At 42.0% G+C, this 144,179-nt stretch overlaps 2 protein-coding genes, 1 non-coding gene and 1 pseudogene across 4 annotated transcripts; 3 read left to right on the top strand and 1 right to left on the bottom strand.

Moving 5' to 3' along the window:
• Positions 1-29,009: 29,009 nt before the first annotated feature.
• On the bottom strand, positions 29,010-51,692 carry Gpalpp1 (GPALPP motifs containing 1). 2 transcript variants are annotated; one of them, XM_048341342.1, is made up of 9 exons: positions 51,516-51,692; positions 49,063-49,195; positions 48,019-48,120; positions 45,141-45,246; positions 41,125-41,256; positions 40,569-40,733; positions 38,406-38,504; positions 32,513-32,731; positions 29,010-29,164 (listed from the first exon to the last, which is right to left on the bottom strand). In XM_048341342.1, exons 1-8 carry the CDS (start codon positions 51,601-51,603, stop codon positions 32,513-32,515), a joined length of 1,044 nt encoding a protein of 347 aa, XP_048197299.1. In that variant the 5' UTR covers positions 51,604-51,692; the 3' UTR covers positions 29,010-29,164. The 2 variants fall into 2 exon arrangements, with proteins under 2 accessions (XP_048197299.1, XP_048197297.1); XM_048341340.1 differs by lacking the exon at positions 29,010-29,164 and having other exon boundaries at positions 32,388-32,731.
• Positions 51,693-51,796: 104 nt separating this feature from the next.
• Nufip1 (nuclear FMR1 interacting protein 1) lies at positions 51,797-91,093 on the top strand. The gene is made up of 10 exons (XM_048341339.1): positions 51,797-52,232; positions 55,072-55,154; positions 57,486-57,584; positions 59,146-59,208; positions 59,813-59,889; positions 68,873-68,965; positions 74,537-74,724; positions 79,579-79,695; positions 88,551-88,783; positions 90,801-91,093. Exons 1-10 carry the CDS (start codon positions 51,821-51,823, stop codon positions 90,915-90,917), a joined length of 1,482 nt encoding a protein of 493 aa, XP_048197296.1. The 5' UTR covers positions 51,797-51,820; the 3' UTR covers positions 90,918-91,093.
• On the top strand, positions 58,067-58,869 carry LOC125348074 (annotated as a pseudogene).
• A 12,693-nt stretch (positions 91,094-103,786) lies between the features above and the next one.
• On the top strand, positions 103,787-103,858 carry Trnae-uuc. Its single transcript has one exon. It is a non-coding gene; the product is annotated as a tRNA-Glu (tRNA).
• Positions 103,859-144,179: the final 40,321 nt, after the last annotated feature.

Raw genomic sequence — 144,179 nt, 5'->3', positions numbered from 1 at the left:
TGGCTTTAGTTATTTCACATTAGCCATTGTACTAACACTTTGCCTTCCACATTGCTTCAGACTTTATTTTAACTTGCTCATCATTTCACGACTTTGCTTTTCAAATTTTCTTATTTTCAAAGTGAAGTTCAGATGTTTGGCAAACAAATCTGTCCCAATCTGACACTCCCTTTCCTCTCTCCATTTGAGATCCTAGTATGAAATCTGTGCCATAGTCACACTAAGCTCCGTCTGCCCCTGTTTTTTATGCCCATTGTTTTTTTGGGTTTATTTTGTTTTGTGATCTGATGCTCCAGCTTAACCTCAGGGCCTTGAGATCTCAGCTTGACATGGTGTTCTACAACTTGAGCCATGCCTTCAATCTGGCATTTTTGTTTGTTTGTTTTGTGCCATTACTGGGGTCTTGTACTGGGTGCCTTGGTGCTGTCTCTGAGCTTTTCAGCTCAAGGCTAGTGCTCTACCATGTGATCCATAGCTTTTTGGTGGTTAATGGGAGACAAGAGTCCCAGGGACTTTCCTGCCTAGGCTGGCATTGAACCTCTATCCTCAGAACTCAGCATCCTAAGTAGGTAGGATTACATCCATGAGCCACTGTTCCTTGCAAATTATATTTTGTTCCCCGGTCCCTAAATGTATCTCTTTTATGTATACTGTCAAATAGTTCCTTCTGTTGTTCTTCTAAACGCTTTTTGTTTGAAGTTATTTTTCCCTTGCTGTTTTGTGAGTTCATTGCTGCTTGTTTATTGGTCCTTTTTTTGTCTATTGTTTACTTGATTAGTTTTGCCAGATCTTTCTCTCTCTCTCTCTCTTTCTTTCTTTCTTTTTTTCTTCCTAAGACAGCTTTAGCTTCCTTGATGTTCTCTAATGTGTAATTACTGTTAATGTTCTGTTTAATTTCTGCCTTTATTTTTATTGGCTTCTTTCTTCTGGGCTCTTGGAGTATGACCGGTTATATGTTTTGTGATTTCTTAAGCACATTTGTTTTCAGCACTGGGTTTTCTTTTTGTAGCTGTCTTCTTGTTTTTCTTCTTGGAATAATCTGAAGAGCTCAGCAAAGCCCACTCTGACCTTCCTAGATATCCTTTCTGAGAAACCTTCCTGCCTGGCTCCTCCTCTCCCACCTTACCCCTCCTCTGCTTTGTTTTCTCTATAGCATTTGCTGACATCAAACATAACACTCATTTTGTTTATCATGTATTGCCTATCTTCCCTCTTTAAAACATGAGTCCTTCTAGTTTCAGTACATTTTTAGAATTCCTAAATATTTCATTTTATTTATGCTATTCTGGGGCTTGAACCCAAGGCCTGAGCACTGTCCATGTGCTTTTTGTGCTAAAGGCTAGCAGTCCACCACTTGAGACATAGCTCCACTTCCAGCTTTTTTGTGTGTGCTTAATTGGAGATGAGTCTCATGGAGTTTCCTGCTGGTGATAGCTTTGAACCTCCAGCCCAGCCACCTGAGTAGCTAGGATTACAGTCATAAGGCACCAGTGCCCAGCTTTTTATTTTTGATATTAGTCCAGGCTGGCCTTGAATTCACCATCCTCCAGCCTCAGTCTCCCCAGTGTTGAGATTACATTGCCTAGCTGATTTAATCTTGATCATGTTTATCATCTTCCAAAGTTTCCTGTACCCCCTATGCCATTCACTCTTCTATACACTAATCTTACCAACAAATCTGCTTCTGTCTCTACAAACTTGGAAGTTAGGAATTTTTTTTTTTTTTTTGCAGTGCCAGGGATTGAACCCAGGGCCTCACATATGACTGGCCAGTGATCTACCAATACCTGCAGCCTCCGAGTAGAGATTTACATTGTTTCATTCACTTCATTTGTTCTATGTCCAACATCTAGAAACAGTTGGTACATAATAGGTGTTCAATAAATATTTGTTAAATGAATTTTCAGATAATTTTACCCATATGCCCTCTTACCACAACTCAATCCATCATTCATTCCTCAAGGACATAGACATGAATATCTATCATCTCATGGCCTAAAGGCTTAATTGGCTGTTCTAATTGGATAAAATTTAGCCAAGGAATTAAATTATAACCTGCCTCTGTTTCGATAATAATTTACTTAAATTATAGCAAATGAAAAAGACTTATACTATTGAGAAATGAATGACCTTTTTATTATTATTATTTTGCCTATTCTAGCCAGGGGAAAATATTTGAGTGTGCCTTTAATTGAGTCTTATTTTCAAAAAAAAAGAAAAAAAAAAGAACAAAGTCTGTTCTGGTGATGAATGCTCTTAAACCCCCCAGGAGTCCCAGCTGGCAGCCACAATGGCTGTTCCAAAGAAAAAGAAGACAAGTGTTCTGCTTAAAAATGAAGTAATTAATGATGTGGGAAAACAGTTTTCTCCTATTTTCTTCTCAACATAATAGTTTCATGTGAAAGATGGAGTGTTAGGGCTGAATAGGAACACTATGGGGAAAACGATGTGAACCAATATGTCTGTGTTATGTGAAAGATGTTCCCATGTTTAGCAGATATGCTACAAAAAAATCGAGATGAGAAATGGGTGTTAGTGGTCCATGCATACAATACAAGGTACTCAGGAGTAGTGGTTCAAAGCCAGCCTAGGCAGACAACCTGGGCAGACCAATCTGTGAGACTCTTATCTCCAATTAACCACCAAAATCTGGAAGTGGAACTTAAGTGGAACTTATGGCTTAAGGAGTAGAGTGCTAAATTGAGCAAAAAAGCTGAAGGACCATACCCAGGATCAGATTCCGGAACTCCCCCCCTCCCCCCCTCACACACACACACACACACACACACACACACACACACACACAGGCATGCAGGCACACAGGCACACACACACACACACACACACACACACATTCACAAATTCACAATGATATTTTAGCCAGGGGATATGTCTCAAGCCTGTCATCTTTAGTGATACAGAGATGCATAAGTTGGATAAAACAAGACCTATTCAAAAATAACAAATGCACAAGTGACTGGAGGGATGGGTCAGGTGCTTAGAACCCTGACTAGCAAGTATGAGGTCCTGAGTTCAATCTTTAGCACCACCAAAAACAATCAAGATGATACCTTAAAATATTTTGAGAATTCTCAATGTAAAGCTACTAGAAAATGATGATATCTACAAGGAGCTTTGGCTTCTCAAAAGTTTTATTTATTTTTGCCAGTCCTGGAGCTTGAACTCAAGGCCTGGGCACTGTCCCTGAGCTTCTTTTGCTCAAGGCTAGCACTCTACCACTTGAGCCATAGTGCTACTTCTGGCCTTTTCTGTTTATGTGGTACTGAGGAATTGAACACAGGGCTTCATGCATGCTAGGCAAGCACTCTACCACTAAGCCACATTCCCAGCCCTCAACAGTTTTAATAATTGGAAAATGAAGGTTCTTGCAAGTGGATGTGGCCGCACAAAGGATTTCAGATCTCAGCGCAAGTGGGGATGGAACCATGGGAATACCAACATTGGAAATGAGGCCAAACTACTCAAACCACATCCTTTATCAAGTTACTTTGTATTGATCCTTGGAATCTCCCTTCAGTTTTACTTGATAACATGACCCTTCCATCCCCTGTGTTTTTAGCCATCATGTTCTTAGAGGCTATCACAGACCTCTTTCACAATGAATAATACCATTAAAATGAAATTACTAGCTGCTAAATTATACAGTTGAGTAGAGCTCTCAGACCAAACCTTGGGCTAGCAAAATCTAGACTTCAGTACTCCACTCAATTATGATAGTAGAAACATCAATCTTGGAGTCTCAAAAGTTCTATATCTCTGCGATACTAAGGCTTAAAAGGTAGATAGAGCAAGAGAAAAAAAGGAAGGAGTTGGGTACCCATTTTACCTTCTGTCCATCTTATCTGTTCATAACACTGCCTGTTAATATCTCTATGGTATGATTTGGTTCTATTTTTCAAGCACCTGAACCACCAGACAGCAATAACCAGACAAAGATCGTCTATATTCTGGGGCAATAAACACAGCCTCAATATTTAGGATAGGATCAGAAGAGGAAAGGAAGCACTATTTTTAAAATAGTAATTCAAACATATATTTACTCTGTCAGAGAAGGTGTACTTAAAGTTATGTGGGAGAAATTATTTTCTAATCCTTACTAATCTGTAAATCTAGTGTGGATGCTTAAACCTCTTTAAAAGAAAAAGCAAAAACAGCTTTAAAATATTATCCCAGGGCTGGGGATATAGCCTAGTGGCAAGAGTGCCTGCCTCGGATACACGAGGCCCTAGGTTCGATTCCCCAGCACCACATATACAGAAAGCGGCCAGAAGTGGTGCTGTGGCTCAAGTGGCAGAGTGCTAGCCTTGAGCGGGAAGAAGCCAGGGACAGTGCTCAGGCCCTGAGTCCAAGGCCCAGGACTGGCCAAAAAAAAATATATATATATTATCCCAAAGTTGGGGGGTAACCTAAGTGTCAGATAAATGGATACATGAAATGTGGTTAATACTTTGTGGTGCACACGCATAAGCACATGCAGATACTAGGGCTTGATCACAGTGCCTGGGTGCTGTCCCTGAGCTTTTTCACTCGAGGTTGATGCTCTACCACTTGAGCTACACCTCCACTTCCAGATTCTTGGGGGTTAATTGGAGATAAGAGTCTTATAGGACTTTCCTGTCTGGGCTGGCTTCAAACCAAGATCCTTAGAGCTCAGCTTCTTAAGTAGTTCTTAAGTAGTTAGGATTACAGCTATTGGCACTCAACTATGGTTTATACTTAAAGAGTAGTTAGCTTTAAAGAGGAAAAGAGTTTTTGATACATGCCAGGAGTTAGAGGAGCCTTGAGGACATTACAATAGTAACAAAAGACACCTGAAGTGGTCAAATTCATAGAGACAAGAAGTAAAGTGGGAGTTGCTATTAGATAGCTGGAAAGCAAGAAAGTCAGTGTTTAATAGGAACAACTTTATAGATGGAAGAGACTGGAGATGCAGAGATTGCAGATGGATGGTGGGAAATGCTGGACAACAAGGTGAATGGACCCCCTGAACTGTACCCTTGAAACTATTAAGAAAGTAGACTTTATGTTATGCATAATTTCCTACAACCAAAAATATTATAAAGGAGTTGAGCGTGTTTGGAACTCAATGGGAGAGCATATATTCAAGGCCCTGGGCTCTTTCTCTAACACACACACACACACACACACACACACACACACACACACACACACTATGATGCAACCATGTGTATCATTAGTTGGATTTTTTTTTCCTTTAGCTAGAAGACATCTTTGTAGGATCCTGTAAATCTTATTACTCTGCTGGCCATGTAGCACAGTATTTACCACATGGCGCTTGCTCTACAGAAACTGCCAAATGAATAAATACATAGTCCTCGGAGGGACTCGGAGGCAGATTTTCCCCAGGAAAGCAGAATCTCACATAATGAATTACCTAGGAGACATTGGCAGAGAATTGCATAATTTGCTACTGATAATATTCAGTTGCCATAGTGCTTGGAGTTTATGAACATATATCTGGACTAAATGAAGAAAAAGAAGAAAAATAGATATCATATTATATATATATTCTGAATCTAGACCCTTGAAGAAGAGGGCTTCTTCCTGTTGAAACAGTGTAGATGTTTTATTTGATCCTGTTTATTGTATTTTTCATGTATTATCACAAGTAACTTACATTTTAGCTGATAACATTTAACTAATAACAAGTAATTAAGCATTTTAATGATAGAAAATAGAATAGAGAAAAGATGTGGAGAAGTGGGAAACAAAACTGTAGGACATAAAAGAGGAAGAAGGGGGAGGCAAACAATTGTAATTGGAAAGAATATTTATTAAAATTAAAAATTTATATGACCTTTAACCCAGTAAACTCATGCCTGGGAATATGTGCCTCAGAGATAAAACCACTGGTTTATCAAGACCCATGTGTATGAATGCTGTAGTAGTTATTCATTGTAACACAAGCAGGAAGCAAAGCCTGTGGCTGAATAATTTTTGGCATATTGACATCATGAATTATATTATTCAACCATTAAAATGAATGAATTAAATCTAAACCAATTGACTTGGAGTGATATCTATGAAGTGTGCGTAAGGAAGGAAATAAAGTTGTGGGAAGTGTGTATAGTATCTTTTTACTCTGTGTGTGTGTGTGTGTGTGTGTGTGTGTGTGCTGGTCCTGTAGCTTGCACTCAGAGCCTAAGAGCTCAAAGCTAATGTTCCACCACTTGTGCCACAGGCTTTTTGGTGGTTACTGGAGAGAAGAGTCTCATAGATTTTCTTGCCTGAGCTGTCTTTGAATCATGATCCTTAGATCTCAGCCTCTTGAGTAGCTAGGATTACAGATGTGAGCCACTGGTGCCTGGCTTCTTCTCACTTTTACAAAGCAAAAAATCACACACACACACACACACACACACACACACACACACACACCATAGACCAAAACAAAACAAACTCCGAATCTCAACATGTGGTTTTGTGAGCCTAGAGAAAAGCTTAGGAGAATGAGAATTTGGCTGATGACCTGATTTAGGTGTGCATAGATGAGGCAATGGTTGATGCTGGCAGGAGGGAGAAGCAACAAAGTTGGGGGTTTCTGGGCACTGGTGGCTTATGCCTGCAATCCTAGCTATTCAGTAGGCTGAGTTCTGAGGTTAGAAGCCAGCCTAGGCAGGAAACTCCATGAGACTCTTATCTCCAATTAATCACCAAAAAGCTGGATATTGGAATTGTGGCTCAAGTGATAGAGTGACATCCTTGAGTGAAAAAGCTAAGGGACAGTGCTCAGGCCCTGAGTTCAGGTCCTAGTGTAGGCACAAAAAAGGAAAGCTGAAAGTATGGGAAAATCTCTTTGAGGTACTCTACTTACTCATTCTAGGATCTAGTATAGATCAAGGAAGGGAGCTCTGTCCTGTGAAAGTGCTCTATTACATGCTCTGTGATGTGTGAAGTGAGCTTTGGGATAGATCAGAGGCACACAGTGTGGAAAAGCCTTATGTTGTGGTGATTCAGAGCATGGAATTGGCGGTGAAGTGGCGCTTAATTCCAATCTCTGTTCTCTGGACACTGGCTGCCTCATCACTAAAGTCAGTACAGTGGCTTAAACACAAAAATAGTGTAATTGTTTCTCCAGTTAAAAAACTGTATATCTATAGAGATAGCTAGATTGATTGATTTGGTAGTTAGATGGGGTAGACACCCAGGCTCCTTTTCCCCTCTACCCTTCCACCCCCACCTGGATTCACCATTACACTTGTCTTCTGGACACCTGGAAGGAGAAGGAGAAAAGAGGGAGCTGTGCCCTTTCCTTCTAAGGACCACACTCAGAGATTGAATGCATCCCATTTACCAGACCTCAGTCAGAGCCCCTCCTCCCATATAGCTGCAAGAGAGGCTAGTTTCTGGCTGGGATAACCCAAAAACTTATATTGTTAAAGATAAGGAGACAGACATTCACCCACAGACCTCACCACCTTATCTTTATAAGCCTAAGAATGAGTGGCGGAATGAACTCCAAAGCAACAAAACAGGGAATTCTAATGGTATTACGAATAGTAAGGTAGGGAGATCAGGGAATTCGCTTTTTCTGAGGAAATGCTTTAAAGTAACATCTGAAGGATTTAACTAGATGAAGCAAACAAGAAGGGTTCTGAGAGAAAGAATAGTGCACAGAGATTCCAAAATGGGTGTTTAAGCATGTTTAAGGGACTGAAAAGGGGTCTACTATAAAGAAATATATAAATTTATTTTCTTCCTCAAATATTGAGGTTAGCTAATGAAATATGTTCCAATAGGTCACCAATTCTAAAAGATATTATTTATATTCTGTGGCTTGGAAATACCTGGCAGCAGTGTGCCTGCTAGCCCAGAAGAAGCTGAATTTGGTGTGGAAAGGGCTAATGATTCCTCACCTACGACCCAGGCAAATAGCTCTGTGGCATCTTAGAAGAATTTTGGCAGTGTTATATATCTTGTTTGTGTTATATCTTGTGTAACCTTAGAAAACAGTTCTAGCATATTTGTCTATAATATATTGAGACAGTTTTGAAAATCATTTTCTGTTTTGCATGGAAGGAACAGATCAGAAATTGGGTAATGGACCCGCCCTGGATGTGGGAGGCGAGAATGACATGAACAGTTGACTCATCTAGCCTCATTTCTATACAACACCCATGAAAATCAGCTTCATTACTTTGTAGTTTCACTCCTCTGAAAGCCCTACAAGTGTGAGTCACGGTGAACTTGAAGTCCTAGAATTTGAGAGAGGCCATTATAAAAAATTCATGAAATCTTTCTGCACCACTTACTCTACTTTTCCCTACTGCAACTGGGTAATCAGTTTTTTAAATTTTAATGGGCTTCTCTCTGCTTTCCCAAGGACACAACCTTCCCTGTAGTTGGCTCTGGGCATATATGTTGGCTTGATGGAGATGAAAATCAGGTAGGGGAGGAGAGCAGAGGGAAAGGCTATGTAAATTCCAATTTGGGGCATTCAAAATTAAGATCAGGAAGCCAGACTATTGTCCTAAATGTGAATTTTGCAAGAAAACATTGTTGGCATACCCAGAAGCCCCAAGACAATGTGGACCAACATAGTACAGGAACAAAAAGGAGACCCTTAAGAAGGATTGCCAGGTGAGATACAGAGTAGCCACTGACATTTGAATTTTAAGTAAATCGTCAACCAATATTTTAGTATATGTATGACCCATTATTACAAAGGGGATATTATACAAAAAAAATCACTGCTTCTCTCAAATTCAAATGTCACTGGACGTTTGTATTTTTAATTTTTTTAAGAATGCTAATCTTATCCCTAAGGAAAGACAGCAGGCAAATACTACTACACAGTCAGCTCTTAATGTATGTATGTTTTGTATCCATGGATTAAACCTATCTCAGAAAGAAAATAATTTTTTAAAAGTCTGTATTGAACATATACATTCCTTTTGTCATTATTCTATAAACAGCACAATATAACATTATTATTATTTGTTGGTTGTAGGGCTTGAACTTGGGGGTTGGATGCTGTTCCTGAGCATTTTCACTCAGGGCTGGTGTTCTATCACCTTGAGCCACAATGCCACTTCTTTTTTTTCTGTTGTTTTGGTTTTCTGGTGTTTTTTTGGAGATGAATTATCTGGTGGTTAATTGGACATAAGAGTCTCATGGCCTTTCCTGCCTGGGCTGGCTTGATCCTCGATCCTCAGATCTTAGCCTCCTGAGTAGCTAGGGTAACAGGTATGAACCACCAGCACCTGGCACACAATTATTTACATAGCATTTGCATAGTATCAGGGGCCATATGTATTACATATTACCACACGTAATCTAGAGATGGGTACATAGGAGTGAATGTACAAGTTGTATGCTACTGTACACCATTTTACATATAAGACTTGAATATTACAGGACCCAAGAGATCCTGGAAACAACCCTTCTCAGAAACAGAGGGACAGCTGTAGTAGGCTAATAAGTTGGAAGGAGGATAGTCACAGACTGTCCTTTGAACCTTTCTTATTTGAGCACAGCCTCCTCCCACCATAGAATCAAGGTTCTGAACCCTTACTTTCCCAGAATCTTGAATAAAAATGGCAGCAAATGCCAATAGGATACATCTCCTGCAGATGTGACTGCAGGTTCCATGCAGATCTCATTCTGGTGACTGGGGGTGGCATTGACGGAGGTCTTTCAAGGGTCTAGCGTTGTTGGTGGAACCTGTAAAATCCAGTGCCCTTACAAGTAGCAGGGTTTTGGAAACCTTATTAAGGTCATCCTCCCTGGCCATGGAACTTAGTGCCTGGCTCTCTCCCTGTACTCCTCTTCCCAACCCATCACTTCTGATGAATTCCTTTGATCTTTAATTCTGACAGAGTCAGATCTGGTCTTTGCATTGAAAACTGTGAGTGAAGGAGAAATAAGAAAGTTTCTCAGCTGTGGGGCATTGAGGGGATACCAAGAGGAGTGAGATCGTGGAGCAAAGTAGGCAGAACATGCCCAGAGAGCAGTTGCCATACAGTAAGACAGGGAGGGTGGAGCCCTCAGGGGAAGCTCCTGGACAAGGTTGCATTTATAGAGACATTTTATGAGGTGATAGCCAGTCTTGATTGCCTGAGGGGCTTTCTAAGAACCAGTCTCTGTTTAGGTGGCATGCTGCTTGTGTTCTACTAGCTTTTCAGTGTTTCAGATCATTCCTGGTGGTACAGAATTTTCTGCTATTGCTCTCAATAGGCAAAGCCCACACAGTCCTTCTGGCTCCCCAGCTGGCAGAGATCACTAGGGTTGCATCCCTGTATCAGGCAACACCTGCTGTTGGAACTCAGTGGGAGACAATGCCTGTTTGGTGTCGAGCCCATCTGCAGACAACGCCTGCTAGTGTGGCAGCTCCTCCATTGACAGGAATTGACAACAAATGAAATCCAGGACAAAGGAAGATGTGCATAAAGGACTTTATTCATAAGTGAAGTGCCTTGCTTGAAAACTACTAATCTGCCTGGCCACCATGCATTCTCTCCATCTTTCCTCTGTTCTCTTAGTGGTTCTGACTCTATAGAGTCAGTTTCTTATAACCTGGATTTTGATTGGTTGCCCCTATTACCATTAGGTGCTTTGGACACTTTATTGGTGTGGTGTCACAACATTCTGATTGGTTCAGTCCTAATCAGATTCTCTTCTTCAAATCCTCTCTGTAGAGTCATTAGAAGGTCATCAAAACCAGAAGGGGCTATGGGACTAGAGTGAAGATGTTTTTGAAAGAAAGTCTCTTTTACATCTGGTTTTGCTAAGACAAGACACTGATCTGGAGGCTTGGGTCCTAACTAAATCTCTTAACTCATTGGGGCACCCATTTCATGTTGGTTGGGCAGAGGGCATCTCCAGGTTTAACTGTCCAAATTTTCCTTTGACTCCAATGTGAAAAAGATAACAATCAAAGGGTTGTTTTTTTTAAATTTTATTTTTTATTTGAAAATGCCAAAAACATACCAGAGGGGTTACAGTGTTACAGAAGTCAGGCAAAGAGTTCATCAGTGTAGAGTTTGGCTGAAGAATTTGGCATGGCAGAAAGGAGTGATAGCTCCATGTGAATTCTCCTGTGTGGGGACGGGCATTCAAGCCAGGTGACAGGGAGTCACAGATTCGCAGCACGAAGAGGACACAATGAGGCCTCAAAGTCCATGGAGTGCTACTGGGCTGGGCCAACTTGGGCTAGATTAGGGAAAGCATGCACTTTCAGCATCAAGGATATTAAGGAAATAACTAGAAGGAGGGGAAGAGATAGATGCTACCCAGGTTAATGAAGCCTCCAATTCTTCCTGGTCCTTATGAGGTTAGGACAATCATAATTCTCACTAGGAATGTAGCTCAGTGGTAGAGCACTTGCCTAGCATGCATGAGGTTCTGGGTTCAAATCTGTGCATGAAAACAATCCCAGAAAAATCATAATGTTTAATACTAACTTAGGAAGAGAAGCATTAAAGTGGGCTAAGAGATGCCCATAGATGTAGGTTTTACTCGCACAGATGGACCAACTCAGATGGGCCAATTGGATTATTGGATAATCAGTTCCTTCTGTTCTGACAAAGGAATTCATAAAGGCAGAAAAAGAAGGCTAAGTTCTGTGAGAATAAACTAAAAGATGATTTCCTCTTCTCACATCTGAATACTGATGTGAGTTGATTTCTTTCTGCACGTCCTAGCTGGTACTTATGCCCCCCCTCCCCCCCCAACCGCCATGACCAGGCAGCCACAGGATTCTGTATTCTCATGTGGAATGCTGAGCAGGAGCTCAGCTGTTGCTTTGCAACCTGGAGAAAAATCAATGGTTCCCAAGGTACCTCAGCTTCAAGCCCTATGTGCTTCTGTGGAGGCTGTTCCCTCTGTGGTGTGGAGCTCTTCTTCCCACCCTTGAGAAAGATCCATTAGCCTCCCAAGAGCCAGAGAAAACATCATGACTGGGAAATTTCTGTTTTCCCTCTCCAAATCAAATTCATCCCCTACTCTTTCCCTGACTTTTGTGTCAGGGTTGTGTATCTGCCGTGGGGGTTGGGGGAGACTATTATGTGATTTTCTGATTTCCGTGGGTCAGGGTTGTGTGTCTGCCTTGGGAGAGACTATATGGTTTGTATGGTTATACTCTAGCTTCTACCATACACCCTTCATCAACCTATTCCAGAGGCCTTCTTTCATGTTCCCTAGAAGTGATGAGTTGGTCCAACCTCCCCACCTTCCCATTCGGTAGATTGAACCCAGCATCCTGAACATGCTTACATGCTGAGTCGACAGTAGCAAGTGGGAGGGAGGACAGGATAAGGAAAGGACAGGATGATGAGGGGTGGGAGGTGGAGGGACAGAGGAAGACTGGTGGTTTTCTGTGAAACATGCGATGGGCTGATGAGGATACTGGCCAGTGAGGGTGGATATAGTAGTTCAGCTGGAGACATCTTGAGGATTCATTCAACTGGATTCTGTGTGCCATGAGCTAGGAAACATTATCACCTGGGAGAAGGTGGCGATGGCATAGCAATTTAGAGGAAAGACTCCTGTGGCATTGCTGGGTTCAAATTCTCTTGCTGCCCCTCTATTGCATATGACCTAGGGAGACTCGGCTAAACACTGTGTGCTTAAGTTTCCTCATCTGTATACTGGATGTGATAATAATCCCCAGTAGACTGTTATGAGAATTAAATTAATTAAAACACATGGTAAGTGTATGACAGTGTGGTGAGTGTGCTTTATGTTATCCTCTCATCATCATATTTGAGGAATCAGAGGGAATTAAATTGTGTGTGTGTGTGTGTGTGTGTGTGTGTGTGTGTGTGTGTGTATGCGCGCCAGTACTGGGGCTTGAACTCAGGACCTGGAACTCTTGCTTAGTTTTTTTCTCTCAAGGCTGGCAATCTACCACTTGGACCACACTTCCAGTTCCAGCTTTTTGCTGGTTAATTGGAGATGGAGTCTTTTGGATTTGTCTGCCCAGGATGGCTTTGAACCATAGTCATCAGATCTCAGACTCCTGAGTAGCTAGAATGATAGGCATGAGCCACTGGTGCCTACCTGAGCCAGTTGGCTTTAGATGTCTGGTTAAAGGTTATAATCATCTTGACCAGCTACTGAGTGAAAGAGGAGAAAGGGCAGTGCATGAAGGAATAGATGATTGAGCGATAATGGAGGATACAGATTAGAGAAGATAAAGCTTGGTGATCTAAATTCTCACAGTTATATATTACTAATAAGTTAAAAAGATAGGTTGGTTGGTTCGTGCCAGTACTAGGGCTTGAACTCGAGGCCTGAGTGCTGTTCTTAAACTTTTTTGTTCAAGGATGGTGCTCTGGTAGTTCAGTTACACCTCCACTTCTGGCCTTTTGGTGGTTAACTAAGTATGAGTCTTGGCTAGCTTTAAACCTCAGAACTTAGCCTTCTAAGTAACTAGAATTAAAGGTGTGAGCCACCCCACCTGGCTAAGAATAAGTTTTATTATAGATGAAACTTGCTTGAGGTGTAACTTGTCCTGGGCCTCACTCCACTAAGGCAGAGACAAATGACTTCACTTCATGCAACTTTACAAATAATGTGTGTATGTGCTGGTCCTGGGACTTGTGCTTAGCACCTGGGCACTGTCCTTAAGCTTTGTTGCTCAAGGCTGGTGCTCTGCCACTTGAGGCACTGATCCATTTCCAGCTTATTGATGATTAAATGGAGATCATTTTTTGGTGGTGGTTAATTGGAAAATCTTGCAGACTTTCCTAACTGGGCTGGCTTTTAACCTCAGTCCTCAGATCTCAGCCTCCTGAGCAGCTAGGATTACAGGTGTGACTCACTAGTGCTTGGATTGTGCTCTGCCTTTTAATCACAATGGGTGCACAAAACACATCACCTAGCTGCTCACAAACCAAACTTTCCTTGGGGCTTTGAAGCTGTGATGGCAGAGGGGCCTGAGGCTGCAAAGCAAACAGGCTAAGACAGAAAGGGTAGAAACACGAGGATCTGACTGCAAAGCACTGTTGTGACATGGAGGTCAAAGTTTCCTTCGAAATAGAAAAGGTCAGCTAAGCCCTGTGGCTCAGTTGTTGATAATTTGCCTGGTGTGCACAAGGCCTTCCATGCACAAGGCCTTCAGTCTGATCCCTGGCCTGTTCACGTCTCACTAGAAAATACAAGCCCACATTCTGACCTAGTAAAGACGCCATTTGATAAATGAACCTCTTCTTCAAGGATCTGATTCAGCACTAAAGATAGTAGACAGTCTATATTATCAGAGACAGGTATTGGGACATGGGTATGACAGTGGAATGCTGTAGAGTGTAAGGCTTAAGTTGGAAAGAAGGAAAGAGGAAGGAAAGGAGGTGGGAAGGAAGGGAAAAGGAGGGAAGGAGAGAATGAAGAAGGAAGGGAAAAGAAAAAAGGAAAGGAGGAAGGGAGGGAATCTGTGCTGGCTGTTAAGATATTGTAAGAGAGTAGAGGAGAAAGAATCCCTTGGTTGTTTAGAAACTGATGTAACAGAGGAAGTCCTGTGGAAAGGTTTTTCTCCTTACATTGTAAAGTACTGGCAGTTTGTAGACATTACTTAAATGCCTAAAACACTCACATAAACAATTAACATCACTTGACCATACATATTAACAAGTGCTAACTGTCCTTCTAAGCCGCTGTAGCCTACCAGATTTGAGATAGTCATGGCCCAGCTGGTTTAAATGGGTCGCCATGGTTACACTCATGCTCTGGTTTCCATGGTTACATTTCACAGTCCCTCACAGGAGTTAGATATAGATTTGAAATTTAAAGGGATTTCTTTTCTGTCTTGCTTCCCTGTACAGGAATCTAGGGTTCAAAGGTGTAAGGTGAAAGTTTTAGTGACCTCTCGGGAGGAAAGAAAGAAAATGGTAATATTTTGTGACATTTGTAATTTCTCTGAAATGAAGAGAAGAGGATTAAAGGGGGCGGGCAATTATTGCTGGTGGAATAATTAGCCAATACTATGAGCCAGAGTATTTTGCTAAATTAGAAGAGAAAGCTATGAGGGCTGAGGTACAGATATTGTGGCTCTTGGGGGCAAGGGCAGTAAGTTGTCTATAGAGGTGGAGGGTGAATATTGTTTATATTAGAGTCCATTTAAAATTATTATTCACATCATTACCAGACAGTGCTGTAGCCTGCTTTCATTATTTCTCCCACAGTCTTCATTTCAAATCGTCTTTTTTGACTCAGTCAGCTTAACCAGGCATCTGCTACTAGGTACCAGCCCAGGTCAGGCTTGAAGTTGGATCTGACTTTTCCTAGTGGAGGGAACCTATGTGGAATTCTAGTGCCTCCTTGTGGCAACCCTAAGCATTTCCATGGTTACCTCATGTAGAAAAGATTTAACTGTTTTTACAGCTAGTATTTAGGAAGAAGAAATAGCCTTTGTCTGTTTACTGACTTACCTAGCCCTCCCTCTATCAAAGTTTATCAAGTCGCCATGATATTTAACCTAGGTCCTAGAAATCATACCAGTAAGACAAAATGATACTGCCTTCCTAGATTCCACAATTGGGATGAACAGTGGAGACAAAATAAAATAGCAGATAGATTGATGTGATATATGATACAAAACAGTCTGCTGATGGGAGAATGAAGGGTGGCAATGCTGTGTTTCCAATCCACCCTTGTGGGTCTCAAACACAAACTAGAACAAAAGTGCAGTCCAGGCACTGCTTATTAATCTAGAGATGAGCAGTGAATCCAAGCCACATGGGCAACAAGCTAGGGTACAGCTCAGTGCTCCCCAGGAGAGTGGGATGGCAGCATGTGGCGGGAAAGGGGCTACTGTGGACTTTTGTCTTTTAGCAGTCACACACGTTGATCTCCAGGTGGCTTGCAGTTGATCTGTGTCACATGGGTTATGAACCAGCTGGCACCATTGCCATGAAGCACAATCACAAAGCAGAACATGGGGTTTCACATGCCCTGGGAACCCAGAAGCCAGGGCCTGAAGGTGAGTTGAGAGGACCAGGGTGAATCCTTTGGAATTTCCATATTGAAGTAGAAAAACAGGGCCCTTTTTCGTGTTAGTAAGGTTTTTAACTTAAGGCCTCCTGTTTGCTGAGAAGCTGGCTCTCTCATGAAGCCATGCCTCCAGTTCTATTTTGCACTGGTTATTTTTGAGATAAGATTGTGTTTCCATTCTAGGTGCATGCTTGAACCTGAACCATCCTATTTTTTTTCCACCAGAGTGGAATGACAGGTGTGCATCAATATATCTGGCTTCTGGTGTTGAGATGGAGTCTCTTGTAACCTTTTCTGTCCACGCTGGCTTGAAACTGCCATCATCCCAATGTACCTCACCAAAGGAACATATTTGATGGGGCTACCTAAGACTCAAGGCTGTCATCAACTGTGTTCTATACCATGTTGTGGAGGCCGCCCTGCAGAGAGTGAATCTGCAACCCAGAGGGGAAATTTATATTTAAAAACAATTTTTTTACATTTAAAAACAATTGTCTGCCATTCATTTTAATCTACAGTATGAAAGAGTCAAACTATTGTTCTCATACCTATCCAGTATACAATGAGCATCTTTTTTTTTCTTTTTTCTTTTTTTTTTTTTTTTTGCCAGTCCTGGGGCTTGAACTCAGGGCATGAGCACTGTCCCTGGTTTCTTTTTGCTCAAGGGTAGCACTCTGCCAACGTGAGCCACAGCGCCACTTCTGGCCTTTTCTATATATGTGGTGCTGAGGAATCCAACCCAGGGCTTCATGTATACGAGGCAAGCATTCTTGCCACTAGGCCATATTCTCAGCCCCGTGACCTGGTTTTTAATGAACATCTCACAGCATGGCTTCTAGCCTACTATAGCATGTGTGTTTCTTAGCTCTCTCCATCTAGGTCCTCAGTGTTTATCCAAACCTTCAAGCCCCCCAGCGCTTACTCAGCACATGACCTCAGATTCTCACATGGGTGGAATGTAAATTCTCCAGCTGGTGTCTGGGAAAATGAAAACTTCACTACAGGCTGGGAAAAATGAAATTATAAAGATTTTGGCAATGTGATTTATTTCAGAAGAAAGTATTGTTTTCACCAGATCCTAGACATCCTAAAAGATTAAGTAAACTGTACTCCCACAAATTAAGCAAGTCAGCTACAGCAATATCCTTTGACCTTCTAACTCTCTACCTGCAAACTTGTCTACAACCAATCCATTATCCTCGGCAACCTTTCTCTGGTTTCCAATGTGGGTTGGATCTCTTCTTTTTTGTTCAAGGCCGGCTCCTACACATCATCCTGAAGCTGTAGGCTTCCAGTTACCTATGTTTTCTCCTAGCCACTTTAGCTCTCTTTCTCATTCCTTCTCTCTCTCCCTTTCTCGTCTCTCCATTCTATCCAGTCAAACTTGTCTCTCCTAAACATACATAACAACCCTGAGCCACTTTGTGTCCCTCTATCTTTCTGGTTTTGTCTTAGGTTCCTCCCCAGACATGGCAGGTGCTGGGCTAGATTCACTGCCCCTGGTACGGGGATGCTAAACTTACTCCCTTATCAGTGCTCCCCTTTTCACCCTCTCCCCTGGGCGCCCGACCCACGGGCGGCCAAGGTGGAGAGAAGGGACACAGGCAAGCCTAAGGCGCACGTGGCTGAACGAGATCCCCTTTTCCTCCCTCCTTACCCACCAAGGAAGCCAGGTGCAGATGGATCTTAGAGACACTTCGGAGAGCAATCTGGTGTATTCAGGAGGGGCTTACAGTAATATAGTGATGATGACGAGGATTGAGCAGGAGCTGGCAATAGGCTGGCGAGCTTGTCCGTCCAAGAGCAGCTCCCAAGGACCTCCCTCATGGACTAACATCACTTCCCATAGTACCACCCTCTGGGCAAAGCACACTCGAAAAGGGAGCACACGTGCTCACTGGTGCAAGGTGGGGGATGGTCTCAAAGCTACCCCTTCTGGTTCCGGACCCAGAAAGAGATAAGTGTGGCTTACTTCCACACTGCCCCAGGGCTGGGGGAAGGGTGGCGTCTCGGGAGTGCTCTCATTGCCCTTCTCCCCTCAAGGCCAAGCTGAATCTCCAACATCTGCCCCTTTTATTTTTTTTTATTTTGAACAGCAGGAGGCGCCTTACTTGAGGGTGCACCATGTCTTAGGTTGCCCCCCCCCCCATGGGAGGTCTTACCCATCTTCGGCTAACGCACTAGCACTTCAGGCTAACCTGCCTGCCGGGTCGGCCAGCCCGATGAGAGGACTCGGGGAGAGTGGGATTGGCACTTGAAAGAAAGCCCTGTTAATTTTCTCTCATGCCAGCAGACTTCAGTGAGCAGTGGTTCCTAATGGGCGTGTGACCAACCTCATGGGGTTCCTAAATGGCTAAAGGCCAAAGGCCACTTGTTGTCTGGACAGCTCTGGCTTTTCACTTACAATATAAGAGACCAATTTGTCTAGCACAGGGCAATGCAAACATAATGTAAATGGGAGCACCAAGCAGACATGAGCATAAGCAATTGTAACACAAGGCAAATACAACATGAGCAACTGTAACACATGAGCAATTATAACACAGGCACAATGTAACGGAGGGTCTCTTATCTGGCTCAGTCCACAGGAGATAGAGGAGTCCTGGTCCATTTCGGTGTCACTCAAGGTAGTGCAGATGGCTCTCCCTTCCCTCGATGGTGAGGTAGAGGCAGGTTCAGGTCCTGGCGATTTGGCGGCCAGGGTGCTGATAACTTAACGATTGAAGTTAGTAAACACTTTATAGTAAACATTGCAGCAAGGTACCAATCCCTTGCTTATTGTAACCATTTATCATAAAACATTAAGGTGTCCAAACCCTTTAGCTTCTATTTCCCTCCAATGGGGGCCCCTAAGATAAGCAGGAAGGGGAGGGCAAAGGAAGGAACAACAGTGTGCAATATTTCCCTTTAGTTCTTGTGCAATGCTGTGGGCCATGCTGCCACAGCAAACATTACACCAAAAGGCGCCAGGCAAGGTCCAGGGAAGAAACAGGGCCGACACTGGGTCCATCGCTGGTACAGGCAGGCTTTCCCGTTTCTCCATGGAAAAATTCACCACGGTCTTTGTTTTCCTGAAGAGAAAACATGGAGAGACATCCCTCAAGGGCAGGTGCCCTTGGGTGGTCATTCAGATGAACAATATTTTAATTCTCTAGCTGGTATCCAGATTGGATTCGGTTCCCCAGTTGGGAAAATGCATGAAATGCATGCAAAGCCCCTTCCCGCACTGATAAGTGGGTCCGGGCCTTGCCATGCTCCTGTAAGGGGGGGTCCTTCCAACGGACTTCCACCTTTAAGTAAGGTGTTTGGCTTGACCAATGTTTCTGGAAAGCCGACAGAGGTTGGTCCTTAGAGAAATTTAAAATATTCTGTGTAAACATCGCTGTCCTCAGCTGGTCATGGGGGCTTCCCCCCCTTTTTGTTTTAATAATTGATCCTTCAGGGTCTTATGCCTCTCAATTATGGCCTGACCCTTTGGGTTGTATGGTATTCCAATGGTATGTTTAATATTCCACGTTTGGAAAAAGGCCTGTAAAAGCTTGCTGATGAAACAAGGTCCATTATCTGTCTTTACCTGTAAGGGGAGCCCTAGGATAGCAAAACATTGTAGGAAGTGGCTCTCAGCATGCCGGGCCCTTTCACCCAAATGGGCAGTCGCCCAGCATGTGTGTGAGTGAGTGTCTATGGACATAAATATATATTTCAACCTTCCAAAAGGAGCGTAGTGGGTTACATCAGTTTTCCAGATAGCATTAGGCTTTAGGCCTCTTGGGTTGACCCCAGGAGATTGCAGAGGAGGAACTTGCAGAAAGGGCCTACATGACTTTCAAGTCCTTATAATCTTTTTTAAATCTTTTATAGGAACTGAAGGGAATCTCTGATGTAACCCCCTCCAATTTAAATGTGTACGCTCATGGAGTTCTTGGGACATTTGAAGGTTTTGAGGTTGTACAATAACCACAGCTACAATAGTCCCATTAGTGGCCAGCTGGTCGGCCATATGATTTCCTTGTGCCGGGTCCCCAGGCAATCCATGGTGTCCGCGAAGGTGCTGTAAGAATATAGGCTCAGCTCGCTCTTTTAACAGAGACCTGACTTGGATCATCAGAGGGGTGATTGGGTTTTTATCTAATTTAATATATGAGGACACCAGGTTTGGTAGCAAATTAACCACATACAAACTGTCAGAAAACAGGTTCATCGGCTGTTTGACATGGGTCAGTGCCAGGGCAACTGCGTACAGTTCCTTAAACTGTGCAGATCCAGTAACTGCCTCAAAGTAATGGGTGTTTCTTTTCCCATTGGCAGGAGGGGAGGCGGAGCGTACCACCACAGCAGACCCCGCTCTTTCCCCATCTGTAAAAACATTGGCAGCCTTGACAAGAGGCCTGGTAGAGAAAAGTACAGGAGGGGTCTATTGTAGCCTGGAAAATGAGGTCACCCACCTTGAGGTGCCATAATGGCAATGTACCTTTCCCATAAAACCCTCCAAGGTACTGGACACCCATTTATTATTCCTTCTGATCCATTCAAAATCTGACAGCCGGTAGGGAATGGTTAGCACATCGGGATCTCGCCCATAATGTCTCAGGGAAGTATCCCTGCCCTTGATTACCAAGTCAGCTAGCTGGTCTAGCTGGGAATAAACCCTGGGACGTCCTCCCATTGGAGAGGCTCGCCTGACTGGGTAATAGCAGCTGAGGAAAGCTCAGACCCGGGGAGGATCCAAAGGCAAAGTGGGCACTCAGGCTTGTAGAGGGCCAACCGTGCCATATTAAGGGCCATTTGGATTTTCCAGAAGGCTGTTTGAAGTGATGGAGTTATTGTAATAGCATCAGTGGGCGCTTTACCCTTTAAAGAGTCATGGAGCGGAAGCCCTCTGTAGGCAGGTGAAGCCAGGGTCTTAACCAGTTAATCTCCTCCAACAGTCTTTGCATCTTCACCAGAGTATAAGATGACTGGAAGGATAACTGGGTTTAAGGGGGCACACAGAGTCTAGTTTAAGTTCTGCCCCCAAGATCTAACAGGGGTATACTTTCTGAACCTTGTCACTGCCTATATGCAGTCCTCCTCTTTGTAGGAGTGTTTGTAGCTTGCTATAGGCAACATCTAGCACTTGGACATCTGCTGCTCCAATAATGATGTCATCCATATAGACATATAAAATAATATCTGACTGGCTCCTAAGAGGTTGAAGAACTTGTGACACATAATGTTGGCAGAAGGCAGGACTATTAGTCATGCCCCTGGTCTGGCCCCTGGTAGTTAACCGAGGGCACGGAGAAAGCAAAATTTTCACAGTCCTGGGGGTCAAAGGGAATGGAAAAGAAACAGTCCTTGATGTCAATTATAATGAAATTCCGATCCTGAGGAAGGGAGGGGATCCATGGCAGCCCCCGTAAAGGGGTGCCGGTGGGGATTATCCACTCATTAATTTTTCTTAGGTCCTGTACCATCCTCCATTTACCTGAGGCCTTTTGTACAATAAATACAGGGCTGTTCCAAGGGCTCAGTGAAGGTCTAATATGCCCTAGGGACAGTTCTGATATTATTTTCTTTAATCTTTCTAGCTTGTTTGAGGGAAGTGGCCACTGTTCCACCCACACCGGGGGACCTGGAAGCCATTGAATGGCAGGGATGGTAGGAACAGTGGCCCTTAGAGTTGGGTGTGAGGCCCTGTAGAAGAAACAGGAGTCTCCTGCCCCGAGGCCTCGGAAGGAGATAGTCTCTGATAGTCACTAGGGCCACCTGACAGGCCCTGGCCTATGATGATCGAGGCCTCAACTTTTCCCAAGATATCCCGTCCTAGCAGGTTATCTGGTAAGCCTGTCATTATCAGGGGACACACTATTCCTTTACCACTGTTCATGTCATCCCAGGGAAGCCAGTCCTTGGTTGTCTCACTTTCAGCTATGCCTCCCACCCCCGAGGTCTGGGGTCCGGGGATTAAGTCCTACCACGGAGGCACCCCCTCCTTTTTTAATATAGTCCCATCTGCTCCTGTATCAATAAGAACCAAAACCTCTTTCCAGCTATAACAATTTCTGTCTTTGGCCTCATTTCAGGGACTATTGGGACTTCCCAGGCTGGTCATTAGGCCCGTCACTGGGCTGATCACTGGACTGACCGCCTCCTTTGGGTGACGGGGCTGGAGGGCGCCCCACTACTAGTTTAAAGGCTTCCCCTTAGCATCAAATCTGGACTTACAATCCTTTCACCAGTGAAATCCCTTTTTGCAGCGGGGGCAAGGTTTTGTGGGTAGCTCCTTGGTCCGGCCTGAGGGCTGTCCTCTCGAGGCACCAGATCTTACAAGACCAGAAGGACACACCCTCTTGAAGTGGCCCCAACCACCACATTGGTAACAGCACTCCCTGCTTACCTCACCGGTGGGGGCAGGGGCAGGCTCCTCATAAGCAGAGTGGTCAGCGGCTGCGCCTGGCGGGCTCGCACACTGATGCCCCGACAAGTGTAAATCCAGCTGTCCACAGATCTCTCCTTTACTCCTGCACAAGCCAATCTGCATTCTGATGTCATCCCTTCCCACACCAGGGTCCTTAGAAATTAATTTACCTGGGACCCAGGAAACTGTCGGTGTCCCTCACTCGGCCAACGAAGGCAGCAAGACTCTCATTGGTCCCTTGGGTAGCTTTTACTGCCGGGGTCTCTAGGGTCCCCTCTCCCAAGCCATGGCATGCAGCCAGTCCCACAGCCTGTATCTGCTCCCGGTAGGGGGCAGGGAAGGCAGCCCATTGGGGGCTCCAAACAGCATGCCAAAGGTTATGGGGATTGCCGGATCGGTGGCCTGATTTCTCTCCGCCTGAGCATAGCACTCATATCTGAAAAGGGAACACCACTCCTCATACATTGTTCTATCAAGCAGTGACCGGGCCAGGCTTCTCCACTCCTGAGCGGTAGAAAACCAGTGGGCCACGTCCTTGAGTAGACTCTCCCCCCAGCGGGTGTTTGGTCCCCCTCCCTCGAGGACTATTCTCCTGAATTCTCTGAAATCTTGTATTTCCTGGGGCCGCCACGAGGCTGAGATGGCTACCAGGTTGAGATTCGCGGATTCATCTGCGCTCGGTGAATGCGTGCTGCTGCAGCCACTGGGCTGCTGCTGCTGCTCAGCGGGGCTCCTTAGATCTGCATAGAGCCGAGCCGAGCATCGGGTGGGGGAGGGGTAGCGAGACAGCAGGGGCCGCTGCGCACATTGTTCTCCCGCCACGTGTCTCGGGGCGGCGGCACCTAGTCCGAGGTCCTGGAGATCGGGCTCACGCTCGTCCCTGGGCATCTCGGAGCGGGGCATCGCCCTCTCCAGATCAAAATTCCCCCCTGCTGCCCTCTCCTGAGTCCAGGGACTCTCCCCTGGATCTGAGGAAAAGCAGGCTTTACGGGTCTTAATAGCTTGGAAGGTCACGAGGGGGAGCTCCTCTCCCAACTCCGCTTCCTTGCCTTCCAATTCTTGCCCTAATCGATCCCAAGTTTCCCACAAGAGTGGATTGGCTCCAGCAAACCACGGAACCCTATGGGTCAACTCCTCCCAAATTTGTATAGCACAGGGTTCCGAAATACTCATCCTCGCGTTTTGGAGGGTGAACCTCAGGATTTTATGGGGCGAATTATTTCACCTACTCTGATTCTGTCCCATCTTCTTTGCTGACCTGATGGGAGAACCACATGTCCCAGAGACTCTACTCCAATTCCCTTAGGGCTTGCCAGTAGCTGCCGGACTCGCTCCCACGGGCTCTGTGCCCCACATTGGGCGCCAATTGCTGGGCTAGATTCATCGCCCCTGGTGCAGGGATACTAAGCTTACTCCCTTATCAGTGCTCCCCTTTTCACCCTCTCCCCTGGGCGCCCGACCCACGAGCGGCCAAGGTGGAGCGAAGGGACACAGGCAAGCCTAAGGTGCACGTGGCTGAACGAGATCCCCTTTTCCTCCCTCCTTACCCACCAAGGAAGCCAGGTGCAGATGGATCTTGGAGACACTTCGGAGAGCAATCTGGTTTATTCAGGAGGGGCTTACAGTAATATAGTGATGATGACGAGGATTGAGCAGGAGCTGGCGATAGGCTGGCGAGCTTGTCTGTCCAAAAGCAGCTCCCAAGGACCTCCCTCATGGGCTAACGTCACTTCCCATAGTACTGCCCTCTGGGCAAAGCCCGAGAAAAGGGAGCACACGTGCTCACTGGTGCAAGGTGGGGGATGGTCTCAAAGCTACCCCTTCTGGTTCCGAACCCAGAAGGAGATAGGTGTGGCTTACTTCCACACTGCCCCAGGGCTGGGGGAAGGGCAGCGTCTCAGGAGCGCTCTCATTGCCCTTCCCACCTCAAGGCCAAGCTGAATCCCCAACAGGCAGGCACTTCTCCTCAGTCAGTACTTGTGCTGGCTTTCTGTTCTGTGCTTGCTGTGTGGCATGGGTATAATTCTTTGTGTGATTATCTCCCCCTCTACACCGTGAGGCTGAAGCTCATGTTTTATTTGGTTCTGTATTCCCAGACCAGTGTCTTTCACATTGTGGACGTCTGTTAAATATTTGTACTCAGGAACTGATTGATTTAGTTATTCTTTCAATATTTTTATTTTTTTATACAAACCAGAGCAGGAAATAGTTTTCTAGAGAGAAACTGTGTCTAAGTGTAGCAATTTCTTATTTAACTATTATCCAATGGTGGACTACATGTGTTGGTACTGGGGCTTGAATTCAGGACCTGTGTTCTTGATTAGTTTTTCTGCTATGTGGGCAATCTCTCACCTCAGCCACACCTACACTTCAGGCTTTTGTTTTGGTTAATTGGACATGAGTCCACTTTCCTGTTTGGGCTAGCTTCAAACTGAAACTCTTAGCTATAAACCTCTTGAGTGGCTAGGATTACAGACGCACTACCAGCACTTGGCATTCTACTAGCTTTTGTTTTTGTTTTTTGGTGCCAGTTCTAGAGCTTGAATGCAGGGCCTGGGTGCTGTCCTTGAGCATTTTTGCTCTAGGCTAGCATTCTACCACTTTAACCACAGCTCCACTTCCAGCTGTGTGGTGGTTAATTGGCAATAAGAGTCACATGGACTATTCTTCCCAGGTTGGCTTCAAACCACAGTTCTCAGATCTCAGCCTCCTCAGTAGCTAAAATTACAGGTGTGAGCCAAAGTGACTAGCACTGACTAGCTTTTTGACTGTAGCTACATGCTGTGCTGCTGGTCTATGTGAGTGGGATATCTTCTTTTTTATATTAGAACTGAGAACGCAAAACTTATTAATGAGTAGGTATAATCTGCATTATTAACACCTAAATGCTGTTACTTTTCACAGTGAAGCTTGCTAGCAAGCATAAACAAAGCCCAGTTAGGAGTGGCTACCTCTATAAGAAAACTCCTCCCTCTTTTATTGTCCTTGGAATGGTTTTCTTTCAAGTTCTCTAATTATTATGTACAGGAGTTGGGCAGCATGATGACTATACATTTGTCAGTGCTATACAAGTATTTATTAAAGGGTGGCCTCTACTCAACAATACTTAAAAAATTTCTCACTACTTCATGCTAGACTTTTTGCTGATTATAGGTTTAGCTTTCCTTCCTCAAATTTTTCTTACTTCTAGTAAGGATAGTTTCTGTTTCTTATAGGGAATATGGCAAAGATGCTAGAAATGTGCAAGGCACCAGGGGATCCAATGACCTGCTCTCTGATCAGCCCCACCATCCATGATTATGACTATGGTTGCTAACAGCAGGTAGTCCTCCTCTAGGGCTTGAGGGAGTGATAGCAAATCTTGTTCTTGCTTTGGCTAACCTCTCCCTACCTTTCTCCAGGGCCTCCTCAGTCATTGAGCTTCTCCCAACAGGAGACATGATTAATTGCCAAAGTCAGACAGGCTTCTTTGCTATTGATTGGGTTAGAGCTGGCAATCTTTCAGTATTTCTTATTTTCCTTGTCTTATTTGGAAAGGGAAAGAAGGGCTAAATAAATCATTTTGAATTGCAGTGTGATTTATACATTGCAGCACAATGTGGTGAATAGAGAGAGTGATGGTCCATTTCTCATCTACCTTGCTCTGGTAAATACACTTTATGTCAGAGGAATTGAGAAAGATGATGGAGGGGACCAGTGTGCTCTTTAGAAACTGCAGTTACCAGAGGGTGGTCTCAGAGGTGAAACACCAGATTCCTGGTGTTTCCAGCAAGGAACTGAATGAAGACACTCTCACAAATGTTTTCAGTTTTGTAGAATCTGGAGAATGTGGGAGGAGCTCATGGCAGTGATAATGGCCTATACCTTAGAGAAAAGAGGGATCATGGGTTGTCAGACTTTTGGAAGGGATCTGTGCATGTCCAAGGTTGCCATATTACATGTTTAAGTATATGTATGACATGCAACACTTGTGCATAAAGCCTTAAGTATGAATTTGCTGTTATGCAAGGGACAGGCTAAGGACGCAAAGGTTTTCACTACACAGATGCCTCAGTTTGCTTAGAACTGGCCCTGAGTTTTTCTACCCTCAGGGTGAAGTCCTAACCACAAACTGGCCACATGACACATAAGGAGGAGTGGTCATGGGAGGTACTAGGGAAGAGATAGGACTCCTGGGTGTCTCCCAGGGAGTGACTAGGAGAGGGGCTTGGTTTCAGCATTCTTTCCCTGTAACTAACCTGCCTCAGTGCCATCTTACTGGGCGGAACCTACCCTAGTCACATCATCTCTTGTACATTATCCATGTACAAGTTTCCCCCTCCCTCCTCTACCTCTGCTCCCTGCCCCAAGATTCTTATAACTATGAGAACTAATTTACAGATATTATATGAAAGGGCGATACACCACTGGTATTTACCATGAGTACATCAGGAGAAACCATGAAAAATGGAGAAATAGACATGATGAGAACTTCTTGTAAGGAGCTTAAAAGTTGTGTGCCATGATCCTACATTCAACTAACATCAACATTACCCACTGTATAAGGAACAATGACTGGGCACAGGTGGTACATCCTGTAATCCTAGCAATCCTGAGATCTGAGGATTGTGATTGGAAGCCAGGCAGAAAAGTTTGGGAGACTCCATCTTCAAAATATCCAGCAAAGTTGCAGGACTGAAAGTGTGGCTCAAGTGGTATAGCCAAACAAGCAAACAGAGCAAGAGTGAAAGGCCCAGAACCCAAACCCTTATATCATCCCCTGCCCTCCCCAAAGTACCATATGTTTGGGAATCAAATAATTTATATAATAGATCTTAATCAATTCTGGAGCAAGTAAGCTTTGGTACCATGTATCTCTACCTCACTTCTAAAAATGTCATTAGTTCAAAGAATCATCACATATCACAGTGATAAATGTCAAGTTTTGCTTCACCTAAACAAAATTAACACTGCTTAGTAAAACCATCAACTTTTGTTTTGGAGCAAACCTTCATTTTCTGTGTTTTGTCTAGTATTATGGGTATACATCACCTCTAATTTTTTCTTCCCTTCTTCCTTTTTTAAAACAAGGGCCTCATCTTCTCAGATATAGATGAAACTTTATTCATACATAAAAATTATACTTCAGGAATTCTTTTGTAAAAAATTTTTAAAATGTGACCTTTAAAATGAACAGATTGAGCTATTGTGATCCTCTGCTAGGACTATCCTAGGCATATACTAATTATTACAAATGAGGGAAACCATGGAGCCTGTTTCTTTGGGTCTGACTTACTTCACATAATATGATTTTTTCTAAGTCTTTTCATTTCTTTATATAAAGTGATGTTAATCAAAATGAACTCTAAAATACAGAAACAAGAGGGTTTTGTGAAATGTACTGCTTGCCGTTATTTCTTTTTTCTTTGGTTTATTCCCTGTGGTCACTATTTTTTATTTCAGTACCCTTTGTCTTATATATGTTTATCTGATTTGGGGAAAGGGAAGAGGAATCACAGAAATGGTGGGACAAAGGTTCAACTCATGCAACAGCAATACTCACTAGACACTATATTGGAAATTAACTTTACAACTTGGGGAGGAGAGGAGTCAGGGGAGGGCAAGTGGGAGAAAATGAGTGAGGGGTAATACTGTTCGAAAAGTAATATATTCATTACCTTACTTATGTGACTGTAACTCCTCTGTACGTCATCTTTACAATAAAAATATGAAAAAAGAAAATTAAATAAAATGAACAGATTAAAAGGGTGTTCTAATTTTATATGACTGTCACAGTTAAACACTTCCTTTTTTAGGTGTGAGGATTCAGCTTAGGGCTTTGCACATGTCAAGTAAAGATTTATTACTGAACTTCACCCCAAGGCACTATTGAACAACTTTTTTTTGGTGGGGGCAGGGAAGTCCTGGGACCTGACTGAACTCAGGGCCTGGGCCCTGAGCATTTTTGCTCTAGATTAGCACTCTACCACTTGATCCACAGCTATGTTTCCCGCTTCTTTGGTGGTTAACTGGAGATAAGAATCCCATGGACTTTCCTGCCCAGGCTGGCTTTGAACCACTATCCTCAGAACTCAACTTCCTGAGTAGCTAGGATCACAGGAATGAGCTACGAGCACTCAGCTCCTATGAACAACTTTTTAAGATAAAACAAAAACAACAATAACAACAGCAAAAACCCCACAGGACCCTCTTCTACTGCAGCATTAGGTTCTGTAATTTCAGACTGAAATCTCACAGCAGTAATAAAAGCCAAAGCAGAAAAGCTTCATGTTACCCTCCCTTTCTCTTACATGCCAAACCAATAACTCTACAATTCACTTACCAGGAATGTGTTTACTATCTAGAGTATCTACATCTATCTAAGATAACAATTTAGACGGTTTGGACAAGTCATATAATTCCAGGTACAGCGAGCTGAAATGTCACCTTTAATGACATGGTGGTAAAATTTCTGCTTTGCATTATGAACTTCAAAGTGGAGGGAGGGCAGTACTGTAGTCTTAAAACAACTTGCCAAGAAATGTAGGAAATCAGAAAGTTCTTATTAGAAATGTCAACATATGGCCAGCAGACGTGGTTCAAGTAGGCCTTCTGCAGCTCAGGAGGGGAGGGAGGAGAGAGAAGAAGCATACCTCTCCACTCTATGTACACAGCTACATTATTATTTTACTGTCAGTCCTTGGGTTGGGGTTAGTCCTCCATGGGGATAAAACCTCTGGAAGCAGCCTCATACTTTGCTGAAACAGGAAAGAGCATGAGCTCTCGGGTGCCAGCAAGGAAGTAACTCCTGAAAATCTTTAAGATGATGGTCATGTTAAAGATCAATGGAAAAATAGTAGACACCAGTACAGAAATATTCTTTTCCCCTTCACATGAAAAGGCAAAGCAACATTAAGTAACCAACTGTGACATTTTTTACTTAAAATATCAAATTTTATGACGTTAGACATTTTCAGAAGGATAAGGAACTAGAATAGAACATATTCTTTCCTTTCACAGCAGGGGAAAAAAATCACAAATTTAAATGAATGGATGAGGTTTGAACCTGATCAGGGCCTTAGGCTTGTAGGTAAGTTCTCTAGTCCGTTCTGGTTTGAGTTTGTTTTTGAGATACAACTTCAGACTAACTTTGCCCAGTCTAGTCTCTAACCTGACTCTTCCTGGCTCTGCTTCTCAAGTAGCTAGGTTTACAGATGCGAGCCACCCATATACCCTGCTTTTGGAATGGATACTCTGGTACAATATTTTCTGTTCATAAAATATTAGCCATTTTAAATGTTACCTATCGTCAGAAGGTAGGTCTGTTCAATTCTGCTTAGATAAGCTTTTACAATTTGTTAATGAGAATAATTTGTGTGTGTGTGTGTGCGCACGTGTGCGCGTGCACGCGCACATGCACGCGTACTGGTACCAGAATTTGAACTCAGGGTTTCAAGTTCTCACTTAGCTTTTTTTCTGCTAAGTGGCAATCTACCATTTGAGCCAAGCTTAAAGTGTGGCATTTTGCTAGCTAACTGAAGACAGACCCTCTCAGACTTCTCTGCCTGAGCTGGCTTAGAGACTCAGTCTTCTAGGTCTCAGCCTCCTGAGTCATTAGGATTATAGGTGTGACCTGCTGATGTCTAATTCATTATTTTGAACAGCAACAATCCTTTGGTAGGTATTGTTTATACTAATGTGGTTTATGTGTGTGTATAATACTTCTAGCATTGAAAGGAACATAATCTGTACCATAATTTGAAGAGTTTACTCCATTTTTATGAAGTGGCATTCAGAATCCTTTTCTGTTAAAACACTGTACTTCATCAAAGTAGAACACAAAACTAGCAGAACAGGTGAGGTTTATCAGTAGAAACTATAATTTATAAAATTTACATTTAGGGTTAATTAACTGCTAAGAAGTTTCTGTTGAACATTTTAAGAGCAATACTTAAAAGCACTACAAACTTTCAATATACCCTTCAGGATGGTTATAATTACAGATTTTCCATTTCTTTATTCAGTGACTATTAGTTTCTTTTTTTCTAAAAGTCTATCCATGATGATATAAAATATGTAACTCCAATAAATTAGCTACAAACTTAAATATACCAGTGAGCAAAGTAAGATCATCCCAAAGTAAAGTTCTACATCCTAGATAGCTTTGGTGCAATCATGAGGATAGTCCCAGACTTCACACCAAAAATATTCTAAGTGGCCTGTCTGTCCCTCAGACTGCCATCCCTACAAACACTAATCACTATAATTGGACCAATCAAAATACTTTTCTCTTAGCACAGAGTCCTCTTCCTAACTTAAAAACAAACAAAACTCCAGACAACAAATACAAAGCCCTGGAGTATCAAAGCACACAAATTTTGTGATAGAAAGTGGGCAAAACTTCATGCCCTCTGTTTTAAAGTAAATGTGCATTCATCCTCTAGCTGTGCTTTGGAGGGGGAAAAAACAAACAAACAATATCAAACTTACAGACCTACTGCAAGATCTGACACACTCACTCACTTTGGGACACATTAGGTATATATGATGCAAAGATCCAGGCTAACAGAGTGATCTGGTGGATAGCCTCCAGGTCTCTAAGGAAGAGGGGGAGGGGGAGAGAGGGAGACAAAATGTGGAGGAGCTGAAGGACTCAAAATAATTGTATGAAGAAAAGTCTGTGTTTTCTCAGAAGCCAAGGCGCATAAATATATTCTATTCTACTTAAGAAACATTGACTTTGTTTCACATGACCTTAAAAGACACATAAAGGTAAATTTGTGCATGTGTATTTGTGTCTAAAAAGATTATTCTCAAATATTAAGACATATAGAACAAAGGTATAAAAGTAGGCAGACAGTATTCTTCAACTTTTCCTCACTGCACAGAGAAATCCTCCTCAGGTAAGAATAGGAGTATTCGGTAAGTTGGAAAACATGTCTAGCTTATGTTTTTCTTTAAAAACCACGTATGAACAGTGATTTAGGTTTCATACACTTACAAATTATAAGGATTTGAAGAAACGATTATGGCTCTTATAAAACTCCTTATCACAAATTCTTATTGGATTGGGCTATGAATGATGGGTGTAATGGTTTCAACTAAACTTATAGAAGGCCTTTCAAAGCAACAAACATTTTCCAATTATCAGCTCCCTCAACATGAAAGCTACCAGCTAACCCCCAATTTTCACTGTTGACTCATACTTCAAGGCACTCTGCACTGACCTTTCTCTTTACCTTTTGTTTCTGGAGCTGGTCCTGGGGCTTGAACTCAGGGCCTGGGCACTGTCCCTAAGCCTTTTTCTCCTCAAGACTAGAGTTCTATCATTAGAGCCACAGCTCCAGTTCCAGCTTTTTTTTTTTTTTTTTTTTTGCCAGTCCTGGGGCTTGAACTGAGGGCTTGAACACTGTCTCTAGCTTCTTTTTGCTCAAGGCTAGCACTCTACCACCTGAGCCAAAGCGCTACTTCTGGCTTTTTGTTCTATATATGTGGTGCTGAGGAATCAAACCCAGGGCTTCATGTACACAAGGCGAGCACTTTACCACTATGCCATAGTGTCAGCCCACTTCCAGCTCTTTTGGTAGTTAATTAAAGAGTCTGACATGGGGCTGGGAATACGGCCTAGTGGCAAGAGTGCTTGCCTTGCATACATGAAACCCTGGGTTTGATTCCCCAGCACCACATATATAGAAAACAGCCAGAAGTGGTGCTGTGGCTCAAGTGGCAGAGTGCTAGCCTTGAGTAATAGGAAGCCAGGGATAGTGCTTAGGCCCTGAGTTCAAGGCCCAGGACTGGCAAAAAAAAAAAAAAAGTTTGACAAATGTTCTTGCCCAGGCTGGCTTTGAACCACAATCCTCAGGTCTCACCCCCCTGAGCAGCTATGATTATAGGTGTGAGCCACCAGTGCCTGGCATCTTTAGCATTTTTAACAACTCTTTCTCATGTTATAATGAAGGTAAGGTTATTTTTCAAGGAACCCACATTTTCAATCCCATAAGGCTGACTTTTCAATAATCACACTTATTCCTAAGGAAAATAAGATTTAATTTACTTTATTATAAAAGGAAATACATTTTAGCACATAATTATTGTAGACAACAGAATATTCAGAAAGCTTCAAATTGATAAGTAAGAACACATATTTCACTGAAATATACTTACTTATAAAAACATATTGCCTTTGCCATGTGAAAACCTGCTGTTTAGTTCTCTGGATTTCTTTATTAGGGCTTTTTTCTGAGCTTCATCAAACCGATTGACCTTGAGATCTTTATCCCGGTCAAACGGTATTCTCTCTTGGGGCTTGTTTTTATCTTCAGCAGCCTTATTTTTTAATTTTTTATGATGAAGGTCCATGAGAGATTCTGATCTTTTGGATTCCTAGAGACAGTAGGAAAGCAGAGGAAACAAACAAACAAATAAACAACTTAGCTTGTATAGATTATCTAGAGAACATAATCACAAAGCAGAGCAATTATACAGCAGCAGTGTTCACTAGGGAGGGCTGTTTACAAACCCAACAGGTTTTCCCAAACCCAAGAAGGTATCTATGAGAGACAAATTCACTTCCATGAAAAAAAAAAGGTATTTATTTACTATGTGTCATGAAGAAAAATTAGAGTAAGATGGAGGGGAAACAAAATAATTATGTTATTTAAATATTAGCAAGGAGTATAAGTCAAAAACATGGTTATGAAAGGATTCTACTCTTACTTTGTGAATGCTGGTCCTTGAAGCCTACATGGGTAGTTAGGAGGGGAGGAGGCACTGGCAGGCAGAAACTAAAACAGAAGTGAAACAGTAAAACCAAGGGCACACAAATGGCAGAATTCAAGGGCTCTGCAAAGACTGGCATGTTCCAGAACCTCAGAGAATATTTGTTCCATTCAATGTTCTGCCTGTTCATTTTCCTTTGTTTCCCTCATTTTTTTTCCTTTCATCTTTGCTAAGACAGATAAGTGTTCACATTTTCAAAGCTATCCTGTAAGACAAGGGTTGAGCAAAGGCAATATAGATAAGGGATTCAGGACAGACTTCTGAGTAGACTAGGGTACAAAATAAAATGGCTCAGTGTTTGAGGAGGAATAAATGAAGGTAATGCAGAAAACAACAAAGGATTTGAAGAAACAATTATGGATGGCCCCTGAAGAGGGTGGGGTATATGGGCTACCCAGAGTGGAGTCCAGGCAGTACAGATATGTGCAGAATTTTAAGCTTATTCATCGATAATTCATACCAACTTCCTTCAAGGGATCGCAAACAAAAGTACTTGAAGATCCCTGGTCTCTATTTCTGAGTTGCTGAAAGAATTTCAGATTCTTGATTCCTCCATGGACTGGGAGAATTGACTTCCCCAACATCTGGGACTCTCAGAAACCTGTGCTTTTACCAACAAGGTTCTGATACAGGTGACCCATCAGAAGAAATATGCACTGAGGAGGTCATGCTTTCTTGTAATTTGTCTAAGTGCAAAAAAAGCTACACAAACTTGGTGGTTTATCATCAAATCTCCACATGCTAATGTGATCACTCCTTAAAGAAGTTATTACAAGGGGCTGGGAATATGGCCTAGTGGCAAGATCGCTTGCCTCGTATACATGAAGCCCTGGGTTCAATTCCCCAGCACCAAATATATAGAACATGGCCAGAAGTGGCGCTGTGGCTCAAGTGGCAGAGTGCTAGCCTTGAGCAAAAAGAAGCCAGGGACAGTGCTCAGGCCCTGAGTCCAAGGCCCAGGACTGGCAAAAAAACAAAAACAAAAAACCACAAAAGAAGTTATTACAAGGGGGTAAATTTTACCAAACGATATTTATTATATACATGCACGGAACTATCACAATGAAACTCCTCTGTACACAAAGATATGCTAATCAAAATAAAATATAACAGAAGGCATTAACTTGACAAAAGAGGTAATTATTAATAAGGAAGAAAGAGGAGCTAAAAAGTTGAAAGAAGGGGACATGTAGATGTTAGAAAGAACTAAAGGAAATAGAGAACAAAGTCTGTTAATACTGGTAAGGACACATGAGAAAGGATGGACCCCATTACTTTACCTAAAGCCACTCCTGGGGAAAACAATTTATATTGATGAGCAATAAAATGGAACAAAATTCAAATAAAATGGAGAAAAATAAGATGGCAAGTTTTATTTGTTTTGTTTTGCTTTTTTGCCAGTCCTGGGGCTTAAACTCAGGGCCTGGGCACTGTCCCTGGCTTCTTTTTGCTCAAGGCTAACACTCTACCACTTGAGCCACAGCGCCACTTCTGGCTTTTTCTATATATGTGGTGCTGAGGAATCAAACCCAGGGCTTCATGTATACAAGGTGAGCACTTAACCATTAGGCCATGTTCCCAACCCAAATGGCAAGTTTTAATGTATTGATTCCTTATATTAACAAGTTAAACATTGATAGAGACAAAAGAACACACTAAACTACTGGACTACTATAATCAATTGAAATAATTAACTCATAAATGTACACAGCTTGAGCATTCTGGGCAATGTTTTACCACTGAACTACACTCCCATCCCTGAAATTATTATTATATTTTATCAGTTGTTAAAGGTATACAGTTGGCCTGGTTTTGGTGTCATTTTTCAGTGTGACACATAGAACCAAACTAGTGTTCAACTATTAAAAAATTATTTTAAAAATGTAGAAAAACTGCTGCACTATTCACAATAGCCAAGTTGTGGAAACAGCCCAGACATCCTACAACAGATGAATTCATTTTAAATTAAACTGCAGGCCATTATATGTCATTATGTTACTTTAAGTATGTCAAACACATTCACTAACTACTGCTCAGTATTTGCTTATAAGTTTTCCCTAAGATAAACTTAAATGTAATGAAATGTGAAAATATTAGGTACATATTATTTTATAATTTAAAATCCAATCAAAATTTAGTATATTTCCGTTACTACAGAAAGTTTGCTAAGCCACTTCCTAGTCAAATTTCATACCCTTACTCCAGCAACTTCCATTCTATTATTTTCTACCATATATTATTCATTCCGCATAGTATAGAGATTTAGATAAACAGAATCATGAACATGAGCTTGCCTGTGTAAGACTAACCATTCTGTATAATGACTTTGATTCATCCATGTTTGGCATTTATTTTAATTTGTTGCAATTTACAGTTCAATTTTTCTTTCATTGATGGATCCTGGACTGTTTGTAGTAACAGCTATTATGAATAAGCTTCTAGGAACACTTTTGTGTCTTTTTAAAGACTACTATAAATAAGACATTGTGTTTTTTTGAGACTACTATGAATAAGGCATTCCTTGGGTAGACATGTTTTCATTCATCTTAAGTAAATACCCAGGAGGATATTTACTTAGAGTAAATACTATAGAGTCATAGTGTAGATATGTTTGGTTTTATGAGAAAGTCAGGCTGGAAAATGAGCTAGCTTGCTAATCTTAAGCCGTTCTTCTACTTTTTTTCCCCCCCAGTCCTGGGGCTTGGACTCAGGGCCTGAGCATTGTCCCTGGCTTCCTTTTGCTCAAGGCTAACACAGTATCACTTGTGGCTTTTTCTGTGTATGTAGTGCTGAGGAATCGAACCCAGGGCTTCATGTATATGAGGCGAGCACTCTACCACTAGGCCATGTTCCCAGCCCTTAAGCCATTCTTCTAACATAACTCATTACTGTATAAATTGCAGCTCTAGGTACTACACTACATATTGCATCTGATATGTTTTGGGATGTTGTATTTTTGTTTTCATTCAGGTCTAGATATTTTCTAATTTTCATTGTCATTTCTTCTTTCACATAAAGTTTAAAATTTCCTGTTATGAAGGAAGGAAGGAAGGAAAGTAGGAAGGAAGGAAGGACGGAAAGAGGGAGGGAACAGAGAGGGAAGAGAGAATGGGGAGAGATGAGGGAAGGAAAAAAGGGAAAGCAAACAAAGGAATGTAGCTTCCACTGGACTTACAACTCTGAAACTAATCTGTGGATACACACACACACACACACACACACACACACACACACACACAATTTGGCTAGTCTTGGGCTTGAACTCAGGGCATGGGCACTGTACCTGAACTACTTTTGCTAAAGGCTAGCATTCTACCACTTGAGCAACAGCACCACTTCTGGCATTTTCTTTTTATGTGGTACTGAGGAATTGAACACGGGGCTTCATGCATGCTAGGCAAGCACTCTACCACTAAACCATATTCCCAGCCCAACATATATATTTTTATAACTCCTCCAATAATGTGTTGCTGCTGAAATAAAATACAGTTTTAAGAGCAGAAGGTAGCAAAAATTAAAACAAAAGTCATATTTTCATAATTCACTTAATAGAAATGAATTAGAAAATATAACAAAATGAACTATGCAATTGGCAAGCCAGTTACTGCTTGTTGAATCTAACGATAAAAAAACACATTCCCATTACATAGAGCTTTTAGATTATGCTGAATGTTAAATTCCTTGCAGCCAATGACTCTAACAGTGATGTGTTCAGTTTTGCTAGAACTTAGTCTCTGAGCTGTCAGTTTTCACAAATGTCCCTTGATGGCTGACTTTTCAGTCAGTTTCCAAAAATGCTTCATGTTCACAATTCAGGCCAACATATACCCAACAAATAAGTTTTTATACAACTTTTCATTTATTAAAATACTAGAGAGAAAGTAATTTCCCTAAACACCTGAAGGCTCCAGGTACCAATGGGTTCAGTGATTTACATTTGTTATTTGAGCTGGAACACTTGTTAGTTTTTAAGAGGGATTATAACTAAAAATGAGTGAGCCTGGAGCTGGTAGCTCACACCTGTAATCCTAGCCACTCAGGAGGCTGAAATCTGAGGATCAAGGATTGAAGCCAAGTGATAAGTGCCAAATGAATACTGACCTTAGTTCACCATACATTTATTTTTTTTTATGCTATTGAGGATTAAACTCAAAGCTTTGTGTTTTCTATAAGAAAGAGTAACACAACTGGGCATTAGTGGCTCACACCTATACAGGAATCTTAGGTGAGATCTGAGGATCACTGTTCTAAGCCAGGTCAGGGAAGGAAAATCTATGAGATGCTTATCTCCAATTAACCACCAAAAAGTCAGAAGTGGAGTGTGGCTCAAATGGCAGAGCACTAGCCTTGAGCAAAAAAAGCCCAGGGACAATGCCCAGGGCCTAAGCACCTAAGGACCAGTACCAAAAAAAAAAAAAAAAAAAAAAAAAAGGAAGAGTAATACAGGGGTAAATACAATCAGAGTACATTATATACATATGTGAAAATATCACAATGAAATTCTTTTGTAAAATTAATGTATGCCAAGTTACAAAATGGTAATCTACAGAGACAGAAAGATCTGCTGCTAGTTTGGGCTGGAAGGGAATGCTAGGTAACAGAGGGCTGTGGTAAGGATACAAAGTTTCTTTTTGAGGTGAGGAAAAATGTTCAACAGTGGACTATGGTAAGAGTTGCAGATATTCATGACCACATTGAAAATCACTGAACTGCATGAACTGCAAAATTAAATATTAATACAGCTGTTTTAAAGAATTCTTACATTGTTGTAAAAGCTCAAATACATCCATATTCTTTTGAAACCTGGAAGCTTTAGAAATTCAGACTTCATCTCATGTCCATTCTGCTCCTCCAAGAGCATTCTCTAAGCCACACACCCACTCTCAAAGGCATTTGATATCAGCCACTGAAGCTGTGGCATGAGGGAGCAATTGCTTTTCTAAGCCAGTAGCTTATTGCCTGGCTTACTCCTTTACTACTCCTTCCCTCTGTCCATGCCTGCCCCTGCTGCTTTGACTCCTTTTACAGATCAGAATACTCTAGAATTGATGGACTTTATTAAGAAATATGAATGGATAGATGAGGACAGTTGAATCAAGAGCCTTTCTTAGAACCTTGAGGTTTTCATGGTTCTTTCCTTCGCTGAAATTTCACACTGATGCTTGGATTTATAATGTGGCCTAGACCAATGTATAGGGTGTTTCATTTTCTGGGGTTGGTTTTCTTAGCTCCCCTTGAGAAAATAAATGATAATGGAAAGAACAAAAAAAATTCTTACATTGTATGAAGACACTTGCTCAGCCAACCTCTTATCTCTTGCTGATGGTATGTGGTCTTCATCCTTCTTACCCAATGACTTCCTTGATTCTTGTGTTTGCTGAAGAACAAACATTGATAACATATTACCCAAAATAAAATAAAAAGGAATCTTATTTTTACTTAGATTAAGTAACAAGAACCTATACTAGTCTCTTAGACAAGTTGAATTCCTTCCAGTTAGAAATTTTTAAATATTTGAAGAGATCAATTCATGAGTAGCCTGTTTAGCAAAATAAAAAACAAAAAAAACCAATAAACAAAAAACAACCCTCTAGTCAATCAACTAATTGGAAGAAATTACCTATTTATTAAACCTAGAATGAGTTTTGACTAATAAGCTTAAAAGAAATCTACTATCTGTTTTCAAAAGCAGTAAAAAGAGCTGGGGCAGGTAGTTTATGTCTGTACTCCTAGGTATTTAGAGATAGAAATTGGGAAGATCTTGATTTGAGGCTAGTCTGGGCTAAAAGTTCATCGCCCTCATCTCAACTAATAAACAAAGCTGGCTATGGTGGTGCATACCTGTCATGGAGTTGTACAAGAGGTTAAGATGGAAAGGATAGTGGTACAGGCAAAAAAGGAGACCCTATTCCAAAAATAACCAGAGCAAAAGGGGTGGGAAGCGGTGCTGAAGCTATAGAGCTAAGAGAGCTGGCATGGTGGCACATTTCTGCAATCTCATTTACTCAGGAGGAAGAGACAGAAAGATCTTGGTTCAAGGCCAGTTGGGTTAAAACTACCAAGATCCAATCTCACAAACAAGTCTTATATGGTGCATGCCTGTAATCCCAGAGAGGTTGAGACAAGAGTATCATAATCTGAGGAAGGCTGGGCAAAAAACACAAGGTACTATCTGAAAATAAATAAAAAGCAAAGGAACTGGAGGTATGGCTCAAGTTGTACAGGACTTGTCTATCAAGTAGGAGGCTCTGAGCTCAACCTCAAAAAATTCAGCAAAGACATGCTTCCAACCATAACCTTTCAATGTGTGTGGCTCACTTAATAGATTTTTATCTCTTGTTATTTCTCCTGCCCCCCATGTACATTCAATTACTGTTGTGAGATTTTTTTTAAATCTAAGGACGAAAGGAATTTACCATATTGCCATATGTACAGGCAGGTGCTAAAGTGTGGAGATTTCAATGTATCCCCATACTTCAAGAACAACACTTCTAAGAGTGGGAGTGTAGCTCAGTAGGAGGGCACCTGTGTGGCAAGCATAAGGCCCTGATTTCAATGCTAAGACAATCACAAAAATACCAGAAACATAAAAATAACCCTTCCACTTCATAACCACCTCTCTACAGGAGAATTCCCCTTAAGAAGCTATTTCTTCTTTCTACCATCTTCAAACATGCCTGACAGAAGTATTGAAATCATAGTTACAGGAAGAGAATAATAATCCTGAGAATTCTAGCACCAAGGATCAAGATGAATAGCAGATGAAGTAAGTGTGGAACTGTTCAGATCAGTATTAAGCATTTAAGCCTCACATGGGATGTCTTATGGGAATTCCACTCTTAGGTAGAATCAGTTTAAGAAGTAGGGTCAGGGACATTGGAGTTTTTTTTTTTTTTAATAATAAACAGGAAGACTTAAGAAGAGGAAGAAAAAAAAACAATTTTCATACATTACTATTTCGATGACGATGCCTTTTACCTATGCTGGCAGTCACATGGACCTTAGCACACCTGACTACAGTCATTTTGGGAAATTCTCTAGGTATGAATTTGCTAGGCTAATCTGCACATTTCATTTTCTTTTGAAGATATTTTAAAAGGTACATTTTTATGCAGCTAGTATAATGGAGTATGAAACCAGGAAATTTAGATTTAGAAAGGTCAAAAATGGAATTTTTTTGACAGCCCCAGAAAAGAGTGAAGCACTAACCTAGCCTGTGACTTAGGGCTGAAGCTTTAAGAGAGGCTATCAATTGGAAAATAGCAAATAACAGTATGACTTTCCTGCTTCATAATTACTCTTGGGAGGAAAATGTGTATTTTTCCTTTGGAATCATAACTTCCGAAAGGAGAATTCTTAAGTACTTTTGCCTTAGCAAAATTGAGCCAACATGGACAAAATTCACGGATAAACCAACTCACAAACAAGTAAAAGCTCTTACCTTCGCTTTCCTTTCCCTGTCCGCTGGAGTATCTGTCCAGATTGATCGGTCTCCAGATTTGTCATCGGCTCTCCTCTTAAAGCTCCTTGGCCCAAGACCAAAATCTTTCATTTCTGGAGGAAGCTCAGTCATCCATGATTCTCTTGTAATTGGTTTAGATGAATCCTTTAAGAGAAAAGGTTGAAAAGAAAGCACCATGGACAGTAATATATAGATAATACTGTACCTACGTTTTTCAAATGATATTTTAAATTTGCTTAAAAACTTCAATAGAAAAGATAATTTTGTGACACACATTTGCAGTATATGTTAGGAAATACTTCATCCGATTTGTTATTCTTTTGTCTATCTTTTGCCACACAGAGTATTTTTTAGTATACAATTCATCCATTTTTCCCTTTGCAGTTTCTAGGGTATAAAGGTCCTAAGTTTCAACATGTATATATGTACAAACAGACACAGAAATACATACACATACAATATTAAGATTATGAACAGTACATATTTACATTTGGTTTTAAAATTTTGACCTATGTAGTTTATTTCCTAAACTTACATCATCTCCTTTCGTTAATTTTTCTTTCATTCTCTGGGCCCTTTTTTCAAATTCTGCTGTTACACTGTAGTTAATGGGTCCTTTTGCGGGCATTGGTCCAACAATATCTTCATCTTCACTGCTGTCTGTTTGCTTTTAAAACAAGACATCATCTTTAATAAAAAAGGAGACCACCAGGCATAGAAACAGATCCTAAATTACTCAAATTGAGGTGGATTACCCATAGACAACAGAACAAAAAGCCAAGGAATGTATTGGCTTATCCCTAAGCCATGATGAGCTTTTCCTTGCCTTCCTCAAGTACACCGTACAGAGATGACAAACCCACAGCAATAGGGCTGTCCTACCTCTCTTCCCATTCAGAGTACACTCCATTCAATTATTTTAACTCTCCTCTCAATAGACACAGATACAGCCTCAGAATTATCAACGATATTCCTTTTTTTTAAAAAACCAGTTATCAGCAATGACATAGGTGAAGCCAAATATTATTGTTGGTACATAGAGTGTTTTAAAAGATGTCAGCAAGCAAGGCATATTTTTCAGCCCTCATGAAACACAAAGTACTGTATAATAACACAAAACCCTGACCTACATCTAAGTAACTTTGTTCCAAAGTACCCCACTTACTCCAAAGGCAAAGGAGCATTGTTATAATGGAATACAGCTTCTTATTAAGTCATTTTGATAAGCATTTTCCCTCTGTGGGTCTGTTACATGTTATATACAGCAGGGCTGGAAGGCTGTCCTTGTCCTCCAAGAGATTTCTTGTGATAGATAACAATAATGTGCTCATCCTTCACACTGTCACATGATTCTTCATTTTTTTTTCTTTTAACTAGTCATATCAGGAAGTGTGTGTGTGTGTGTGTGTGTGTGTGTGTGTGTGTGTGAGTGTGTGTGTGTGTGTGTTGGTCCTGGGGCTTGAACTCCGGCCTGCTCACTGTCCCTGAGCTTATTTTCTCGAGGCTAGTGCTCTACCACTTAAGCCACAGTGCCACTTCTGGCTTTTTGTGGTTAACTGGAGATAAGAGTCTCAAGGGATTTTTTTGCCCTGGCTGGCTTCAAACTGAAGATCTCAGGCTCCTGAGTAGCTGGGATTCCAGGTGTGAGCCACCAGGCCTGGAAGGAGTTTTTCATATTGCTTTCATTCCCCATAAATCATCCAAGTGTATCTTACTCTCAATGGGTTTTCTTCTCTCTGAACCCTGACACCAATGTTGTTTTTCACAACAATTCAGCAATTATTTGTCCTCTAAATCCTCCCCACACATTTAATATGTATGTACTTTGGCATGAAAATGTCATACTTAATCCTTAACTGTTTTCTTTTGAGGAAACCTAAGCTTAAATAAGCATATTAAGAAAAGATACATAACTTGCCTGAAGTTATAAAGCTAGAATCAACATTCCATGACCAAAGGCATATATATATATATATATATATATATATGCACACACATATATACACACAGATACACACACACACACACACACACACACACACGCGCGCGCGCGCGCGCGCGCGCTGGTCCTGGAGCTTGAGCTCAGGGCCTGGGCACTGTCCCTGACCTTCTTTTGCTCAAGGATAGCACTCTACTTGAGCCACAGTGCCACTTCTGGCCTTTTTTGTTTGGAGTATTGAGGAATTGAACCTAGGGCTTCACACATGATAGACAAGCTAAGCCACATTCCTAGCCCAGGATTCTTATACTGAGTGACAGTAGCCCCTCTGTTCTTTTCTTAAACTATTAGTGATTTAAGTGTTTATAGATTAGCTCTACTATAGGAAACTCCTTGATAACACAGGTAGTATCTTTATATTTAATTCCACATAGACTTGAGGAAATAAATGGGCAAATATATTATTGTTTAAGATGGAGGGATAAGCTAGTGGTATGATTACTTCTATCTAATGAAAGACAGCTTCATGAAGATTCATGTCTTGATAGGAACTTTCAGAAAAAGAGACATAAACGAAATGGGGGAATGAAAAAGCAAAGGAAAAAATGGACACAACACAGAAAACTAGAAAATGAGCCCAAATCTAAGCTAATTTAATTCAGAAAAATAGATACTATACACTATTCAAGGTTAGTATGGACTGTAAAGTTAGACTTAAAGACCTCACTTATAATTATTAACATACAAGTAGTACAATGGTATTAGCCCTGTGATTGTAGACATGTTATCATATATGTGTGTGTGTATACACACACACACACACACACACATACAGTTTGAACTACTGGTCTCCTACTTGCTAGGCTAGTGCTTTATCACTTGAGCCATACTTTTTGCTGATTATTTTTGAGCTAGGCTTTAGTATACATTTTTGCCTGGGAGGATCTTGAACCTTACACTTTTGCTCTTATCCTTTGGTGTAGCTAGGATTATAGGATGAGCCACGAGTGCCTCACTAGACATTCGTGCTTTTGTTTTCTTTTTTAAAAAATTGCAGGGCTGGGAATATGGCCTAGTGGCAAGAGTGCTTGCCATGAAGCTCTCGGTTCGATTCCCCAGCACCACATATATGGAAAATGGCCAGAAGAGGTGCTGTGGCTCAGGTGGCAGAGTGCTAGCCTTGAGCGGGAAGAAGCCAGGGAAGGTGCTCAGTCACTGAGTCCAAGGCCCAGGACTGGCCCCCCCAAAAATTAAATACATAAATAAATAAATAATTGCAATGGAGGGGCTGGGAATATGGCTTAGTGGCAAGAGCGCTTGCCTCATATACATGAAGCCCTGGGTTCGATTCCCCAGCACCACATATATAGAAAACAGCCAGAATTGGCGCTGTGGCTCAAGTGGCAGAGTGCTAGCCTTGAGCAAAGAGAAGCCAGGGACAGTGCTCAGGCCCTGAGTCCAAGGCCCAGGACTGGCCAAAAAAAAAAAAAAAAAAATGCAATGGAGATTGAACTCAGTGCCTCACATTTGCAAGGCAGGCACTCCATCACTTGAGCCATACGTTCAGCCTCCTATTTAACCTTTCTGAACTTTGGTTTTCATGGTTTCAGATGGGGCTGATAGTAAATACTCTCCAACAACTGCTCTACTACAAAAAGAATCTTGTATTTTCTTCCTCCTCTTTTGTGACTGTTTATAACTTGTGGGAAAAATGTCAATCACTCTGGACTCAGACCATCTATCTGGCCTGGGCATAGACATTTGGTAAAATTTTGGTCAAACAAGTGAGACTGAAGATCTGGAGGAAACCTTCTCGTAAATTTGATGACTGATTCATTTTGGTATGTATGTACCTGGCACGTTGCTGGCACTCTTAGAAACCACTCAGAGTAAATAACTCTGAAGTTCATTCTTCACCACTGCACCATATTTCCATCCACAATCTTGTTTTAATTGCTAATTCTTCAGTGGAGATGAATGAGCAGGAATTTCTTGACTACATGAATTCACTTGTAGAAAGGGGCATTTGCTAAATGAAAATTGGCTTTGATAAATAAACACTGTGTAAACCTGGGTAAGTTACCCATTATCTTTGGTCTTTCACTTATTATCTGTAAGCTACAGATAGTACCTACTTTATGAGACTGGGGAGAAGGTTAAGATCCACATGTGGGAAAAATACATTATAAATGATACATATTTCAGCCCTTGCTTAGGAGAAAAACAGCCTATTTTACTATAAAATCATTTGATTATTTTATAAAAATCACGTATCCACAAGTGTATTTTTTATACCCAGGTTAATAGACCTGGTAGGAAAGAGTTAATTTCAAGGTAAAGTGCAAACTGCACAGTTTTCTCTCCTCCAGATCAAATTACAATGATTCCTTAAATTTTTTCATTATGTTCTACTTTCCTAATGCTTTAAAACCCTGTGTTCCATGATAAATAGCACCAACAGAACCTCAGATTTGTGAATAGCTTTTGAGTTCATTTACCTATGTTATAAACTTAAGCCAATCTGAATATAATTGAGTCTTACATTAATCTCAAACTAATCCTGAGGTTCTGAGTTTGTTATCTCTAATTTGTTAAATGAAAATGTTCCAAACCTCAGAGTTGAGATATGTTGATGCTTGTCCTTGGTCCTCTCTCCCTTTGTCACTTTTCTGAGTAGATTTAATGAAGCCAGGTGGCAATGCAGGACCTATGATAGGCCTGAAAAATAAAATGGACCTTTGTCATTTTCCCCAACTAAAAGGCTGTTTTTCAGAGTGAGAGGCCACAAAAATAATAAAGTTTGATAATAACCAATGTTGAAAATAAGAATTTTAATTAACACATTATTTTTACTAAGTGTTTAAAAAACTTACTGCAGTTCTTTGATACTGGTATATGCCTACTTTCTAAAAGTACTATACTAAGTAAAAAAAAGGATAATATTGTTTCATAAGGGTTTTAGGATGGATTTATAACTAGTAGAGGTCTTGGTTCTTTTCCAGTTTTGATGTTCACTGTACACTAAAAAGTACCTTAAGAGCACTGTAGTTACATTCAGAACTACTTAAGTTTAAACTGGATTCTTCTGAAGACACACAGAGCATGTGCTTACAACAGATGTTAGTAATCAGTGCCAGGACAGTATACAGATCTACACCCTGGCTTCACTAATAAGCCAGCAACAGCATGGAAGTATAGAAGAGTGTAGCTACCTACTTGACTGAGTCTTATGGATAGAAGCTTTTTCAATCAGGCCCTTTTCTGTTTCCTAAACATAGCCCTGGTCAGTATAAGCCACTGTACTTTGGGAAAATTTAAGCCTAAAGATACATAAACCGTAAGTGACTGGCCTCCTAGTCTTTCAATCTCCCTACTGCCACATGCTGAAGAGACTGTTATCAGATCAAAAGAGAGGAATGTCTGAATTCTGCACCTTAGTATGTAGTGAAAAAATAAAGGAACAAACATAGTTTCGATTCTTTTATGCTTTTCAGCTTCTTTTTTTTCTGAATAATTACTTATTTATGGTCAAAGTGATGTACAGAGGGGTTATAGTTTTCATACATAAGGCACATTTCTTGGGTACATTTCTTGTACAGTTTGTTACCTCCTCCCTCATTCCCACCCCCCCACTTCCTCTCCCTAACTTTTCAGCTTCTTCATCCTTGTTTTATGACAATATTTTTTCCTACAGTTGTCACTGGGTGCATGTTATCAGTCCAGATGACAAGTCCCAAGCTGAGTTTTCCAGGTTGTGCTGTGTTCAATTTAGAGTTGTCAGAAATTCTGGGTAATGTTTTGGTTCATGAATTCTCTCTGAGCTTAACAATTTTGCATATGAAAGACAGGGAAGGTTGGTGTTGATTGAAAGGTTCAATTAACTAAAAGAAGTACAGCATATTTTATTTCTGAGTACAATTTTCTCCTCTTTTGGAGGTTTTGGGGTTTGAACTCAGGGCTTCATTCTTGCTAGGCAGATCCTCTACTGCAGAACACTTTCAGCCTATTTTTGTGCTAGTTATCTTTGGGACAGGGTCTTGCTTCCTGTCCAGGCTGTGCCTGTACTGCAATCTGCCTATCTTATGTTTCATGAGGTAACTAGGATGATAGGTACATGCCACCATGTCCAACTTCTTCCACTGAGACTCGCATATTTTTCTGCCTCGGGCTGGTCTGAAATTGTGATCTCCCTGATCTCAGCCTCCAATAAGGTAGGATGACAGGGGGTCTCTTGAGTTTTTCTGCCAAGGCTGGTTTCAAACAGTAATCCTTCCATTTATAGCCTTCTAAACAGCTAGGGTTACTGACATGAGCCACCAGGACCCTGCTCTGAGTACAATTTTTTGCACAGCTACACATATAAATATAGTTTATTTTTCTGGCCCGAGGGAATTTGTGGAGATAAAACTAATGATATATAAAAATCTTAAAAAATAGCAAATGTAACTACAGCATGATTATGACTATATAAGAGGCTTTTCAACCTTCAATATATGCTGCTGGTTATTTGTTTCATATATAGATTTTTATCATTTCATTAAATGTAATTCTTAAGAAACTGCCTTAAATGTAATTATAGTTAAATACCCTGTTCAAAATGTTGGGAAACAGAAGTACTCCAAATTTCAGATTCTGGAATATATACATATACATGAGATATCTTACGATCCATATCTAACCATGAAATCCATGTTTTATGCACATCTTATACATACAGCCTAAAAGTACACAATATTAAATTTTTTATGTATGAAACGAAGTTTGAATACACTGAACTGATGCATCAGCCTTGTGGTGTCAAGATGGAACTCAAATGTGTTGGACTTTGTAGCATTTCTGATTTTAAATTTTCAGATGAAAGATACTACACCTATAATGTATGTATATGCCTGCCTGTATTACTTTATCTTTTTTTGTTTGTTTGTTTGTTTGTTTTGCCAGTCCTGGGGCTTGAACTCAGGGCCTGAGCACTGTCCCTGGCTTCTTTTTTTTTTTTTTTGGCCAGTCCTGGGCCTTGGACTCAGGGCCTGAGCACTGTCCCTGGCTTCTTCCCGCTCAAGGCTAGCACTCTGCCACTTGAGCCACAGCGCCGCTTCTGGCCGTTTTCTGTATATGTGGTGCTGGGGAATCGAACCTAGGGCCTCGTGTATCCGAGGCAGGCACTCTTGCCACTAGGCTATATCCCCAGCCCCCTTACTTTATCTTTTTGAAAGGGGGGAAGGGTGCTATCCCATCTACTCCCACCACTTTTTCAAGTGTGAAATTAGGGATATGGAGATTTTCTATAATCTGTGTCATAAGTGTGCAATAATAATCATTTTTATTATTATAAAGAACAAGTACTTTCTCCTATGAATGACTCTTCAAGTGTCAGGAAAATATGTATATTTAAAAACACAAAACACTTTCAGACAACTCTTTCATGAATTAATAGATACTGGGGCAATATTTTAAAAAGACTGGCCTGAAACATCACACATTAATTATCACCTTGGTGGAGAATCATCCTGCTTTTTAAATCCAGGAGGAAGGGCTGGTCCAAAAAATCCTTCCTCATCATCATCGTTGTCATCCTGATTCCTCCTCTGTTTCCTAGAAATGTAACAGTGTAACTTAAGGTAAAGAAAATTTTCACAAAGAGAAGGTGTGAAGTTTGAACTTAAGGCCTCAAAGTGGTTCTACTTGCTTGCTTTGCTGGTATTTCACCACAATGCCCATCCTACTTTTGGATGGGTATTTTAGAGATAACATCTTGTGGACTTTTCTGTCTGGCAGGTCTCAAATTATGATTTCAACCTCGAATAGTTAGGATTATAGGTGTGAGCCACTGACTGCTGGTGGAAAATTTTAATTGTTTAAAGAAATAATTAACTAATTAATTGCACACCTAGTATTTCAATAAAACAGCCATGACATATAAACCTTTAAAAAAGGGCCTATGGCTACAATGTTTGGAACATTTACTCATGTGAATAATACCATATATATGAATATATATATGCCATATATGGTATATATATATATATATATATACACACACCATATATATGAATTTTGCTGGGCTGGGGATGTAGCTTGGAGGTAGATTACTTGCCTATCATGTATAATCCTCATCATCATAAAAATTACTTAAATTCTATACATCTCCATAGCTATATGTCACTATAATAAATTCCTGTGTTTATGATCAAATTATGAAATTGTTTTTCTCCTGTGTTGTAGAAATCCAAAGCTTTCTTTCTTTCTTTCTTTCTTTCTACCAGTCCTGGGGCTTGAACTCAGGGCCTGAGCACTGTCCCTGGCTTCTTTTTGCTCAAGGCTAGCACTCTCCCACTAGAGCCACAGCGCCACCTCTGACCATTCTATATATGTGGTACTGGGGAATGGAACCCAGGGCTTCATGTACACGAGGCAAACACTCTTGCCACTAGGCCATATTCCCAGCCCCCAAACCATATTTCTTGATAAGCTATGTGTTCTAGCCAACTTGTATTAGTTTTGCTTTTAATTTAGCATATAACTTAAAAGACTTACTTTGCAGTTGGACCACTGTCATCTTCTTCAGATTCTTGATTTCTTTCTTCAGACAAAGAACTGCTGTCCTCATCGCTGTCCGATGAATCTGAACTACTGCTTTTATAATTAGGGGGCAGAGCTGGTCCTGCAACTGAGTATTTGTTTCATGTGACCTAAGCAGCCACAACTATTTCACTGAACCCCCCTCACTGATAAGTTTTCACTTTCTTTTCTGAAAGTCACAGCACTGGCTATGAATAGTTCTTTTTTTATAGACTTTTCATAACATTTGGTCCTGATTTATGTACAGTGGTTTTATCCTTTCCAACTCCAGGAATGCAATCACTTTATCTTATAACTCCCCGCCCCCCACCTTTTTGTGCTGGTACTGGGGCCCTGTTGCTATCCCTTGGCTATTTCACGAAGGCTGGTGCTCTATCACTTGTACCATAGCTCCACATCTACCCCTTTGGTGGTTAGTTGGAGATAAGAGTCTCATGGACTTTCTTGCCTAGGCTGGTTTTGAACAGAGATCCTCAGATCTCAACCTCCTGAGTAGCTAGGATTACAGGTGTGAGACACCAGCACTTGGCCTTATACCACCTTTTTAATAAGATTCAAAAAATTTTTGTTAATGTCCACACTTACAACCATAAAAATAATATAATTTCTCTGGTAACATCAAGTTCTTGTACCTGCCAAAATTGCACTGCCAGTATTTGGGAAAATACAGAACAAACAACTACAGTTTTCATACATACTTAGAACTTGGCTAAATGGATAGGATTTTGAACCCAAGGGTATCTAACATAAAACATGTATTACAATGCAAAGCATCACTTTTTTTTTCTTTTGCTAGTCCTGGGGCTTGAACTCAGGGCCTGGGTGCTGTCTTCAAGCCTCTTTGTACTCAAGGCTAGCACTCTCCCATTTGAGCCACAGCACCACTTTGAGCCTTTTCTGAGTTGTCTATTGAAGACAAGAGTCTCATGGACTTTTCTACCTAGGCTGGCTTCAAAACCATGATCCTCAGATCTCAGCCACTTGCATACCTAGGATTAACAGGTATGAACCACACATCACTTTTTATAACAGCCATAAAATAAAAACTACTAAAAATACCAGTCAACAGTAAAATGAGTAAATGAATTGCAGAATGATCACCTATGGAACTTACTCATACTTTTCTTCAACCTTAAGTTGAATAGAAATTTATTTGCTAAAAATAAAAGCAATACCTTTTAAAATGTCTCTATGACAAATGAGACCTGGAAGGAAACCTGTAGTGAAAATGTTGTATCTGAGTAAAGAAAGCAAAATTTGATTCAGGGATGTTTGGGATTATTATTTTTATACCCTGTGAGGTTCCTGGGGCTTGAACTCAGGGCATGCATTCTAGCCCTGAGGTTTTTGTTGTTGTTGTTTGTTTGTTTTTGTTTTGCTCAAGGCTAGGGCTTTACCATTTGTGCCGCAGTTCTACTTCTGGCTTTTGAGTGGTTAACCGGAGATAAGAAAGATCTCATGGCCTTTCCTGCCCAAGCTGGCTCTGAACACTGATCCTCAGATCTCAGCTTCTGAAGTATCTACAATTAATGGTGTAAGTCATTAGCACGCAGCGGGATACTCTAGTGTCACTGCCACTATACAAGTAAGAACAAACTTGCAGGAGGCACCCGACAAGCATTTTCTTGTTACGTGTGAGCGCCCGTTATACTTTAAGAAACAAGAGCACAAGGAAATGGTGATGATGCAGACGTGAAAAAATTATTTAGATACAGTGGATTAAACAGAGAGAAAAATGCTGAGGATAAAGAGGACGGCATAAAGATGTTTGGGATGGTTTAGAAAAGTGGCACTAAGTTGAAGGATGGGTAGGAGTTCGTAGATTGGTAAACACCTAATAGTCCAATCAGAGATTAAAAGGAGCTTAGAGTTGCGGAGACTTTGCTTTGGTGCTAGGCGGTATTTCAAAACGCAACTGATGGGCTGAGAATACGGCCTAGTGGCAAGAGTGCTTGCCTCAAAACGCAACTGAGATGTGAGGAAGGCGAGTCCGGACTGGAGGACATGGGGTTTCCTGCATTGATCTAGTAGGTGAAAGGCAACCTGGGTCAGGGATGAGGAAAACGGCTTCGTTCTACTTTGAGCTCCTCCAAATGAGGATGTGAACCAGTGACTCTTCCCGGGTTTCAGTGTCCCTTTTTGTAACGTGAGGATGATACCTTTTTCCTTATTTTACTGTTTGGGGAGGATTAGATGGCTGAGTAAGTATTGATTAATTAGCAGGGTACCTGGTTTCTGTTTAGTGCTGTGGTTTTATCAAGCTGAAGCGGTTTCCGAGAAGCCACCGCTACGGCCCAAGGAGAGTTAGCTCCGGTCGGGGTGCACTCGCACCCCACTCCGCCGCCCTCGGACGCCCAGACTTTGCCTCTAGGTACAGACAGGGTCGGGCAGAACACGCGGCCGCTTACCGGGACTCGGGTCTCGCTCTTCGTCCTCCGCGGCCCCCCTGGCCTTGAAGCCAGGGGGCAGCGCAGGTCCGATCAGGTCCCTCGCCATCCGCGGTGCGGACTAGGGTCGCACTCAAGTTTATGAGCGAACGGCGAACCTATCCAAAAGGCAGTCCGCTTAGCGCTGCGAACGTCGGAAATTTTCTCGTCGCCGACCGATGACGTTGCAGCCTGTGGTTGGTGGAGGCGGTGTCATTATCACAGCGGAACTGACGTTAAAAGTCCGTTCCGCCGCCGCACGCTGTGATTCCTGTCTCGGGGCTGGCATGGCCGAACCTACTAGTAATTCCGTGCCTGGTACGGGGTGGCTTCCAGCCCCCGAGCTGACGTCCGCCATGGGGCCGTTGAGAAGCACCGCCCCGCCGCAGGGCAACTGGGCGCTGTGGGCGATGCTGCCGCCACCGCCACCCCCCTTATTGTCGCCTCCCGTGGATGAGTCGAAGCATTCCTCCGAGACGCAGCTCCCCATGGAGGTCCAGCCTCTCTCTGGGGCGCCGCCCCCCTTTGATGCCCACATTCTCCCCGGGGCTCAGCCCCCCTTCGACGCCAAGTACCCCCTGGACTCTCAGCCGCAAACCAGCGGCCAGCCTTCCTGGGATTTCCAGGCTTCGACATCATGGTACTGGAGACAGTCTCCCGATGGTTTTCCTTGGCACCAGAACTCACACAACTTTCCAGGTAGGCCGGTACCCCTTTGGCCTTTCTTTCTATCATCCTTTCTCTCCCTTCTCTCTTTCCCCCCCTTCTCCACCCCGTGCTTCATTTTTGGTGTCTGGTAATGTCTTGGATTGGAGTTAACTAGTACGTTCATTCAGTTTGGCTTCTATTGATTAAATTCCAGCCATGTTCCAGGAATGTCAAATAACATACACACACACACACACACACACACACACACACACACACACACATTTTTTTTAATGCCAGTCTTGGGGCTTCAACTCAGGGCCTGGGTGCTGCCCCTTAGCTTCTTTTGCTCAAGGCTGCTTTGCCACTTGAGCCACACAGCTCCACGTCCCGCTTTCTCTTTTTTCCTTCTCTTTCATTCCAAGTTCTGGGGCTTGAGCTCAGGGCCTGGGCACTGCCCCTGTCTTCTTTTTGCTCAACCACTTGCACCACAGCACCTTCCAGCGTTTTCTGTTTACGTGGTGCTAAGGAATCGAACCCAGGGCTTCATGTGTGCTCGGCAAGCACTCTGTCGCCAAGCCACATTCACAGCCCGCTTTTTCTTTTAGTTAATTGGCCAGCTTGCAACCCTGATCCTCAGTTCTCAGACTCTTTGAGTAGCTAGGACTACAGGTGTGAGGCTTAGCTTTATAGATGATCCTTATCTTGATGGAATTTAACATCCGAGAGTGGGAAGACAATTAGGCAAGTAAAAGTATGTGATAGAAGGTGCATGTCGGACATGGTAAGGCATGATTGTAATCCCAGCACACTGCAGGCTGAGACAGGAGTTTAAAGGCATCCTAGGGGTACATAGCAAGATCCGGCCTCCAAACAAACAAAAACAAAACAAAAAGTAAAACAAAAAAAAGGAGGGAAATGAATTCTATGGAGAGATAAAGGAGAAACTAGTGCAATTTTGAATATTATTGTCACATAAGGAAAGTGACATTTGAGTACAGACTTCAGAGAGGTGAGAGATCAGAACTATGTTTACACCTGAGTGAGCAAGGAAACAGAAGTCCCAGTGAAAAGGCTGTAAGTCAGAATAGAAGCTAGAGTGGCCAAACAAAACAAAACAAAACAAAACTGGTCCTGGGGTGCAGCTGTAGAAGATTGGGTGAGAGGGCAGATTGGTAGGTAGGTCCTTGTAGATCATGGGACTTGGATTTGTACTGTTGTGAGGTGGGTAGTACAGAGGAGTTCTACCCATCTGATTTAGGTTTTTTGTTTTGTTTTGTTTTAGCAAGGTTAGGAAACCTTTTAATTCCCCAACCCTGTCAAGTCCACAAAAATCACTTGATACCTGAAGGGGCAGGCACATTTGCTTGTTGTAGATGACTGCCAGAGACCTGTCTGCCTGTACTGATAATTGAGTATGGCATGTAATGATGTAAATATCCAAGTGCTCTTGGGCAGAGAAAAAAAGGTTCCCCACCACTGTAAAAGATTACTCTGGCAGCTGAAATTGAATGAAAGTGAGACCAGTTAGGAAGCTATTGGAATTGTCAAGTGAGAGATACTAGTGGATATGTGGGGTGACACAGTCAAAATGATTTATCAAGGCTTAGGATGCGAGGTGTGAGATAAAGAGGACACATGGATAACAAAGGGGGTAGGTTTCTGTTGTTAGTTTTTTTTCCAAATAGCTAGAAAGATTGAGTTGTTATTGAGATAAGGAAGAATGTGAATGGAGTAGTTTTGAAAGACCAAGATTGAGTTTGGAGTATGTTTAGATCAAGTAGAGATTCCAAATAGGCAGTTAGCTACTTGCTAGCTATTAAACTATGCTTTCATGTGGAAATTTGTGACTAGAGTTGTGAGTTTGGGTCTGCAGGCACATATGTATATATCCAACTATTTAAGGTCCAGTTTCCATTCACTTGAATCCACAAAACCAGTACTTACTGTGTGCAGGATGTTACGAATACTAATTTGACTAAGTCAGATGAGATAGGTTCTGTAAGTCATAGTACAGCATGATGGATGATAAAGGCATTTAAAAAGCAATTTGGGGTTTAGGGGAAATTGGAAAAAGATTTTGGAAGAAGTGTCTTGGGAGTAGTAGAATTTGAGAATGGATGCTTACATAGTTAGAGGTGAGTTTTGGAGACTGCAGAGTTCTGGTGGAAGATATGAAGGAACGGCAGGGTAAAAACTGAAATCTCATGAAAGGACTTTAGGAGCCATTTGTAGATATTGGCTCTGGGCTATAACAAGACAGCAGAATTATTTTTGTGGTGTCACTATGCAGGGTCTATTGAAAGGGTTTAGGGATTCAAGACAGTCCAGGAGACTGGCACAGTAATCTAGATGAAAGAGGATTTACTGATAACATTCCTAGTATTTGAAATAGCTAAAGTAATTTGATTGGGTTATAGTGTCCATTCTTGTACCTAAGCATCAATGGACACATAATCTCACTTACATTTCTTCATTTGAAAAATACTTAATGTAGTCATTGATGCTAGGTTTTTTGTTTTGCTTTGTTTCATTTTATCAGTCTTGGGGCTTGAACTCAGGGCCTGGGTACTGTCCGTGAGCTCTTTTGCTCAAGGCTAGTGCTCTACCACTTTGAATCACAGTGCCACTTTTGATTTTCTAGTTGCTAGTTGGAGATAAAAGTCTCATGGACTTTCCTACCCAGTGAGCCATCCCCAGATCTCAACCTCCTAAGTAGCTCAGATTATAGGTGTAAGCTACCCATGCTAGGTTTTTTTTTTTTTAACCATTCTTCCTAAAGGGGATAGTTTACTAGTGCTTTTACTCAAGTATCTATGCTATGATATGGTAAATAAAATTTTAAATAATTGTACAATTACAAAATTTAATGGATCTCTTTGTTTTCTAGTTAAGAATACTTATTTTCCACGAAAATATGGTGCCAAATTTACAGACGTCAATTTCTCTCCCAATAAAAAACAGAAGAAAAAGGTATTTCTAAAATACTGTTAAATGTGAACTTTGGTTCTTATGTTATTGTATCATATTTTAAAGTATCTATGTTTTTAGCTATCTTTGTTACTGAGATAATGGAACTCTACTATAGTAGGATTTTTTTTAAAGTTTTTGTTGTTATTATGAAGGTGATATATGGAAGGGTTATGGTTACATAAAGAATTTTTTTTTTTTTTACAGATTTTAGCTATAAAGAAAAACTTTAAGAAAATCATTTTGAGGAGTTGGGAAAAAGAAAACATTGGCTGTTTCAGTACAGAATCAGGAATAAAAGTAGTTGAGAACTGATTATCAATAAATGTAAATGTTATTAAACTCAGCTAAGTTTTTAAAATCAGTGGCATATGGGCAGGTGAGGGGTGGGGTTCTGGGAGAAGGATAGAAGTCCCAAGTTTTTTCTTAATACAGCATGGACTTAGAACAAACTATAATGACACAGACCATTTATTTTCCTTTTTTTTCTTTTTAACATAGAAGGAACATATATCTCTGTAGCCAAAAAAAAAGCAATTCTTCTAATTCTTTTTTGTGTTAAATTCAGATAATTTAGTGCTTCTACTTGGAAATAGTTTATATTTAGTCTTACTGTGTGCAAAAAAGTGTTTGAGATTCAGACAGACTTTTTGTTACATTTGTTGTTTATCTTAGTTTACTGCTATCAATTATTTTTCAATAGGATTTGTCTCCCTCACCTCCCCCCCAGTCCTGGGGCTTGAATTCAGGGTGTGGGTGTACTGTCCCTGAGCTTCTTTTACTCAAGGCTAGCACTCTACCACTTGAGCCTTAGTGCCACTTCTGGCCTTTTCTGTTTATGTGGTACTGAGGAATCGAACCCAAGTCTTCATGCATGCAAGGCAAGCACTCCACCACCAAACCTCATTCCTAGCCATGGATTCATCATTTTTATGAAAGTTTCTGGATTATTTGTGTGTGTGTGTGGGGTGTGTGTGTGTGTGTGTGTGTGTGTGTGTGTGTGTGTGTGTGTTAGTCTTGGGGCTTGAACTCAGGGCCTGGCCGCTATCAGTGATCTTTTTTGCTCTGGATTAGTGCACTACCACAGGAACTAGAGTTCCACTTCTGAATTTTTTGTGGTTAATTAGAGATAAGAGTCTCATAGACTTTCCTGCCTTGGCAGGCTTTAAACCTCAGTCCTCAGATCTCAACTTCTTAGACTTTTTCTATATATGTGGTGCTGAGGAATCAAACCCAGGGCTTCATGTATGTGAGGCAAGCACTCTACCACTAGGCCATATTCCCAGCCCAGATCTCAACTTCTTGAATAGCTAGGATTGCAGGCAGGCTATAGGGCATGGCATGAAAGGTTTTTGTTTTTTTAATGTTGAATATTCTTCATTATGCTTCACAAATCTAAATCTGTTTAAATAGGCTGCCTTTATTCAAGTTTAGCTTATATACCTAAGCTTTCAAATTTGAAGTGTACAGTATATGTAATATTAGTTTAGAATAAGGTGAGTGTATAGAGTTGTTGTTCTTCATTTTGACATGAAAAGTTGAATATCTTAAAAAGCAACTTATATTAACAATATTGTATATACGTAGCTTATTAACAACCTTAGTATTAAAAAACTGTTTCCTATATATAGTATATACTCTAGTAATAATATTTCTTGTTTTATGTTTATGTTTATGAAAATAGCAAATTGTGAATTTTTAAGAAAATGATTTTAGTTGTGCCTGGTTTATGCAGATATTTTGCTAAAAATAAACAGAATCCATCTCTCTCTTTTTTTTTAATGAAAACCACTTTTATTGATCATGATGCAGTTGTAAGAAAGCAACAACAATCACTGCATCTCTCTCTTAAAAAAATAGAGCCAGTTATTTATTCCAAAGATCCTAATAAGCTGGGGGTTGAATTTTTGAAAAAATATGTTATTGTTATTGTAGAGATGATGTACAGAGGATTACTATTACTTAAGTCAGGTAATGAGTACATTTCTCTTTGAAAACCATGTCATCCCTTCTCGAGCTCTCTCCCAGTTTTTGCCTCCCATCCCTACCCACAAGTGTATAGTTCATTTTCCACATAGTGTCTAGTGAGTACCACTGCTGTAGTCACCCTCTGTCCTACCTTTTCTGGGCTCCCCCACCCTCCCAAAGACAAATTAACAAACAAGACAAAAGGAAAACAGCAACAACAACAGAAATCTTGGAAATATATCCAGAAGTTTCTTCCACATATAAGGGCTATACAAAAAATAAAAATTGTTTCTAGAAGGAGAGTTCTGTTTTTACTGCTGACCAAAGTTTTCACCAAAGTCTAATGCTCTTTGTTTTTATTATCAGAAAAGAAAGGAGCCAGTTTTTCACTTTTTTTGTGATACCTGTGATCGTGGTTTTAAAAATCAAGAAAAGTATGACACCCACATGTCTGAACATACAAAAGTAGGTATTCTTGCTTCTCCTGAAATTATCAGCTTTTCTGTATGGTTTATAGTTTTCATAGAGTTGCTTGATGATTTGACCAATGGGAGCAAGCCTAGAGTTTGGATTTTGAGGGTGGGGACCTACTGCTGTAGGGAAAAGTAGGATGGCAGCAAAGGAGATCAAGGCAGCTCTTTGTGTTTGTACACCTCTGATGCCTGGTAAGAGTGCCAGGTCTCTCCTTGTGCCCTCTGCATCTTTGTGAATTCTTTTTCTTTATACCTTCCTTGACCATAACCACACTAATATTAGCTCATTTCTTTTAAAGATGGTACAAATTTTAAATACTGGAGTGTAGTGGTGTACTCCTGTAATCTTAGCACTCAGGAAGCTGAATTGGAAGCTCATGAGTTCAAGGCCAGCCTGGGATGCTTAGCAAAACCCTGCTGTAAGAAAAATAGTTAAAGCTTAAAAAAAAATCAAAAACATTTTACAGGCTGCTGATGCTGTGCTTTCATTCAAGTGGAGAAATAAGTGAGGTGTATTACTGTGCTGTTTACAGTGAGAATGTTTCCCATCTCAATATAGCCATTACTGTTATAACAGGAAATGGTGACTATTACAGCAGTGGAAATGATTTAACTAACTTTACCAAGATTCCCCCAGGTGGAATAGAGGAGGTAGCCAAAAGTGGTGCCGTATTTTACTGAGGGAATTTGTAGACTTTTTTTTAGATTTTCCTAAGCCTCTGGTTGCAGTGGTAAATGGTCCAGCTGTGGGAATCCCCGTCACCCTTCTTGGGCTGTTTGATGCTGTGTATGTATCAGATCAGGCAACCTTTCATACTCCATTTAGTCACCTGGGCCAGACTGCGGAGGGGTGCTCCTCTTATCCTTTCCCGAAGATAATGGGCCCGGCCAAGGTGGCTGAGATGCTTATTTGGGGGAAGAAGTTAACAGCAAGAGAGGCATGTGCCCAAGGCCTTGTCACTGAAGTTTTTCCTGAAAGCATGTTCCAGAAAGAAGTTTGGACCAGCTGAAAGAATATGCAAAATTACCCCCAAATGCCATGAGAATTTCCAAAGAGTTAATCAGATCTAATGAGAAAGAAAAGCTCCATGCCCTTAATGCTGAAGAATGCACTACCCTCCAGGGAAGATGGCTGTCTGATGAGTGCATGAATGCGATCGTGAACTTTTATCCCAGAAAGCAAAACTCTGATGACCACGGGATATGTGCCTGATCTAAACCAACCTCCTTGTGCCTTTTTCCACTGCTAACATAGCTATTATGATAGTAAAAATGGTACCATTAAAACTGTTACCCTTACACCTCTGATGAAAAATAAAACCTTGGTAAAGGAAAAAAAAAAAAAAAAAGAGCCGGGGCCCCACTTCGTTTCAATTACCCTAAGTAGAGACAGACTTATTTTGGAGCCATCTTTGTTGTCGAGTGAAAATACCATAAAAGATGGAAAAACTGTGTACATGACAGAACTTATCTATGTATGAACAGTAAGTAAATATAATGTAGGAAACATTAAATTGTCTTTTTTTTTTTAAACAAAAACAAAAACCTTGCAGTGTCCTGAAGCGGGTTGCTCTTTTAGTGCACATGAGAAGATTGTACAGTTCCACTGGAGAAATGTAAGTTTTTATGTTTTTTAACTGTTTTGGGGAGGGGCAAATGCTCTTCTTATGATATATTACCTTCACATTTCTTTATTTGTGTAGACTAATAGCAATAATGGAGTACTTTGTAAGGGAGTGTCACATCTCTTATTTAATCTTATCCAAAGAACTATACCAGGTAAGTCAATATTAGTGCCATTTAATAGTTTAAAAAAGTGATTTATCTGAGGTCTCAAAATTGATTCTTTCACTGGAGATTATTGACTAATTCTGTGCTATGTTACTTGAAATTGGCATGTCTACTCAGTATTTTAGCTCCTACCCTCAATTTTGGTTGGCAAGTCATTCGTTTCAGTATTCAGTGTAAATTGGGAAAAATAATTTTAGGCACCTTCTGTAACCAAAATTATATTAATCCTATTCACCTATCATTAGCATTAAGTTAAATACATGAAATCATTCCTTTCCCTTTAAAGGAATAATCATAATACTCTTGGAAAATACTGGCTCCTTAGTTTTATTTTTTTTTCTGCTGTAAACTTCCTGTTGGCTTCAGAGTCATCCACATAATCTAGAGCATACACTATACTTCTGATGTTCAGTAGGCTTTTTCCCCTAGATGCATGCTCCTGGGATGAAGAAGATCAAGTTAGACACACCAGAGGAGATTGCAAGGTGGAGGGAAGAAAGAAGAAAGTGAGTAAAGAGCTGAGAAACAACTTTCTTTTACTGTGGCAAGGTTGAGCACTTCAGAATCATGACCAGTTGCATCCTAATGTAAAATACCAAAAGGGAAATTTGAAATTGGCCTTTCTTAGTGTTGCAAACCTTTAACTGGAAATGATTGGTGCTGATTTTTTTCTTTCTTCAGAATTGGTACATAGCAACATTTAGAAAATTTCTACTCGATGGTTTAAAAATACAATTTTATTTTTATTGTTGTTGCTGTTTAGTAGTTGTACAAAGGGGTTACAATTCCATAAGTCAGTTTATAAGTACAGTGCATCTTGGCCTTCAACTCTTTTATAATTCTCCTTCATTTTCCCCCTCCTGTCTCTACCATCAAATTACATAATTCATGTTTTACATAATGTACTTTGAATATAACTACATTTGCTCACTTACCCTTCCTCCCTCCACTCTTGTGACCCCCCACTTCTCCCAACACTCCAAAAATATGTTTCTACTTCATATTATTTGTTTTTGTAAATAGTACTTTCGTTGTTCAAGCGAGTTAGGCCTTTGGATTCAAGTATAATCTCCTTTAGTCAGTTTGTGTGTAAATGCATTGGGCCCTGTATGTGTTATCATGTATTAAAAATATAATTTTTATTGGCGGAAAGTCGATTCCCTTCTAATTTTGGTACTGTGGCACGGGACTGTAAGCTACATTTTTATATATTGAACATAGTTTTGGGGGAGCGTTAATATGAACTGTATATAAATGACAAATCTGTTTTGATGCTATTACATTCTACTCTTTGAGGGGAGCTAGTATATGTTGCCCACTTGGTTAGTGATGGTTAGTGATTGACACAATAATGGCTAGGTAATTTTATTTTAAGATGTATTATTTAGCTAGGTGCTTGTGGCTCATGCCTGTAACCCTTGCTGAGATCTGAGTATCATAGTTCGAAGCCAGCCCGGGTAGAAAAATCTGTAAGACTTTTATGTCCAATTAACCACCAAAAAAAAAAGGTGGAACTGGAGCTGTAGCTCAAGTGGTAGACTGCTAGCCTTGAGTACAAAAGCTCAGGGACAGTGCCCATGTGCAGAGATCAAATCCCAGGACCTACCAAAACTATAATTATTGTTTATTTATTCTATTTTTGACACAGAATTGTCAGATGACCATTATATGCTGAACATATAACATTCTGTTCCCTACAAAGCAGCGAACAAGATTGCAGCAGTCACCTGGCTCATTACTATCGTCTTACTCTTCATTTCTTGTATTGCATTCCTACCAGACTATTAGTCTGTAACAAAATGAACTTTATTTACTGAGAAAATCATGCTAAGGAGTCAATCATGCTAAAAAGTCAACTGAACTAAATATTGTGGTTAGTGATATGATAGTTGGTTTAAACTCCAATTATCTGTCAGTCCCTGGATCAAACAACCTTTTTTTATAAGTACATAGCTTTTTAGTACAACTTCATCCTTTTTCGTATACTATAATTCGCCATAGTCTTAGATGTCTGTGATTCTGCTGAATTTTGCATGGTACCAAGAATTTACCATATGAGAAACATATATCTGTTGATTGAATTACTGTTAAAGGGTGAATGTGTGAAAAGAAGACTCAGCTTGGGCAATGATAAGGATGGCTGCAGGGTCAAACTTAGAAGGCAGAGTTTAGACCATGAGATAGTTTAATTTAGTGACGAATTTTCATTTACTGGATATGAAGCTCCTTACTTCCCATGGTGCTTCTTTACAGGTCCAGTATTTTTTTCCCCTGAAGATACCACTCCCTGAGTATCTTTTTTGTTGCTTAGCTTTACTTTTCATTTTTGTTTTTGCCTATTGGTTGTATCTTTTTCTTCCTATAGGAATAAACACAGACGAAGTTTTGAGAACTGTCAGTGAAGATTGTATCTTAGACGAGATCGGGCACATTCAGGGTGGTATGGCCGTAGACAAGATTGTATCTTAGATGGGATGGAAATGTCCTGTTAAGACCCTATTTTTTTGTGTAAATACTCATTTTTTTTTTGCCAGTCCTGGGCCTTGAACTCAGGGCCTGAGCACTGTCCCTGGATTCTTTTTGCTCAAGGCTACCACTCTGCCACTTGAGCCACAGCACCACTTCTGGCCATTTTCTATATATGTGGTGCTGGGGAATCGAACCCAGGGCTTCATGTATATGAGGCAAGCACTCTTGCCACTAGGCCATATTCCCAGCCCCAAGACCCTATTTTTTTCTCTGCTACTTAACTTTGGTCAGCTAGAGACTGTTGTGATTCAATGGTCCCAATCCCTTTTCTAAATGTTTAATTGCTCGTAGAGAAATAACAGTGGTCAGTAGTCAACAAAATCTATATGATAACTAAGAAATCGTATAAGTAAACTTAACTCTTGGTAAATCTCCCAGATTTCTAGTTCACTTAAAGCAGTAAGGAGGGTTGTGTAGATTGCTATGGAAAGGTCAAATAAAACAACAAAAGGACTGTTTTTGTGAAGTGTATAGTGTCTCCTTGATGTGTATTCCAGGCGATTCCTCAACCTTTGTCCTTGTATTTTTTCCATCTGTCTGTACTATTTTCTTCAATTCTTACACTCAGCCCTGTGATTCTTAACAATGGGAGGTAACCTTTGTGCTGGTCCCTGGCACATTCGATGCTGCAGTGGACGTATGTGCACTTTGAATCCACTGAAGACCTTTTTACATTCAGATTTCCAGTGTCCCTCACTATGCAGTTTCAGCCTTTTAGTTTCCTGGCTACCCTCTGTATTGTCAAGTTGGACATAACTTCTCACCCATCTACCAGCTCTCACTGTCACTTCCAACTGGTCTGGACCGGTTAAGGCTTTCCATTCCCTAACTCTAACCACTTTTTGTTGTCAACTCCCTTCTGTCTGCTCTCCCTAACATGGCTAACTTCAGCTACTCTTGTCAGTATCTCAAGCTCCCTTACTCACTGTTCTTCATCCTACCTACTTCGCCAAATCTTCGTTCTGGCTCAGTTGCTAGGTTCTGTTCTAGAAAACCACATCATTGGTAAGTACCCTGGCAGGTGTATATTTAACAGTGTGATTTGACCTTAGGAATTGGCATGGCTAATGAGAAGCTTAGGCTTATTGTTTGTATTGATTGTTTTGTAGTGGAAAATAGAGTTTTGTGTGTACTTACTTGTTAGAGAGATGAGTATGGAGTGTAAAATCTAAAACAGCTGATTTTCTCTTGGCTAGCTAAAATGCTGATGAAAACAAAGTTCTTTGAAACTGGTTACAGTATTCAGTAATGTGGGCTAGTCTTTGCTGTAGCACACAAGATACTGCTATAGAAGTGTTTGCTCTTAGATGTTCAGTCAGCACCTTTTTAACCTCCAGATTTCCAGTGTCCTTTACCTTAGTGCAAGGTCAGCCACTTACTTTCATGGCCATCCATGATAGAGCTTATTTCAGCATGTTTTACTTATAGGAGCTTCTGGTCCTAGTCAGACTTGTTATTTATGATAACTCATATATTCTTAGAAAATCTTAACGTTTTTCACCTTCAAATTCTACTCATTATTCTTTGCCCAGCAAAAATCTTGCTGCCTTTGGGGATGTGTTTTTTCATCTCCCTGGAGGAATGTCTCCCATATTTTTTTTGCCAGTCCTGGGGCTTGGACTCAGGGCCTGAGCACTGTCCTTGGCTTCTTTTTGCTCAAGGCTAGTACTCTACCACTTGAGCCACAACACCACTTCTGGCTTTTTCTATATTTGTGGTGCTGAGGAATTGGACTCAGAACTTCATGTGTATGAGGCAAGTACTCTACCACTAAGCCATATGCCTAGTCCTGGTCTCCCATATTTTTAAATACTATATCCCTCCTCTACTTAGCATAGATGTCTTTTATTGGTCTATCAGTTTTTAACTTCTTGAATACATTATAAGCCTTGAAGGCAATAGAACATCTTTTACATGGTTGCTTATGTACTGTTGTGTCCTAGTATTGTGGGAGGCTTATAAATGTTAGTATATGTAAACAGTTGAATTACTGTTATTATTATTTATTTGTTGGTTTATTACTGGGGCTTGAACTCAGAGCTGTGTATTGTCCCTGAGCCTCTTTGTGCTCAAGTTCAACACTCTACCACTAAGCCACAGTGGCACTTTGGCTTTGTCTGAGTAGTTTATTGGAGATACGAGTCTCACGGACTTTACTGCCTGGGCTGGCTTTGAACCATGGTCCTCAGATCTCAGCTTCCTGAGTAACTAGGATTACATGCATGAGCCACTGGCTCCTGGCTTTTTACTGTTTACTTATTTTTTTTTTACTTTAAAAAATTATGGGCAAAAGTCTACTTTGGTATACTATAAAGTGATTGGAGAAATCTTGCGAAATCTTTAGGGAAGTTTGTGTGTGTTAATCTGATTAACAATTATGGCTGGAAATCAATAATATGACTAATAGTACCTAAACTGCTGTGAGTTTTATTTTATTTTTTTGCTAGTCTTAGGGCTTGAACTCAGGGCCTGGGGACTGTCCCTGAGCCACAGCTCCATTTCCAGTCCTCTGGTTATTTGTAGATAAGAATCTCAGACTTTCCTGTCTAGGCTGACTTTGAACTGTGATCCTCAGATCTCAGCTTCCTAAGTAGCTTAGATTACAGACATGAGGCACTGGTACCCAGTAACTGCTGTCCTTCCTTCCTTCCTTCCTTCCTTCCTTCCTTCCTTCCTTCCTTCCTTCCTTCCTTCCTTCCTTCCTTCCTTCCTTCCTCCCTCCCTCCCTCCCTCCCTCCCTCCCTCCCTCCCTTCCTTCCTTCCCTTTTTTTGTGTAAAACATCAAGGTCTCATGATAGAGAACAGACTCCTGAGACAAACCCGATTGATGTCTATTTGTTTTCTTAAGTAGTAATTTCCTGTGTGAATGTGAACACTACTTTTATGTGGTTCCATGCAACAAGTGGCTAAAAGGAAATATTTCTACTAGCTTGAGAAATTTAAGCAGTATTAATACTTAAAATAAAAACTAGTTTAGGTAGTATATGTTCATATAAAAAACTCCTGATATGAAGACTCATTTGACTTTCTGCTAGTAACAAATATCAGCAACTTTTGAATGTATTTTAGTGAAAATTAAGATATCCTTGAATAACTTTTTGCTGTTAGTTTAGCTTGAAAATTAGAAGTAAATGTTTTGTATTTTAAAAAGCAAACATTTGCTGTCTCTGGCAAAGTCACCAAAACTAGGTAAGAATAGACTTGGGAGGTAGAAGCCAAAGCCAGCAGCCAGAAAAATGTTAGCAAGATCCTACCCAATCAAAACAAAATCACCCCAGCCCTCCCAAACTGTAAAATTTTCTTTTAACCTGCCCAAAATGAAACAGCTGAGAGTTACATGTGCTATATTGGCATTAAGGAATTAGTGGAGCGTGTAGACTGGCTTTCAGAAAGTAGACCATACTTCACAGTATGACCACTAGATGGCATAATTTTGTAATACTTATTTCAGTATTCACTTTGGCTCAGAAAATCCTTTTGATTTGTATCTCAGATTCATTTAGATTAAAGAACAGAGGCTATCTGCTCTGTAATAAAGCAACATCTTTTTGAAGTTCAGAAAGACTTTAAAAGTAGTGGCATAGGTGTGTTGAAGCACTGTTTTGGTGAGAATAAAGAGGGATTGTAGTTATAGAAGATTGGCCTAGATGAAAAGCAAATAAATGGTTAATCATTTGAGAATGAGTAGGGTGGAACCTGTGGAGATAATGGCAGGCACAGTTTTGTTGTACTGAAGGCTAGTCACTTAAGCTATAGCTAGCTACAGGAAACTCAAAGAGGGGATGTGAAATGAAAGAAAAGAAAAAAAGATTTGGTGTCAAGACCTATCCCTCAGGATAGAGGAAAGATAGAAGTATGGGGAGAAAAGTGATATTAGCAGATAGATCAAAATACAGAGAAGCCAGCTGTGAAATATCGCTTGTCATGAGTCTTTGTACCTTTTTTTTTTTTTTTTTGGCCAGTCCTGGGCCTTGGACTCGGCCTGAGCACTGTCCCTGGCTTCTTCCCGCTCAAGGCTAGCACTCTGCTACCTGAGCCACTGCGCCCCTTCTGGCCGTGGTGCTGGGGAATCGAACCGAGAGCTTCATGTGTAGGAGGCAAGCACTCTTGCCACTAGGCCATATTCCCAGCCCCTTTGTACCTTTTTAACATCCACTCCCTAATAGGAAATACTGAGATGATATATCTGTACCTTATTATGCAATATAAGATATAACTTAAAGTTTTTCCTCTAGTAGTCTTATTATTTCAAAGAGTGTTTTATTAACCTGAGTTCTATACATTCCCAAAGCCCTTATTTTAACTTTTTATTCACAAACCTTAGCTATGTAAGGAGGAATTTCACTGTGACATTCTCAGGCAGGTACACAATGTGTTCCAATAAATCTCTCCTGTTGTGGTCTCTCTTATTTTCTTCCCCCTTCCTAATACAATTTCAACAGATTTCATGGTTTCATTTTCATACATATTGACAATCTATTTTGACGTATTCATACTCTTTCACCCAAACTTCAAGATAAAGTAACTCAGTTTCCAAGGGTTTTTTGTTTTGTTTTATGTGTGCCAGTACTGTGGCTTGAACTTGGTCTCACAGTCTCACTTGGCTTTTGTGCTCACGGCCGTCCCTCTGCCCCTCAAGCCACATCTCCTTTTCCTTACTCTTCCTTGTATCAGTTTTATGTTGGTGAAGAGGGGCTCTTGATTGTAGTTGTGTTCTCTGGTTCTCTTTCTGAGAGACAATTTTGATTTTTAGTATATTTATTTTCTCTGTAGTCTCTAGGCTCTGCATATATGAGAACAGTATAAATTTTGGAAGAGAATTTGACTCATTTCAGTGCTGAAACTTGAAATTTTGCAATTTTGGAAGGAACATAAAGAGCTTCTTTACCTGCAGGAGCATGATAATTTAACCTACCAGAAAGAGAAAATTTGCTGTTTTTTAAAGAGACTTCTTCCAAAGGTGTTTCTCCAAGACCTTAGTGTTTTATTTAGGAAACTCCTTTATATCTTGCCTAAAATCCATTAGCTATAAAAAAAAAAAGTTTAAATCCTTTACATTGAAAAGCACATATGTAGTGTATCTGCTTACCTAAACATGATAGACTCAAGTCAAGCGAATTGTGAAATACCAAATCATATTGTTTAACCTGTGGTTCACCATGTTAATAGTTTGCAGATTCAGAACAAAAATAAGTGAAAACAATGGTAGGGTAGATACGTGATCTTGATCACGTATCTTGTGAAGGAGCTTGAGTGCCTCTTAAGTTCCATGGCCACTGCTGTGGGGCTGGTGAAAAAGATTACTTCTTTCTTATCATTGTTACTTCTGCATGTTCCGTCTTTAGATTGGGTACAGCTGGCTACCATTCTCCCTCTAAGACTTATTTTATTGTCACTTCTTATCCTCTTTCAGAGGCTGCAAATAGTTCCTTGCATCTTTATTCAGAGGTTTTATTCTTCTCCGTCTTAATCATCTTTGAGACTCTTCTGAATCCCTTCCAAGTATTATTTTTCCTTGTCATTTTGTTTCCACCACACTGACACAGTGCCCTGAGAATGTCTGGCCACTTTGAGTATCACAGAGCTTTTCACAGTGGTACTAGTGTCAGAGTCTACTTCATATAACCTTAGATTGTGTTTGTTTTTAGAAGTATACTTGTATGTTATTGGCTGGCTGGCAGATTTTTTTAAATCTTGTATGACCTTGATCCTTTCCTTTTAGGTTTATTTATAGCTTGAACATTCATCATCTTTTGTTTATAGAGGTTGTTTTTCTTGGCTGGGTATATTGCTTTGCACTGTCCTTATTGAAATTCATTGCCTTTTCCCTGATTACTTCACCACTACCCAATGTCATTTCCTTTCTTCTCTTCCAGCGTGGCTAACCCATGGGCTTCATATTGTCTGTGCTATTCGAGCTAGTTATGTAGGTTTTTGTTTTTTGTTTTTTTCTTAAGAGGTGAAACTGGAGAAGTGTCTTAGAAACAATGGCAGAACACAGTTAATGTTTCTCAAACTTTCCTCTGATGAATAGTCAGGCTGATTAGTGACAGCAGTGTTCTCTCCTTTCATGTTTTACCTCCAAAGGTCTATCTCCCTTATCATCAGAATTTAGGGCCTGCTCTCCTTACAATCTGTGCCACAAAACAAAGAAAGCAATTTATCTTGCACATTACTACAAGATCTAATCTTAATCACAGTCTTGTACATGTCTCTCTGTTTATAACTTTCAGTGGCTTCCCTTTACTTGCTGAATTAAATACAGACTTTCTCATATGAGAAAGTATCTCACAAGGCACATTTTGGCCAGAACCTCTCTTTCTGGGCCATTGCCTATAAATATATTACATAATTACAAATATGTATGAATATCACACTTTCTGTGGTGTTAGTTTGTATTGTTTTTTCTACTTAGAACACTGAAGCTTGCTTTCTGTATTAATAGGCCAATTTAAGACCAATGTCTTTCATGTTCTTTTCTTTCTGGATTTTTCCATTTTGATACAGTCCTTTCTATCCCCCCAATTCTGTACTCTTGGGTATTTATATTGTTAATATTTTTGTCGTAGTTATTGCTGTTTATCTACTTTTCTTACCCTTCCTGGTAGTTTTTTTTGGTAGATTGTTTTTTGAGAACTGTCTCAGTGACTTTGAGTAAACCTCGCATGCATTTGCAAAAGTTACTCAATAGACTTGTTATTCCCTCAAGTATATGAGGGTACTTGCCAATTACATTATATCAGTTTGAGCAAATTATATGACATATTTTATTTCATTTTTGATATAAGCTGATCTGGTAAAGCGTATCTATTGTGAATTGGTATTAGTTTATGTGGTAATGTTGGTTGTTTAACAAAAATTGCTAAATTTAGTTGCTAGATTGTTAGCACCTTTAGTTACTAAATAGCTTAAAGCTTTACTTTAAAAACCCTTTTATAATTAACTTTCATTATTTTCTAGAAACTATCCAACTCTGGCTAATATTGAAAAGAAGAAAAAGTTAAAACTTGAGAAGGAAAGGAGGGGAGAAGTGTTGACGACAATACAGTATGGGTAAGTTTTATAGAACTTCACAAATCTCAAGGCTTGATGTAACGGACAATACATTTTTTTATTTTAAGATTTTTTTAAATTTACTTTTTTAATTTTTTTTATTGTTTTACAGTTTCATACATTAGGCCATGGGTACATTTCTTGTACTATTTGTTACCTCTTCCCTCATTCCCCCCTCTCCCTCCCCCTTTCCCTCTCCCCTCATGAGTTGTTCAGTTGGTTTATACCAAGTATTGTTTTTGGAGTCCTTTGTCTTTTTATCCTTTGTCTCTCAATTTTGATATTACCTTTCACTTCCCTAGTTCTAATACCAGTATATACAGTATCCAGGGTACTCAGATGAGATACAGTAATAGCGTGGGTACAACCACAGGAAGGGGATACAAGAGGATTATCAACAATAGAAGCTACGGTTTCACATTGCATGTTGAAAGTAATTACAACAGTGATATAACACTTGTTTCCATAACATGGAGTTCATTTTACTTAGCATCATCTTATGCGTTCATAAGGGCATAGATAGCTATTGGGCTCTTGTGATCCTCAGCTGTGACTAGCCTAAACCTGTGCTTATTATTCCCTATGAGGGAGACCATATCCATGTTTCTTTGGGTCTGGCTCACTTCACTTAGTATAATTTTTTCCAAGTTCTTCCATTTCCTTACAAATGGGGCAATGTCATTCTGTTTGATAGAGGCACAAAATTCCATTGTGTATATGTACCCCATTTTCCTGATCCATTTGTCTACTGAGGGGCATCTGGGTTGGTTCCATATTTTAGCTATGACAAATTGTGCTGTGATGAACATTGTTGTGCTGGTGGCTTTAGTGTGTTCTTGTTTGTAGTCTTTTGGGTAGATGCCCCAAAGTGGGGCTGCTGTGTCATAGGGGAGCTCTATATTTAGCCTTCTGAGAAATCTCCATACCGTTTTCCAGAGTGGATGAATCAGTTTACATTCCCACTAACAATGAAATAGGGTGGCAATACATTTATAAGTAAGTAAAGTAACAGAAACAGATCTTAAGTTTTTTGTTTTGTTTTGTTACCAGTCCTGGGGCTTGAACTCAGGACCTGGGCACTGTCTCTGTTTTGTGTAAGGCTAGCACTCTACCACTTGAGCCACAGTGCCACTTTTGGCTTTTTCTGTTTATATGGTACTGAGGAATACAAGGCTTCATGCATGCTAGGCAAGCACTCTACTACTAAGCCACATTCCTAGTTAAAGTTTCTTCATTCCCAATTCTGAAGCCTTTGCATCTGTAACTTTTTCACTTTTAAGAAAGTTTAATTATTGCTTAAAATGAGTATTATCTCCTATCAGAGGAGTTGTCTCTTTTGTTGTTGTTTTTGTTGTTGTTAAGATAGTGAAAGTTCCTTGAACCTTTGTCTCTCAGCTAAATTGTCTTCTTCCAGAGATCCTCAGTCAGTATAGCACATGGCTAAGTCTTTTTTCCAACCTTTGTTGACACTATTCTGCATCTTGCTTTCTTCAACACTAAAAAATTATCTTGGAGATTGCCCCCCATTGTAATCTACAATAATCCCCTTGCTTTAAGGATGTGTTGGAAACTAAAGGATAGACTGTGGTATTTTTTGTTTTCTTTTTCAACCAGATTCCCACACAGACATTTAAATTCTTACCAGTCTTTTACTGGTACAAAGTTGCTGTTACATAATAGTTCATTAAAGTGTTCTGTAGATGTATTCCTCGAAGTAGATTTGCTGGGGTTAAAGATTATATATTTCTTTTTTTTTTTTTTTGCCAGTGTGGGGCTTGAACTCAGAGCCTGGGCACTGCCCCTGAGCTTCTTTTGCTTAAGGCTAGCTCTGTACCACTTGAACAACAGCGCCACTTCTGGCTCTTTCTGTTTATGTGGTACTGAAGAATCAAAGTCAGGGCTTCATGCATGCTAGGCAAGCACTCTACTACTAAGCCACATTCCCAGCCCAAGGTTATATATTTCCAATCTTAAATGTACACTGTGAAATTTTATCTGCATATGTAATATATATGTGTGCATATATATAAATTTTATATATGTACACCTTCCTCTACACATTGCATGACCTCTACATCATTTATATAGAATGTCCTTACCTCACCAAGCTCTCTTAAGCCCTCTCCTTATCAGTCTGTAACCATGAAGTTAGTTCTTTTTCTAATTTCTTTTTTTTTTTTGACAGTTCTGGGCCTTTGGACTCGGGGCCTGAGCACTGTTCCTGGCTTCCTTTTTACTCAAGGCTAGCACTCTACCTCTTGAGCCACAGTGCCACTTCCAGCTTTTTCTGTGCATGTGGTACCGAGGAATCAAACCCAGGGCCTCATGCTTGCTGGGCAGGTACTCTCCCACTGAGCCATACCTCCACTTTGAGTCTTTGACTCATTTTTAGTTGGGTTGCTTTTTCTTAACTTGTAGGAGCTGTTTATTTAAATACACATTTTTCTTTGGAGTATATGTATTACTGATACAATTTTTAGTCTTTGGCTTGCCTTCCAATTTTCTTAATGAATGTTCTTTATTTTCATACAAGAGTAATTTTTCAGACATTTGTGTTCAGTTAGGAATTAGGCCCATCTGTGGGTCTTGATGAGGCTCAGTCACATTGGGGGCTAGTTGGTGGATAGGATAGGGTAGCTAGGAAGGCTCTCTTTTGGTGCTCTCTATTCTTTTGTGTAGCCATATATGATAATCATTTTCCTTCTGCTCAATAGATATAGAGGTAGGTAAGGAGTATATATAGATATTTTGAGAGTAATGTAGAAAATTGGGAATATATAGATATAGTATATGTATAGTAATATGTGTATATGTGTACATATATGCACATTTCTTGTATATATATAAATGAATATATAATACTTTTGGAATCAAATTCTTTAAAAGTTATAGCAAGCCTAGGCAGTATAGACCTAAACTGATTGTCAGTTTAACAGATGATTTAGAAAATATTAAGATAATTCCTATCACTTACCAAGGGCTCAGTCTCAGAGTTATAGTGCTCTAAATGCAAAGCATTTTTTTTTGGTCACTTCTGGGTTATGAACTCAGGGCCTGGGCACCATCCCTATAGCTCCACTTTCTTTTTTTTTGGCCAGTCCTGGGGCTTGGACTCAGGGCCTGAGCACTGTCCCTGGCTTCTTTTTGCTCAAGGCTAGCACTCTGCCACTTGAGCCACAGCGCCACTTCTGGCCATTTTCTGTATATGTGGTGCTGGGGAATTGAACCCAGGGCCTCATGTATATGAGGCAAGCACTCTTGCCACTAGGCCATATCCCCAGCCCCCTATAGCTCCACTTTCAAAGCACTTTATTTTGCTAGGATATGGCCTAGTGGCAAGAGTGCTTGCCTCGTATATATGAAGCCCTGGATTCAATTCCCTAGCTCCACATATATAGAAAATGGCCAGATGTGGCGCTGTGGCTCAAGTGGCAGAGTGCTAGCCTCGAGCAAAATGAAGCCAGGGACAGTGCTCAGGCCCTAAGTCCAAGGCCCAGGACTGGCAAAAAAAAAAAAAAAAATCAAAAGCACTTTATTTTATTTAATTCTTTCTTTGCATGATTCTCATTCTACAGACAGGAGTAACAGTCAAAGATATTAATATTGTCTAAGAGAGATGGTAAATAAGGCGCAAAATTGAAATTTGGGCTCATGTTTCTAATTCTTTGTACTTCCAACTGAAGCTTCCACTATTAATGAATTTTGCCTGATACATGGCAAATAGTTTTGCTTTGAGTAAATGCAGCCCCTCTAAAAGATACTTTGTATTGTTTATTTGTTTTGTTTTTGTTGCCAGTCCTGGGGTGAGGGCCTGAGCACTGTCCCTGGCTTTTTTTTTGCTCAAGGCTAGCACTCTATCTCTTGAGCCACAACACCACTTCTGGATTTTTTCTGTATATGTGGTGCTGAGGAATTGAACCCAGGGCTCATGTATATGAGGTGAACAGTTTACCACTAGGACATATTCCCAGCCCCTGATACTTTGTATTGTTTCCTGAGAATTCCTTCATAAATGCTTTAAAAAATATTGTGTTTTTCCTACACATAAAATTAAAAGATGCTCACATGAATGTTTGTTTTCTTTCTAAGTGAAGTCAATGCAGTTGCTGAAAGCACACTGCACCTGAGCTGGCTGTGGGGTTGGGCAGAGAACAGTCCCTGTTTAATCTACTTTAAAGGGTTAGCATGAGGCTCAGATAAGGTGCATATTTTAAATTAAATAATTTTTAAAATTATCTTTAGAGGGGCTGGGGATATGGCCTAGTGGCAAGAGTGCCTGCCTCATATACATGAGGCCCTGGGTTCGATTCCCCAGCACCACATATACAGAAAATGGCCAGAAGTGGCGCTGTGGCTCAAGTGGCAGAGTGCTAGCCTTGAGCAAAAAGAAGCCAGGGACAGTGCTCGGGCCCAGAGTCCAAGCCCCAGGACTGGCCAAAAAAAAAAAAAAAAATTATCTTTAGATCATTTCACAAAAGGAAAGGTGACATATTTTTAAATGCTGAGGAAAGTGTAAGACTCCCGGGGCTGAGAATATGGCCTAGTGGCAAGAGTGTTTGCCTTGTATACATGAAGCCCTGGGTTCAATTCCCCAGCACCACATATATAGAAAACAGCCAGAAGTGATGCTGTGGCTCAAGTGGCAGAGTGCTAGCCTTGAGCAGAGAAGCCAGGGACAGTGCTCAGGCCCTGAGTCCAAGCCCAGGACTGGCAAAAAAAAAAAAAAAAAAAAAAGACTCCTCCCAGAGGAGTAGACAAAACCATGTTTTGTGATTCTTTTTTTTTTTTTGTCAATTGTGGGGCTTGAACTCTGGGCCTGGGCACTGTCTCTGAGCTCTTCAGCTCAAGGCTAGTACTCTACCACTTGAGCCACAGCACCACTTCTGGTTTTCTAGTGGTTACTTGGAGTTAAAAGTCTCACGGAGGGGCTGGGGATATGGCCTAGTGGCAAGAGTGCCTGCCTCATATACATGAGGCCCTGGGTTCGATTCCCAGCACCACATATACAGAAAATGGCCAGAAGTGGTGCTGTGGCTCAAGAGGCAGAGTGCTAGCCTTGAGCAAAAAGAAGCCAGGGACAGTGCTCAGGCCCTGATTCCAAGGCCAGGACTGGCAAAAAAAAAAAAAAAAAGTCTCACGGACTTTCCTGCCTGGGCTGGCTTTGAACTGTGATCCTCATGTCTTAGCCTCCTGAGTACAGGCATGAGCCACCAGTGCCCAGCAAGGTACATTTTTATGTTCATAAATGTAAGACTGTTAAACTGATCAAATGATGGCACAACATAGCCAAATGTCAGAGGGGTAAACATAAGAGTGGGAGTGTGTAGCTGAGCATGAGTAAGGTAATTTATGTAGTAGAAGTATATTGCAGGGAGTTTGTTCGTTTAACAGTCTACTATAGTCTTCTCTGTCTTTGGGAGACAGTTTCTTTTTTTTTAGTTGATTTAGTTTATTAAGCCACACTTGGTCAGTTTAACATCTAGTTTCTTTTACACTTAGTATTCTTTTTCAGATATTTCTTGCAAGTCATTGTCTTTTATACTAAGAATTGCATTTCTTTTCTTTCCCCAGCAAGATGAAAGGAATGTCCAGACATTCACAAATGGTGAAGATTAGAAGTCCTGGCAAACACAATAAGTGGAACAGTGGCAATGCTACACATAGAACAGTCACTACCTCAGGTAGTCATGGTCGTGGTCCAAAGCCTGAGATTCCAGCAAATGAAGATCCCCTTGGCGTGTTGATAAACAGTGACTCTGGTAAGCCAGTAGGAAAGTGGTGTGCACATAAGTGTGTGGCCAGTGATGCTCAAGTTGATTATCCATAGCCTTGTTTGTGGGAAGTGCAATGGCAAATACATACAACTGAAGTGATTTTTTATTTTGATTTTTTGCAATCCTATAATTGGACCTCAAGGTCTATGTTTACTAGGTAAACACTGCTGCTAAGCCACTCCATTAGGCCTTTTTGTACTGATTATTTTTGAGGTCAAGTCTTGCTTACTGCCTGGGTGAATATTTATTTGGACCGAGTTTCTCCTATGCAAATGGAGGTTGGATGACAGTTTCCATGATAACCACATGGCAAAAGTTATTGAAGTTGCAGATGGCAAGAAATGAGAGTAATCTTCCCTGACTAGATTAGGATGCAAAAGGATCTTGGCACAAGGAAATGTTGAGTTAAATAAAGGTGAAATTTAGTAGGAATGGTAATAATGAAAATTTAACACCAACTAACAATTGTTCACTAAGGTCATTTCTTAAGATTTGTGTACTTTATGAATATTAGCTCTTCCTTATGACTGTCTACAGAGGTACTATGGCAACTTCTGCTTTGGAAATGAGGACTATAGGTAATCTCCCTTATCCATACTGTTGGTTAGTAGCAGAGCCTGAATTTGAACTTTAGTAGTTTGCTTCCACTAGTTCCCTACATACCTTTCATAGGTGAAGTTTGAGTTTGTCTCAGAAATACTACATGATCCTAGGATAGTTAAGATGTGAGAACAAGTTTAAGGCAAGGCATATGACACTTTAGCCAGTGCTGAGTTTACTTTTGGACAGTGATCTATTTTTTTCTTAATTTCAGTTTTGGAGACTATATCTTCAGATTTTGTTGACAAAATGTCATCTGTAAAGTTCCATATTAAGATCCTTATATATTCATGCTTATTAACCTACTCAAGAGTTTGTTCTTGTTTTATATCTCTTTTTGTTATTCATCAATTAAGATTCAGTTTGTTTTGTTACTTTTGTTTAAATATGTATGCAGTAACCTGTGGTATAATCTGTAATTGCAGCATTCAGGATGCTAAAGCACAAGGATTGTGGGCTACACAGCAGGTTCCAACCTAGAATTCACAGTGAAACTCACAATCCAGGATAGCTAGCAGCTCCTTGGTAGTTTTGGAATAGGGATATAACAAAAGCCAGTAAATAAAAATGGAAGAAGTTCTATAATTTTTCATAAAAATATGTCTTTTGTCTGAGCTAGAAAAGAAAGCAACAAGTCAGTAAGGTGGCCATGACCTTCAACTATAGAGCCTCAGCATCCATAAAGCAATGACAATCTAACTCATTAGTCACTTGTTATAAATACAGCTCTTGTCACAGAGCATTAGGACATCTGTTGGCTTTATTAGTTAAAGAGTAGATGGTAAAATAACCTGGAAATAACCTGGCCTGGTGTATAGCTAGCAAAAAAGTCCCATCCTTAAATATCTCCCTTGATTGTGTTATGATACTAGAAATCAAACTCAGGTTCTAGGCAAGCACTCTCACACTGACCCACACCCCAGCCCTAAGTGTCTTCCATAAAAATTAAGAGACTACAGAAGATTGAACCCAGATCCCTCCTTGTATATGCTAGGCAAACAGTCTGCCACTGAGCACCATTCTCAATCTTAGCATTTTCTGTAGTAGACTTCTTGGGGGCTAGTGAGTAGAATTGTTTTTTCCTGAAGGCATTATCAAGAAATGCAGTCAGCAATGTGTAAAGAAATAAATTATGTAGAAAAGAACTGGATGGGGTTGCTGGCTTAGTGGTAGAGTGCTTGCCTAGCATGCATGAAGCCCTGAGTTCGATTCCTCAGTACCACATAAACAGAAAAGGCCAGAAGTGGTGCTATGGCTCAAGTGGTAGAGTGCTAGCCTGAGCAAAAAGAGGCTCAGGGTCAGTGCCCAGGCTCTGAGTTTAAGCCCCAGGACTGACAACCCCCCCCCCCCAAAAAAAAAAAAACACCAAAAAAACAGAAAAGAACTGGATGGGAAGCTGATGTGTAGAGTTGGATAAGACAATATTGATGGTTTTTATACATACATATACACACATATGCATACATGGTTGGTTTCCGTGGGTTTTTTTTCCTTCCTTTTAGAAGAAACTTATGAAGTCCAGTGTTTTGCTTGCTCAGCATTATAATATCCAGAGAAATGCTAGAGACTTAAAGAAGTCATCCATGCTTTCAGTCTAGGATGGCTGGCAGCCCTGGGTAGTTTTGGAATGGGGACTGGTCACTGGAAAGATCAGAAGATTAGATCTTTCATCTCTACCTCCCAACTTGCAGGGAGGAAAGAAAGGCTGAAGGTTAAGGTGATCGCCAGTGACCCGTGATTTAGTCAGCAATGCCTAAGTAATGGAAGCTACATAAAAGTCCAAAAGGATCATTTGTAGAGCTTCCACAGAGGTGAGCACGCAAGAGCTCCTAGTGGGAAGCCAGCCCAGGAAGTTCTGTTCTGTTCACCCTGCACATCTCTTCATCTGTACAGATTTGTGTGATATCCTATATAATGCATTGATAAATGGGAAAAAGAAAGAGAGCTAGGGGCTGGGGATATGGCCTAGTGGCAAGAGTGCTTGCCTGGTGTACATGAGGCCCTGGGTTCGATTCCCCAGCACCACATATACAGAAAATGGCCAGAAGTGGTGCTGTGGCTCAAGTGGCAGAGTGCTAGCTAGCCTTGAGCAAAAAGGAAGCCAGGGACAGTGCTCAGGCCTTGAGTCCAAGCCCAGGACTGGCAAAAAAAAAAATAAATAAATAAAATAAAAGATAAAAAAAATAAAAAAAAAAGAAAGAGAGCTAGTCCAAAGGTGATTTTTCATTATTATTATATTAGATTTCCTTTTGTGTGTGTGAACATAGGGTGCGCGTGCGCACACACACACACAATTAGATGAAACTTGCCCAAGAAAGTGTCACTAATGTTTAACAATGAGCATATTTTCAGTTATTTTATAGTAACTCTAAAATCTGGTTTCATCATCTTGATTGCTCCTGTCTTTATGCTGTTATTTTTAGTTCAGAGAACTACTTTAGCTGCTCTTTAAAAAAAAAAAAAAAAGAGGGGGGCAGTTTCTTGAGTATCATTTTGTCAGCCAATACAATGTCTGTGAGTCCTTTGACTGTCTGTCTAGGGTAGGTGCTAAAAATGTTAGCAGGGCTGGGGATATAGCCTAGTGGCAAGAGTGCCTGCCTCGGATACACGAGGCCCTAGGTTCGATTCCCCAGCACCACATATACAGAAAACGGCCAGAAGCGGCGCTGTGGCTCAAGTGGCGGAGTGCTAGCCTTGAGCGGGAAGAAGCCAGGGACAGTGCTCAGGCCCTGAGTCCAAGGCCCAGGACTGGCCAAAAAAAAAATGTTAGCATTGCTTGACTTAGGGGACTCTCCTCCCCTTTGATCACATCATTGTAGAAGATGCTTTGATAGTGCCAAAGCACACAGTACCTCTTTCAAAGTGTTAATTGTGATAGGGTTTTATCTTATGAGCCTCCATTACTCTTATCTTTAAATGATATAGGCCTTTGAAGACTACTGTTCAAACAACAGTCTTCACATTAATATCATAGCTTTCTGCTTAATTTACATATGTAGGCTACATAGTTTCCTTTCCCTTCATTAATCCAGAGGAAAAGGTAATAATGTAACTTAAAATTATAAGGAGCAGGGCTGGGAATATGGCTTAGTGGTAGAGTACTTGCCTTGCATGCATGAAGCCCCTGGGTTTGATTCTCTGCACCACATAAACAGAAAATGCCTGAAGTGGTGCTGTGGCTCAAGTGGTAGAGTGCTAGCCTTGAGCAGAAAGGAGCCAGAGACAGTGCTCAGGCCCTGACTACAAGCCCTGGGACTGGCAAGCAAATTGATAAAGAGCAATTTTAGTGTGGGTAGTGGAAGGTAGAGGATGTCTTTATTCCACGGGAGATGCAAGGCCAGCATTCTCATACAGTGGTATTTCCATTTCCTGGTAGAATGTTTTGCTTTCTTTCCCATTTTGAACACTAAATGCTCCATCTTGAAACATTTTATATTGGGTTGTGGGTCAAATTGTTTTATTAAAGAGACAAGTTACTTATTGTCTTCAGGCTGGCTTTATTTTTATTGGTTGTCTAGAATAGAGTTAATGTGTTTTTAAAGCTGCCAAAAGTGAATGTAATAGGTGGTGTGCTACGGCTCCAGTGGAACTTGCTGGGCTCTGATCAAACGCTTTACCTTTGGCAGGCTCTTTAGTGCTTGTGAAATTCTCATGGTTGGCTTGTTGACTTAAGTTCTTAGAAGTTCTAAATAATAAAAAGGTTGAGACAGAGTCCTTTCAGTAAAACTCTAAGCCCATAGAATGGCTTAAATATTATTTGGATTCTGGAAAACCAATCCTAAAACCCACAATATTTTATTCCTAAATCAACAGTATTTTAATTTATTCCTAAAAACAATAATACTTTATTACTGAGTTTGATTTTCAGAGTTAATGATCCTTATCCAGTAAAGTTAAGTAAATTTTTGACTTTCACACTACCTGTAAATTAATAGCAAAGACTGTGTAATTAAGTTAATTTAGGGACGGCTCAAATTCCATAACCTGTGAAGCATGATAAGTTAACTGTGTGTAGTTTCCATTTGTCCCTGTCCCTTCCCTGGAGCAATTTGTTTCTTTGCTTAGGATTTAAACCAACCAGAAATTTGTCGCACCTCCTACAATTCATTTTTTGGGAGGATCGTGGCAATGAAAAGTTAGTGTTACTAACAGATGAAGGAGTGGTCGCCAGCTTTCTTGTGGTGGTGGGAACTGTTTGGGGGTATACTGTTTGAATCTGCTCTTTCCCCATCTGTTCAGATTCTGATAAGGAGGAGAAACCACCACAGACAGTCATTCCTAAAGAGGTGACACCAGCCTTGTGTTCACTGATGAGCAGCTATGGCAGTCTCTCAGGATCAGAGAGTGAGCCTGAAGGTAAGTCAAGCCGTCTTTTGGGATGAGGTGTGTGTTTTGTTGCTTTTTGCCTTTGGTTCAGTGTGCATTAATAGCATTAGGATGAATAGTCTTTATTTGGTATTTAAATTCCTTTATTCTTGGTTCTTGAGGATCCTTGTCAGAATATTAGTTTATAACACTTGATGTTTATAGGGCATTGTTCTTTATGGAGCACATTTACATAAATTATCTCACTTGGCAAATGCAACCCTATCTATACTGGTGGTTGATGTAGCCTGGGTACAAGAAATGGAGTCCGAGGGGAGAGAAAGATGGCGCCGACAGAGTAGGGAGGCACCCCGACTTGCTCCAACTGAATAGCGAGTTGGGAACTCCAACACCCAACACCCCATCAAGAACCCAGCAAAACCAGCAGCCAGAAGCAGTGGAGAAACGCAGGAAAACTAAAAGGAGCAAAAACGAAGAGCCGAAAACCTACATGGAGCCGGAGAATCTCCGGGGCACCCTCCCCCCACCAGCCAACCCTGGCTCAAACAGGGCCAGGCTGGGAAAGGGGAACCCAGCGATTGGCAGACAGGCTGCCGGGAGTGCAGAATCCAGATAGCGGGAGACCCTACGGTCAGGGTGGGTCCGCACGGGAGGGTGCAGACCAAGACACACAACAGCAGTGACGAGAAGTTCGGGTCCACACCGGGTTTGGACAGGGGGACCCAGCGCGGCAGAAGGAGGGAACCGGGGAAGCCACCATGACACTTTGCCACCCCCTGAGGGACCAACAGCTGCGCGGGACACACACACAATGCAGGATCAGTGAGTCCCCCATTACCCCCTCACCCAATGGGAGACCAGCTATCAGAGACCCAAGACCTACGAAGAAGCTAGATCTCCCTCCCTCCCCCTCCCCACCCCGTGGTTACAAAGAACCCCCAAATCAGGTGGGAAGCTCCCTTCGGGCGCTGGGAAGTCAGTTTAGCAGGGGAAGGACGGAGCAGCCCCAAGGCCCCACAGGTTCCTGAACTGGCAGAACCGGCCCCACCCCCTTCCCAACAGGGGCCGGGGGACAGCCGGAAGTGCAAGCCCCACCCGAGGTGCCTGGACCTCGCGGACTCTTACAACGAAAATCACTGGCGCTGGTGGGCAATACCAGCACAGCAGGGACACCTGGGCCTGATCACGTCCCCCCCTCGCAACGGAGGCGAGGTCTGAGGGTGCTAACCCACACCCGGACAGTCGATCCCACTGGGCCCCACACGTACCGTCCCCCCCAACGGACTCGTGGGAGGGCGCAAACACATCTCAACAACCCGGGGCTCTCTCTGGGAGGCATACCCTGCTAAAGTGCCTGTTGTAGTGGACGCACAGTGCACAGGAGGGCGGGGCCTCCGGCGACAGTGCCCACTCTGGTAGGCGTACCCTGCACTGGTGGGTGGGGCCACAGCGACAGCACCTGCTGCCGTAGACACGCCTACACAGTAGGGAGGGAAGAGCTACAAACCAAACCTGAGAAGCTATCCACAGATCTCCAGATGCGCAAATCACAAAGAAACATAACACAGTTCATCAAAGGGCAAGCCAACACGCCAGCTCCAAAAAGCAGCATGACTGAAGAGGAGATGGAGACTAAAAAAGCAAATGAGGCCATGTTAACAGGAATGATGGAAAGCGTCAGAAATGAAATCAGAAAACAATTCCAGGAGTTTAGAGCGGAAATCTTGAAGGATACCCAGGAAGCCAAGAAAGAAATGGAAGCAAAAATGGATACAATGCAAGCCTCCTTTAAAGAAATGGAAGCAAAAATGGATACAATGCAAGCCTCCTTTAAAGAAAATCTCCACATCCTGAGAATTGAAATGCATGAAAAAATAGATTTAAAATACAACTCTTTAAAGGAAGAAATTTCCATGATCAGAGCTGATATGACAACCATAAATAGCTCTCTGACATCCATAAACTCCGCAATTGAAACCATAACACAAAGAGTGGAACATATGGAATCCAGAATCTCTCGCCTGGACGATGAAGCAGCCGACAACAACCAGAAAATGACCACACTCCAAGAAAAGGTGAAGCTTCAGGGCAGACTAATCCAGGAACTAATGGACAAAGACAAGAGATATAATCTGCGCATAATTGGAATAGAAGAAGGAGCCGAATACCAGAGCAGAGGGCTTAAACATGTTCTCAATAAAGTCATTGCAGAAAACTTCCCCAATCTCACAGGGGACCCCATCCAGGTAACCGAAGCCTATAGGACACCTGGCAGGCCAGACCCCAGGAAAGCCACCCCAAGGCACATAATATTCAAGACTACAGACCTCAAGATTAAAGAGCAAATTCTGAATTCAGCCAAAGCAAAGAAGGAAACTTTCTACAACGGGAAGAGGATTCGAATAACATCTGACTTATCCACACAAACTTACCAAGCTCGAAGTGAGTGGAAGAACACCATCCAAGTACTTCAGGCTAACAATTTGCAACCTCGGATCAAATATCCAGCGAAATTGGAGTTCACATTTGAAGGGAAAACCAGATCTTTCCACACCAAAGAAGAGCTAAAGGAGTATGTGAATAAAAAACCAGCTCTACAGCGAATTCTAAGAGGGGAGCCCCAACCAATGGAGATCGTACAAGACACACAGACAGAATCAGAAAGAAACTTCAATAGCCAAAGTCCAACAGAAAGAACAGCTCACTAAAGACAAGAAAAAAATAAAAGAAGAGGAAAAAACAGCCCAACAAGAAAATGGAAGGAGAAAAAACACCTTTATCCTTGATCTCTTTAAATATAAATGGTTTAAACTCCCCGATAAAGAGGAGCAGACTGGCAGAATGGATTCGCAAACAAAAGTTGACATCTGCTGTCTACAAGAGACCCACCTTACAGCAAGAGACAAAAACAGGCTTCGAATGAAAGGATGGAGCAAGATCTACCAAGCAAATGCACCCACCAAAACAGCAGGTGTAGCCATTCTGATCTCAGACAAGCTGGACTTCTCATTAAAGTCAACTCAAAAAGACAAAGAAGGACACTACATAGTAATACAAGGAAAAATCCAGAATCAAGACATCACGGTGATAAATGTATACTCACCAAACAAAAGAGGCCCTACATATGTCAAGCAAATTCTCACAGAATTACAGAACAAGATAGACCCAAACACAATCATAGTGGGTGACGTTAATACCCCTTTCTCCCCAAGAGACAGATCCAACACCCAGAGGATTAGTAAGGGAGCTGAGGACCTAAATAACACCATTTCCCAAATGGATCTAACAGACCTATATAGAACCTTCCACCCTACAGAGACCCAGCACACCTTCTTTTCAGCAGCCCATGGATCATATTCCAAAATAGACCACGTCATAGCCCACACAAAGAACCTCAGCAAATATAAAAGTATTGACGTCATCCCATGTATTATATCTGATCACAGTGGATTAAAGGTAACCCTCAACAACAAAGGATACCACAGAGGCTGTACACACTCTTGGAGGCTAAACCCCATGCTGCTATCCAACACTTGGGCCACAGACCAAATTAAAGATGAAATCAACAAATTCATAAGCCACAATGACAATGAAAACACATCACAAAGAAACCTATGGGACACAGCTACGGCAGTACTGAGAGGCAAGATCATTGTCCTCAGCATTCACATTAAAAGAATGGAAGCAGAGCAGGTGAATAACCTCACCATGAAACTAAAACAACTGGAGAAACAAGAAATGACAGAATCTAAAACGACTAGGAGGGGAGAGATCACAAAGATTAAAGAAGAGATAAATCTGATTGAAAATAGAAAGACCATTCAACAAATAAATAAGACTAAAAGCTGGTTATTTGAGAAAATAAACAAAATTGACAGACCCCTTGCAAGACTTACAAAAAAATAAGAGACTCATATACGTAAAATCAAGGACTCCACCGGAAAAATTACAACAAGTACACACGATATTCAAACAATCATAAGGAGCTATTTCCAAAGCCTCTACTCAGCAAAAAACAATAATTTTACAGAAATGGATCAATTCTTAGAGAAGTACAAACTGAACCAAGAAGAAATAAATCAACTAAATAAACCAATAACTTACGGTGAGATACAGGAGGTAATCAAGAACCTCCCTACTAAGAAAAGCCCAGGCCCAGATGGATTCACCAACGAATTCTACAAAACCTTTAGTGAGGAGCTAATACCAATACTCCTCAAACTCTTCCGCGAAATAGAAACAGAGGGAGAAATCCCAAACTCATTCTACGAAGCTAGTAATCATACTCATTCCCAAACCAGGCAAAGACCCAACAAAAAAAGAGAACTACAGACCAATATCACTAATGAACACAGATGCAAAGCTCCTCAATAAGATATTAGCTAACAGGATCCAGAAACTGATCAAGAAAATCATACACCACGACCAAGTAGGCTTCATCCCACAGTCACAAGGATGGTTCAACATCCGTAAATCAATCAACGTAATTCACCACATAAACAGATCTAAAATTAAGAATTACATTGTTATCTCAGTCGATGCCCAAAAAGCCTTTGACAAAATACAACATCCATACCTACTAAAAGCTTTGGAGAGAACAGGAATAGATGGAACATTCCTCAAAACAATAAAAGCCATATACAACAGACCAACTGCTAATATCATATTAAATGGAGAGAAACTTAAATCATTTCCCCTAAACTCAGGAACAAGACAAGGATGCCCACTCTCCCCACTTCTGTTCAACATAGTGCTGGAATCCCTAGCCATAGCAATAAGGCAAGAGGAGGACATCAAAGGGATCCACATCGGCAAGGAAGAAATCAAGTTATCCCTATTTGCAGACGACATGATCTTATATCTGAAGGACCCAAAAAACTCAGTACCCAAACTCCTACACCTAATAAACCAATTTGGCAAAGTAGCAGGATACAAAATCAATCCACAAAAGTCAGCAGCTTTTCTGTACACCAGAAATATACAAACAGAAAAGGAAATTATGGAAACAATTCCATTTACAGTAGCCAAAAAAAGAATAAAGTACCTAGGGATCAACTTAACCAAGGACGTGACGGACCTATTCAATGAAAACTACAAAAATCTAATAAGGGAAATCAAAGAAGACACAAGGAGATGGAAAGACCTCCCATGCTCATGGGTAGGCAGAATCAATATAGTGAAAATGGCCATATTGCCCAAATTGTTATACAAATTCAATGCAATCCCTATCAAAATCCCAGCCACATTCTTCACTGAAATAGAGAAACCAATCCATAAATTCATATGGAACAGCAAAAAACCTAGAATAGCCAAAGCAATTCTAGGCAAAAAAAGCAGTGCAGGAGGTATCACAATACCAGACTTCAAGCTCTACTACAAGGCCATCTTAACAAAAACAGCATGGTATTGGTATAAAAACAGATCGGAAGACCAATGGATTAGAACTGAAGACCCAGAAATAAAACCGCACTCTTAAAGCCAACTGATATTCGACAAAGGAGCTAGAAACATACAATGGAATAAACATAACCTCTTCAACTACTGGTGCTGGGAAAACTGGGCAGCCATATGTAGAAAACTCAAAGTAGACCCAAGCCTATCACCATGCACCAAGATCAAATCAAAATGGATCAAGGACCTCAATATCAGACCTGAATCCTTGAAACTACTGAAGGACAGAGTAGGAAGGACACTAGAACTTATAGGCACAGGAAGGAACTTCCTGAATAGAGTCCCAGGGGCACAACAAATAGGGGAAAGACTCGACAAATGGGACTACCACAAATTAAAAAGTTTCTGCACAGCTAAGGACATAGCCACCAAAATAGAAAGACAGCCAACCATATGGGAAAGGATCTTTACCAGCACAGCAACAGACAAAGGCCTGATATCTGTCATCTACAGAGAACTCAAAAAACTAAGCCCCTCCAAGCCCAATAAACCTATTAGGAAATGGGCAAAAGCGCTAAAGAGAGACTTCACAAGAGAAGATATAAAAATGGCAAAGAAACACATGAGGAAATGCTCAACATCCCTGGTAGTAAAGGAAATGCAAATAAAAACGACCCTGAGATACCACCTCACTCCAGTTAGAATGGCCTATACTCTGAACTCAGGCAACAACAAATGCTGGAGGGGGTGCGGGGAAAGAGGAACCCTTCTCCATTGTTGGTGGGAGTGCAAATTAGTACAACCACTTTGGAGAACAGTATGGAGGTTTCTCAAAAAGCTCAATATAGACCTACCCTATGACCCAGCCATACCACTCCTAGGCATCTATCCTAAACAGCAAAACCCAAGATATCAAAAAGACATTTGTACTTCCATGTTTATCGCAGCACAATTCACAATAGCCAAAATATGGAAACAACCCAGATGCCCCTCCACAGACGAATGGATCCAAAAAATATGGTACTTATACACAATGGAATACTACATAGCGATTAGGAATGGTGAAATATTGTTATTCGCAGGGAAATGGTCAGAACTCGAACAAATAATGTTGAGCAAGACAAGCTTAGAACACAGAAAACAAAGGGGCATGATCTCCCTGATATATGACTGTTAACAAAGGGAGACGGAGAGACAGTAGAGACCAAGTCTGTGAATACTATATATGTTCTTGATGCATTGTATATTGTATATTGTATATATGTCTACCTGACCTAGAGAAGGGATAGAAAAACAGGACGTAAGTTATCACAAGAAATGTACACACTGCCCTACTATGTAACTGTACCCTTTTTGCACAACACCTTGTAAAAAAATTTGTGTTCAATTAATAAAAAAAAAAAGAAAAAAGAAATGGAGTCCTTTGAGATTCTTGCTCAGAGGCCAGTGCTGTTTGGGAGGCATGTCTTAGCTTTAGAGATGATATTACAGGGCTTTATATGAAATTTGTTATGACAAGCAAGTTTAATCTACAGTGTCTTTTTTTGGAGGGGGATGAATATAATTACTATAAATAGACTATTGATCTAATGCCAGGTGATATTTTTTTTTCGGGGGGGGGGGGTTGGTGCTGGTGTTTGAACTCAGGACCTAGTCCTTTTTATGTAGGTGCTCTACCACATGAGCTACACTGTCATATCAGCCTTTCTTGCTTTGGCTGTTTTATGCCTCAGCTAGTACAGTATTCAATTCAATTTGTACTGTCTATGTAGCTGATATTACAGGTGTGTAATGTCTAACTTTTTACTGGTTGATGAGGGGTCTTGCACACAGTTATGTTGAGGGTGGCCTCAAACCATACCCCCGAGCATTTAGGATTACAGGCATGAGTACTTTGCTAGCCAGAATCAAATGTTCTAATCCAAGGTTTGTATTGATAGTTCAGCATACATTTGGTGAGTAAGCCTATGTCCTATTATGGACACTTGTATTGTAATTTTATTTAGGTTTCTCCTACCATGAAAAAGCTTGTGTTGCCTATGTGTCTCAGGAGAAGTGTAGTCAAAATACAGTAGCTTTAGTTAAGTCAAAGTTGGACTGTAATAAAGTTAAGAATACAGTCTAAGCTTTTATTTAGAATGAAGATTTGAAGATAGTTGGATGAAAATAACAGCTTATTGAGTATTGATTAGGCTAGAGATAACTAATGTTTGAATAGTTGGAGGATGTTGAATAAGGAAGAGTTAGGCTTCAGTATGAAATACAAATATAATGTGAGAAGTTTTAAATTAATAAGCTGTGGTGTGTTTTATTCAAAAACAACTTGAAATGTGAAGTATAAACTACTTTAGCTTTATCAGAGTACTCCTTAACAGATAGTGGCCTATTATTTCAATTTTGGGAAAACAACTTATTTCTTACTCTTGTTTCAAATATACTGATCTGAAGCTAGAGTCATTCTTTGAACACATATTACATTTCTCACCTCTCAGTTATATTTATAACAGGTGATATGGAAGCAAACTATTACAAGATTACTGAATCCCATAAAGACAAGCTAATAAGCTAATTCTTTCTTCTCTTTTTTAAGATCTAAATACTGTTACACTCATATCTTTATTTTGAGGCTGCCATCACTTTTAATTGGAAGGAAGAAAGGAAGTAGGAAAGGATCTTTGAGCTCTTGTGGTTTCATTTTATAGGTCATATATCATTAAGTGTGCTATGTTGGTTGTGGCAGAGCAGATATAAAACATAGGTTGGGGACTTAAAAAGCCTATAGAGGCCAATTATATTACTTTCCCCTAAGGACTCTGCGTGTCATTTGCTGCCGTCCTGAACAGTAATATAAAGCCTTTCCTAGGTAGCAGAAGATACTATTTAATAAAATAAATACTTAGTTTTATATAAATTCCTTTTGACTCATTACTTAAAATTCTTTGCTTTAGAAGAGAAAGCCCTTGTTTCACATTCCTAAGACTTGATGTTTATGTTTTATATATCAAGCAAGTGTGAGGTCTTGAGTTCATGCCCCAATACTGGCACAAAAGAAAAAAAGATTACAGCCAATATACTTAATTTTTTTTCCTTTCTTCTTTTGTACTACTGTTACCATAGAATTTCTACTGATAATATAAATCCTAGTTACCATTTAAATTTTTTTACTCAGTTATGTTGAATTTTTTTCCAAATTAAGAGAAATATGTCTTATGGTTATCCACATATTTCTGTTTTCAGTGATCATTATTCCTGTCTTAAGATTTATTTTATAGATCAAGTTCCTTTGAGTATTATTTCCTAATTTGTGGTAGTCTCCTCAATTCTTGGCAGTGACAACTTCAAATTTGAAAAAAATTGGAATGTATTATAAATGCTTTGCGAAATCTCTCATTGTCTAACTTATTAAGTATTGTGTCTCTTTTGGTTTTCTTTGAAAGTTCTACCTATTTTCTGTGTATTGTTTAAATTTTGTGTTTCTTTTTCATCAAACTTAGAAACTCCCATCAAGACAGAAGCAGACATTGTGGCAGAGAACCAGGCTCTGCAGACCAGCGCTCCCAAGAGTCCAAGTAAAGATGCTACAGCAACAGTTCGAAACTCCTCAGAAGCCCAGCATGGGCGTACAAAGAAAAGCTTTAGAAATACAAACCCTAAGAAGAAGAAAAACATACGCAACTATTCGCAATTATTTGAACCTAGAACACACCATCCCTATCTCCTGGAAATGGTAAGTGATTGCTCTTAACCCTGTATTCATATATGTCAGAAAGGTAGGGCAGATCCATAGGGTCCTTGAAGACTATTTGGTGTTTAGTAAATATGAAATAATCACACCTTTCCGGACTGCTTAAAAATCAGGCATTGGTTTAAGGAAATCAGTAATGAGGTGAAAGTGTTCATTGAAAGTACAGCTGAAGCTGGCACTAGTGGCTCACACCTGTAATCCTAGCTGCTCAGAAGGCTGAGATCTGAGGACTGAGGTTTGAAACCCGCTCATGCAGGAATTTAAAAATAAAAAAAGGCTGGAAGTAGAGCTGTGGCTTACATGGTAGAGCACTAGCCTTGAGCACAAAAACTCAGGGACAGTGCCCAGATCCTAAGTTCATGCCCCAGGACTGGCACAAAATAAAACAAATGAAAAATCCCAGATTAATACAACAACAGCTTTTAGAAATCATTAATAGGAAGGATTTGTGTTTTTAAAATAGAATTGCTTATTGAAAACCACAAAGGAATGGGGAAAAAAAGATCTGAAGTTTCTCATTTCCTGCCTTTAGAGACTGTCTCTACCTTTTCTCTTTCTGTACATTTATTTATTAGTATTTTGAGTATTGATGGCTTTCTCAACAATGCATAAAAATATAGTAGCTTTCTTAAAATTGTAAAGAGAAAGTATTATGTTTTTGATTCTAAGAAATGTTGCTGTTCTGAGATGAAAGATGTTCATGTCTTTAAGTGTAATAGAAGTATTCCACAGTGAGCTGGGTGCTGGTGGCTCACGAGGGGCTACTCAGGCTGAGATCTAAGGATTAAAGTTCAAAACCTGCCTGGACAGGAAAGTCTGTGAGACTTAATCTCCAATTAACCACCAGAAATCCAGAAGTGGAGCTGTGTCACAGAGTGGGTAGAGCATTAGTCTTAAGCAAAATTGCTCAAGGATAATGCTCAAGTCCTGAGTTCAAGCCCCATGACCAACAACAACAAAAAAAGAAGTACTTTTCGGTGAAGTTGTAAAATAGCTGACATTCCCTGAAAAGTCTTTTTTACTTATCAGATAAGTGTATATTGCTGTAGTTTAATTATTCTATGCTTATGCTGCTAAGTATGTGGAGAGAGTCACTTGTTCAGATGGACCTGAATCATAACATTCCTATTTTGTAAATATCACTGCTATCTATAGCATTTTTATACTGACCATTGAAACATCACTGAATGATGTCTCTGAACTATAATAGTGATGTCAGAAAATAAACCGAGAAGAAAATAAATTTTTAACATATATACTTAGAATTTCTATACTATGTATATAGATTTGGATTTGAGAGAATTATTTTACTATTATTATTGTATCTTACTTATATCTGTTTATAATACATGGGTCTTGTTATGTTGTCCAGGTTGGCCCTGAATCCTAGGCTCATGTGTTTCTTCCATCTCCCAAGTAGCTGAGACTACAGTTAGGAGCCACTGCATTTGACTGAGGGAGTGAAATGAGTTTTATAGTAAAGAATTACAGAGGGCTGGAAATATGGCCTAGTGGCAAGAGTGCTTGCCTCGTGTACATGAAGCCCTGGGTTCGATTCCCCAGCACCATATATATAGAAAACAGCCAGAAGTGGCACTGTGGCTCAAGTGGCAGAGTGGTAGCCTTGAGCAAAAGGAAGCCAGGGACAGTGCTCAGGCCCTGAGTTCAAGGCCCAGGACTGGCAAAAAAAAGAAAGAATTACAGACTTCCAAATCTGCTTTCTTGTCTTTTGTTAGATATTCCTAGAGAAGAATACAAATGTGAGTGTTTTTGGTGTTCATAAAGCTTTCTCCGGTACTCTTGGTATAGGTTAAAAGGCAAAGGAAATATTCTTGAATTACATTTTACTGTTTTAGCAATTCATAAATATATAACACATTAGTAAATATGTAACACATTGTTCTGTGTTCTTTATATGAGTTAGGCATATGATATTTTAGACTGCCTTTCATGGACACACGTATTTTTAACCAGCTAATATTTTTGTTTTGTTTTTTAGCTTCTAGCTCCAGACATTCGACATGAAAGAAACGTGATTTTACAGTGTGTTCGGTACATTATCAAAAAAGACTTTTTTGGACTCGATACTAATTCTGAGAAAACTAAGGATTCATAAGTGTCAAATGTTTAACACTCATAAGTAAAGTATATAAAATACTGTCATCTCAAATCAGAAAAAACAAAAACCATTTTTAAAAAACTGGATTAAGTAATGTAATTGTAAGTCTCCTAAGATATTATGTTGGATTTTCAAGTCTTTGATTCTAGCAAATAAACACAGAGCTGATTTTTTTTAAGGCTGTGCTTGTATTGTTGGTATAGTAGCAAATTTTTCTCATTGTGTTGAATTTTACATATTGTCCTCATATAAGGAAGGTTGCAGTTGGGCTAGTTAAGAATTGGAAGTTTCTGGCCAGATGTGGTAGTTCTTGCCCATTATCTCAGCTACACAGGAGTCCTAGTAGATGGCCATGGTGCAGATCAACCCTGAGCAAAAACATGGGACCCTATGAAAAATAACTTAAAAGGCTGGAAGTGCGGCTCAAGTGATAGAGCCCCTGCCTAGCAAGCACAGGGCCCTGAACTCAAACCCTAGTACTGTTCCCCCTGCCCCCCCCCAGAAAAAAAAAAGAGCAGTAGAACATAAACTGCAAAGCAAAGCCCTTAGTTCAGCTCAGCAAAATTAGGCAGAGCAATATGTTTGTTTTTAATGCTGAAAAGGAAGAATTGTTCTTTTAACTCTGGCAAGAGGATTTTCAAAAATAAACCAATACTTCACAAATATATACATCACAAGGTCTCAATTTCAATTTTCCTTGTTTATACTGGCTCCATTTACGTAGCTTAAATATTGAATGTTTGAAACATTAATATAGATATGATCTCTATGTTTAGATTTAATTGGTGCTTTTTCTCAAAATATGGTTTTAAAATCAGACCCTTTTTACCGCCTCTGAGAAAATATGTGTAGTACTTGCTGAGGTTCATCTTATATTTCTTATGGCAGTGTGACTAGTCATCTCCTTTTAAGGTTTAATTAAAATTTGTTCTGTGAAGGTGGTGATTGAATTTTTTTTCAATTTTAAGTAAATGAAAAGTATCCAGATCTTGCCTCCTACGAAATAAGGGAATCTGATCTTAAGTTGTAGTCTTGTGTTCCTTTTTTACTCAAAGGGACTAGGTTTGTTAAAAATCTGAGTTCTGCCATTTCCTTAGGAATAGGGCAGTGTCATTCCTTCTGATGGAGGCATAGAATTCCATTGTGTATATGTACCACATTTTCCTGATCCACTCATCTGCTTAGGGGCATCTCTGTTGGTTACATGTTTTGACAATGACGAGTTGTGCTGCAAGGAACATAGTTGTGCTGGTGGCTTTAGTGTGGTCTTGCTTGTAGTCTTTTGGGTAGATGCCCAAAAGTGGGACTGCTGGGTTGTAGGGAAGCTCTATGTTTAGCCTTCTTAGGAACCTCCACACTGCTTTCCAGAGGGGTTGAACAAGTTTGCATTCAACCCAGACCCAAAGAAACATAAACCCTATGGTGTCCCTCATAGGGAATAGCTAGTGCATGAATAGGCTAGTCATGGTAGAAGACCAAAATACCCCAATAGCTACACCCATATGACCACATAAGAAGATGCCAAGTGAAATGAACTCCACGTTACAGAAACAAGAGTTATACCACTATTGTAATTATTGAACTCAAACTACTTTTTTTCTCTTTTTCCTTGTCTGTTTGTTTGACTGGTTTGTTTAGTTTTGTTTGTCTTGTACTCCCTTCCTGTGGCTGTACCCTCACTACCACTGTATTACATCCGAGTACCCTGGATACTGTTATATGGGTATTAGAACTGGGGAAGGGAGAGGGAATACCAAAATCAAGAGATAAAGAACAAAAAGACAAACCATTCAAAAAGCAACACTTGGAAACCATTTGGTGTAAACCAACTGCACAACTCTTCGGGGGGAGAGCAGAAGAGGGAGGGGCAGAGGGAGAAATGAAGGGAGGAGGTAACAAGTAGAACAAGAAATGTACTCACTGCCTTTCATATGAATCTGTAACCACTCTTATCACACTTTGACAATAAAGAAAAAAAAATCAGTTCTGACCTGGAAATGAGAGGCTGGCGATGGCACCAGGTACTGCATTTCACCTCACTCCTGCCTTCTTCACTGTGGAGTCCAGCAAGTCCTGGCTCGGGGGGGGGGGGGGGGGGGGGGGGGCGGGGGAGGGGAGGGGAGGACGCAGAGCTGAGGGAACTGTCAGGACAGCGTTTCCCTCCACATTGGGTTACTGGGTTTATTCATTCATCCTTTCATCCCTGAGAAGCAAGAATCATCTAAAACAACACTCATGGGGCTGGAGGCATGGCTCAGTGGTGAAACAAGGCTGGCATGGAGAGAATGGTCACTGAAGAGAAACCACAGAAAACCGCTGAAACCACAGCTGCCTTGAGGGTGGCGGTGGGGGACTTGGTCCAACACAGTAGCCTTTAGCATAGCTCTAGCCTCCTTGGGAGTGGAATGGAATTCGCCATCACTGCTTTTTCAAAGTTATGAAAGAAGTGAATCTGCAAGGGTGGATAAATAGCATAATAAAAAATGGACATTCAGCATGTAGAGGACCTCTGGAGGGAAAAAGTTCTGATTGAAATTCTCTTGCTAGCCATTGCTGTATGTGCTGTGCAGCAATGACAGCTGACACTGGAGCACTTTCTGGGTTTTCTCATAGAAAGAGACACAGGCTCCTGTTAACCTGCATCCATCCAGTCAACTCATTCTATGTACAGATCCAGGAGACATGAATGTCTTCAGTCACTTGTTGCTTTGTGACATGCCCCCCCATTTCAGTGTCTGCCGGTTCTCATCCCTGCTTATTAGCCAGTAGTGCTACCATTTCCTGTGTCGCAACGTATTGCAGTTTAGTATTTGTCTTCTTGATTTATTTACTTTGTAAGCTGAACTCTAGGATTTATTTCCATTTCATTAGTTTTCCATGCATTTTTTTTCAGTACTGGGGTTTGAACTCAGGGCCCTGCACTTGCTAGGCAGCTGCTTTACCACTAAGCTGTGCCCCCAATGCCCCCACGAGTGTTGTTTCAATTATTCAATCTAGTTTCCATGTAGTTCATATGTCTCTTATACTTTGCTTTTAGTTTAGGTGATTTTTTTTTTTTAACTCAGAGTTGCTCTACTAGACCTTTCCTAATTGAACCACACCACTAGTTCTAGTTTTTTTTTGTTTGTGCTTTTCCTTCTACCCAGCACAGCTGTGCAGCTCCCAGGCTCCTGGTGGTTCAATTGCCCAGTGTAACATTATAGTTAGAGGAATTTGTTGAGGGATGTCATGTGCTACAACAGCAAATAATGTCACCGTCAGGTGAAAGAATGGCTTTTAAAAATTGCATTTTCCTGACACAAGTGAGGCCATGAATTTTTTTTCTCCTCTTCCTTCTCCCCCTCTTCTATTGTTAATTATTATTATTGTACCACTGTTGATTGTTCAACTCGGTTGTCTATTTTCCTGGTGGATTGCTTGCCTTTTTGAGCTACACAAACACTTTACTGTATATACATCTCGATATTTCACCAAATATTTTCACCTCTTGCAGGTATTTTAGCTTTTGGCGAGGTCAGATCAATTTCTGTTTCTTTGGTACTTCTGTGGCATCACCAAATGGGTACTTTTTCTTCTATTACATTTCAGTCTTTGATCCACTTTGCATATGGCATGAAGTAAGAGTCTGACACCTTTTATTTCTTATTTCCCTATTTATAGGAAAAGAGAAAAGGGCCTTAAGCACCTCCCCACCCAGTGCTAATCCTCTTATTTTTACAGGTAAAATGATTTATTTTGTTACTGCCTTCTAGGTTTTGTGCTCTTTAGAAGGATTCCAATTTATCTTTGTTTTTTTGAAGATGCTGATATTGTACCACAGGAAACAATCCATTATTATGATTATGCAGCTTTATGGTTAGTGATTTCTGCTTGCTATTCTCCAGAGCAAAACAATTTAATCAGGGCTACCTTTTCTTCTTGCCTGTCCTCTTTTCTATTTTCTTAAAATGACTGAAATTGTTTCCTTATTTTATTAGACAGGTAGCAGTAGCCATTTCACAAATTCATATTTTTCATGAAGCTCATTAGCTCTGACCACTAAATTGTCCAAAAACCAATAATTGTACTCTCTCTCTTTCTCTTACACACACACACACACACACACACACACACACACACACACACACACACACACAGTTAAATGGCCATCTTCTCTGTAGGTCTATGACCTTAAATCCTGACAGAAGTAAGTTATGTTGTCTTATTTTGCTTAAGAACTTAAGTTAGCAATGAAGCCAGACAATATTATAGGGAGGTGAGATGCACAAATCCCAGGATATCAGAAAGACCCCAAAATGATAAAATTCTTTAAAATGCCCTTGCATAGAAATGGCAACATCTGTGGGTTTTTTTTTTTGTCTCTGGAAATTCTAGTTTGTTTTAAAAACATAAGTCTTTTTTTAATTCCTCCTATAATTATTTTTATGTATCTTTAAAACTGAGATTGGAGTGAAATACCAGTGTGTGTGACCACAGAGGCTATAGAATGTCATAAACCAACTTACAATGATGTAAGGATTAATGATAAGCTTCATTTCAGCAAGATTGCTGAGATGGGTTAACGTGCTATCTTCTCCGTGGCTTTCTTTGCTATATTTCTTTTCTAATAAACTTTTCTGTCATCTTATCTTCTTATCATGCCTGATTTTTTTTTCTCTTGCCAGACATAAGAACCTGAGATCAGTTTAGCTGTCCTAAATTTCTGGTAACAAACCTGCTGAATCACTGTCATAGAAAATCAACTTCCTCTCAGAAGCAGAAAAAAGAAAAAGAATTGGCTTCATATTTGTATTTTTTTTTAACTTGAACCAATGAAGTCAACATTATTTTCCTCATTTAGGCAAGTGGGGAAACTTAGAGCGGGAGGTAAATTTTCCAAGGTCATATAGCAAGCCAGGGGTGGAGTCTTGATTTCCAGTTGAAGTGTGCAAAATGGGGTTTTTATTTTTTTTTGGACACATTTCCTTAAACTATTTTACTTGGGGATGTTTTCAAGAATAGATTTTAGGTGGGAGTTGGGAGATTTTGAGATTTTAGGTTGGAATATTTTAGGTTGGAGATATAACTTACATTTTGGTAAGCACTTAGTATACAGTGTGCAGTGACTGATGAAACAAAGAGACTCTCGGCAATCAATGTCAAAATAGGAAATCTCTGAAAGATACTGTTTTAAAATCAAAGAGCTATGAAGATGGAAGCTGTCAATCAAGTTATACACTGAATCTGCTTATAGAGCCTGAGGTACTTACTACACTAATTTCCTGGCAGAGACAAATAACTTTTGGAAATTAATTGCCATGTCAGACACTAGATTACTTTGCTATAAACCAGTGATTTTGAATCTGGGCCGATTGTCTTGAGGATAGCTTCCCCAGCCCTACACTGAGATTGTCATGTGTGTAGATTTTGGAGTTAACCAAGAAATAGCTGCTCCCCAAATGGTAAGGATAAGCAGGCAAGTTTGGGAGTCACCTTGTGTGTACAGAGTTTCCCAAGGGGTTCTTATTAAAATAGAGGTTTCCAGTCCCCACCTGCTTAATTGCCAATTTATAGATTTTAAGTGGGGCCTGAGATCGTGCATGCTGAATCCGTTCCCAGGAGATGGCCTGAGGACCACACTTTGAGTCTTTGCATAGACCATCTTCTACACCTTCTTCTACATCTTCTACACCTGCACCTGGCACACTTCCTACAGAAACAACAAACTGAATTCTATGCAAAGGTCTTTTTTTTTTTTTAGATCATGTATGCCTTTGCATTTTGCTTTTTTGTTGTTTTGGTGGCTGAGTGTGTGTTTGGTACTTGGGGCTGAACTCCTGTTAGAAAGTGCTCTACTACTTCTGTCCCTACACATGGTCCCTACTTACAACTAAGGACTAAACAGAGGAAGCTGAGCATGTACCTCAAACCAATCCATAGAATATCCTCCAAAGGTGCCCACTGCCTGCCTACCCATGCCATAGCCCCAGCCAGCAAGCTGGAAGCCTTCTCTGCTTCTTACACTGACGTTGTTCACTCCTTTGCTACCTTTGAATCCCAGACCCAAGTGACAATGGTTGACTCCCTGCACAACAAGCTCCGAATGGGCTCTCATTACCTTCTCACATTGCTCACCTTCAGTGATTTCTACTTAGTGCTGTTCTACCTGCTTGGCCGCTTCCTCTGGAATCTCTGCTGGGCATAGTCTGACTTAGGCTGGGCATCTTACCCAGGGAAAATAGAGGGGAAAGACGGATGAAAAGCAATGCAGATGGGTATCTGATTTTGAAGAATGACTAGGAAATGCTGTGGGTTGTTTCCTGTAAGTAAAGCAGGAAGAACGTGAGCTCCAATAAAACAGGCAATGGGAGATTCTGATGCAGCCTGAAAAGTGTGTGGTTTTTGTTTTAAAGCATTGCTAAGAGGATAGGCAGCTCCTATGGGACCAGTAATCAGTAGTTGATTTATCTTAAATTCATTGTATATCCCAGTCTTAAAGTTACTGCCCCAAGAATGGTTCCACAGCATATATTACCCATAGCTTCCAGAGGTAAGGAGTGTGTGTGTGTGTGTGTGTGTGTGTATGTGTGTGTGTATCACATTTACTTAAAGGCTCAGGAGAAACTTAGCTTCTTTCTAGCCAGATTTTTTTTTTTTGGCATCTTATGGCTTGAACTCAGGGCCTGGCCACTGTCCATGAGCTTTTTCAATTCAAGGCTAGCACTGTATCATTTTGAGCCATAGTGCCACCTCTGGTTTTCTGGTTTTCTGGAGGTTAAGTGGAGATAAGAGTCTGATGGATTTTCCTGTCAGGCTGGCTTCTGACTGCGAAACTCAGATCTCAGCCCCCTGTGTAGGGTTACAAACATGAGCCACCAGCACCCAGCCAGATTCTTTTTTTAAAAAAATATTTCAAAGTTCAGAGTTCAAACCCGAGCATTGCTTTCCCAAACTTCTCTATAGTACATACTAATTGTACAAAGTGAGAGGTTTCATTGGGATGTTTCTGTACATACTTACCAATGCACTTTGGTCATATCCATCCCTCCTATTACTCTGTTGTATATCCCCTCTCCAGTCCTCCCATTTTTTTTTTTTTTTTTGGCCAGTCCTGGGGCTTGGACTCAGGGCCTGAGCACTGTCCCTGGCTTCTTTTTGCTCAAGGCTAGCACTCTGCCACTTGAGCCACAGCGCCACTTCTGGCCGTTTTCTGTATATGTGGTGCTGGGGAATTGAACCCAGGGCCTCATGTATAAGAGGCAAGCACTCTTGCCACTAGGCCATATCCCCAGCCCCAGTCCTCCCTTTTTAAAAACTGTCTTACAAAAATTTTAAATGGGCTGGGCTCTGGTGGCTCATGTGTGCAATCCTAGCTATTTAGGAGGCTGAGATTTAAGGGTCCTGGTTCAAAGGCAGCCTGGGCATGAAAGTCCATGAGACTCCCCACCACCAAAAAGCTGGAAGTGGAGTTGTTCAAGTAGCCGAGCACCAGCCTTGAGAAAAAAAAGCCATACGAGACCATCATGAGGGTATAAATTCCTGAGTTAACGCTCCAATATACATGTGTATGCATGTGTGCATGCACACACACACACACACACACACACACACACACACACATTCAAATGGATCACAGAACCAGACACTGCCATGAGGGATGTAGGCTTTACCATAGCCAGAAGCAGGGAAATAGGGCCAGCCCAAATGGTGGCATGGGCCACAGGACACACACTTGACCCAGTGTGAGGGTTTTGGTGTTCATCCTGAGTCATAGGACGTGTAGAAAGTCACTAGATTTGGACAGAGGTGAGGAGCAGAGTTATATGATCCACACAAGCTCTTGAGGAAGCATGTCATCTCAGAGGCCTTTCAAGATCACATCCAGTTTTAGAAACTGAACCTAGTGTTAGGCCATGAAGATGAACTCACCCATCTGGTCAGCAGAGGCAGGTGCTGTTACCCAAAAGAGCTCTGAGGTTAACTTTGTGCCTCAGGCTGAGCATTGCTGACCAGGTCTTTCCTTGGGAGAGCAGAGTTAACCTGTGTTTATTTTTGGTGCCATTATAAAAGATGAGTCTTGGTCCACTGAAATGGAAACCAACCTTGCTCCTAAATGACTGGCAAACACAGGCCTGAATTGCACCCGCATCACGCTGGCTAATGTAAATGCCTGGCAAATGCAATATGTTTGGGGCTTTTTTCCAGGATCAAATGGTGGATAAAATGGGAGAGCTGCCCAGAGAGAATCAGCGCCTTATATGCATGGGAACAGGAATAACTGTTCCTGTGTCAACAAGAAAGCTTATTTTGTGTGTGTTTAGAGTTAAAGAAATGTAGCAGCTCACTTTACTGGTCTGGCTAAACTTCAAAAATGTGTGTATGTGTGCGTGCGTGCGTGTGTGTGTGTGTGTGTGTGTGTGTGTGTGTTTTCCCTACTTCTCCAAGGAACATTTTGTTCTTGCTGGTGGTTAAAAGGTGGCAGCTTTCACATAGAAATACAACAGGAAGTATTTAAGTTAGAGAAAAGGAAAGACTACTTGGCAGAATGATTGAGTTTGGTACTGTGTTCCCAGGGAGATTATGGGATCTGATTTTTATTCATGGGCCTTCCTATAAAAGTAGTTTAACCAAGAGGGTGGCAATCCACATCATGTTTGAAAGGCCTGTGCTTTGGGGATTCAGAGGAAATGGGGGTGTCTTATGATGGAGGAAGACTTGAGGTGGTTTCCCAGGGATGAGCTGGCCTTGGAGTTGGGGGTCAGAAGTGGAGAGAGGAGCCTGGCATAGGGGCAGGTGGGAGGTCTGCACTGTGGCTTTCCTGCAGATAGACCTGGAGGACATTATTAGCAGGCTTTGCCAGCGCTGGAGTATGGAAGCTGGGTAGGCTTGGCCAGGAAATCTAGACAACTAGAAGCCTTTTTTTTTTTTTTTCAGGCATGTCAGCAGGAAAAGGGAAATGACAGAAATAGATCAGAGAGTCTGAGCAGATTGAAGTTCCAGTCTTATATCCAGTGGCATATATAGGAGCATGCTCACAAAAATTCACATTTCTAGGCCTTGTTCCCTGAAGGTAACTTTTGGATGCCTCTGTAGGTGGGGCTGGAAAGTGAAATAATGACAGCTGTGGGTGTTTCCAATTTCACTGGTTTCAGGCCAAACATTGCAACCAAAGAGTGAAGCAGGGTTGCCTCTAAAGAACTTGCCAAGTACACTGTGAGTGTACATGTTTGTACACTACATCCTAGCTATTCGGGAGGTGAGATCTGAGGATTGCAGTTCAAAGCTATCCTAGGCACGAAAGTTCATGAGACTCCTATATCTACCCCCAAATACTCCTGTGACTAACACCAAAAAAGCTGGACGTGGGGGCTGGGAATATGGCCTAGTGGCAAGAGTGCTTGCCTTGTATACATGAAGCCCTGGGTTCGATTCCCCAGCACCACATATGTAGAAAAAAAACAGCCAGAAATGGTACTATGGCTCAAGTGGCAGAGTTCTAGCTTTGAGCAAAAAGAAAGCCAGGGACAGTGCTCAGTCCCTGAGTCCAAGGCCCAGGACTGGCAAAAAAAGCTGGAAGTGGAAGTGTTGCTCAAGTGATTCAGCACGAGTCTTAAGGGAAAAGAGTTAAGGGATAGCATCCAGGCCCCAAGTTCAAGGCCCAGTACCAGCATGGATGCACACGCACACACACACACACACACGTACAGGGCCCAGAAGTTCCTAGAGTAGAAACTTCTGTCACACCTATTTATCACACCTGGTGTGATATATATATGACATATAAATATGTCATATTTTAGGCAGCTCACCAACTCAGCATGGAAAAAAGCTTTCTTTGCTTTATAGCATTTCCTGATTTATATGGTGTAAATACTCCCAGATTGGTCATCTCAGGCTACTAATGTGATGTCACTGAACACAGGAAAAGCCCAGAATAAACACTTGTGATCCAATATGAGCTAGACACATAGCATACCATTCAGACACAGTTGAACCATTGCTTTTACCCTGAAATCATGCCCACGTTGGGGATGTGGAAGATGGGGGTAAGGGTGGGAGAACTATCTAGAATAAAGACTGAGTTACTGAATAATGTCCTCCACTGTTTTCTACTCTATTCTAATACTTAAAGAGCCATAAAGTTTTCTGTCCCTGCTCAAGTTTCCATTCAGTGGATAAGAGAAAAATGGGATAAATCTCAGTTGAGGGAGAGTGAGGCTATACCTGCATTTTGTTTATCTCCTTATGATAGTTCCCACCCAAAGTATGGGTTACACAAGGAAATTGTATCTTACAAACCATACAATTCTATCTTACAAAATCACTTTTTCTTTTCCTTTTTTTTTTTTTTTTAAACTAGGGCTTATACGCTAGGCCTTTGTGTTCTTGCTTAGCTTTTTTTGTTCAAGTTTGAGGTTCTCCCACTTGAGCCACACCCCCAGTTCTGGTTTTTGTTGTTAAATGAAAATAACCAGTTGTGGATTTGTCTGCCCTAGCTGGCTTTGAATCAGACTCCTTCAGATCTCAGCTTTCTGAGTAGGTAGGGTTACAAGTGTGAGCCACCAGTGTCTACTCCATAGGTACTTTAATAGCTCAGTAGCTATGTACATAAGACCCTATAAAATGATACAAATCAAATTGAACTCCAAGATATGGAAACAAGAGGGTTTTTTAAATGTACTCTGTGAAGTTATTTCTTTTTTTCCTTTGTTTTATCCTCTGTTGTCACTATTTTTTTATTTTGGTACCTTGTATCTTGTATATACATTTGTTCATCTAATTTGGGGAAGAAAAGGTGAGACAAAGGACAAAGGGTGAACCAATGCAACAGGGATACTCACAAGACAATGTGTTGGATATGAACTTTACAAGGGGGAGGGAGAGGAGTTGGGAGAGGGAAAGTGGGAGAAAATGAGGAAGGGGTAACAATGTTGCACAAGAAATGTACTCATTACCATATGTAACTATAACCTGTCTGTAATCACCTTTACAATAAAGTAACACATTAAAAACAGAATTGGCAACACGTGGGCATATAGAATTGAAAAGGACACATGAAATCTCTGGGCCCCCAAACTGAGAAGTATTGTGGCATAGGCTTCTGGAGATAAGGTTGATTTGGGAGATGGTTCTTTGTTGTTCCAAAACAGGTGCCTTCAGAAAGAAAGCAGCTATGCCACTGATTAAAAAACAAAACAGGCTGGGAGTGTGGCTTAGCTGTACAGTGCTTGCCTAGGTTTGATTCCTCAGTACCAAATAAAAAGAAAAGGCCAGAAGTGGCACTGTGGCTCAAGGGGTAGAGTGCTAGCCTTGAGCAAAAGGAAGCCGGGGCAGTGCTCAGGCCTAGAGTTCAAACCCAGGACTGGGAAAAAAACTCAAACCAAAACAAAAAAACAAATGAAACTGCTCAAAGACAGTAGTAGTCTGTGTGCTTGGCTTAGGCCTTGAGTTCAAACCCCAGTACCACTCAGAAAAAGTAAAAAAGAAGCTTCTAAAGTGAGTGCAAGACCTACCTCATAGCTATACCATGAGCATTAAATGCATCTGATATGCATAATTGATTTGCAGTCAGTTTTCCCTTGTCTGTTGGATTACACATACTCTATGGCAGGGAGCTTCATCCCCAACAGTTTACTTGGTGTCTCAGCACCCCTCCCTTCCTGATGAGTGTCACAACTGAAGCCTTAGAAAGCCTCAGTCTGCACCAGTCAGGAGAAGCCAGGAGAGACCTGAGATGTTCAATGGGCAAAGTTTCAGCTGCAGGCATACCCACTCGCTTAGCTACAGCCTGAGCCTCAGCAGTCCACACTGCACCCCCCCCCCCCCCCCCAAACAACTGGCTTTTTGTGCTACCCTTGTCCAAACACGAGGTCGGGCTTAAGCATATGCTGCTGCTGCTGGGCATCGGTAAGGGTTTGCAAACCGCCTGGAATCCCCCACCAGTCAGGAATGCTTGCAGTAAGGACCTTGCCCCATTGTGTGTGCTGTGTGGTCAAGAATGCTTGCAGTAAGGGCCTTGCTCCAGGGGAAGGGAAGGAAGGGGAGGGGAGGGGAGGGGAGGGGAGGGGAGGGGAGATTAGAGAGGTCATGAATGCTTGCAGTAAGGGCTTGCTGAGGAGAGGGGAGGGGAGGAGAGGAAAGGAAAGGTCATGAATGCTTGCAGTAAGGGCCTTGCACGCGTGCGTGCGTGTGCGTGGTAAACTCGTGTGTGTGTGTGTGTGTGTGTTGTAAACTCCATTTACAGACCACCACCCCAGCCTGCTTTCAGGGACACACATCCAGCCTTCAGCCGTTGAGTCAACAGAACCTGGAATGTTCTAGGCCGTCTTCATTCCAGTTTCTGTTTCTTTGCAGAAAAGATGAACTTTCTGGAGACTTGGGTGGCAAGTGTGGCCAGCCTTGATCCCCAGTGAGGAGACAGGAGGGAAGAGGGGAGGGGAGGGGACGGACGTATGGGGGGGGGGGGGGGGGAGGCCTGGTCCTGTCGGTCAGTTTGGCCTCCCTGGCCCCGGTTTGGGGGCTTCCCAGCGCGTTGCTTCTTCAGAACCCTCTGAAGTCCCTACACCGGCTCCTCTCTGCTCTGCAGGATTTCCGGTGTGGGAAGTGCGAGCAGTGGTCCGTCCAACCCTGCGTCGATGTCGTCCGTATCGGCGTCCGGGCAGGTCACTGCAGACCAGGAAAGGCCAGGGTGCAACCCGAAGGATGGGTCAAGGGCCCTTTAAGAGAAGAGGGAACCCAGCATGCAGCGGGAAGGATTAAGCCGCTAATGCCGCGCATGCGCAGGAGGAGGTTTGCAGCTGGTGGTGGGCGGGATCAAACTAAGTCGGTGAAGCGGAAGCTGAGGGTAGAGACTCAATTTGCCTTAGCGTCTACCGAAGTTTGTCGTCTCCCACATGGTCTAGCGGTTAGGATTCCTGGTTTTCACCCAGGCGGCCCGGGTTCGACTCCCGGTGTGGGAACGCCGATCTTTTAGGCAAGAACAAAAAAGAATTAGCTTTCCTTTAATCAGAAAAAGACGTGTTTTTAGAAAAAATTATAATCCTCTCCAAGAGCCGGCAGACGCAGATCGCGGGAGCCCGGGGAAGCCTTCTCCGCGCTCCGCGCTCCGCCAGCTGCGGCAGGCAGCGCCGCCGGGTTTGGAAACGAAGAAAGGCCAAGGCACCTGCAAACCCAGCACTTTTTATGGTGAGCAGAGAGCACATGGCCGAAAGCGCTCCCTTTTAAAGCTAAAGATGCGATTTCAGGACCTGGCTTTCAAACTGCCTGAGCCATTGCTTGGAAGAGAGTAGGATTTTCTAGAAGGATTTTCTGAAGGGCCCTGGCACGGGTCCAGTGATCCAGCTCGGGACTCGCCGTTCGAGCAGCTCACTAACCCACCTGGTGAGGGGAGGAGAAGGGAAGGAAGAAACTGAAGTTATTACAAACCTCGACATTTCCTCTCCCTCTCTGGCTGATTTGACACATTGTTTACAAAACAACAACAAAACCTCGAACTTCCAGAATTCATGTTCTATCCAACTACAAGTAGAAACCAGTGTTCTCTCTGTGACAGTTTCTAGGTGTCACCCCAATGAATGCATTGTGGGGTCCAGCCGTCTATGGTGTCACCTCTCCAGAGACTTGCCAAGGGCCTTTGCGGGGAGGGGGGGCGTGCATTTCCTTCTCCTCATAAGTGGAACCCTCTGAAGCTACCCCCATTTGTCCTCAGACTAACATTAACACCGACATATGCCTGTGAAAATCACACTGGCGTTGGTGTGACTTTGAAGTTTGCTCTTTTAAAAGTTCTGAGTTTAAAGGATGCAAATGCCATTCTTCTTCATGAGGAAATTTATTAGGCAAGCTTTACATTATTCAAAAGTCCCCATAAAGAGCTTAAGGGGAGAAATGGACCAACTATCAGGTGTTCTATCTTTATTGAACCAAATAAGGAAGACTTGATTAGAAAATTAAAAAATATCCTTAAACATAATAGGTATTAGTTAGGCATGAGACTAGGCATTTTTACACATCTTTTTCAATGTGATCCTTATTTTATTATTAGGTAATATCATTACCCCTGTAGGAGCCAAATGACTCATTTGTAGCAGGATGCTTAATGAAGACTTTCAAGGACTTTTAGGAGAGCAAGGGGAAGCAGCCCTTAGGGTCCTGGGCAGCAAAGGTAACTGCCATGATGGTAAGAACTGCCAATCAGGAGCTGTGTGGGTTTATTTATTTATTTATTTTTTGCTTTAAAACTCGCTGCTTTCAGGTGGTGGATGCAATTCCATTCATATGAAATCTGTCACATCTACCCATCCTGCATTTTCACAAAATACATTTTTGGTCTCTTAGATTTGTTAAGACTTTTCTTTAAATGCTTGTAACATTCGAGGGGCCCAAGTTCCTAAAGTATTTAATAGAATGCATTCAGAGGTTTAACTTTGTGGAGAGATGGTTATTTAAGTTCTTTTGTTGGTGTTTGCTTTTTTGTGGCAGTTACTGGGGCTTGAACTCAAGGCCTGGATGCAGTTCCTGAATTTTTATTTTATTTTATTTATTTTTTTTATTTTTATTTTTTGGCCAGTCCTGGGCCTTGGATTCAGGGCCTGAGCACTGTCCCTGGCTTCTTCCCGCTCAAGGCTAGCACTCTGCCACTTGAGCCACAGCGCCGCTTCTGGCCGTTTCTGTATATGTGGTGCTGGGGAATCGAACCTAGGGCCTCGTGTATCCGAGGCAGGCACTCTTGCCACTAGGCTATATCCCCAGCCCCTTATTTTATTTTTTTTGCTGAAGGCTGGTACTGTACCACTTGAGAAAGAATCCCTACTTCTGCTGTTTTTTTTTTTTGTTTGTTTGTTTTCTTTTTGGTGCCAGTCCTGGGGCTTGAATTCAAGGCTTGGGCTTTGTCCCTTGGTTCAATTCCTCAGTATCACATAAACAGAAAAAGCCAGAAGGGGTGCTGTGACTCAAGTGGTAGAGTCAGCCTTGAGCAAAAGAAGCCAGGGACAGTGCCCAGGCCCTGAGTTCAAACCCCAGGACTGGTTTAAAAAAAAAAAAAGAATAGGAGTACACACAGTTCCCTTCTGTGTCTGTCCCTCTTTTTATAAAGCTATCAGTCTTCAGCTGTCTATCCTAGAGCTCCACCCTGATGACTTCCTCTAAAACTGAGCACTTCCAAAGCACCACATGTAAACAAGGTAGTGCTATGAAGTTTGTACTCAATACCTCATACTGGGGATTACATAACCTGTGAACTTTTGAGGGACACCTCAAACTATAGCAGGTTATATACTAAAGAAATTGAATTTCTGCATACTTGACTACAGAGACGAGGTTTTTGTTTGTTTTTGCTGGTCCTGGGACTTGAACTAACTGTGAGCTTGTGCTCTACCACTTGAGCCACAGCTCCATGTTCAGCTTGTATGTGTGTGTGTGTGTGTGTGTAGATAAGAGTCTCACGATCCTCAGATCTCAGCTTCCTGAGTAGCTAGTGAAAGGATATGTCCCAGCCATCTCAGGGGACCATGCAGAGATAATCACAGACAGGAGAAGAAGGTTCATAAGGAGGTTTATTAGTGGGGCCATAGTTCCCATGGGAGAGGGAGCTACATGGCGTCTGCACCTTATCCAGGTGGCATCTTCTCTTTGGGGGTAAAAGGGAAGTAGGTAGGTAGTGAGTAGAAGTGGCTCATTAGGTATGGGTGGGTTTGGGGGCTAGTGGGAGGAGCTGAGGACCTGAGGCTAGGGAAATGCTAACAGCTAGGATTACAGGTGTGAGCCACTGGTGCCTCGCCAGAGACAAGTTTTAAAGTCTGTTGTATTTTACTTTGGATCAGTGTTCACAGTATAGCTCCTGAACACAGAAGTACTCTTTCTGTTTGAGAGAGTTTTTTTTTTTCAGTTCACCACATAAACATTTCTAGTAGTGGTGAATTAAATTGATTTGGGGCATTTCAACTAATCATATGTCTCCGTGCCTTGTTGTTCTGCATACAGTTATAAACTCTAAGGGATTCTACAGGAAGATCACTGTGTACCCTTTAGCAAGTAGACTTACCCTCATATACATTTCTGTGTATGTACTCTTAGAGCATGTCCAATGTCACATGTAAACATCCTAAATAATTGTAACATGCAAATTTCATATTATTCCAGTGAAGGGAAGGCAGATATGAATTGTAGCTCCCCTATATAAATCTGAATAGTTTGGAAAAACACTGAATACTTGGAAAATCACTGGAACAAACGATCCCCAAATCAATTTGCAAACACCTAGAAGACCGCAGAGCACTGGATAATTATTCCCTATTACTTGGTCAAAAAGCTGATCTGATGAATCTAATTTCCTTTTGTCAAAATGACAGGCATGGAGCATGGGTCAGCTGTGAGGAGGTTTATCCTGGGATTTTTGAACCTTGTTGTGTACTCTTTAGGAAAATGTAGGTAAGAGGATTCCTGTGGCCAAGGACCCATTCAACTCGGGGAGGGGGGGTGGAGATGGGAGGTTCAGCTCCACACAATTGGATGATTTAAAATCAATTTTTACAAAGGGGACCTCTTCCTCCTTCCAACATGCCACAGCCCCATTCCTTTATTTATTCACTTTAAACTTATTTTCATTTATTTTATGTAGATCACCTGAAGGCCCTCTACCACTTCAGTCATTCTATGAACCCTGGTTGTGTTGGTTATTGTTTGAGATAGGGTCTCTCTCTTTTTTGGGGGGTCTCTCTTGATGCCCTAGCAAACCAAGTCTTCAACCCTCCCAATTTGGGGTTCTCCTGCACAGGCTGATTGCCAGCCTCCAGCCTCTGCTTCCTGCTTACCCCTTAGCGAGGGTGACAGGCTTGAGCCACCATGCCCAGCGACAGTCCTCATTTTCTTTTATTTTTTTTTAATGTTATTCCAAAGGTGGTGTACAGAACAGTTACAGTTACATACGCCGGGTAAAGAGTACATTTCCTTTTGGACATTTCTTTTTTCCTCTCTCAGTTTTCTCTTCCCCTCCCACCCACAAGTTGTATGGTTCATTTTCAACAGTCTCTAGTGAGTACCACCGCTGCATTTTTTTCACCCTTTGTCCCTCATTTTTTTGTCTCCTTACCCTGTCAAAGACAGTTAAATGAACAAACATGACAAACAGAAAAAAGATAGCAACAAAGGAAACCTCTTGTCATTCCTGATTTTCTAAAGTGTTACCCAGGCTCTTCTGGCACAAGCTCCTGGCATCCCTCATCCCACCACCTCGCCCTTCTATCTGACATTCCACTGCCTGTCACACAAACCACAGGCCTGACCTGCTGGTGCTCTTTTCCATCACCTCTTGGCTGGCTGAGGGGTTTAGACCTGTATTTGCAGCCTATTTTCTCCCTCTTCCTTCCACATGAATGGAATCATCCCAGATGTTAATCTCATACAGTTTTTTTCCCTTTTTTTTTAAAATCTCTGGCTTTTGCTCTTTTTTCCTGCACCAGAAGCATTCTTTGTGTGCTTTTCTCTATGCATCTTATACATCCTTGAAATCTCGAGTTAAACCTCACATCCTTCAGAAAGCTTCTTTTAGGGCAGGATAGGTTTGTTTGTTTTGTTTTGCAATATGGAGTTTGGAATCAGGGCCTAGTGCTTACTGGGGGGAGCCATGCCTCCATCACCCATTGTCTGCTTTAGGTATTCTTCAGGTTGGAGCTCCTGTTTTTGCTTGATAGATCTGGAGTCTAACTAACTTTTTGCGTAGACTGGCCTTGAACGAATCTCTGTCTCCTGAGTCACTAGAATTATAGGCATATGCCATTAAGCTTTCCCCAAGATTAAGTTCTCCTCTCTCTCTCTCTCTCTCTCTCTCTCTCTCTCTCTCTCTCTCCTTCTTCTCTTTCCCTCTCCTTTCCTCCCCCTCTCCCTCCCTCCTTTCCTACCTTCCTTCCTTTCTTTTCTTCCTTCCTTTCCTTCTTTCATCTTCCTTCCTTCCTTCCTTTCCCTTTCTTTTTCTTTTTGTTTTCTACTCATTGCACATGGAGAAGAGAAAATTGGTGACATCCACAAGCTATGTGTTCATAGGCAAGTGCTCAGGACATCAGCTCAAGGAAGCCCGAGATATAGGGGCTACAGTTGTCCCTCTGATCTTATCTGGGACTAAGAGGAAGTACCAGAAAGAGGGGTGAGAAGGAGTTGGAGGGCATAGGTCTTCTCTGAGGCCTAAAGCATGTGTGGCTGGCTATCACAACATACTCTGAATCTTAAAATGGAAATAGTGATCTTTAGGGATTTCTGTCACTCAGAATCACAGGTTAAATTGAGCAATCACACCTGTGTTGAGTTCCCTTGGGAACTCAAGAGAAAAATTGTGGGATTGGAAGGATGCTGGGGGTGGTTGATGGGGGCTTGTCAGGATGTTGCCTTGTGGAATTTGACAGCAGACCTGAGGAGCTCACCTTGTTATCAGAGGATCCCCTTGGTGGATGGGTTTTGGCTACTCTGGCCCATCTGCGTCCAGTAGCATCACCTCACCTCCTGGCTTTCAACTGTGCACCTGCTCAGCAAGTCTATTTGGCAAAGGCAGGTGAGCCCAGGATTCACTTCTGGCTGCTTCTCTATCCCGGGACCTTTTCCCTTCTAAACATTGTGGAGGGGACTTGAGGTGGGGGTGGAACAGGACAGGAGATTTTTGTAAACCTCAAATATGCTCCTTGAGCTCAAGGCAGGCACAGTGAACTTGACAGTGATCAGAAGCTGGAGTAATTTTCCATAACCTGTGTTCGTTGATGTCCTGATTGGGGTTAATGGATTCAAGGGGAGGAGGAGAGAGCGACACACTGAGGGAAGCGAAGGAGGAATAATCAGAATTTGGCAACAGCTCTGTGGTGGGGCGTGAAGGGAAGGGATGATTTGTTGACAAGCCCAAAGATGATAAGCATCCCCAGAGAGTCAGAGAAGTGGGGCAGAGAGAATGAGATTTGTCTCTTTTGACAAATTTGAGTCAGTGCAGGGCTATCTAAATGGAGCAACTAAGAGGACAGGAAATCCAGGCTGGAACACCTGTGAAAGCAGACACCTATGGGGCAGTTGTAATTGCTAGGCGAAAGAGGAGGCTCAGGTGTTTTCCCACTGAACAGTGCTGCTGTGCAAGTAGAGGATGCTGAGGGGGTGCACAGGCAGGTGGGAGAGGATGCCTTGCAGATCCGGCCTGTAGGGGACCACTACTCTACAAGACTACCTCTTGTTTCAGACCTCAGACCTGCAGTGGCGGAAATCATAGAGAACTCTTAGTGCCACACGTGGCTTCAAAGGCTTCTTTTCTCATCATGCTCACTGTGGATTTGATCATTGTTCTGATTGCTTTTGTCAGATAGCAGGGAAGTGCCTTCAAGATGGTGTGAGCTTTTCTAATATGTGAAAAAAGTGCTATATAAGCCCATAGGGATTCTGTGCTGCTTGTTAAAATTATTAAAAATCAATAAATCTTGGTCAAGTGAGCCTAAAGAATTTCCAGTCCTTTCTGGTTTTGCAACATTGAATGAAGAATCTATCAAGGATCTTGACTCCCTGAAGCCCCAGTGATTATTGTACCCACTGGGTATTTTGATGCCAGTACATATGGGTTCCGGTGTAGTCTATGTGTGAGTCTAGGAGACAGACGGAGGAGGAATTGATACAAGTTTGTCACACCACGGATCATACACACATTTGTTGTTTTCATCTGGCAATTTGATTTCTTTCATAAGAAGTGCAAAGATATAGATAGCTTTATAAACAAGGACTATTTCCCTTATAGCATCACTTTAATTAAAATATTCATAAAAGCCTGGCACCTGTAATTCTAGCTACTATTGAGGCTGAGATCTGAGGATTGAACAAGATTCAAAGTGAGCCTGGGAAGTCAATTCCGAACCTCTTAGCTTCAATTAACCAGCAAAAAGCTGGAAGTGGAGGTGTGGCCTAAGTGCCAGCCTGGAGTATGAAAGGAAAGGAAGAGTGTGAGGCCCTGAGTTCAAGCCCCAGTACTGTCACACACAAAAAAACCCCTAAAAGTTATATACATATATTCAAAATGATAAAAGAACTGAAATGAGAATAAATGACAAATGCTACTTCTTTATGACAGTGTTTTATAGCTACTATTGATTACAGCTGAGATTATTTAATAACTCAGGACCATATATAGAATCCAACTTTATATTACCCATTTATATGCATATTTAAGAAAATGTATGTGAATATCAAAATAGAAGGGAAATACACCAAAATGACAACAGTGGCTATTTCCAGATGGTAGCAGTACTAATGATGTAAATTTTACCTCCTTATATTTATTTTAATTTTCTAACTTTTGGGAAATGAATCTATAATTGTGTTTGTAATTATGTTTTAGCATAATTATCTGAGGACAGTTTTTTTTTCAATTGAATACAGATTGTTGAATTGATCCAGTTGCTCCATGAGGACTACTAAGTCTGGGATTGGGGAAGAGCTCTTGGGCTGCTAGCCCAGCCATCCCTTTGGAAAGTGAGTTGATCACAGAAAACATGCTAGAATGGAAAAGACTTCAGTGCAAAGGGCTTTTGTTTATATCCCAACCATACCACAGACTATATGGGAAGATTTCAGTTGTTCAGGTCAGGGAGTCAGGGCAGCCATATCCTCAAACCTCTATGGTTGTCCAATAAAGAAGAAAGATCTTTCCTAGTATGCTGAGGTTGTGGAAGCCATCACAAGCAGCAGAAGGGGCAAAAGCATATGCTTCATTTGTAGCCATTTGAATTTTTATCTCTTTTCTTTCTTTTTTTTTTTTTTAAATCTCTTTTCTGTGTCTGGCTTCCACATACTAAGTTAAGTTTTTAGGAATTTCCAACACTATGTTTGAAAATCAAGCTCAAGAAAGGAAAAAAGCCAGGCACCGCTGGCTTATGCCTGTAATCCTAGCTACTCAGGAGGCTGAGAGCTGAGGATTGTGGTTCAAAGCCAGCCCAGGCAGGAAAGTCTGTGAGACTTTTATCTCCAATTAACCACTAGAAAGCTGGAAGTGGTGCTGTGGCTCATAGAACACTAGTGATGAGCTGAAGAGCTCAGGCACAGTGCCCAGGCCCAGAGTTCAAGCCCCACAACCCCCCTCCCCCACCAATAACAACAAAAAAAAAGGAAAAAAGATGTACAGGGAGCTGGGGACATGACTTAAGTTGTAGAGCAATGTAACAAATGCGAAGCTGAATTCAAATTCCAGTAATTCCAAGAAAAAAAAAATGAGGATAGGACTAGGAGGAAGGGAGAAAGAAAAGGTAAAACGAGGGGCTGGGGATATAACCTAGTGGCAAGAGTGCTTGCCTCATATACATGAGGCCCTGGGTTCGATTCCCCAGCACCACACACACAGAAAATGGCCAGAAGTGGCTCTGTGGCTTAAGTGGTAGAGTGCTAGCCTTGAGCAAAAAGAAGCCAGGGACAGTGCTCAGGCCCTGAGTCCAAGCCTCAGGACTGGCCAAAAAAAAAAAAAAAAGAAAAGGTAAAACGTTTTCCCAGTGGCTATTGGGAAGCAAGCTCAGTATATGCATTAGTTTATTTAATCACCTTCACATTATTAGCTAGGCGGTTCATTTTTTACTGGTTTCCTTTTTTATTTTCAAGATGAACAAACTTAGGATTTGAGGAAAATACAGAATTTCTCCTAAGGTAAGATAGTAATAAAGTCATTTCAAGTCATATGTCAAAGCTGAAGCTGCTCCCAGCTATCTTGAACTTCTTCCTCATTTATTTCTCTACTAATCTAGTAGTTGTTTCCTTATGAATAACAATCCTGATAACACAAAGAAATTGGAAATATCTGGGGCCAGCTAATGTTTATAGGCACTAAGTTTCAGCTTATTCAAAGTGAAACATTCACTTAGGCTTTGGAGTCAGATTTATTCCACGTTCTCAGCAAAGCTCCACCCTGTATAATGCCACTTCTTGTTATTAATGGGTGCTCTTTGTTTTGGATTCTGGTGCTTGGATATGGTTTGGGTGCTATATTTTTTGTTTTAAACCACTACACAGAGAGAATTTCGTAGAATGACTAGGAAATGGAGCCAGCTCTCTCTGTGCAGGGAAATTTCCACAGTGTCCTTGCCAGACAGGGAGTGTGAGCTCAGGTTGCTCAAATGCAAACGATTTGCAAGGGCTCCATTCAGAGTCATGTGCTGGGCAACCACTCACAATGAGACCCAGCTTTTGTACAAAATAAATGGAAGTAGTCAAGGATCTCTGTCCAGACCTGCTGGCTTTTTACAATTTTTCAGCGGGTTGGGAATCTTGCCGGAGAAGTTGGATTTAGTTGAAGTGGCCAAACTGACCAGAGTCAAAGAAGCCACAATGCCAAGTGCTGTGCCTTCTGGTTGGCATCTGGTCACTGGGTTTATTTTTCTCAAGCCACTGGACTGGGGCCCAAGGAGAAGTGGGAGAACAAGTCCAAGACATGACTTAAAAAAGAAAAGGATCGTGCACACTTGATTCCTCAGAACATCCCCAAAGGTGGCTGAACTTGTTTGACCCAGCTTAGCCTCAGGAGAAAGAAGTAAGAAATCTGAAGTGAGGAAAAGAGCACAGGCTCAGCTGTCTCTGTGGGGGATCTGCTTGAGAGGCGCTCATCTACACCCGGGGGTTGAAAACCGAATAAACATAGAGAGACCACTGTTGTTCCCTCTTTCTGCTGATGGAGCCATGGAACTTCCAGGCCTCTCAGCGTCCTTGTCACTCCCCGCCCCCCTCCCAAGTCATTCATCAGCAACCCAATGTTAGCTTTTGTCATGCTAGCATTATTAGCAATGTCATGCACTTAAGTAGGTTGGCAAATTTTGTAATTGCTATATTGAATCTATGGAGTCCATAGGCTCTTCATTTTGAGCCTTTTCGCTTAGCTTTTTCCTAATTTTCTATTTCAAAATAATTATAGACTCCCAAGTAATTGCAAAACACTTCAATTTGAATAGTAATTTACCCAAGAGAAAAGCTGGGGACTTGGTGTGTCCCTTCTTGTAGGTCTATCTGAGTTATAGGAGATATAACTTGAAAAAAAGAGGAACTGAATAGGAGATAAGGCATTCATGAACCCTTGAAGTCTGATTTGCTTGGAAACTGAGAGATTGTATATGCTTAGGGTTATGTTCATATTCTGTCCTGAAATGTTTCCAAAATAGGAAGCTCTTGCTAAATATCCAAGCTTTTCATTGTATTTTTAGTATTGCTGAGCCAATATGGAATGAACTTCATTTCCTCCTTTTTCATTATTTTATTTGTCTTATCTGACATTAGTCTCTTTTGAGAATGTGAAAGTACTAATTATTTCTGCTAACCCTTACAAAAGAACAGGAATTACTGTGATTTTCTACATAGAGATTTATTTTTGCCAATCTCCCTAGTGCCTTCCACATACGGCTAAGGAAGAACAGGTCAAAACTCAACCTACAAGCTTAAATACAACAACAACAACAACAACCATCTTGATTTTTGTTGCAGAAGAACAATAAGAAAAGAGTTCTGACAATGAAGATTTATCCAGATGAAAAGAATAACATGGGATCTAGGCTGTGTACTAAAAAAATCTTCACATTTAGAGAGCAATATCTTGTGAGTGGTTGGCAGTGTTGGTTAAGTAAAAGAATGTCACAACTCAAAGAACGTCACCTGCCAAGCTGGAGCTAGGCAGGGAAAGCCAGGACCCTAGGTTCCAGTGGGCCCTGCATGACTTTTGGTCCAGCGTTTCGGTCAGTGTGGCCTACCATTTTGTGCAGGACCATCCCCAGGCTTGGGTGCAAGTGGACCATCCCTCACCCCCAGAGCTGGAAAAAAGGCCTTCAGTCCCTTTCTGTGGCTCTCATCATACATGCTAGACCTGGAAGGTGAGGACAGCCTGGTGCCTGGCCCAAGCTGTGAGTTGGAATGTACAGTAGAGCTTTCAAGATCTTAGTCATCAGTAAACAGGGCGACGATGATGAGTCTGGGTCTCTTTTGTTCTGGGAGGCCTGTGGTTGCCATGGCTCTGGCTTTGTCTTTAGAGGCTTATAACCAAGTAGGATTTGAGTAAATTCTGATGGGTCAACATTTCCATAATATCCAGAGAGGGGGGTTAATGAAATGGGGTGGAGGGAGGAGGGAAGGAGAGGGGTAAATGGCATACTTCCTGAAATAACTCCGAAGAAATTCTTGAACAGTTCCAAAATAATGACCAAAGCAACAACAAAAATCTCAAGCTTTCATTACCAGAACCTCAAGGGGACCCACATTTTAAATAATCACTCTGAATTAGAAACATGAAGTTTATTAACAGGACTGATTCCAGTAAGAGAGATTGGTATTTCCCCCATTGGGTATTTTGGATAATATAAAGTTACATTTTTTTCCTCTTCCTGTCAGTACTAATTTTTTAGAGCACCTTTTGTCATTGGTAAGATGTGTCCTATTTCAGCTTGTAAACAAACCTATGTTCCAAGCTAACTCTAGTTATTTATTCCTATTGGACACCAGAGATTTGCTGACATTTGGTAATGCTTATGAAGATGGGAAGATTGAATTATGAAGGCTAAAAATAGGAAAGAAAAGAAAAGACAGTCATGGTAAGCCAACAGGTCCTGTATGTTTGAGGACACTCTTCAGGATTCCTTGTAAGTCCCTACAAGGAAAGATTCCGTCACTTGGCACAGCAAAGGTCAGAGGCTGCGAGCCAGGAGGCACAGCTCCACTGGGCTTTGGATATTTGCTCAAGGGCTGCCTCCTTTCTAATAGGATGTTCTTTGAGAAGTCTTCCTTCATGTGTGCAAGAATCACACTGCCTTGGGCAGGGAAGAGAGCTGTCGGTTCTGGGATGAGGACCCCAGCTGAGGTGCGCTGGATCTGGAAGGGCTGCTTCCATAGTGGCCAAATGTCCACTGCTATGAGGCTGCCTTTCTCCTCATTGCAATGCCCAAGCTAGTTGCCATGCATTGCTCTTGCTTCCTTTATCTGTTGCCACTTCTAAGGAAGCAGTTGCATTGGAACTGCAGTCATCTAAAATCTCTTTAACCGACTTGGGAAGGAAGTGATGCTAATTTCCTTTAATACACTTGAATCTTCCCATGATTGTACTTCAATACTGGATGAATCCTTAGCTTCACCTATCCAGAGTAGGTGGGGGTTGAGAGAGGGGGCAAGGAGGGTTGTCATCTGGCAACCATGGGAATTTTCCAGCTGGAGAATTATGACACTTTGGCTTTCACTCCAAGCACTCCACTGCAAAGCTGTCTTGGCAGCTAGGAAGAGGGGAGACAGTGGTTGGTGATACGCTGGTTCCTTGTCACCAGATCAATGGATGGAGAGAAGCTCGTGTTTGCTGCCTTTCTGGCCAGATGTAAAGGGACACTGCAGACCACCTGGGAAGCAGAGTCAGACCCAGGGGTGGGACAATAAACACACAGGGTAGCCGGTGAAGCTGAGGTGAACAAGGCTTTGATTTGACTCTGGCTGTTGTGGTGTAGGGCTGGGAGAATCTCTAGATGAATCTCTAGATCCATAGTGGCCGAGGCTCTGAACCTGCATCAGACCCCCAAAGGGAACTCTGACTCAGGTGGCTTCTTCAGCAGTGTGCCACCAAAGGGAATAGATGACCTTTGCTTGACAGAGACAACTTCAATCTGGACTAAAAGGAACATTCTGATGTTTTCAAGTTGGTGAAATGGGAATCTGAGATTCGGGTTTGAAGATGGGCTCTGAAAGGTCCCAGGAAGGTGGTGAAGCTGGCAATGACACCCTGTCCGCAGCATTATGGAGAATCACAACAAGGAAGAACAAGTGAAAGGAAGCAGGGTGGCAGCCAGGGAAAACCTTTATCGCTAGGCTTTAAATGAGCATAAAAGAAGAAGAGGAAAAAAAGAAGGAAGGAGGGACACGTAATGAAGGGTGTCACAAAAGAATAGCAGGAATCTGTATATTAGTGTCAGGCAAAGCTGAAGTCCAGAATATGCTAAGACTTGTGAAAGAGCAGCTGACATGAGAATAAAGCGCATAGTTGGTGAAGCATTTTCATGTAAATGATCACATGGATCCTTACAATAACCCTGGGAGTGGGGATGGCAGCGATTATCCTCAGAGTGGGTGTGGGGGGGATGTCTCTGAGGCAAAGCTGGGATTGGAGCCCAGATCATCTCAGGCCAAATGCTGGCCTCTTCCCACCACCCCACATCATGTGCTAGGATACACTGCTCAGAAAGACATTTTGACTCTGCTTGGAATGAGAAAGATGAGGGGAGCCACATTCAGGGATGTCATGTGAGAGGTGATAGAACACCAAACTAATTGCTCTCATTTTGCCTGAGTGTAGTGTTCCTCAGGAAGCAAGACAATCTTCAAAGAATGGAATGGATTTCTCAGGGTGGGAGAAAGGAGAGTTGAACTCTCCAGGCCTAGCGCCCCACTAGCCAAGCTTCACGAATAAAATAAAATCAGAATATCTATACCCAGAGCACCTGCCAACAGTAGCTGCTGCAAAATGGTGGAGAATGGGAAGCATGTCCTAGAGACAGGCAAACGTTATTGTGATTTACAACATAGACAAGGGAGATTCTAGAATGTACACACCAAATGGCTGGCAGTCAAGTCTCTGAGGTATTTATTTCCAAGGCAGCTTTGAGGTCCAAAGACATAGGGCCCCATGAGCCCAGCCTGTCCATGCCCTCTGGCATTGATTGGAATTCTTGAGTTTCTCAAAGCTGAGACTGAGCTTTCTGAGCAGTGAGGTCCTAAATGTAGGGAGAGGGAGCTTCGCATCATTTTTCTTCTTCTTTTTTTTTCCAGACACTTAGCCCTGCTTTCAGGATGAGTTGTTCCACTAAACTTTCAGGCTTAGCAAAAGAAGTTCCTCACTCCACATGCCTAGAAGGTGTGTACTGTGGACTAGATGGACAAAGGCGCTCTTAACATGGAAGCTCAGCAGTGCTGTCAATTGTCAGTGCCTACTGCCACCAGCGACACTGCCTCACAAACACACTGACACACTGCAGGCAGAGTGCTCTGGGGAATATTTTCATGATGTAGGGGTTCGGGTTTCCAGAGACTTCTTCAACTTCTTTCTTTTTATTGGGAAGAATTCCAAAGATGAACTCTTTTCCTGACTTCACCAACTCCACATATAGTGTGTGTATGTGTGTGTGTGTGTGTGTGTGTGTGTGTGTGAGAGAGAGAGAGAGAGAGAGAGAGAGAATGTATGTGCACACATGCATGTACATGCCAATGCTGGGTCTTGAACTCACAGCCTTGTGTTCTGACTTGGATTTTTCACTCACCACTGGTGCTCTGCCACTTGAAACATAACTCCCTTTCAGGCTTTTTGCTGGATAGCTGGAGATAAGTGAGACATCCAGACCAAGAAAATTCACTGTTAGTCCTAGCTAAAAAGGCTGAGCCTTCCCAAGGAAGCGGTAAGCAGCTAGACCTAATGTGAGACCCCCTTCTCAAATTGTGTGAGACTCCCTCTCAAATTAAGGGAAGAAAATTTGGCAATTGGAGCAGTCCCTGCTAGCCCAAAAGAACAAAGGTTACAAAGTAACTCCATCCCTGTGGTGTTTACAAAGAGTAAAGTTGTAAAATGAGGAATTTGCTAACTCTTGTAGGATGACACAAAGTTCCCAGAATGTATGCTTGTGATTAGGTGCTGATCTGGAAAACAGGATAAGAGAGTTAAAAGTTAAGTTAATATCCTGCTAGCCTAACTGCAAAAATCTTGCCTCTGTAAACTTCTTGTTTGCTTTGCCTAACTTGCCTGACCACCTGCATGTGGTACATGTGATTTTTGCCTTTAAGAACCCAGCCTTACTGAGGCCCGGTGCTGTTCTTCACCATCCTGATGGTGAGGGATGGACTCTGCAGGCAGCTAAATAAAGACTCCTACCCTGATTGAGTGCTGATGACTTTATTGCTATGTGTTTGAGTCCCACTGGGGTGGCCAGTATACCAGCTTGTGGGTTCCAGTCCCACCTGAGTGGCCAGGATGCTACAAAAAGAATCTGGAGGATTTATCTCCCCCGGGCTCCCTTTAAACCACGATTCTCAGATCTTTAGATCCTCATATCTCAACCTCCCGAGTGGCTAGATAGGCATTAGTCACCGACACTGTTCACTGTGGACTTTTGAGGAGATAGGCTGAACCCACGTTCCTATCACTATAGTATCTTCTGTCTGCCCCTCAACATATGCAGTACTTTGGTACCTGCTGCTCCCATCTGACGAACTGATTCCTCTTTATTCCCCCAAGTCAAGCAAGACACCAGGTGCATAGGAACAGGCTTGACCACATGCTTGTCTTCAGGCAGGTTACTCCATCCAGGACTGGGCCAAGGACACCACCCTTGTCCCCAGGGGACAATAGTCCCTCACCCCAGGTGGAGCATGCCACTGTGAGCCTGGCCAAGGACATCGACCTGGGCCCCGAAGAGGCCATAACCCATTTTCTATTTTCTGCTTCCTTGTTAAGCCCTATATAAGCCTACCCCAAAATCCAGTCCCTCACACAACCTCCAATCCCGTGGGAAGGTCTATGCCCCTCGCTGTTCCTCAATAAACAGTCCTCACCTGTTGATGATCCAGTCTGGCCTAATCCTTTTCTGTTCTCCTCCATTTTCCTAACACCATCCCCAGACCTTCAGCCCTAGGACTGGCCTTATCTGTTTTCTTCTCCTTCCTTCCTTCTGTTCCTCATTTTCTCCCCACCTGTCTCCTTCTAGCAAAAATGAGTTTACTGATGTGAACTCTCCATGTCTGAGAGAGTACCTGAGCAGTTTCTGAATGTCCCTTGGATGGGTAAATAGACTGACCCCACCTGTTCTCCTAGCTGCATTAATTTAGGCCACCTAGGGACAATTTGATTATCTATTTTCAACAAGTACTGGATGGGAGGAGGTAAGTGGAGGCCACTTGAAAGCCTTTGCTATCACTAAAGAGTATTAATGTTTGATGGTCTCTAATAACCTGAAAACAACCATAGTGGAAAGCTCAGATCACACATTCTGGAGTCTTCTTGAAGGCTGGACCAAAGGAACTATGTACTTCTGCTTGGTACATGAAACCTCAGGGAAACCTGAGAAAAAGAAGTGGGGGTGAGTTCCACCTGGGAATGTAAAAAGCATTGAAGATAAGCCTGCTCAGAGCCTCTCAAAATATCCAGTATTCAGATTGTGTTGTATACACAATCACTGCTCAAGGGCAAGGGCAAGGCTTGAAGTGGAGAAAGCCAAGGACAGGTCTCTGAAGAGAAGCTTGGGTGGTAGAGGAGGCTGAAGTAAGCACAACTCGCAGGGGTACTGGCTCTGCCTCCACAGTTCCTTTTGATCTTATTGAACAATGTGGGCACAACACTTCTTTGAAGACCTTGGTGTGGTAACATGGAGGTGGCTAGTGCTGTGAGAAAAGTAGAAAACAAAGACTGTTCTTGACCTCTCGCAGGGCTGCATGGCAGCTGTGATGTTGACGTAGCCACCTTGTATGTCACTGTTCTGCCATTTTGGCTATCATCCCCATCTGCACAGCGAACATCACTATATCCATATTTAAGCCAGAAGAGGAAAAGAGAAAGGCACTCATTTTAACTGCATATACATTTTCTGTTCATATCCTAGGGTTCAGAACTTTCTCTCCTGGCCACACCTAAGCACAAAGGGAGTCTGGAAAAATGTAGTCCTCAAATGGATGGATGTCCCACCTGAAAATTTGACAGCCACGGGTGAAGAGAACACAGGACACTAGAAGATGGCCTCTCTACTACAGGGGACTGAAGGGAATGATGGTTAAATTGTTGGTAAGTCCAGTGATCTTTCACATGTGACCCAGGGAAGCCAACTCTAGTGGTAGTGGGGAGGCTACCTGTCAGGTTTCTTCAAGAACTGGATGGATTAGTGGACCAATGGAAATTTATTCCTAGAGAGTATAAAGGCCTAGTGATGATAAATGAGGGATATTAGGACAGCAATTTTCAAATCTTTCTCAGAATGTAGCCCCCACCAAGTAGTATAATCAATCAGAATTCTGCTTCCTTCTTCCACCACCAAACCATTTAGGATTATCTCTAAAGTGAGCCTGCTATAGAGTGTAAATCTAGAAATTACTAGAACAGAAGCTGTGTGGATATTAAATTTGTGGCAGGCAATTATTCATCCATTGCATGATTAGTAGACATGGCCCAATACACAATGCTGTTCCTGAGGGCAGGGCAGCTCTGCTCTTGAGATTGAGAGATGTAGTCTGAGAGTTAAGTAACAGCACAGGGATGAGTTAGCACACTCATCAGATGTATTGAATTTCAATTTCTGAGTTGAACTCTCAGGGTTGGGCTATATTGATGTGCAAACTGACCCAAGTTCCTGTCCTCAGGTAGGTGGAAAGGAGCTTATGACAGTGGGATACAGTGCTGGGACAGCGAGGATACCCTCATGGCAGGAAGGCACTGAGTGAGGTGGAAAGGAAGGCTGGGTGAAACTGAGAGGACTGGTCTCAGAGAGTTCTAGAAGGAGGCAGAGCAGGTAAGGCTTGAGGTTGAGAGATGAACCTGAGAGCAACTATTTTAACCAGGGGTAAACTCTAGAGGACTTGAGCTGTGTGTGTGTGTGTGTGTGTGTATGTGTGTGTGTGTGTGTGTGTGTGTGTGTGTGTGTGTTCAGGTCCATTATAGTGGGTAGGAAGGTTTGTAAGTAGTAAGAAAAGACAGGAAAGGGAGATTGGGAAAAGTTCTAGAAAGTCTGAAAAGCCACGGAGCTCAAATTCTCAAAGATAAAATGTGCAGCCATTTGAGCAGGAGCAAAACAGGATCAAAGTGTGGTTTTAAGGAGATTTGCTGGTGCTGAGCCTCTTGACCTTGGTACCATTCATGCTCGGGCTGCATATTTCTTTGTTGTGAAGGATAATTCTGGGCACTGCAGGGTGCTGAACACCCTTCCTGTCTCCAGCTGCCAGCATAACGTCTCTAGTCATGATAACTGAGTCATGATCACCCAAGGCAGTCCCTGGATTTGGGGGAAGGGAGGCCAGAAGGAAAGCACATCTCTCCACTGGGCAGATGTGTGCCCTGGGATGACGAGAGTCCAGGGTTGTTAGAAAACTTTGAAGGTTCCCACATTTAAATGAGTTAGGTGAAAACTTTGAAATCGAATGGGACTCCCCAAACTAAAACACAGCCTTTCATTGCTTCCCTTCTCTCCACAAATTAAAAGTTATGGGAAAGAATATGAAGAAATCAAGATAAATTATTTATTTATTTATTATTATTATTTTTTTTTTTTTGTGTGTGTGTGTGTGTTTTAACGTGTGCCAGTATTGGGATTTGAATTCAGGTCCTGGGTGCTGCCCTTTAGCTTTTGCAATCAAGGCTGGTGCTCTACCACTTGTGCTACAGCTCTATTAAAAATTTTTTTTGATTAATTGAAGATAAGAATCTCATGGACTTTTCTCCCTGGGCTGGCCTCAAACTTTACTCCTCAGATCTCAGCCTCCTAAGTACCTAGGATTACAGGCATGAGCCACTGGAGCTTGGCTGAGAAAATGTATTTTTTAAATTTCTTTATCGTCAAAGTGAAGTACAGAGGGGTTACAGTTTCATACGTAAGGCAGTGAGTACATTTCTTATCTGGCTTGTTACCTCCTCCTTCATTTTCCCCCCATCTCCCCTTGAGAAAATGTTTAAAAAAAATCTATCTTTCTATGTTTCTGTGTTCCCCTCTCAACCCCCAAGTTCATGGCTACTTGGAACCTCAGATTTGGAATGGAATGTATGCAGATGTAACTCAGATGTGATCATATGAATTAAAGTAGGGTCTATACCCTATGAGTGATGTCCTTACAAGGAGGTGAAGACATGCAGAGACATGCCAAGAGGAGAGCCATGTGAAAATACAGGTTGAGATGAGGCATAACCAAAAGAGAACAAGGATTGTCAGGAATTACCCAAAGCAAAGACACAGAGAAGGACCCTCCTCAGGGACTTCCTGTTGTTTTAGGTCAGTCAAGTTCTGATAATGTGTAGAAATGGAAGTTCCAAGACACAAATGCAAAGGGCAATATTGTAATTCTTTTAGTATGGTGTTCGTGTGTAGCTGTACATATTTATGTGTGCTGGTATTGGAGCTTGAATTTAGGACCTCCTGCTCTCACTTGGCTTTTTTTTTTTTCTGCTTAGGGCTGGTGCTCTACCATTTGAACCACATCTCTAGCCTGACTTTTTTGTCAGTCCTGGGGCTTGAACTCTGGGCCTGGACACTGTCTCTGAGCTTTTGCTTAAGGCTAGCACTCTACCACTTGAGCCACAGTGCCACTTCTGGCCTTTTCTGTTTATGTGGTACTGAAGAATCAAACCCAGGGCTTCATGCATGCTAAGCAAGCAGTCTTTCACTAAGCCACATTCCCAGCCCTCCCCCCTGACATTTTGCTGGTTGTTTTGGAAAGAAAGAGTCTCTTGGACTTTTCTGTTGGAGCTAGCTTTACATCTCAATCCTTACATCTCTGCCTCTTGAGTTGCTAAGATGACAGGCATGACCACCAGCTTGCATTTGATTTCTATGAACATCTGGATTTGGCATTTCAGACTCCCTGCTTTTTAGAGCTGGTCTTAACTTCCAGCAAAAGGCCAGTCTTTGCTTCATGCTTCTCTACCACAGGGAAGTCTTTAAACACAACCACTTAAAGTTCTGTTCCCAAGCACCAAAGAGCCAGAGCCAAGAGCTCTGGGTAAGAAGTGGGTTTCCTAACCAGAAGCCCTTATGAGGCAGTCATGCCAGCACCAGGCTAGAAAGTCCAGTCCTCTGTGGTAGGTGGTGGTGAGTAATGACTCTATTTCCTAAAGATGTCACAACCTCAAAATCAAACAGTAAAGGAGAGACTTGGTTGGGTCCCACAGAATACTGGACTCAGTGGAGAGTGGGTATGGGGATGGGAAGGAGTAGTAGTACAGGGGGACAGGGAATAGAACAAGGTAAGAGGTGACAGAGAAACCAGACACCTGGACCCTTTCAAGGGGCCATGGAAATGATCAGAATTTAACCATCAGGAGAAACAAGAAAGTAGGATTATGCAACATTTTTAATGATAGTGTTGCTGTCACTCACCCTAATAATAGTAATTATGTCTATTATGCAGATAGGATGGTGGAGGTGCTGTCCTGCGAGCTATGTCCTCTCCAGAGGAGATGACAGGGGAGCCTGGAAGGCCTAGAAATTTGTATTTATGATCCTCCCAGCACACCATTTCTTTATAAATGAGCTCCTCAATTTGACTGCAAGAGGTAGACATTTTCTCCTTCCCTATGCCATGTCCACCCTCTGCCCTGAGTTATTTTCCTGCTGTTGGAGGGAGCTAGACATTTTGTCTTGCTTGATTGTTAGCCAAAACCTAAATAAAACAAAAAAACAGCAACAACAACAAGATTTTCTCATGTGATTTTGGAGGGGGAATTGAATATATTGCTTGTCAAGAGAACACTCTAGAATTCCATCTAGATTTTAGTTGAGAAATGAAGGGATGGGGGTGGGAGGGTGTGAGGAGGAGTAAATGATTTCCAGGACTGCCAGAGAGTAAACTGCCTTCTGTTGGTAATGAAAATGTTCACCTTATCTAAAAGCTTTTATTCAGCGGCTACTGTATGTCAGGCATTGGTATAGGGATATGGAGATAATTTTTACAAAGGATTTGTAGTATAGTAGAAAGATTGATGATTAATTCTTCTAGTTATTTGCTTATTCATTTATTGATTTATCTAGTAGGTGACAGAGAAGATTTCAGGGACAATGAAAAAGAAAGCAGATGGACCCCACATGTCTGGATTAGTAGAGGAGGAATGAGTGGTATGGTTGAGGGTTCTCATTCTGCCTAGAGGAACCAGTGAAGCCGTCTCAGCAGGAAAGATCTTGGAAGCTACTGAGGCTTGACTGTTGCCCCGTGTGTGTGTGTGTGTGTGTGTGTGTGTGTGTGTGTGTGTGTGTGTGTGAGAGAGAGAGAGAGAGAGAGAGAGAGAGAGAGAGAGAGAGAGAGCCTCAACCTGAGGGCCCTGTGCTCTCAGGAGGCCTTTTTCCTCAAAGCTTGTGTTCTACCACTTAAGCCACACCTCTCCCATTTGTCTTCCCTATCTTCCCTGGGCTAGTTTCCTTTACCGAGTAGTAAGGATTAGAGGCAGTGCCTGGCCTGCATTTTTTTTTTTTTTTGCCAGTCCTGGGGCCTGAGCACTGTCCCTGGCTTCTTTTTGCTCAAGGCTAGCACTCTGCCACTTGAGCCACAGAGCCACTTCTGGCTGTTTTCTATATATGTGGTGCCGAGGAATCGAACTCAGGGCTTCATGTACAGGAGGCAAGCACTCTTGCCACTAGGCCATATATGCCCAGTCCCCAGTCTTGGGACTTTCTAGGCTACTCAGGGTGTTGAATTTTCCTCCAGTCTGGCCTAGAGGCCTTTCTTAGAGCATAGCATTAAGTTCTAGTCCTGCCCTGTTGGAGCCACAGTGCCACTTCCAGCCTTTTCTGTTTATGTGGTACTGAGGAATCAAACCCAGGGCTTCGTGCATGCTAGGCAAGCACTCTACCACTAAGCCACATTTCCAGCCCCTGCTTGTTCTTTTAACAATGACCTTAAAGGTTTTTTTTTTTTGTTGTTGTTGTTTTGCAAACATTGTATGTAACAGTCATAGTCAACGTTGTACCCTCCAATAACTAAAAAGCAACCTAGCACAGGTGACAGCATCTCAACTAAAGATATAAAATGATGGGTTGTCCCTCTCAGCCACATATTCATATATGAACGCCTCCACCCTCCAAGTTTCCATTCCCTTCTGTGATGTCCCCTCAATTCATGATGCAAGGCTCTTCACCTGCTGGCAGGATGTCCCAGACACCTGGCTCAGCCTGGAGCGGTCTGACATGCTTCTCCTCATACCAAATCACGCCCACACTCTTTTCTCCACTGCTAGGGCTTCCTCACTATCAGCATGGCTAGCGTGCAGACTGTCCCTACCCAGCTTCTTGACAAGACTTATCCAGGACATGAGATGCCAAGGGGAAAACTGGTTCCCAGCATGCCCTAGGCCATAGTCCCACATGAATTCTGTAGAGGGAACAGGAGGGCCCACCTTATGGAGCAGGCACTGGCCACTCCCAGGGGTTTTCTCCTGACTCTGCAGCTGCAAAGCTCAGCTGGGTTTCTGAAGGTGTGAGATCCATAAGAGGCACCTGCTGATGATTCCAGACAGAAAAACAGCTTTGCAGCAGCTGTGCCAGAGAGAGCCTTCATGCTGCAGAGGCTCCTGGCTGCTTCTAGAGGACAGGCTACTTTGTCACCTCCACAAAGGTGCCCTTCTTGCTGTTTTCTGCCAGACCCAGAAGGCTAGGGGTTGGCCTGCCTGGGCTCTGGTGCTTTGAGAGCATAGTCCCCACTTCTGTGCAATGAAACATGGTCTCCTAATACTTGGTGGCAGGCTGCTATACCATGGTGACACCCAAATGCCAGGTGATGAAGGACTTCCCTTCCACAGGCTCTGTTTACACCCTTGCTCCTTACCCCTGTCAGCTCTGCGAGGTAGACATCCTGGGCCATCACTAATTCACTAGGTGTCCTGCTTTGGTAGGGCATGCATTTTTAATCAACATTTATATCAAGACTCAGGTGACACAGCTCTGCCCGTTTCTCTGTCCTCATGGAACATAGCCCAAGTCAGAGGCGAGTTGTTATTTCAGCCACCTTGGTGTGAAGCAGCACCTGCTACTTATTTAAAACCTGTTCTAAATATTGCAAAGCCTCTTAAAAATGGTCATGGAATTAACTCTCCACTTGGTGCCTGCATCACATTGCTGAGCATTCTTCTAGATGAACAAGCCTAGGCCCCATGTTTTACAAAAGAGATTCAGAGACATTCAATCCTATCCTCAAGGTCACACAGCAATCTGTAGCAGGGCCAAAATGAAAACCCAAGTGTTCTGAGTCACAGGCAAGCTCTCCTTGTGTCCTATGATGCTTTCAAAGGGATCAGCTTATACCCCACAATTCTAAGTCACTGCACACAACAAATCTCTGTCTCTGAAATGGCTAGCTCTCCAAGAGCAACAGTGAGGCACTGTCACCCAGCTGAGGGCAAGCATTGCTACAGTGATGGACGATAGATTCCCTTCTAGTTGTCTCCTGGAGAGATAAAAGTATTATACTCTCAGGATAGACAACACAGAGTACAAATGAGAGAAGAGAAAATATCAAATAAGATTTCAAAGAAAGGGGAAGTTAGAAGTGATATCCTAAGTCACAGGAGTATGAGTGGGAACTCAGGAAGATCTCCTGTGCGTTGGGGAGAGGAGAGGGCTTTTGCAGCTGATAGATGCTTATTTCTATCCTGGCTCTGGCATTTCTTAACTGTGATTTAGGGGTAGTTACTTAATTCCTGAGTGCTTTAGGAGGTTTCTACCTTTATAAAATAACATCTGGATAAAGTGTTGCTGAGATGGAGAACATGCTCATTGTGTGTGTGTGTGTGTGTGTGTGTGTGTGTGTGTGTGTGTGACCTGCATGCAGGTAGCACTCAATGGTTGCTAAGGCATTAATTATAGGAAGGACCCTGGCGCTATGGCAGCCAGACCCTCATGAGAGGACTGGGAATAGGACTAGGAGCTTAAATATCTCATTTTATGCAGGTTCTGACCAGTAGATTTGGGGCAATGGATGAAAAGATGCCCATGCAGTGATATCTTGAATATTGTTTATTAAATCATCTTCTAATTACCACTGAAATGGGGTTGGAGCGGGGGGACCCCCATCCCTCCAAGAGCCCACCACTCAAAGACAGTCTTAAGTAAAAAGATGAATTTATTGGTGAAGTTCCGGATGGACCGGTCCCAGGTTTCAGAAAAACATAGCACAAAACAGGACAGTGGCACAGAGACTTACTTCCGGAGGATTCCCAAGTACCAACAAACCAATTCAGCTCCAATAGAGAGCTGAATTGGGATGCCATGGGGATGACAGACACCAGACTCGAACACGTGGCATGGTGTAATGGTGTCTGAGCTGGCCTGCCGGTAAATAGGGTCAGGCCAGGGAGCTGGGTCACAGGAAACTCCCAGTTCCAAGCACTTGACAGACAGGTTCAGTAACCTATAGGCCATATGCCTGCCCCTGTCTCTTGGGATTCAGGAACACCCATTACCTAGGGATGGGGCTTCCCTTCCTGTAGGAATCCAGGCATGCCCATCAAGAATTGGCATGCTGATTCAGGGAGTATGGGGCACTATTGTTTGCAGGGAGAGGGAATCTTCTCAGGCCTCTGAGCAGGGGGGCTGGGGAGATAGTGGAGATAGAGTCAGCTTCTGCCCTCTTTCGCTGGCCAGATCTGACCCCCACATTACAACCACCATGGGGTGAGGAATGAGTTTAACTGACAGATGTCGGTAAGTTCCAGCTGTTTTCTCCCACCTCTACTTTATATATTCAAATTATCCCAGGGCAAACTGAAAAGAGTTACAGGAAAATAGACAAGGGGGCACATCCCCGGGGTAGATAGCAGAAAATCAGGAGGCACTCCGTTTCAGTAAGGGAACCAGGAGTTTCTTCCCTAAGTACATAAAGAGACTGTATTTTCGAACAGGAATTAATGTAAAAGGTCAAACACTCCTAATCCTGTGTCTTTGGACATAGCATAAAAACAAACCATTCAACCAAGGTTTTCCACTGGTATTATTCATGCATCAAACACACTGTCAAATCACCTGTAGCCAGTCAACATCCCTTCAGGCTGCAGGCTTCCCATGATTTTATCCTTCAGCTCACCTATCAGAAAGTTTGGTCCTGTCACTATCTACAAACACAGAGGGCAATTTACTTAACCTTTCTAAATTAGCTTTTCCATTTTGGTGAGCTGGGAATAATTCCTTCTTTGAGGAGTTGTTACTTACAGACATTCATTAGGAATGGTGTATGTGAAAAAAGTATTCTGCAAGGTGTTTGGCTCTTAAAAGAAGACAATGTGTAGCATTTTTCTTAGTATTACAAAATGTGAGAACAAAAGGGATTTTTCTATTTTGTGCCTTTCCCTAAGACACATTTTCTAGAAATAGAATCTTTCCTTGACTGGAGTAACAATCTTTTATTTGTGACACTAGATTTATTTGTCACTGGAGAGATTATAATGTCATGGAAGATTAGAACTTCAGGTGAGAGTTAAACTGGAGCCATCCATCATTTTATTTATTTATTAAATTTATTTATTACCTTTAAGTAATTGTCAAAGGGGTTTCAGTTCAACATGTTAGTTTATGAGTACAATGCATCTTGATCAGTGTCACCCCTTTCTTTCATCATGCTCCCCCATTTCCACATATGAATCATTTTAAGGTTGCTCTTGGTTTTACTGTAGTTATTAGTTTGCATGTTCGTTTGTTGGTGTTATTGCTTCTTCTCCTGTTGTTCTAAAGTGACAGTCTTAAAGAAAGAGGGTGGTTTGCAGGATTCTCAAACAAGAGTGTAAGCTCTGAGTCTGGGGTACCCCACAAATGTGTCATAATGAATGTTGATTTGAATATTAGCATGTGAATTATTGGAGTGTTAGATGAAATGTTGCACAGAGGCAATCAGCAGTCATTTAGTCACCCATTTGTGTCCTCACGTACAGCCAGGGGATTTGAAGTCCTTCTGCAGCTCTAGTTAGGTTTCATGTGTAATGCAACATTAGGCACAGTACTCTATCTAGGCTTATAGATGAACTCAGTTTTGGAGGAAGCCATGGGTTTGTGCAAGGACCCAATGTCTGGGTTTTTGGCTCAGATCCAAGCCTTGCCATTAACCAGCTGTGTGAATGGACATTTTTTTTTTTGGAGACTTTCTAAATCTTTGTTACTCTCTTATAGATGAAGGGCTAGACTTGACTCATATCAACTCCATCATCCCAGAGGTCTCTCTAAACCCTGAATTACACGATGCTATAGATGCTGTCCAGATCTTACCACAGCTGGTTTGGTTTGGCCTTTGTTAGGTTAAGAGCTCTGCTTATTAACTTTGGAAGCCTTGATGCTAACTTTGGAATAAAAACAGTCCTGTGAGAACATATTGTTCAAAGGAACAACAGGGGTTAGTGAGAAGAAAACAGATTGTTTCCCTATAAGCAGTACCTTCATGTTCTGAGAGCATATAGAAGAGCTTAGCTGATAGAACAGCAGAAAATTCAGTTGAATGCATTTTGATCCAGTGTGTTCCCATGCTAGGAGATCTGATGATGAGCCACTGTCCAGCCCCTGGCCCTGGGTAGCATGATCCAGTTAGGAGAGCCAGATTTGGACACACACACATACACACACCCCACTTACACACACACACACACACACATATACTCCCTCTTTCTCACACACACAGAAAGGTAGAGAGAGAAAGAGAATGGTTTTATTCCATCGTAAGCACTGTCTTAACGTAAGCTATTAGTTAGTGGGAGAGAGTAAAGGAAAAGGTGACGTCCGAAAAAAAATGTATGGATTACCTGACTTATGTTACTCTAATCCCTCTGCACATCAATAATAACAATATCAGTAATGACAATAAAAAACAAACATCTTTAAAATAAAAAAAAAATAAAAAGATACTAGTCAGGTCATTCACTAGGGTGAAAAATGTCCCCGTCCTTTAGAAACTGAGATCAGATTGTTAAAGTGACTTTAGACATAAAGGGGCGGAGGTGCAGGAATTTGGAATTACAAGTGAAACTTAAATAATACTTTACTAAGCCCTTTACAGTTCACATACTCTTTATTGAGTGAACATCCTTTCTGTTTTTCTCCTTTTTGTGTATGTTGACCCCAGGTTTGAACTTAGGGCATTCTACTTTTGCTTGGCTTTTTTTTTCTCACAGCTGGTATTCTACCACTTGAGCCACACCTCTACTCTGGAATTTTTACTGGATAATCAATCTAGCTCTCAGCCTTCTGAGTAGCTAGGGCCACAGATATGAGCCTTGATTGATTGGCTGCCTTCTGGTTTCATCTTTCTCGTCAGACTCCTTTGTGGGCCTCTTGCTTGAGCTTGCCCAGTAAATATAGGATGTTTACAGTTTACCCAGATAACATTCCTAGGTGACTTCTGGCACTCCCATGGTTTTAGCTGCCACTTTTCTGCTGATGACCTTTGCAGAAATAACAACTTTAGGAACTCACAACACTTGCCCATTATGTTGACCCCTGGATCTGCAGCACTTACACACACACACACACACACACACACACACACACACACACACACACACACACAGAGTGAGATCCAGTTCTCAATCCTATAATAGCTCAATGTCATTTTTCCTTTACTGGATACTTCACAGAGTCTGGCTCTTGTTTTTCTGTGGCTTTTCTATGTCTCAAGACCAGGGAATTCTCTTTATCCAGCCTGTAGAGGAAGGAATTCATGCTTCTTAATGCTTCTTAGCACTGAAGCTCAGACATAACACTTATTGCCTTTGCTTGCCTACCATTATGGAGAAACAATCACAAGGCTCCGTGGTGTGTGTGTGTGTGTGTGTGTGTGTGTGTGTGTGTGTGTGTGTGTGTGTGTGTGTGTGTGTGTGTGTTCCTGGCTAGGATTACCAGTCCCCAGTGACAACTGTTTGAAAAGATTAAGTTTGGAGGTCTTCTGGTTTCCCTGATACACTCAGTTCTTAACCCAGTGCCTGATGCTAAGCTGATGTTTAGAAGTGCCATGGTGTCAATTATTTTGTCTGAGCCTTAGATGACCTAAAGCACCAGGACAAGTGCAATAATGTGGTATTTGACAAAGCACACACCCAATACCAAATGAGGCTTCTGAGCAGACATGAAATCTTAGTTAACCTTAGCAGGGAAAACAATGCTTGGGAAGGCAGGTTGTCCCTTTGTCCCACTGAAATGGCTCTTCTGTTGCCCCCATCTTCAGGCAAAGTTACATTGTATACCCTAGGCCTACATGGTAGAGGGAAGTAGACTTTCTTCAGGGGCCTCTGGGGAATTGGAGAATTCAGTGATAGATTGAGATCTTTGGGGAAGTGGTAAAAGATGAGGAAAAGATCATCTTAACACTCTTAAGAGGTTTTTGGTTATGTGAGGGGTAGAGACTATTTCAATGGAAACTGTTGTTTTTGAAAGGAAATCTGCTGTCTAGCTGTAAGCAATTAATTGGTGCTGTGAATAATCACGGAAAGGCTGTCTTTATGGTAGGCAAAGACATATCCCTGCAGCCGAGATTTCCTTTGGGAAATGATTTCTTTTCCCTCTGTGGATTCCTACCGTGCCTCATCCATACTCACTGCTGGGGTCCTGTGGAGCGTGTGTATTAGGTCAGACTTTGATGCTTGCTGGGTATACGGAACTGAGATCCCAAGATCGCAGGAAGAGGATACTGGCATCACCTTGGCCATATGCCCAGGAAGGGACTATGCTGAAGACTTGATGAGTTTAAAAAACCATCTCTCTCTCTTTTTTTTTTTAAAACCCTATCTCTTTAGGATAGAATAACCTAGACTATATGAAAAGTGAAGATACGGGCTAGGGACATAGTTCAATGTAGACTACTTGCCTAGCACCTTCAAATCTCTGAGGTGTTGATCTGGGTAGCCGGCATAGGAGGAGGTATAACTTACATGTATACGTGTACTGTATCAATAAAACATTTTTAAAACTGAAGATGGACAGTTCCTACCCATTCTTGTGGTAATTTAGGAAGTTGAAGTCCACCTGTCTTCTACTCCCTTTGCTGACTATTGTATGAAGATAACTTAGCAGATACAGGCTTTGGTTTTCAGGGTGTGTGTGTGGGGGGGCGGGGCTGTAGAGTCTGAATTCCAGGGGGTGAACGTTTTCATTGTTATCACCTGAGAAAGGGCCCTTCTGGGGCTGGAGGAGGAACTTGCTAAACAGGCCAGGAAAACCTTTCTGTTTCTTTCACTGACATATTTTGACAATGTAAATTGGTGGCTTTCACCTGAGCAGGAAAGTGTGAATCATACAGAGGAATACTTTTCAGCCCCTTCCCCCCTTTAATTTTGCCGGTGGTGAATCTTGACCTCAGGGCCTGGGCACCATCCCTGAGCTTTTTTGTTCAAGGCTAGCACTCTACCACTTTAAGCCATTGAGCCACTTCCTGTTTTCTGGTGGTTTATTGGAGATGAGAGTCTCATGGACTTTCCTGTCTGGGCTGACTTTGAACCGTGATCCTCAGATCTCAGCCTCCTGAGTAGCTAGGATTACAGGCATGAGCCACTGGTGCATGGCTAAGCCCCACCCCTATTTTCTGAAAAACCTATATTTATCTGAGAATTGCAAAATATGAAATACAAACATATGAAAGGAAATAATAAAATATAAGCACTCGTCTCATCCTCTCAAGTGAGAGGAAGAGAGACCGGAAAGTGGTGAGGTGCAGGGGTGAGGAAGAAGCCAGCTTAGCTACAGGGCTGCCTGGAAGGGCTCCCTGGAAGGCCTATCCAGAGAAAAGACATTGGTGTGTTCTCCCATTCCCAACCTTAACTTTGTCTTGTAATCATCTATTCAGCAGCATGGCTTATGGAAGGCAGGTGTTATGGTTTGGGCTTTGATCCAATGCTTAGTCTTAAGAAGTCAGTATATATATTACATTTAATATATACATATATATATATATATATATATATATATATATATATATTTGTCAGTTCTGGGGCTTGAACTCAGGGTCTGAGCACTGTCCCTGGTTTCTTTTTGCTCAAGGCTAACACTTTGCCAACTTTAGCCACAGCGCCACTTCCGGCCTTTTCTATATATGTGGTGCTGAGGAATCAATCCTAGGGCTTCATGTATATGAGGCAAGCACTCCTACCACTAGGCCATATTCCCAGCCCAAGTGTATATATTTTTGAACAAATGCCTGAACCTCTGTGTTCACTGTTCTTGAAATGTGTGTCCTTCTAAGTAGCTTTCCCCTACAGGCTCAGCTCTGCATTCCCAGGGCTGGTATACAGCCTGGCTCAAGCTGGGGGCTCCTTAGACATAGGCTAATAAAGACAAGAATGAACTGAAAGAACCAGACAGTTCTGAGTCTTAAGTCCTCGAAAAGCAAAGCAATATGAGACTGTCTGTGTCCAGTGTGAAGTCTATCTAAGGATGAAGGGACTGTTTTCCTAAGGTGCCAGAGCAGCTATCACCCTGGGGGGTTGGTGGAAGCACAGCGTCTCAATGAACAGGATCAGTGGGGCTAGGATCCCAGAGCTCTTTTAGGATGGGCTCATTTCCCTCCTGTCAGAACTGACTCACTCCTGACTGAGCCTTTGCACCCTGGAGCAAAGATGGAAAGATGTGATGCTAAGTTTATTGCCTGAATTTTATTTCTGATTCAGGCCATTTTTCTGCTGCCACGTTTTCTGTTTGGTCACAAGGAAATGTTAAAATAGAAGCTGTTGGTGTACTTCAGGGCTTAGAGCCCTCTTAGAGAGAGCATTCTACGAGTCGAATTTCCCACGGAGTAGCATGATGTTTCCAGAGGCACCAAGTTAGGCAGCATAAGCTTCATGACACTCTATGAATTGGGAGTTTAGCCGGTACAGACAACAGGCTGAACATTATATTCATTGGTGTGATTCATGCTTTCTTCCCATTTTTCGGGTGAAAACACTGAGGCTCAAGTTTATGAATGTCATAAAAAAAAGTAAGTAAAAAAAGTCAGTAGACGGCAGACCTGAGGTTTAATCTGTGACCCCGGTTGTTGTTGCCTGCTTTCCCAGGACAGGGATTGGGATTTTGTTAGGTTCCAAAATGATGGAAGGCATGGACCCTGTTTCAAGCATAGGTTCTTTCAGAGGACCATGGGTGACCTTGGAATTCCATTTGCTGCTCTTGTGGCTGTGCTGTTCATCACTGGCGGCTCTCTTGGCAAAGTCTGGATCTTTCACATTGGGAAGCTGCTGCGGAGACACCCAGTCCTTCAAGTTCCAATGTGGAGTTGCTGCCGTCGGCTGCCATCTTGTCCTTCCAACACTTCCCACGGATGGTGCCTCGGGTTCTCTGTCCTCAGCTGCCTATTGTCCCAGATGCATATGGGCACCTCTCTTCTTCACATAGGTAGGACTGTGCTTTGTCTATTTGCAGGCTGGTCACCTTTCATCCCATCCCATTCCATCCCCAAAACTCCTGTGGCTTCCTCCTTGAGAGCTAGCTGGTGTGTGTGTGTGTGTGTGTGTGTGTGTGTGTGTGTGTGTGTGTGTGTGTGTGTGTGTGTGTGTGTAGGCTGGAAGTGTGTTCAAAGTTAATGCCCGGGGCTGGGGATATGGCCTAGTGGCAAGAGAGCTTGCCTCGTATACATGAGGCCCTGGGTTCGATTCCCCAGCACCACATATACAGAAAACGGCCAGAAGTGGCGCTGTAGCTCAAGTGGCAGAGTGCTAGCCTTGAGCAAAAAGGAAGCCAGGGACAGTGCTCAGGCCCTGAGTCCAAGGCCCAGGACTGGCCAAAAACAAACAAACAAACAAACAAAGTTAATGCCCTTGGAGTAAATGTATAACAATGGAGGCCAGAGCTGATGGTAAGTTCTCCTCTTCTCCATATTTCCATGGGTGGACTTTAGATGTCATTCACATGATTCCTCTGTGAGGACAGAGAATCTATCTCTAGCTTCTTGCACAATACCTGATCTTCAGTGAACACTAACTAAACATACTTTGAGCAAGTACCCAAATAGGTACATCACTTGCACTTAGTAATGGAAGGTGGTCCTGTAACTGGCTTTTCTGGATTGGTTTTCCTCCTCCTCTGCTTCTTTCTCCTCTCCCCTCCTATGTGTCAGGGAATATATTGTCTAACTCAGTGAAAGCATCCCAGTCCTCTGTCCTCAGGTGCACTTTCTGGGGAATCCAGGCTAAGCATATGAGGAGGGGTTCAGAAGAATCTTATCCCTGTTCATTGTCTTCTGAGATGGCCTGCCCACCTCATACCAACAGGTGCTCTCTGTATTTCCATTAAGGGCAAGACACAATGAGATGGGTTGAAAAGTTGCAGGCCTGTGATCTGGAGTCCGGAAGCCCATCTTCCTTCAAACAAGTTTCCACTTATTTTCAATGGATTCCTTGTTTTCTCCTCACTTATAGCTCCTCTTTATGTGGCCTCGCTGCAGTTAACTATAAGAACAAGGTAGCTGAGGTGTAAGAATGCTAGCCCAGCCAATTTGGTTTCTTTTGGGGCACTTTCTTTCACTTTAGAGAAAAAGGGTAGGTGTCATTTGTCTTTATGCTTGTCTGACTGTCACCTGAGTGAAGCTATTTTATCTCGGGGTGGAGCCCCTCACTCTCTCTGCATATGGAGTCAGACTCCCAGCTGAGGAGAAAATAGGAAAAGGCAGCGATGGTGCCCATAGTCCCTCTGAGAACTAGAGAAAGGAAGGAAGAGAGGCCCAGGAAAAGTGTAGATTTAGAGGGCACAGGTTTTTTTTTTTTTCCCAACCACCTTCTGCTGAGTAGGTGGGGCTGAAGAGGAGGAATCTGATGTCATTCAGCAATCAGCTGGCCCCTGGAGACATTGGGTCCTTTGTCACTGTCAGGGGAGGAGCTGTACTTTCCCAACAGTGTGTGTACTGTTGCTAGGGCTGCTCAAGAGTCTTTGTAAAGTCCTGTCTAAAAATGGGGCCAACTGACAGCAGCCTGACACTTACTGAGAGGTTAAAAATCCAGAGGCACCAATAACCTATTAGTTAATGCAGCTAAAAGACATTCACATGCTTACACACACAGCAGCTGTGACAGAGATGGAAATGAAGCTAACAGGGTGGACTGTGACATAAACACACTTCATAGCCAAAGATTCGGTCTTGAGTCTGCAAGCTGAACAAGAGCCTGACCAGACCATTGCTGCAGTTCCTCATCATGGCCACTTAGTGTCGCTGTTGGAGACAAGTCCTGCATGCTTTGGTCCTCCATTGGGATGGTCCCATTGGTTCAGAGCCTACCCAGATTGCAGTAGGCATGTGAAAGATGACAGGCTTGTTAGATGTTGGACTTGACCAAGGAAAACCACATAGACTCCTTTATATTTCTTAGTGCACACACTTGTGCACATCATTTTCAGGGATGATACTTTCTCTTTAAGATGACCTCTAGCCCTCTAGGCATAGGATGTCTGTCCTAATTTATAAATATCTTTGTCAGAAGGTACCTATTAGTCTCTGCCTCAAAAAGTCCTATGGTTGCTCTGAGGAGAACCACATTAAGTGGAACAGTAGACATCAACCTCTTATTGAAATTGCACCCAGTAGTAAAGAAAAATTGTATTCCTTATCATGCATATCAAACATTTAAAACCATTTTGCAAAGGATGACAAAGTGCTTGTTCAGAACCACTTTCTCTGTTGTTTCCAAAGAGCCCCTCACCAGTGTAATGAGGGTCACTATCCTGTAATTCTTAAAACTGTTCAGGAGAAATGAAGCTGTCCCTCAGTGTCAGGGAGAGTCTGAGATCTGAGATCTTATGCTTTCCATTCTAGTTCATCTTATTTGGAGGTTCTGCTTTGAGACATTTCTTTCTTTTTTTTTTTTTTTTTTTTTGCCAGTCGTGGGGCTTGGACTCAGGGCCTGAGCACTGTCCCTGGCTTCTTTGTGCTCAAGGCTAGCACTCTGCCACTTGACCCACAGCGCCACTTCTGGCCGTTTTCTGTATATGTGGTGCTGGGGAATCAAACCCAGGGCTTCATGTATGGGAAGCAAGCACTCTTGCCACTAGGCCATATCCTCAGCCCTGAGACATTTATTTCTTAACAATGGCAATGTAAGGGAACATTTTGGAGTGGGTGACATTTGTGTGGACTGAGACTTTTTAGGAATTATTCTTAAGGCTATGTTGAAGATTCCAAATGTTGAAGAGATCTGAGGATGTGCATTCTGGTCGCTGCTAGATTTCTGGCTGATAGACATGCTTGTTTGGGACTTAAAACTGTTCAATGCCAACCAAGAGACTCTCTTTCCGTCCTTGTGTTCAAGCCTGGCAGTGATAAAAACCTTGAAGTGAACTAGAGGGGCATTGATTTCTTTCAAGGCCTTCTTCTGGGCCTCAGTTGTTTGAAAAAAAAAAAAAATCCCCAAGCCAGTGTGAGAAAACCGAGCACTGGTCTTGAGTTGATTATGTGTCATCTGGATGTTTGAAGGTGGGTTTCTCTAGTAAAATACCTGCCTCTAGCTGAGCTGCACATGTGGATGAAAAAAGAATCCTTCCATAAAATACCCCGTTCAAGATGTGGACCTCTTGAAATCCCTTCGGCCATTTCAAAGAGTAAGTGCTGTCAAAGGTTGCCTAAAAGGAGAGATAGGTACACATAACTTAATCTGAAAGGGCTGGAAGAGCATGCTCCAACCACACAGATGTGAAATCCAAAGCCAGGATTGTGGGAGGTCAGGTCGCCCACCCTTGCCTCTGATGTATCATAGTCAAGGAACAATTTGAATGGAATGATAGGTTGGGGACTGGGGAGACCTTACTCTGAGTTCCTTGCCCAGCCTCTGAGCTTTTGAACACTAGCCCCAGTTCTTGACAAGAATCACATGAGCCATACACCAATTCATTCTAATGTTCTTAACTTTGGTCAACTTGCTCTAAGTCTGCCACTTGGTGGTTTCTTTTTCCTTTGTGCTGGCATTCAGGCCCTGGGTGTTGTCCCTTAGTTTTTTTCATTTAAGGCTGGTGTTCTACCACTTGAACTACATCTCCTCTTCTAGCTTTTCAATGGTTAGTTGCAAATGAGACTCTCACAGGCTTTACTACCGAGCCTGCCTTCAAATTGCAATTCTCAGATCTTAGCCCCCGGCACCCAGCTGCCCCTCTGTATTTATCCAGCTCCACCCTCAGCAGGAAGCAGGCCAGCTGGGTTATGAGTTACAGGTGGTTTGCAATTTGCTTTAAATTCATTTCACCAGACATTGATGAAGCAGCAACCAGAATGCATCAGACTCTACATGGTGTAGTAGAGTGGCTGAAGCTAAGATCCAGTTGGAAAGAAACAGAACAAATGGCCACAAAAGCCACAGTTGAGTCACCACAAATGGAATGTGAAGCCAGTATTTACAAGTGGCATTCAGACACCTCTCACTGGAATTCTGGACGTTCTCTTTAAATCTCTCTTCTCTTCTTCATTCCTCAAAATTTCCCATTTCTATCTAAAGTTCTCTCCCCAAATCTCTCAGGACTTGTCTTTAGGCCTCCTGAGCTTCATTCCTTGCCCCTGGTTCCAGTTCTTTATACAGAGACCAGAGAGGATGGCAAGGAAGAGCACAGTCTTCAGTGAAGAGAGGACAGGCATGGCCTGATGTCTTGGCTGCCAGAAGGGAAGAACAGGGTGGTGTAATGAAGTTCTATTGTGCTCCAAATTAGATCTAGCTCCTCTTCCAAAGAAGATCACCCTTTAACTGGGAATGTCAGCTCAGATCTTGGTGGATCACAACTCACTGTGAGCCTGCCTTAAGACATGAGCTGCTATAGGATCCTGGCATGCTCTAAGGCACTGAATGAGGGCTCTGTCTTGTAACTCAGTCTCTACTGCTTTCTACCTAGGTGAATTTGGAACTGGCCACTTAATTTCTCTATGCCTCATTTCCTCATCATGAACATGAAAATACCATATTATATGATTGTCAAAAAAGTTCAATGATTTAGAGTAAGACCCTAAAAAGGGACTCCCTACAGTTCTCCATAGGGTTCTGTAGATATGCAATCTGTGCATTGTTCATTGAATAAGCACAGTTGTGAAGTGTAACAGAGCAGCTTTGTTCTCACTGTCCAGTGCATCTGGATGAAGTCTTGGGACTTTCTTTTCTTTTTCTTGCCAGTCCTGGGCCTTGAACTCAGGGCCTGAGCACTGTCCCTGGCTTCTTTTTGCTCAAGGCTAGCACTCTGCCACTTGAGCCACAGAACCACTTCTGGCCGTTTTCTATATATGTGGTGCCGAGGAATCAAACCCAGGGCTTCATGTACACGAGGCAAGCACTCTTGCCACTAGGCCATATTCCCAGTCCCCAGTCTTGGGACTTTCTAGGCTACTCAGGGTGTTGAATTTTCCTCCAGTCTGGCCTAGAGGCCTCTCTTAGAGCATAGCATTAAGTTTTAGTCCTGCCCTGTTGGAGCTCCAGAGGAAGTGGTCAAAGTGTGTGTGTGTGTGTGTGTGTGTGTGTGTGTGTGTGTGTGTGTATGTGTGTATGTATGAGAGAGAGAGAGGAGAGAATGTATAGGTCTGCCATGGGATCCTTCTTTGTCTCGCAGTCAGCTTGAAGTCTAAGAATCTGACACCTGATCGATCAGAGGCTTCCTTGCAGAAAACTAGTTTGTACTGGTAGACAAAACCAAGATGGAGTCTCTGGGAGACTCAACCAGGACTTTAGGGTTGGGCATGATGGTGGGGAGGGCACAGAGGAGGCAGCACAATAAACACATTCTCCACAGGTTCCAAGAAGAGGGCAACACACCGTCCCAGAAGGGTTAAGGGGATGATGATAAGGGTTAAGGGTGGGGGCTGTCTGGAATGTGTGCTCAACCAACAAGTGCTAGCAAGACAGAGAGACTTATGGGTTGAGACCTTTACTGAGGTCCAGGGAAGTACCCAGGAGGCCTCTGTAGGGTGTGCTCATGGTTGGGCTTGGGGAAGACAGGCTGGAGTTGAGTGGAGTCATTTTGTGTGTCACTGTACAGCCTATCTATGCACTGTGTGCGGCACGGGGGCACGGGGTGGGTCAAGCGAGTTGTACCTGGTGTCCCACGGGGATGATGATTACCAGAAGGTAGTTTCATGAGGCAGTCATCTGGATGGGCTACATTAAGGACCTGGCAAGAAGCAGAGAACTGGAAACTGAAGGAGGACTGAGTCCCGATTCTGGTGTGACAAAGTTGTGTCGATATTCACATGGAGGCTGAGCAGCACCAAGTTTGAAGAGCTCACCACAGAGGAAATGGAAAGTTAAATAGTCCTGTTCCTGCCCAGAAAACAGAAGGGCCACACTCACATGTTGGTCAATATGTAGGTTCTTCTTCTCTGTTCCAGGCAGCTGTCAGTGAGCAGGAATTCTGCACACATGAGCAGGGAGGGAGGAGGTCCACATCTTCTCTTTCTTGCTCACCTCCCCGCCCCCCCTCCCCCACTCATGGGCTGTTGTTCCAGACCTCTCTGCATCTGGGGTGTGGGAGGAAGAGATGGAGAAGTAGAAAAGTTCTTACACTATGCATCTGTAATTGTCATAAACCAGCTCTGTACTCCCTGGGTTGACTCTTCAGAAAACTGCCTCCCATTCACACAGGTAGCCCTTAAGCTTCCTTCCTGTAGTTCACTCTAGACTATTCTTCCTAGAGCCTGAGGGTCTAGCAGCCCACCTCCAGCTCTTGGTGGACAGTAGCTCATGAGCCTCCCATCTCCTCTTGCTCAGCCTTTGGCTCCAGAGACCTTTGCTGGGCCCACCTCACCCACCTGGGGAGAGTGGCCTCTCTCAGCTTGCCTTCCCCTCCCTGGGCTTGTCAGCTCCCAGACATCTCTTCCTCACTCTTAGAATTCCCATCTAGACACAGCTAGCCCTCTCTATCTCTGTCCTCAGACTGCAAAGGATTCACATTGATCTCCAAAGGAGATCTTTTGCTCTTTTGAAGTCAAGGGGGGCCCAGCTCCTCTATTCTCTCTCCCACCTTCCTTTCTCCCTCCCTCCTTCCTTTCATTTCTGTCTCTTTCTCTCTCGTCTCTTGTTTATATGTAGCAAAGGCTGTCTGAGACTTGTGATGCTCCTCAGTACTGGGGTTACAGGTGTGCACCACCATGCCTGGCTTCTGTTCTTTCTCCTTAAGGAGGGCAGGGGCTTAAGAAACAAGCATCTCTTCAAAAGTTCTCAGACCCCTGCTTCCACAGCCCTCCCACAATCTCCACACAGCACAGGTATTCGAGTCTCCTGACAGTTCTGGGCTCTTCTTCCTTTGCCCAGAGTCCAGGCTAATTTGTCGCAAAGCACAATGATGTCTATGACCTGTTGTCTCCATGTTTCAGTTAAGACTTCCATTTTAACCTCTTCTCTTTGCACTTGTTAGTAATCAATCCCCATGGCAGACTATAAGTGCTTGGTTGCTGGGAGGTGGCAGGTGTTGGTGAGATGTTGGGATTCCTTGTGTAAATGGAGGAAGACTGTCACTCTTGTCTTATCAAGTTCAGCCTTGATGATAAAAAGGGATTCAGGAGGGAAGTGGAGCTGTGGTTTCAGTGGTAGGACACTAGCCTTGAGCAAAACAGCCTCAGGGGTAGCTCCCAGCCTCAGACTTTCCTTCCCTTTCTTCCTTTCTTCCTTTCTTCCTTTCTTCCTTCCTTCTTTCCTTCCTTCCTTCCTTCCTTCCTTCCTTCCTTCCTTCCTTCCTTCCTTCCTTCCTTCCTTCCCTCCCTCCCTCCCTCCCTCCCTCCCTCCCTCCCTCCCTCCCTTCCTTCCTTCCTTCCTTCCTTCGCAGTTCTCTGGGCCTGCGCACTAGCCTTTACCTTTTTTGCTCAAGGCTCGTGCCCTACCACTTAAGCCACAGACCCATTTCTGGGTTTTTGGTGGCTAATTGGAGATAAGGTCTCACAGACTTTACTGTTTGGGCTGGCTTTGAACCATGATCCTCAGATCTCAGATTCCTGGATAGCTAGGATTATAAGTGTGAACCATCAGTGCCTGGCTTTGTCAGATTTTTCTTCATTTCTGTTTTTACAGAAAAGGACACAGCATCTGTGTTAGGCAGTTGCCTGGGTCACATGGGTGAAAGGTAATGGATTCCATTCTAGTTACCTAACTTGGCTGTGCTCTTCTCCTTATATTGTAATATCTGGGGTTGGGATGGGGAGCCTTTTTGAAAACCCCAGGCTTAGACAGGGTGCTGTGCTTTGGAAGAGATGGCTGTGAGAGCCACCTGGCTGGCCAGGCTTCTGTGCTTTTTACAGCAGTGGATGTTCTGTCCTCAACACCTACCTGCCAGACAGAACTGGCTGTACTGGCCAAACACTGACTGCAGCTTCACTGTCCATGCTAACACCCTTGATGTCTCATAGACATAATGAGTCCTGCCCAAGGTCTGGGCCTCTCTGTCCTGTGATCAAGTCCCCTGGGTCATGCAGATCTTGGTAAAAATAGCCACTGTGTCCAGCCAAGGGCCCTGGAGGAGCCAGGGTAGGGAAGGGTCTTCCCACTTCTGAGGCCACACTTACCCTTTGGTTACTGGTATCCCCAAGTTCACCCTCAAGTTCTTTTCTCCCCCTTCGGAAGAGTAGGACAGAATTTTAGATATTGGTCTCCCTAGTAAGAGGCTTACAATATATTTTGCTTTTAGGACTTTAAAAGCAACAGACATTGATTGAAGAAAACAAATATATGTGTATATGGAAACAAATTTTACAAATTATTTGTGAGGTTTATACTTTCAGATTCCAACATTGTTATATATGTATATATAAAATGAAAGTTTGGAGCAAAATTAGAATGACACACACACACACACACACACACACATATATGTATATTTTTTCCTCCTTTTTCCTCCCTCCCTCCTTCCCTCCCTCTCTCCTTCTGTCCTTTCCTCCCTCCCTCCCACCCTTCTATCCTTCCTTCTTGTTTTTCCTTCTTTCATGTGCCGGTACTAAGTGCTTGAACTCTGGACCTTGAGGTCTTTCTTAGCATTTATGTTCAAGGATGGCACTTTACCATTTCAACCATACTTCTACTTCAGATTGTAGACTTTCAAACAGTGCTGTGCAACATATTCCATATTTTTCTGGAAAGACAACTGACAGAATCCATTTGTGAAGGACTAAAGAACAGGCAACACCCTTCCTCCTTCTGGAGACCTCCTTGTTTCATACCCCAGGCATCTCAATTTGAAGAAACTGACATGATAGGGCTGTTAAATCTTAAAAATCTTTCTCTTTACCTTAAACATAAAGTTAAAGGGATGCGGCTCAGTGATAAAGCATTTGCCTAGCATTTGTGAGGCCCTGAGTTTGATTCTCAATCCTAAAAAAAAAAAATAAAAAGGAAAGAAAAAGGCTGAGAATTAAGCTTTAAATTTGTTCACACACAGGCCTGCTCAGAACTCTCCCCATTTCCTAAACTAAGGTTGGAATTAAGGAAGTTAATCAGATCACTTTAAGACAAGGAGATCGTCCTGGGTTTTCTAACTGGACTGATGTACACAAGGTCCTTAAAGTGGCCCCAGAATGTTTTCATGTTGTTACAGATGTCCTATAGCTCGGCATACTTTATGATAATTTATGTTTTCAGTTAACTAGAACTGGCTTCTCTCCCGTTTCCAACATTGCCCCTCCCTTATTCCCTTCCTTTGGCAGTGAGTT

Source organism: Perognathus longimembris, chromosome 3 (assembly GCF_023159225.1).
Source record: "Perognathus longimembris pacificus isolate PPM17 chromosome 3, ASM2315922v1, whole genome shotgun sequence".
In the NCBI taxonomy this organism is placed as follows: Eukaryota; Metazoa; Chordata; class Mammalia; order Rodentia; family Heteromyidae; genus Perognathus; species Perognathus longimembris.
Note: the sequence above shows the minus strand (reverse complement) of the source record. Positions and strands in the feature narration are given on the sequence as shown.

Excerpts from the sequence above, each read along its gene's own strand:
- Gpalpp1 (XM_048341342.1), bottom strand. The coding sequence starts at position 51,603 with ATGGCGAGGGACCTGATCGGACCTGCGCTGCCCCCTGGCTTCAAGGCC. Across the intron at positions 40,734-41,124 it reads AATTAACGAAAGGAGATGAT|GATTCATCTAAACCAATTAC; the intron begins GTAAGTTTAGGA and ends TTTCTCTTAAAG. Across the intron at positions 38,505-40,568 it reads ACAGGGAAAGGAAAGCGAAG|CAAACACAAGAATCAAGGAA; the intron begins GTAAGAGCTTTT and ends TTTGTTCTTCAG.
- Nufip1 (XM_048341339.1), top strand. The coding sequence starts at position 51,821 with ATGGCCGAACCTACTAGTAATTCCGTGCCTGGTACGGGGTGGCTTCCA. Across the intron at positions 59,890-68,872 it reads TGGAGGGAAGAAAGAAGAAA|AAACTATCCAACTCTGGCTA; the intron begins GTGAGTAAAGAG and ends ATTATTTTCTAG. Across the intron at positions 88,784-90,800 it reads ATCCCTATCTCCTGGAAATG|CTTCTAGCTCCAGACATTCG; the intron begins GTAAGTGATTGC and ends TTTGTTTTTTAG.